General features: G+C 42.7%; 3 protein-coding genes across 3 annotated transcripts; 2 read left to right on the top strand and 1 right to left on the bottom strand.

Annotated features, from left to right (window-relative positions):
- Positions 1–32,688: 32,688 nt before the first annotated feature.
- LOC139565594 (transcription intermediary factor 1-alpha-like) lies at positions 32,689–50,517 on the top strand. The gene is made up of 17 exons (XM_071386014.1): positions 32,689–33,527; positions 33,744–33,862; positions 39,580–39,727; positions 39,894–40,026; positions 43,546–43,662; positions 43,796–43,910; positions 44,056–44,202; positions 44,352–44,466; positions 44,589–45,043; positions 45,303–45,431; positions 45,569–45,692; positions 45,822–45,879; positions 45,952–46,081; positions 46,184–46,737; positions 46,948–47,155; positions 47,335–47,490; positions 47,921–50,517. Exons 1-17 carry the CDS (start codon positions 33,239–33,241, stop codon positions 48,515–48,517), a joined length of 3,594 nt encoding a protein of 1,197 aa, XP_071242115.1. The 5' UTR covers positions 32,689–33,238; the 3' UTR covers positions 48,518–50,517.
- A 25,830-nt stretch (positions 50,518–76,347) lies between these two features.
- atxn10 (ataxin 10) lies at positions 76,348–88,611 on the top strand. The gene is made up of 11 exons (XM_071386027.1): positions 76,348–76,524; positions 76,783–76,959; positions 77,270–77,355; positions 77,565–77,661; positions 78,306–78,470; positions 78,576–78,656; positions 80,428–80,578; positions 80,715–80,823; positions 81,428–81,606; positions 83,045–83,108; positions 86,785–88,611. Exons 1-11 carry the CDS (start codon positions 76,385–76,387, stop codon positions 86,967–86,969), a joined length of 1,434 nt encoding a protein of 477 aa, XP_071242128.1. The 5' UTR covers positions 76,348–76,384; the 3' UTR covers positions 86,970–88,611.
- Positions 88,255–106,172, bottom strand: wnt7ba (wingless-type MMTV integration site family, member 7Ba). The gene is made up of 4 exons (XM_071386028.1): positions 105,770–106,172; positions 104,009–104,235; positions 97,019–97,290; positions 88,255–92,360 (listed from the first exon to the last, which is right to left on the bottom strand). Exons 1-4 carry the CDS (start codon positions 105,850–105,852, stop codon positions 91,881–91,883), a joined length of 1,062 nt encoding a protein of 353 aa, XP_071242129.1. The 5' UTR covers positions 105,853–106,172; the 3' UTR covers positions 88,255–91,880.
- Positions 106,173–123,194: the final 17,022 nt, after the last annotated feature.

Here is a 123,194-nt window from a genome sequence, read left to right as displayed (position 1 = left end):
GTTGTTTACGTGTTCCCTTTATTTTTTTGAGCAGTGTATATCAACTCATACACCCTGTACCATGGAATCGGTACATCAAAAATCTCTTCCCAACTATTTTGCAATCTGTATGGCATAGTTCTCAACATCCTGGTCCTCAAATGATACTGGTATACTTTCCTATTTATTCTATTTTTTATTCCTCTGCCAGTTTTGATCCTTTATATTGGGCAGACAGACCAGTTCCCTACCTCCTCCCGCTGCCTACTGCGTCCTCCATTTTTGGGGTAATGCTGTAATCAATTGGTTGTACTCTTGGATTGAGCAGACCTTCCCGTACAATTCTGATAACTCCATGAAGGACATAACTCTACCATTCCAATTTGCAATATCATTTAAGAACAAAATACCCCTTTCAAACACCTTTCCCAAAAATACAGGTATTTTATCAACCAGCACATTTGAGTTCAGCCATAATATTTGTTGTAATATTTGTTCAATCTTTTCAGGGGGATGAAATTTAAATTGTAGCAAGTTCTGCAATGCTTGTTTGAAAAACAGAGATACTTTGAAAAAAGTATAATTTTCAATTAATCGAAAATGAGACATGGCAATCTGCACAAAGGCAAAAACTCATTAATCGTTTGTTTTAATCCATCCCAACGTTTATGTACCCTTTATTTAGCATGTACTACCCTTAGACACGGCAACATTTATCTCACCACCGACTCTAACGATTTAGTCCCGTATATGACTGGTCTCTCTTTTCCCCTGATTTTCCATAACCACTGCACTACATTGCCCTTCATGTTTATGAACACACATTTTAAAAGGTAATTTTAGGTTTGGCAACCCCAATGCTGGAGCCTGACACAATTGCTTTTTCAAAACTCTACAAACAATTACTCACAATATTAACTCCACTCTAATTACTCGTGACTCCTCCCTTTCGTCAATTCTATAAATCTATTTCAGAATAAGACAAGAAAAATGTACAATGAGATTACAACCCCTAGAGTTTTCCTGAGTCTGCGGGGAGTGTTTGGTCGTACCAAAGAACGCATTATTCCTATTCTATCATGTGTAATGTGCTTTCCAAAATCGAAACCCCCAAATATGTTCTCTTGTTTCGCTGGTTGTACTTTCCCATATGATGCTTTGTGACCAAGCCCACACAATATACCAAGCCCACACAATAGAACCGAAATACATGCAACAAACATGCACAAAACCATGGGGAAAACAGAGGGTTAAATAATGAACATGTAATTGGGGAATTGAAACCAGGTGTGTAAAACAAAGACAAAACAAATGGAAAATGAAAAGTGGATCGGCGATGGCTAGAAGGCCGGTGACGTCGACTGCTGAACACCGCCCGAATAAGGAGAGGGACAGACTCTGGCGGAAGTCGTGACAAATTCAGTAATTGTTGTTGTCCCGCTTTACCAACCATAGCTAGCTAAAGTTGGACAGCATGGAGTAGCTAAAGTGGGACAGTCTTATAGGCTTTTCCAATAGAGGAACGAGATCCAGTTTACATTAGCAATCCCCTGCACTTAGGTTTGTCAGGGCTTAGACCAAGATGTACTCTTAAGGAGCCTACCGTTACTCCTTAAGGTCTAGGATCTTATGTTATTTTCAGAGGTAGACTGGCTCTGGCAGCCAAAACAACCAAATACTACATCTAAACATGAACCGATTCTCAATTGTGATGCGGTTCTAGAAACATCAACATCATTTCACAAACGCAAAAATATATACTTACTGTACACTGTTTTAACCGGCTTTATCACATTTGGAGCTGACAGTATTTTTCAGGATAACACATTTTCAACACATCCACGGTTTTCTTCCGTTACACACAAGTGTTCGGAGCATGCTAGATAGCTGACAGTTTATCCCTCTATCTTCCATCTGTCTTTTGTAAACAAACCACAATCATGGGCATTAATATGGAGTTGGTTCCTCTTTGCTGCTACAACAGCTTCGACTCTTCTGAGAAGGCTTTCTACTCGATGTTGGAACATTGCTGCAGGGACTTGCTTCCATTCAGCCACGAGCATTAGTGAGATCAGGCACTTATGTTGGTCGATCAGGCCTGGCTCGATGGGGTTCTTCCACACCGATCTCGACCAACCATTTTGTATGGACTTCACTTTGTGCACAAGGGCATTTTCATGCTGCAACAGGAAAGGGCCTTCCCCAAACTATTGCCACAAAGTTGGAAGCACAGAACCGACTGGAATGTCATTGTTTTTGTCATCTTCCATTGTCATTGGGGCGGTAGGTAGCCTAGTGGTTAGAGCATTGTGCCTGTAACCGAAAGGTTGGTGGATTGAATCGTCGAGCTGCCAAGGTCAAAATCTGTCATTCTGCCCCTGAACAAGGCAGTTAATCCACTGTTCCTAGGCCATCATTGTAAATAAGAATTTGTTCTTAACTGACTTGCCTATTTAAGTAAAGGTAAAATAAAGCAATTGTATGCTGTAGCGTTAAGATTTCCCTTCACAGAACTAAGGGGTCTAGCCCGAAGCAAGAAAAACAGCCCCAAACCATTATTCCTCATTTACCAAACCTTACAATTGGCACTATGCATTCGTGCAGGTAGCGTTCTCCTGGCATCCGCCAAACCCAGATTCGTCCGTCGGACTGCCAGATGGTGAAGAGTGATTCATCACTCCAGAGAACGCTTATACACTGCTCCGGAGTCCAATGGCAGCGAGCTTTACACCACTCCAGCCGACAGTTGGCTTTGAGCATGGTGATCTTAGGTTTGTGTGCAGCTGCTCGGCCATGGAAACCCATTTCATGAAGCTCTCGGCGTACAGTTACTGTGCTGACATTGCTTCCAGTGGCAGTTTGGAACTCGGTAGTGAGTGTTGCAACAGAGGACAGACGAGTTTTACGCGTTACACGCTTCAGCACTCGGCGGTCACGTTCTGTAAGCTTGTGAGGCCTACCACGTTGCAGCTGAGCCGTTGTTGCTCCGAGACGTTTCCACTTCACAATAACAGCACTTACAGTTGACCAGGGCAGCTCTAACAGGGCAGAAATTTGACGGACTGACTTGTTGGAAAGGTGGCATCCTATTGCCAATATTTGTCAATGTAGATTGCATGGCTGTGTGCTCGATTTTATACACCTGTTAGCCACGGGTGTGGCTGAAATCGCCAAATCCACTAACTTGAAGGGGTGTCCACATACTTTTGTAAATAGAGTGTATCATGTGTATCAATATGTTGGAATGATGTCGAAAGAGGTTACAGAAGACGGAAATGCACAGTGTCTCACTTTTTCTGAATTCACCCTAGTTAAACTAGTAATTACACTTCATGTTGCAGTAGCTTGGTGGTAGTGTTGTCAGTACTTCATTCGTTTTTTTCCATGTAGCGGTGCTAATTCCTGGAACTACACACTACTTTTTTGCAAAAAGTAAAGGAAATATGGTTGTAGGGGAGAATTTCATTTATTTTTCAGCATCAGACCTGCCTAGTTCTCACTTGAAACAGTTTTTGGGGATACATTGCCTTCAGAAAGTATTCACAATACTTGACTTTTTCCACATTTTGTTGTTCAAATGGATTTAATTGTATTTTTTGTCAAAGATCCACACAAGTTACACTAATGTCAAAGTGGAAGAAAATGTTAACATTTGTAAAATAAAATATTAAAAATAAAACACTAATATATCTTGATTAGATAGGACCTTAAACCACTGAGTCAATATATGTACCCAGTCTTTCTGCGCTATTTTTCAGATGTTGCCCTACCGGAGTTACACAGTATTGTTGAAACTCACATCCATGAGCGTTACTGCTATTAGCTTCATGACTGACATTTGGACCAGCGATGTCAGCCCCATGATCATTATGAGTCTGACAGCACAGTGAGTCGATGAGGATTTCGTACTGAGGAAAGCCATATTGCATGCTCAAGAATGTGCTGGTTCTCTTACCGCTGCTGCCATTTCAATGGCATTTGAACACTCCTAGCTCTATTCGAACAACTGACTGGAGAAATAAGCTCATCAACTGCTTCTGCAGCAGACGTGATACCCTCTGTCATGGCATTGAAAAGCCTGCTCAACAAAAATGCCAACACAGACCATTGGGTTAACTTGGAAAAGTACTCTACCAGAGACTGTTAACAAGCAATTCGGTGGCATTCTCTCTGAGCCTCGACTGTTTCGCCACCATGCTTGATGTTAGGTACAAGGACCGCTACTTCGATGCAGACAAACAGGGTTTACGTGAAATGTTACAGACACAGCTGGACAAGATGGAAATGGACACAGTGACAGTGCGCACCGAGGAAGAGAGGTCACGGACAGACAGAGCTGAAACTTCACTGCTTGACATGTATGATGAAATCCTGGCTGAGACTGAACAATGAACAACGAAACAGCACAGCAAGTAAGTGAAAGAAATAGGTTTTGATTATGTTTTACTGGTAATGGGGACATAAATAAATGCCAACAAAATAACTTTTTGGTCAGTGTGTGTGCGTGTGTGTTTCAACTTTTTAACTGTACTAGAATGCTTAAAAGGCCGCAAAAATGTTAAATATCGGTATAGGTATCATTTTTGGGGGACAAGGAAAATATTGGATATCGGTACCGGCCAAAAATGTAATATCGGTGCATCCCTAGTAGTATCAATATGTTTTGATCATGACAGTTTTACAATCCAGGGTTACTCCAAATAGTTTAGTCACCTCAACTTGCTCAATTTCCACATTATTTAGTTGAGGTTTAGGTTTAGTGAATGATTTGTCCCAAATACAATGCTTTTACGATGTTGTATCGTATTCCTTGCCACCCACTCTGAAACGAACTGCAACTCTTTGTTAAGTGTTGCGGTCATTTCAGTCACTGTAGTAGCTGACGTGTATAAAGTTGAGTCATCTGCATACATAGAAACTCTGGCTTTACTCAAAGCCAGTGGCATATCATTAGTAAAGATTGAAAAAATTTGCCCTAGGGAATTCCTGATTCTACCTGGATTATGTTGGAAAGACTGGGCTAGACCCCTTTTTTCTCCACTACCTGTCTGAATGACGTACCCAAAGTAAACTGCCTGAAGCCAGGATGTGCATATAAATGATACCATTGGAAATAAAACACTTTGAAGTTTGTAGAAATAAAAAAAAATGTAGGAGAATATAACACAATAGATATAGCAGGAGAAAATCAAAAGAAAAACCAACCGGAATTTTATTTTTGTTGAGAGATCATCCTCTTAGAAATTCAAGAGAAAGGTCATATGGAAAATTAGCTCCCTGGATGCAATTCCTATGGCTTCCACAGGGTGTCAGCAGTCTATGCTCAAGGTTTCAGGCTTGTAACTTCAAAAACGAATAAGAAATATCACTTTTGGCGCACATGTTTGCGCACAACATGAAGAAATTACGCACCTGCTAAAATTAGTTTCCTATTGAACATACTTCTTTCCGTAAGAAATATTATAGTTTTATTACATTTTAGGGTATCTGAGGAGTGAATAGAAACATATTTTGACTTGTTGAAACAAAGTTTATGGGTGGATTTTCAGATTCCTTTCTCTGCAAATTGAACGAGTGGATTACTCAAATCGATGGCGCCAACTAAACTTACTTTTTGGGAAATAAATAAACATTTTATCTAACAAAACGAACATACATGTTATAGCTGGGACCCTTCGGATGACAATTCAAAGGAAGATTTTCAAAAAGTAAGTGAATATTTAATCGTTATTTGTGAATGTATGAAACCTGTGCTGGTGGAAAAATATTTTGATGTGGGGCACCGTCCTCAAACAATCGCATGGCATGTTTTCCCTCTAATAGCTACTGTAAATCGGACAGTGCAGTTAGATTAACAAGAATTTAAGCGTTCAGCCGATATAAGACACTTATATTGTCACGATTCTCTAAAGTAGAACCCAGAAGCAGACCAGGACAAGGAGAGTAAGACGAAGGTGAGTATTTATTTACAAGTGTAAATGTAGTGATAGAAAAATCCAAGTAGCGGAGCGGGCAGCGGAGGTGAGTTGATGGAATTGAGTAAGCAGATCCAAGGAAGTAACTGAAGTCACCGACGACCAGGTAGGGATGGGATGCGTGTTCCGGGTGAATGACTGTAGACAGAAAAAACGGAGGTAAGTTCAAGGCAAGCAAGACGTACAAAACAAACTCTATCAAACTGGAGGCTGATACGCTGGCACAACATACTGTTCATGGCTAACGATCCGGCAGGGAATGGATGTCAGGTCAGAGCTTATGAAGTGGAGGGGTGATGATCAGGACCAGGTGTGCAGATAGCTGATGGGATACAGGTGCGGGTAATCAGAGATCTCCCAACTAGCTACGTCGCCCGGCAACCAGACAGGGTGCGTTCCAGGACACCGGAAAAACACTCCAGGACAGAACACAGGCAAAAACAGACTCAGGAAGCGGGATTCGTGACATATACAGTGGGGAGAACAAGTATTTGATACACTGCCGATTTTGCAGGTTTCCCTACTTACAAAGCATGTAGAGGTCTGTAATATTTATCATAGGTACACTTCAACTGTGAGAGACGGAATCTAAAACAAAAATCCAGAAAATCACATTGTATGATTTTTAAGTATTTAATTTGCATTTTATTGCATGACATAAGTATTTGATACATCAGAAAAGCAGAACTTAATATTTGGTACAGAAACCTTTGTTTGCAATTACAGAGATCATACGTTTCCTGGAGTTCTTGACCAGGTTTGCACACACTGCAGCAGGGATTTTGTCCCACTCCTCCATACAGACCTTCTCCAGATCCTTCAGGTTTCGGGGCTGTCGCTGGGCAATACGGACTTTCAGCGCCCTCCAAAGATTTTCTATTGGGTTCAGGTCTGGAGACTGGCTAGGCCACTCCAGGACCTTGAGATGCTTCTTACGGAGCCACTCCTTAGTTTCCCTGGCTGTGTGTTTCGGGTCGTTGTCATGCTGGAAGACCCAGCCACGACCCATCTTCAATGCTCTTACTGAGGGAAGGAGGTTGTTGGCCAAGATCTCGCGATACATGGCCCCATCCATCCTCCCCTCAATACGGTGCAGTCGTCCTGTCCCCTTTGCAGAAAAGCATCCCCAAAGAATGATGTTTCCACCTCCATGCTTCACGGTTGGGATGGTGTTCTTGGGGTTGTATTCATCCTTCTTCTTCCTCCAAACACGTCGAGTGGAGTTTAGACCAAAAAGCTCAATTTTTGTCTCATCAGACCACATGACCTTCTCCCATTCTTCCTCTGGATCATCCAGATGGTCATTGGCAAACTTCAGACGGGCCTGGACATGCCCTGGCTTGAGCAGGGGGACCTTGCGTGCGCTGCAGTATTTTAATCCATGACGGCATAGTGTGTTACTAATGGTTTTCTTTGAGACTGTGGTCCCAGCTCTCTTCAGGTCATTGACCAGGTCCTGCCGTGTAGTTCTGGGCTGATCCCTCACCTTCCTCATGATCATTGATGCCCCACGAGGTGAGATCTTGCATGGAGCCCCAGACCGAGTGTGATTGACCGTCATCTTGAACTTCTTCCATTTTCTAATAATTGCGCCAACAGTTGTTGCCTTCTCACCAAGCTGCTTGCTTATTGTCCTGTAGCCCATCCCAGCCTTGTGCAGGTCTACAATTTTATCCCTGATGTCCTTACACAGCTCTCTGGTCTTGGCCATTGTGGAGAGGTTGGAGTCTGTTTGATTGAGTGTGTGGACAGGTGTCTTTTATACAGGTAACGAGTTCAAACAGGTGCAGTTAATACAGGTAATGAGTGGAGAACAGGAGGGCTTCTTAAAGAAAAACTAACAGGTCTGTGAGAGCCGGAATTCTTACTGGTTGGAAGGTGATCAAATACTTATGTCTTGCAATAAAATGCAAATTAATTACTTAAAAATCATACAATGTGATTTTCTAGATGTTTGTTTTAGATTCCGTCTCTCACAGTTGAAGTGTACCTATGATAAAAATTACAGACCTCTACATGCTTTGTAAGTAGGAAAACCTGCAAAATCGGCAGTGTATCAAATACTTGTTCTCCCCACTGTATGTACATAAATGTCTTTATCCACAATATAGCAGGGGGTGTAAAGCCATAACACATACGTTTTTTCAGCAGCAGACGATGATCAATAATGTCAAAAGCGGGTCTGGGGGTCATTAGCTGTTTGTCCCCCTCCCCCCCTCTAGGGTAATGGCGGGCTGAAGGGATTTATGTAGAGCACCTCAAGATAAAACATAATATTCGAATTATCTGCTAAATTAGACTAAAATATTAGCACTACATAATCTGGTGAGTGATAACCTTCAATCTGGACAATAACACAAAACAAATCCTAAAACTAGAGACATTTATTGACAAATATTACGAAAACAGGCAACAACCAAACATGACGGAGAGTAAGACAGGGGAACCGATTACAAAACGAAAACGTGACTCTTCTACAGACACTGATGATTTAATATTCTCACCACCGGGAATGGTAAAGGTCGAAACCGATCTGTTAAAATCAATAAATGACAAACTGGGTATACTTGAATTACTTAGTAAGGATATAAAAGAGTTGAAGGCAAGCCTAGAGATGAGTGATGAAAAAGCTGCGACATTGGAGAAGGAAACACACAAGCTAAAAGGGACAGTCAATAAGATTGAAACCGAAATGAATGGAATTAAAAAGGAGAACACCGTTCTGAAGGAAGCCTTACTGGACATACAAACTAGATCCATGAGAGAGAATTTGGTACTTACAGGTATCCAAGAAAAAGAAGGAGAAGTTCCTGAATCTATAGTTAGAGAGTTCCTCCTTACAGCGCTTCAGATTCCACGCGAAGTTATCGACAAAATCCAACTTGAACGTGTTCACCGCTTCGGACAGAGGGCAGAGGTACGAACGCCCAATCGTTGCCAAATTTGCTTCATTTAAAGATAAAATAATGGTTAAAAGCCTGGGTAAAAGACTTGCTGGGACCAAAATTGGCATGAATGATCAGTTTCCGAAGGAAATTGCAGAACGGCGCAAAGTTCTGTATCCAATTTTCAAAGAAAATAGATTAAAAGCGAAACGAGTAGCTCTCGTCGTTGATAAACTATATATTGATAACCAGTTGTTCAGAGACACAAAGACTACTCCATGGTTATTTTAAAAATTACAAAGTTCTCATAGACGAGGAAAATAAACACAATTCAAGCCCGGTTACTGATTGTAACAATACAACAAAAAATATAGCTTTTCTATAAATCTTCACATATACAGTGGGGAGAACAAGTATTTGATACACTGCCGATTTTGCAGATTTTCCTACTTAAAAAGCATGTAGAGGTCTGTAATTTTTATCATAGGTACACTTCAACTGTGAGAGACGGAATCTAAAACAAAAATCCCGAAAATCACATTGTATGATTTTTAAGTAATTAATTAGCATTTTATTGCATGACATAAGTATTTGATACATCAGAAAAGCAGAACTTAATATTTGGTACAGAATCCTTTGTTTGCAATTACAGAGATCATACGTTTCCTGTAGTTCTTGACCAGGTTTGCACACACTGCAGCAGGGATTTTGGCCCACTCCTCCATACAGACCTTCTCCAGATCCTTCAGGTTTCGGGGCTGTCGCTGGGCAATACGAACTTTCAGCTCCCTCCAAAGATTTTCTATTGGGTTCAGGTCTGGAGACTGGCTAGGCCACTCCAGGACCTTGAGATACTTCTTACGGAGCCACTCCTTAGTTGCCCTGGCTGTGTGTTTCGGGTCGTTGTCATGCTGGAAGACCCAGCCACGACCCATCATCAATGCTCTTACTGAGGGAAGGAGGTTGTTGGCTAAGATCTCGCAATACATGGCCCCATCCATCCTCCCCTCAATACGGTGCAGTCGTCCTGTCCCCTTTGCAGAAAAGCATCCCCAAAGAATGATGTTTCCACCTCCATGCTTCACGGTTGGGATGGTGTTCTTGGGGTTGTACTCATCCTTCTTCTTCCTCCAAACACGGCGAGTGGAGTTTAGACCAAAAAGCTCTATTTTTGAATCATCAGACCACATGACCTTCTCCCATTCCTCCTCTGGATCATCCAGATGGTCATTGGCAAACTTCAGACGGGCCTGGACATGCGCCTGCTTGAGCAGGGGGACCTTGTGTGCGCTGCAGGATTTTAATCCATGACGGCGTAGTGTGTTACTAATGGTTTTCTTTGAGACTGTGGTCCCAGCTCTCTTCAGGTCATTGACCAGGTCCTGCCGTGTAGTTCTGGGCTGATCCCTCACCTTCCTCATGATCATTGATGCCCCACGAGGTGAGATCTTGCATGGAGCCCCAGACCGAGGGTGATTGACCATCATCTTGAACTTCTTCTATTTTCTTCTATTTTCTAATAATTGCGCCAACAGTTGTTGCCTTCTCACCAAGCTGCTTGCCTATTGTCCTGTAGCCCATCCCAGCCTTGTGCAGGTCTACAATTTTATCCCTGATGTCCTTACACAGCTCTCTGGTCTTGGCCATTGTGGAGAGGTTGGAGTCTGTTTGATTGAGTGTGTGGACAGGTGTCTTTTATACAGGTAACGAGTTCAAACAGGTGCAGTTAATACAGGTAATGAGTGGAGAACAGGAGGGCTTCTTAAAGAAAAACTAACAGGTCTGTGAGAGGCGGAATTCTTACTGGTTGGTAGGTGATCAAATACTTATGTCATGCAATAAAATGCAAATTAATTACTTAAAAATCATACAATGTGATTTTCGGGATTTTTGTTTTAGATTCCGTCTCTCACAGTTGAAGTGTACCTATGATAAAAATTACAGACCTCTACATGCTTTGTAAGTAGGAAAACCTGCAAAATCGGCAGTGTATCAAATACTTGTTCTCCCCACTGTAACTAATTGAACACACAAGCACTATTTTTACATAGTGAAGATAAAAACTAAGTAAACAGAAGGCACAGTATGTGTGGATGGTATGGTTAGTGTTTATTTTTTTATTTTATTTGTTATGTTTGGAAAGTTGAGTGAGTGAGTAATGAAATGGTTGCATATCCCAGAGCCAATGTACTGCTGTGAGCCGGGTATGAGAGGGCTTTCAATGTTGTTCAGATGATGGATATACTTTTATAATGAATTATACGTCTTATTTATTTATTGTCCTATCATGGAGAACTACATTTTTTTTAATTTAAAAAAATAAAATAAATTATATCTAATTATTTATTATCCTATTTTAATGGTACGGTCCATGGCCCTATACCCTAGACACCCACCTGAATGACCCAGATACTAAGGAGAAGTCCCTAACTGTTTTATGTGCTCGCTGTAAGCGGTCTGTATGCAGCTAAAATGAGGTCAGAGACCAAGAGCAGCACTGCCCCCTCAAGATTCTGAGCCTGCTTGGCAGGGTTGGTCCTGCAAAGCCAAAGCCCCCTAAAGGGAGAGCATAATATACAAGGAAATTCTCAAAGCTGCTAATGAGAACCTTGACGACCTTGTACCTAGCCGGTGGGGATTCCGGTGGAGTGCCCCCACCCAGGCAGTGGCAGTGCTGGCAACACTAGCTGCAGTAAGCCATGGGGAGGGGGTCACACTCGGATATTCAGAGAGGGGGATATTATTGTGGCCCTGGCGGCACAAAATCAAAGTCGGACTGCATGGAGATGCGTGGGGACATGGTCATGACGGGTGGCCGTATTGTGGGTGTTTCAGGAATAAGGTGTACATTTGACCACCATTATCTAGGATGTGACAATGGTAAATAAATCTCTAAATTTTTGCTCATTTTTGCGCGGTCTTGCAGGCCTTCTCATGCAGCTGCAACTGCAATAGCATTTGTAAATCATGACCCATCTTGAGTTGGGCTTTGGGATGGTGCAATTGTTGAGAAAGTGAGCTTATGGTTGTGTGGGGGTAAGGGCTGAGTGTGTGTGGGTGTATGTGTGTATCCCACAACTGTTGCGAAGGAAGAAGTAAAAGATGTTAAGGGACAATAGAGGATGATCCACAGCTATATATAATACAAATCGAGGTGAGGGCAATGGAAATGCATATGGCAATTGATCTACTTCAATTCGGTAAATGGCACTGTATGCTCTTTTCAAAGAATGGATCCCAGTCGGTTCAGGGCTATGGGATACAGGGGGTCGAGGGTGGTCTGCCGGGCATTGGGATGACAACCCAACTCGGGATGAGGAGGGCTTTTAGAGGGTGGAATAGTAGGGACCAATTGGAGGTTTACTTAGTAGAAATGCAAATATCATGGTACAACTATATAGACACTCAATCATTATGTTACTTTTTAATAGTACGTTTACAAAAATATATTCTGATTAAAAGAATGAAAGGTGTGTCTCATTATGGTAAGTGGTGAAATAAGTATAGCCAGTTACAATTGTAATGGCTTAGCAGATAATAAGAAAAGACGATCAGTATTTACCTGGCTAAAAGAGAAGGATTATAATATCTATTGTTTACAGGAAATCCATTCAACAGTTTTAGATGAAGTTTTGTGGAAAAAGAACTGGGGGGGCAAAATATATTTCTCCCATGGGCAAAGAAATTCAAAAGGGGTGATGGTCTTAATTAACAATAATTTTGATCCAAATGTGCAAATTGTCCAAACAGATCCTCAAGGTAGATGGATTATTTTAAATATGTTGTTGGACAATAAACAAATATGGCTTGTTAACCTATACGGTCCGAATAATGATGATCCAAGCTTCTTTGAAAATATATATAAGAATTTATCAACTCTACAAGCAACACTAGACTCTATTATTATAGTGGGAGATTTTAATACGGTCTTAAATACCTCTATAGACCGGAAAGGAAATCTCACTACAAACTATCACCCTCAGGCACTTAAGGAAATCATGAATGTCATGGATATATTGGAATTAGTGGATATATGGAGACTTAAATACCCTGATTTAGTGAGATATACATGGCGGAGGCTGAATCAAGCTAGTCGTCTTGACTACTTTCTTATACCATTCTCTCTGGCACCAAAAGTTTAAAAAGTGTTGATAGGGGACAGAATGCGGTCGGATCATCACATAATTGGCATATATATTTCTCTTACAGAATTTCCACGTGGGCGAGGATATTGGAAATTTAATCAAAGTCTACTAGATGATAAATTGTTTAGAACTAGGACAGAAGATTTTATAACTGACTTTTTCAGACATAACAACAGGTACAGCAGATCCCCTTATTGTATGGGACACTTTTAAGTGTGCCTTTAGAGGCCATGCAATTCAGTACTCATCTATAAAACAAAAGCAATTTAGATCAAAAGAGTCCATATTAACAAAGGAAATTGAAAGACTAACAGTACAGTTAGATAGCAATAAAAACGGTACCATAGAGGCACAGAATAAGTTAGAGGAAAAACAAAAAGAAATGGAGGAACTTATTCAAGAAAGATCCAGTGTAATATATTATAAAAATAAAGCGAACTGGATGGAATATGGGGAAAAATGCACCAAATTCTTTTTCAATCTTCAATATAGAAATGCTACCAAAAAAAATGTATTAAAACTTGTTACAAATGATGGAGTCACGCATGATTCACCAAATGATATTTTGAAAGAGGAAGTAAAGTACTTTAAGAATATGTTTTCGTTTCAGGCTCCTCCATCTCCACTAACTGAAACTAATTGTATGGATTTTTTTCCTATTAATAATGTAAAATTAACATCTGTACAGAAAGACTCATGTGAAGGCCAAATTACAGAGGAGGAACTGCTTGATGCAATTGGGGCCTTTAAGGATGGGAAAACTCCAGGGCTGGATGGCATACCAGTGGAAGTATACAACACTTTTTTTGATATACTCAAAGGACCATTATTAGCTTGTTTTAACCACTCCTATATAAATGGTAGATTATCAGACACGCAACAAGAAGGTCTGATATCGTTATTACTGAAACAGAACCCAAGTGGTATATGTAAAGATCCAGTCCAATTAAAAAATTGGAGACCTCTTACACTTCAGTGTTGTGATGCAAAAATCCTAGCAAAATGCTTGGCGCATAGAATAAAAAAAGTTTTGTCAGATATTATTCATCCTAATCAGACAGGTTTTTTACATGGACGATACATTGGAGATAATATAAGGCAAGTACTGGAAACAATAGAACACTATGAAATATCAGGGACACCAGGCCTGGTTTTCATAGCTGATTTTGAAAAGGCTTTTGATAAAGTACGACTGGAGTTTATATATAAATGCCTAGAATATTTCAATTTTGGGGAATCTCTTATAAAATGGGTTAAAATTATGTATAGTAACCCTAGGTGTAAAATAGTAAATAATGGCTACATCTCAGAAAGTTTTAAACTATCTAGAGGAGTAAAACAAGGTTGTCCACTATCGGCATATCTATTTATTATTGCCATCGAAATGTTAGCTGTTAAAATTAGATCAAACATTAATATTAAGGGATTAGAAATCCGTGGCTTAAAAACTAAGGTGTCATTGTACGCTGATGATTCATGTTTTCTTTTAAAACCACAACTAGAGTCTCTCCAGGTTCTCATAGAGGATCTAGATACCTTTGCTATCCTCTCTGGATTAAAACCAAATTATGATAAATGTACCATATTACGTATTGGATCACTAAAAAATACAAATTTTATATTGCCATGTAGTTTACCAATTAAATGGTCTGACGGAGATGTGGACATACTCGGTAAAAAAATCCCAAAAGAAAGAAATGATCTCACTCCAATAAATTTTTATAGAAAGTTAGCAAAAATAGATAAGATCTTGCTACCATGGAAAGGAAAATATCTGTCTATTTGTGGAGAAATCACCCTGATTAACTCTTTAGTCATATCACAGTTTACCTATTTGCTTATGGTTTTGCCTACACCTAGTGACCTGCTTTTTAAATTATATGAACAAAAAATATTCCATTTTATTTGGAACGGCAAGCCAGATAAAATTAAAATGGCCTATTTATCTAACGAATATGAATTCGGAGTGCAGAAATTATTAAATATTAAAGCATTAGACCTCTCAGGCATCAGTCATACAAAAGTTATACTTAAATCCAAACTGGTTCTCTAGTAAATTGGTACGAATGTCTCATCCTATGTTAAAGAAGGGCCTTTTTCCCTTTATTCAGATTACACCTGCTCACTTTCGGTTGTTTGAAAAGGAAATAATCTCCAAAATATCCTTATTTTTTAAACAAGCCTTAGAAAGTTGGTTGCAATTTCAGTTTAATCCACCTGAAAGGACGGAACAAATAGTACAACAAATATTGTGGTTAAATTCAAATATAGTAATTGATAAAAAAACTGTATTTATCGAAGAAATGTTTAAAAAAGGTATAATTTTTGTGAATGATATCATAAATAGGACTGGTGGAGTTATGTCACACATGCAGCTAACCCTCATACCACCCTCATGGAGTCTGTTTCTGACCGTTTGAGCAGACACATGCACATTTGTGGCCTGCTGGAGGTCATTTTGCAGGGCTCTGGCAGTGCACCTCCTTGCACAAAGGCGGAGGTAGCGGTCCTGCTGCTGGGTTGTTGCCCTCCTACGGCCTCCTCCACGTCTCCTGATGTACTGGCCTGTCTCCTGGTAGCGCCTCCATGCTCTGGACACTACGCTGACAGACACAGCAAACCTTTTTGCCACAGCTCGCATTGATGTGCCATCCTGGATGAACTGCACTACCTGAGCCACTTGTGTGGGTTGTAGACTCCGTCTCATGCTACCACTAGAGTGAGAGCACCGCCAGCATTCAAAAGTGACCAAAACATCAGCCAGGAAGCATAGGAACTGAGAAGTGGTCTGTGGTCACCACCTGCAGAATCACTCCTTTTTTGGGGGTGTCTTGCTAATTGCCTATAATTTCCACCTTTTGTCTATTCCATTTGCACAACAGCATGTGAAATTTATTGTCAATCAGTGTTGCTTCCTAAGTGGACAGTTTGATTTCACAGAAGTGTGATTGACTTGGAGTTACATTGTGTTGTTTAAGTGTTCCCTTTATTTTTTTGAGCAGTGTATATATTTACCCCCAAAAATATGGGGGATTGGAAATGATGCAGACAATTACATTGGAAGCAACATTCTTTCCGCAATATTAAGCTGATCCACCCCCTCGGAAAAAATAATAATAATAAAATAAAATGTCAAAAGCTGCACTGAAGTCTAACAAAACAGTCCCCACAATTTTTTTATCATCAATTTCTCTCAGCCAATCATCAGTCATTTGTGTAAGTGCTGTGCTTGTTGAATTTCCTTCCCTATAAGCATGCTGAACATTTGTTGTCAATTTGTTTACTGTAAAATAGCATTGTATCTGGTCGACCAGCTTTACCTGGAATGATTATTCCAAAAGTTTACTAAGGGTTGGTAACAGGCTGATTGGTCGGCTATTTGAGCCAATTAAGGGGGCTTTACTATTCTTGGATAGTGGAATGACTTTTGCTGCCCTCCAAGCCTGGGGGCACACACATTATAGTAGGCTTAAATTGAAAATATAGCAAATAGGAGTGGCAATCTAGTCCGCTATTATCCTTAGTGATTTTACATTCAAGTTGTCAAACCCTGGTGGCTTGTCATTGTTGATAGAAACCAATACTTTTCTCACCTCTTCCACACTCACTTTTCAGAATGCAAAATTACAATACTTGTCTATCATAAATTGGTCAGATATACTTGGATGTGTAGTGTCAGCGTTTGTTGCTGGGCATGCCTAAATCATCCATCATTGAGTTTGCAGACGACAGCCTACAGGGAGGAGGTCAGAGACCTGGCCGGGTGGTGCCAGAATAACAACCTATCCCTCAACATAATCAAGACAAAGGAGATGATTGTGGACAACAAGAAAAGGAGGACCGAGCATGCCCCTATTCTCATCGACGGGGCTGTAGTGGAGCAGGTTGAGAGCTTCAAGTTCCTTGGTGTCCACATCACCAACAAACTAGAATGGTCCAAGCACAACAAGACAGTCGTGAAGAGGGCACGACAAAACCTATTCCGCCTCAGGAGACTGAAAAGATTTGGCATGGGTCCACAGATCCTCAAAAGGTTCTGCAGCTGCAACATCGAGAGCATCCTGACTGGTTGCATCACTGCCTGGTACGGCAACTGCTCGGCCTCCGACTGCAAGGCACTACAGAGGGCAGTGCGTACATAACTAGGGCTAAGCTGCCTGCCATCCAGGACCTCTATACCAGGCGGTGTCAGAGGAAGGCCCTAAAAATTGTCAAAGACCCCAGCCACCCCAGTCATAGACTGTTCTCTCTGCTACTGCATGGCAAGCGGTAACGGAGCGCCAAGTTTAGGACCAAAAGGCTTCTCAGCAGCTTTTACCCCCAAGCCATAAGACTCCTGAACAGGTAATCAAATGGCTTTTATTTGCATTGTGTCCCGCAATTTCGACGTGGTCTGCATCTGGGTCTTACCATCCTACCTGATAGTACGAACTGGCCATGACTGATCCAGCACACCAGGGCCTTCTGCACAACGCCATCTCCTCCCAAGGAGCCTCCATTGGTGGTCCAAACACTCCATTGGTGGTCCAAACGAGAGGGTCCAAACGTTGGCGGAGCGCCATGACCGTGTGTTAGACATGCTGCAGGAGCAATTCCGCGGGTTGGCTGGGGGGCAGCCTGCCACGGTGGTTACCACCGCCCCTCAGTAACTTGGCGGTTAGCAGCGCCGCCCCACCGGTCACTCCTCCTTCCCGGGAGCCCCAGTTACCTCCCCCAGAGCGCTTTAATGGAGAGCCGAGCACCTGTCGAGCGTTTTTAGCTCAGTGTGCCCTCATTTTCGAGCTTCAGCCCTCCTCCACCTCGGATCGCTCCAGAATAGCCTACCTCATCACGCTGATGTCTGGAAGGGCTCTCACCTGGGCTACCACCGTATGGGAACAGTAGCCAACCATATGCTTGGGTTCCTGGGAGAGGTGAGGAAGATTTTTGATGCCCTGCTCTCCGTGAGAGAGGATCCCCGGAAGCTAATCCAGCTCCGGCAGGACGCCTCTCACAGTGGCCGACTATGCGGTGGATTTCCGCACGTTGGCAGCAGAGAGTGCATGGAACCCGGAAGCATTGTTCGACATGTTCCTGCACGGCGTCTCGGAGGCGGTTAAGGACGAGCTTGCTGCTTACAATGGAAAGCTATGGGTCCTTTGCAATTCCAGCTCCCAGATTGCAATTCCTATGGCCTCCACTAGATGTCAACAGTCTTTGTTCAAGGTTTCAGGCTTGTTTCTTCTAAAACGAGGAAGAATTTTGAGTTTTGGTACAGGAAGTCACAGTTGGAAATCAGTCTGTGGGCTTGAGACGAAGAGGATGCACACTTGCTAATGTTACTTTTCTATTGAACATACTTCTTTCCATATGAAATATTATAGTTTAATTACATTTTAGGGTACCTGAGGATTCAATAGAAACGTTTTTTGACCTGTTTTAACAAAGTTTAGCGGTAGCTTTTTGGATTGTTTTGTCTGCATGTTGAACGAGTGAATTACTGAAATCGATGGCGCCAACTAAACTGACTTTTTGGGATATAAAGAAGGGTTTTATCTAACAAAATGACCATGCATGGACCCTTGGGATTGCAAACAGGAAGATTTTCAAAAAGTAAGTGATTATTTAATCACTATTTGTGATTTTATGAAGCCTGTGCTGGTTGAAAAATATGTTGATGTGGGGCGCCGTCCTCAAACAATCGCATGGTATGCTTTCGCTGTAAAGCCTATTGTAAATCGGACAATGCAGTTAGATGAACAAGAATTTAAGCTTTTAACCGATATAAGATACTTGTATGTTCATAAATGTTTAATATTATGATTATTTATTTGAATTGCGCGCCCTCCAATTTCACCGGATGTTGTCGACAGGTGTCCTGCTGACGAGACGCCTAGATTAAGCTACATATGTTAACATGGGCTATTTTGAGCACTTTCTTCTGGGATGCTTCCTTGTTTTTATTGCTTTTCTCTGAAGCTTAGCAGCAGTAGACGTGCTCATGTTCTTTATGCTAGTGCAGTGTGAGCTGCACACAGTGGACTTCCTCCCAGGGCACATCGGCTCAGTGCTAACCGTATAAATCGGGTTTGTAGGCACATGATTACTGCATACAATATCTGTAAGATCAACTGATGCATTCAGAGCAGTTAGAGGGACACAAATGTTGTTACTTACAGTGGGGAGAACAAGTATTTGATACACTGCCGATTTTGCAGGTTTTCCTACTTACAAAGCATGTAGAGGTCTGTAATTTTTATCATAGGTACACTTCAACTATGAGAGACGGAATCTAAAACAAAAATCCAGAAAATCACATTGTTTGATTTTTAATTAATTAATTTGCATTTTATTGCATGACATAAGTATTTGATACATCAGAAAAGCAGAACTTAATATTTGGTACAGAAACCTTTGTTTGCAATTACAGAGATCATACGTTTCCTGTAGTTCTTGACTAAGTTTGCACACACTGCAGCAGGGATTTTGGCCCACTCCTCCCTACAGATCTTCTCCAGATCCTTCAGGTTTCGGGGCTGTCGCTGGGCAATACGGACTTTCAGCTCCCTCCAAAGATTTTCTATTGGGTTCAGGTCTGGAGACTGGCTAGGCCACTCCAGGACCTTGAGATGCTTCTTACGGAGCCACTCCTTAGTTGCCATGGCTGTGTGCTTCGTGTCGTTGTCATGCTGGAAGACCCAGCCACGACCCATCTTCAATGCTCTTACTGAGGGAAGGAGGTTGTTGGCCAAGATCTCGCGATACATGGCCCCATCCATCCTCCCCTCAATACGGTGCAGTCGTCCTGTCCCCTTTGCAGAAAAGCATCCCCAAAGAATGATGTTTCCACCTCCATGCTTCACGGTTGGGATGGTGTTCTTGGGGTTGTACTCATACTTCTTCTTCCTCCAAACATGGCGAGTGGAGTTAGACCAAAAAGCTCTATTTTTGTCTCATCAGACCACATGACCTTCTCCCATTCCTCCTCTGGATCATCCAGATGGTCATTGGCAAACTTCAGACAGGCCTGGACATGCACTGGCTTAAGCAGGGGGACCTTGCGTGCGCTGCAGGATTTTAATCCATGACGGCGTAGTGTGTTACTAATGGTTTTCTTTGAGACTGTGGTCCCAGCTCTCTTCAGGTCATTGACCAGGTCCTGCCGTGTAGTTCTGGGCTGATCCCTCACCTTCCACATGATCATTGATGCCCCACGAGGTGAAATCTTGCATGGAGCCCCAGACCGAGTGTGATTGACCGTCATCTTGAACTTCTTCCATTTTCTAATAATTGTGCCAACAGTTGTTTCCTTCTCACCAAGCTGCTTGCCTATTGTCCTGTAGCCCATCCCAGCCTTGTGCAGGTCTACAATTTTATCCCTGATGTCCTTACACAGCTCTCTGGTCTTGGCCATTGTGGAGAGGTTGGAATCTGTTTGATTGAGTGTGTGGACAGGTGTCTTTTATACAGGTAACGAGTTCAAACAGGTGCAGTTAATACAGGTAATGAGTGGAGAACAGGAGGGCTTCTTAAAGAAAAACTAACAGGTCTGTGAGAGCCGGAATTCTTACTGGTTGGTAGGTGATCAAATACTTATGTCATGCAATAAAATGCAAATTAATTATTTAAAAATCATACAATGTGATTTTCTGGATTTTTGTTTTAGATTCCGTCTCTCACAGTTGAAGTGTACCTATGATAAAAATTACAGACCTCTACATGCTTTGTAAGTAGGAAAACCTGCAAAATCGGCAGTGTATCAAATACTTGTTCTCCCCACTGTCTACTGGCACTCCTGGTGAAATGTACATTTGCAGAAGCATTATGACTACGCTGCGTCACAATGGTAGGGATTAGCTGAGCTGGGCTTGTGTCATTGATAAGTCATTGTCTCAACGCAGCCTTTAAATGCTGTGAAAGGATCTTGGAACCCAAAAGATTTGGGGGGATCCCATCCTCCTTATAAAACGTGTTTTGTTTCCAAAATGTATTGAAATTGTCAACAAAAGTTACACCCATTGAGCTGCAATAATCACGTAGCCAATTGTGAAGAGAAAGAATCCTGCTAAAGCGTTCAATGCCACGATTCAGAGTGGGCACAGGGCCAGATATGATGGGTCTTTTGTTAGTGTTTAGCAGATAGTCTATCAGCTCTTTAAAATCCAGTTTCAACTGTTCAGAGCTGCCCTTCATAATGTCATTAAAATCTATATGGAATACGATAAAATCGATTTCCATGTCCTGACGTAGTACATTCGAAGGCAGTTTAGTAATGTAATTTACTCTCGCTCCTGGAAAGGACATTGTTTTTGCACTAGGAATGGTCACATTTTCTTACCATGGAGTTGCCCAAAATCATGGCTGGCGAGAAGGACGAGGAAATCCGTCCACTCCCACTCTTCACAGGATTCAGGCCTCCGACAGATGGAAAAGCCCCGCTCAATCCAGAGCAGGGAAGGAAGGTTTCTGACGTCGACTTCAAAATCATAGTAGTAGGCACTGCGGCCGCAGACACAGGCACCCCCAGCGACGAAGGCGTAGGAAGATCAGGCTCCAGGATGGCGAAACTATTCGTTGTTTGTATCCCCCCCGGGGCTCTCGTTGGGAGTGTAGACTGCTTTGCGGGAGGTTGCTGTCTTCGGCTTCCCCGGGCTTGTAACATGCGACCATCGTTGATTGCCTTTTTCCTCATGGTGTGCTCCTTCGACTCCGCTATCAGATGGGGTTAGCTCCAGGCAACACCGGCCAGTTGGTGTTGTGGTTTCTTTGCGGCAATTCGACCAGGAAGGCCTGATTCACGCAGTCTCCTCTGAACAGTTGATGTTGAGATGTGTCTGTTACTTGAACTCTGTGAAGCATTTATTTGGGCTACAAGCTAAGGTGCAGTTAACTCTGATGAACTTATCCTATTCAGCAGAGGTAACTCTGGATCTTCCTTCCTGTGGCAGTCCTCATGAGATCCAGTTTCATCATAGCGCTTGATGGTTTTTGCGACTGCACTTGAAGAAACGTTCAAAGTTCTTGATATTTTCCGTATTGACTGACCTTCATGTCTTAAAGTAATGATGGACTGTTGTTTCTCTTTGCTTATTTGAGCTGTTCTTGCCATAATACTGACTTGGTCTTTTTCCAAATAGGGTTATCTTCTGAATACTACCCCTACCTTGTGTCACGTTCTTCAAAATGAGTGGACCAAGGCGCAGCGTGCATTGAGTTCCACATCTTTTTAATACAAAATTAAACTAGAAACAAAACAACAAAACTTACAAAGAACGTGAAGTCGTAGTGCCCAAACACACAAACACAAACAATATCCCACAAACACAGGTGGAAAAATGGCTACTTAAATATGATCCCCAGAGGCAACGAGGCAACGATTAACAGCTGCCTCTATTTGGGAACCATACAAAACCACCAACATAGAAATACACATTCTAGAACACCCCCCTAGTCACACCCTGACCTACACCACTATAGAGAATCCAAGGGTTCTCTATGGTCAGGGCGTGACAGTACCCCCCCCAAAGGTGCGAACTCCGGCCGCAAAACCTGAAACCAAATGGGGAGGGTAGGGGGGGTGAATAGTGGCGGCTCCGGTGCGGGTCATAGCCCCCGCCCCGACCACAGATCCGGCCATGGAGCTGGGTTGAATGCCGCGCCCGGACTGGGCACCGGCGCCGAGGAAGGCACCGGCCATGGAGCTGGATTGGACGTCGTGCCTGGACCGGGCACCGGCGCAGAAGAAAGCTCCTGTCCTGGAGCAGTACTGGACGCCGTGCCTGGACTGGGCATCGGCACAGAAGAAAGCTCCTGTCCTGGAGCAGTACTGGACGCCTTGTCTGGAAGCTCCGGGCCATTGACCGTCGCTGGAGGTTCCGGACCGTTGACCGTCGCCGGAGGTTCCGGACTGGGAACCGTCGCCGGAGGTTCCGGACTGGGAACCGTCGCCGGAGGTTCCGGACTGGGGACCGTCGCCGGAGGTTCCGGACTGTGGACCGTCGCCGGAGGTTCCGGACTGTGGACCGTCGCCGGAGGTTCCGGACTGTGGACCGTCGCCGGAGGTTCCGGACTGTGGACCGTCGCCGGAGGTTCCGGACTGTGGACCGTCGCCGGAGGTTCCGGACTGTGGACCGTCGCCGGAGGTTCCGGACTGTGGACCGTCGCCGGAGGTTCCGGACTGTGGACCGTCGCCGGAAGGTCCGGACTGTGGACCGTCGCCGGAGGTTCCGGACTGTGGACCGTCGCCGGAAGCTCCGGACTGGGGACCGTCGCCGGAAGCTCCGGACTGGGAACCGTCGCCGGAAGCTCCGGACTGGGAACCGCCGCCGGAAGCTCCGGACTGTGAACCGTCGCCATAGCTTTGGACTGTGAACCGTCGCCGGAAACTCTGGACTGTGAATGCGCACTGGAGGCCTAGTGCGTGGTGCCGGTACAGGTGGCACCGGACTGGTGGCACGCACTTCAGGGCGAGTGCGGGGAGGAGGCACAGGACGTACCAGACTGGGGAGGCACACTGGAGTCCAGATGTGTGGAGCCGGCACAGGTTTCACCAGTCTGCTAACCGGATGCTCTGGTCGAATGTTGAGCAGAACACACTTGCACAACATCTCTCTCCTCTCTCTTTCTCCCAACTTCTCCATCGCCTCCCTGGCGGTCTCTGGCTCTTTAGGGCGAATGCAGGGAACCGGCACATGACGTACCGGGCTGGAGAGGCGCACTGGAGATCTGATGTGTGGAGCCGGCATAGGTTTCACCAGACTGCTATCCGGATCTTCTGGTCGAATGTTGAGCAGAACACACTTGCACAACATCTCTCTCATCTCTCTCTCTCCCAACTTCTCCATTGCCTCCAGAACGGGCTCTGGCTCCTGCCTCGGCTCGACCGGCCACAAGATGTGGAACTCAATGCACGCTGCTCCTTGGTCCGCTCATTTTGAAGAACGTGACACCTTGTCACAACACAACTGATTGGCTAAACGCATTAAGAAGGAAATCCATTCCACAAATTAACTTTTGACAAGGCACAGCTGTTAATTGAAATACATTCCAGGTGACAACTTCATGAAGCTGGTTGAGAGAATTCCAAGCCTGTGCAAAGCTATCAACAAGGCAAAGGGTGGCTACTTAGAAGAATCTCATTAACACTTTTTTGGTTACTACATGATTCCATGTGTTATTTCATAGTTTTGATGTCTTCACTATTATTCTACAATGTAGAGAATAGTAAAAATAAAGAAAAACCCTTGATTGAGTAGGTGTGTCCAAAATTTTGACTGGTACTGTATATTCTATAACATTTGATATTTAGATATGATAATGTTTCACAAAGTAGTTTGGACGTAGTGAACTACTTTTTCAAAGTAACTTTAACTTTTTCTAAAGGGTAGCTTTAGTGTAGATTAACTTCTCCCAGTGTGAAGTAATTGGTAGCTTGGTAAACTATATTTTCAGAGTAGCTTCCCCAACACTGAGATTATATACGTTTTTTTTCTATGAGATAATCTCTTAAACCTGTGTTTATCACAGACCTTATTTTTGACGTACATCCAAAAACCCTCCAAAAACGTAATTCATTTCCCCATAGGCTTTGACCATGGCTGAGTTAGTGACTACAAAAATACGCCATTACTATTCTGCCCTACAAAAGCTAAACGCAGTACACTTTTGGCAAAATTGAGTGAAGATTGAAATCAGGCTTTGTAGTATCTGTTTTATCTTGTGACAAAGTGTGCTGGTTAAATTATTTGCCCAGCGTAGTCCGGGTTTGGGCGGGGTAGGCCGTCATTGTAAAATAAGAATTTGTTCTTAACTGCCTTGCCTAGTTAAATAAATAAATACACATTTTAAAAAGTAACTACAGTAACTACAAAAGTAAAGTAAAAACCCAAGGCAAACAGCTGTAAGTGAAGTTACTGCACTAGTTCCACCCTGTTTTGACTGCAGTTACCCACTCTGCCATACAAAGGCATAGAGCAGTAACTACACAAACAGTGAAACTGATAAAAATGGCAGAGTGAGATAAAGTTTATTTGCTGTCCAGTCAATATGTTGTAGTGGTAATGCACTGATTTATTATCTTATTATGAAGTAATTTTTTATGCATATCAACCATGACCACTGATTTAACCTATGACCATACAAAGTCAAACATAAAAACAGTAAGAATGTTGGATAAACATAATAATAATTGTAAAAGCACTTTTCTTTATACAAGAATAATCTCAAAGTGCATAAAATAAAAAGTTAAAATAGATAAATTATAACGACACAGAGCGAGACCCAGATGCAGACACAGGAGGCAGATGGTTCGAGTCTCTGGTTCGAGTCTCTGATATTTATTGAACAAGAAGGGGCAGGCAAGAGGCAGGTCGAGGACAGGCAAATGTTCATAAACCAGGTCAGAGTCCAAACGGTACAGGGCGGCAGGCAGGCTCGAGGTCAGGGCAGGCTGAATGGTCAGGCAGGCGGGCTTAGTGTCAGGGCAGGCAAGAGGTCAAAACTGGTAGGTCTAGAAAAAAAAGAGACTAGGAAAAACAGGAACTCGGAAAACACGCTGGTAAGCTTGACAAGACGAACTGGCAACAGACAAACAGAGAACACAGGAATAAATACCCTGGGAATAATGGGGAAGACGGGTGACACCTGGAGGTGGGTTGAGACAATCACACAGACAGGTGAAACAGATCAGGGTGTGACAGTACCCCCCTCCCCTCCAGGGGCGCCACCTGGTGTCCTACCTGGGTGCATACCTGGTTGACCGGCGTGACGGCGATGAGGGCCGGGTCCAGGATGTCTTGAGTGGAGAACAGGAGGGCTTCTTAAAGAAAAACTAACAGGTCTGTGAGAGCCGGAATTCTTACTGGTTGGTAGGTGATCAAATACTTACGTATGTCATGCAATAAAATGCAAATTAATTACTTAAAAATCATACAATGTGATTTTCTGGATTTTTGTTTTAGATTCCGTCTCTCACAGTTGAAGTGTACCTATGATAAAAAATTACAGACCTCTACATGCTTTGTAAGTAGGAAAACCTGCAAAATCGGCAGTGTATCAAATACTTGTTCTCCCCACTATACATACACATACCTATATAGATATACATACTTTTTTTAGAATATACCTTTATTATTCCCGCAAACCCTACCACCCTTCCCCCAAGTGGATTAAACTAATAAACAATAACACTTAGGCTTCTACTTTCAGTTTAAACATCTTATACACATTTTACAGACACAATCTATTTTGCAATAGTTATATTTTGTTTGTTTTTAGTCCTTCCTCTATTTCTGATGTCCATCCAGTTTGATTTCCATTTGTAACTGCTATTTCACAAAATTTCTGAACCTATATACATTTTACAGACCCTGTATGCCCTACATTGGTAATCTTGTTATTAGTCCCACCCTTCAGCTCCATTCAACCCCTCCCATCTATCTCTCAACACCATCCATTTTGGATTTCTATTTGCCATATATTTTTCAACTGTGCTGTGATGCTTCACAAAGGTACTGAACCTTTCAATTCTCATAGCTTCTACAGATTGTAAATTAAAAATAAACATTTTTGCTAAAATAATTATTATATTATTGATTGATTGACTATGGCTTTTCAAATCACCCAGTATTGCTATCTGCAGAGTTAGTTCTAGGCAAATGTTGCAATTCTTCAGCCATTCCTGGACCTGTGACCAAAAACGAGCTACATATGGACAATACCAAAATAAATGATCTAATGACTCTGCCTCCTCACAGCAACATCTGCAGAGCTGGGAAGATTGTATCCCCCATATATATAACATTCTATTGGTTGCAAGAATTTTGTATAGTAATTTAAATTGAAACATTTGAAGTTTTGAATCCGCCGTTGTTTTGCATATCAATTCATAAATCATGTGCCATGGAATGGGTACATCGAAAATCTCTTCCCAACTATTTTGCAATTTATATGGCACAGCTGTCAGTTTTTTGGTCCTTAAATGAAATTGGTACATGTTTTTATTTATCAAACTTTTCTTTAACCATTTATGTTCTTTTAATACAGGGCCGACATACAAGTTCCTTACTTTTTGCCCCTTCTACTTGCCTCTTACATTTTTGTGGTAATGCTGCAATTAGTTGGTTGTAATTTTGGGTAGAGCAGACATTTCCATATGTCTGTGTTAGCTGCATGTGTGACAACTCCACCAGTCCTATTTATGATATCATTCACTAATACCTTTTTTAAACATTAATTCAAAAATATATATTTTTTTATCAATTAGTATATTTGAGTTTAACCACAATATTTGTTGAATTCATATTCGTTATATAAATAAGCCCTTTTAATTTTGTCTGGCTTAACATTCCAAATAAAATTGAATATTTTTTGTTCATATAATTTAAAAAGCAGGTCACTAGGTCTAGGCAAAACCATAAGCAAATAGGTCAACTGTGATATGACTAAAGAGTTAATCAGGGTGATTTTCCCACACAGGTATTTTCCTTTATATGGTAGCAAGATCTTATCTATTTTTGTAAACTTTCTATAAAAATGTATTGGAGTGAGATCATTTCTTTCTTTTGGGATTTGTATACCAAGTATGTCCACATCTCCGTCAGACCATTTAATTGGTAAACTACACGATAATGCAAAATTTGCATTTTTTAGTAATCCAATATGTGATACAGTATCACTTATCATAATTTCGTTTTAATCCAGAGAGGATAGCAAATATCTAGATACTCTATGAGGCTGTAAAGAGATTCTAATTGTGGTTTTAAAAGAAAACATGAATCATCAGCGTACAATGACACCTTAGTTTTTAAGCCACGGATTTCTAATCCCTTAATATTATTGTTTGATCTAATTTTAACAGCTAACATTTCGATGGCAATAATAAATAGCTATGCCGATAGTGGACAACCTTGTTTTACTCCTCTAGATAGTTTAAAACTTTCTGAGATGTAGCCATTATTTACAATTTTACACCTAGGGTTACTATGCATAACTTTAACCCATTTTATAAGAGATTCCCCAAAATTGAAATATTCTAGGCATTTATATATGAACTACAGTCGTACTTTATCAAAAGCCTTTTCAAAATCAGCTATGAAAACCAGGCCTGGTGTCCCCGATATTTCATAGTATTCTATTGTTTCCAGTGTTTGTCTTATATTATCTCCAATGTATCGTCCATGTAAAAAACGTGTCTGATTAGGATGAATAATATCTGACAATACTTTTTAAATTCTATGAGCGAAGCATTTTGCTAGGATTTTTGCATCACAACACTGAAGTTTAAGAGGTCTCCAATTTTTTAAACGGACTGGATCTTTACATATACCACTTGGTTCCTGTTTCAGTAATAATGATATCAGACCTTCTTGTTGCGTGTCTGATAATCTACCATTTATATAGGAGTGGTTAAAACATGCTAATAATGGTCCTCTGAGTATATAAAAAAAAGTTTTGTATACTTCCCCTGGTATGCCATCCAGCCCTGGAGTTTTCCCAGCCTCAAAGGCTTTAATTGCATCAAGAAGTTCCTCCTTTGTAATTTGGATTTCACATGAGTCTTTCTGTACAAATGTTAATTTTACATTATTATTAGGAAAACAATCCATACAATAAGGTTCAGTTAGTGAAGATGGAGGAGACTGAAACGAAAACATATTCTGAAAGTACTTTACTTTCTCCTTCAAAATATAATTTGGTGAATCATGCGTGACTCCATCATTTGTAACAAGTTTCACTAGATTTTTTTTGGTAGCATTTCTATATTGCAGATTTAAAAATAATTTGGTGCATTTTTCCCCATATTCCATCCAGTTCGCTTTATTTTTATAATATATTACACTGGATCTTTCTTGAATAAGGTCCTCCATTTCTTTTTGTTTTTCCTCTCACTTATTCTGTGCCTATATGGTACAGTTTTTATTGCTATCTAACTGTACTGTTAGTCCTTCAATTTCCTTTGTTAATATGGACTCTTTCGATCTAAATTGCTTTTGTTTTATAGATGAGTACTGATTTGCATAGCCTCTAAAGGCACATTTAAAAGTGTCCCATACAATAATGGGATCTGCTGTACCTATGTTATGTCTGACAAAGTCAGTTATAAATTATTCTGTTCTAGTTCTAAACAATTTATCATCTAGTAGGCTTTGATAAAATTTCCAATATCCTTGCCCATGTGGAAATTCTGTAAGAGTAATATACAGTGGGGCAAAAAAGTATTTAGTCAGCCACCAATTGTGCAAGTTCTCCCACTTAAAAAGATGAAAGAGGCCTGTAATTTTCATCATAGGTACATTCAACTATGACAGACAAAATGAGAAAAAAAAATCCAGAAAATCACATTGTAGGATTTTTAATGAATTTATTTGCAAATTATGGTGGAAAATAAGTATTTGGTCACCTACAAGCAAGCAAGATTTCTGGCTCTCACAGACCTTCTTTAAGAGGCTCCTCTGTCCTCCACTCGTTACCTGTATTAATGGCACCTGTTTGAACTTGTTATCAGTATAAAAGACACCTGACCACAACCTCAAACAGTCACACTCCAAACTCCACTATGGCCAAGACCAAAGAGCTGTCAAAGGACACCAGAAACAAAATTGTAGACCTGCACCAGGCTGGGAAGACTGAATCTGCAATAGGTAAGCAGCTTGGTTTGAAGAAATCAACTGTGGGAGCAATTATTAGGAAATGGAAGACATACAAGACCACTGATAATCTCTCTCGATCTGGGGCTCCACGCAAGATCTCACCCCGTGTGGTCAAAATGATCACAAGAACGGTGAGCAAAAATCCCAGAACCACACGGGGGGACCTAGTGAATGACCTGCAGAGAGCTGGGACCAAAGTAACAAAGCCTACCATCAGTAACACACTACGTCGCCAGGGACTCAAATCCTGCAGTGCCAGACGTGTCCCCCTGCTTAAGCCAGTACATGTCCAGGCCCGTCTGAAGTTTGCTAGAGAGCATTTGGATGATCCAGAAGAAGATTGGGAGAATGTCATATGGTCAGATGAAACCAAAATATAACTTTTTGGTAAAAACTCAACTCGTTGTGTTTGGAGGACAAAGAATGCTGAGTTGCATCCAAAGAACACCATACCTACTGTGAAGCATGGGGGTGGAAACATCATGCTTTGGGGCTGTTTTTCTGCAAAGGGACCAGGACGACTGATCCGTGTAAAGGAAAGAATGAATGGGGCCATGTATCGTGAGATTTTGAGTGAAAACCTCCTTCCATCAGCAAGGGCATTGAAGATTAAACGTGGCTGGGTCTTTCAGCATGACAATGATCCCAAACACACCGCCCGGGCAACGAAGGAGTGGCTTCGTAAGAAGCATTTCAAGGTCCTGGAGTGGCCTAGCCAGTCTCCAGATCTCAACCCCATAGAAAATCTTTGGAGGGAGTTGAAAGTCCGTGTCGCCCAGCAACAGCCCCAAAACATCACTGCTCTAGAGGAGATCTGCATGGAGGAATGGGCCAAAATACCAGCAACAGTGTGTGAAAACCTTGTGAAGACATACAGAAAACGTTTGACCTCTGTCATTGCCAACAAAGGGTATATAACAAAGGTTTGAGATAAACTTTTGTTATTGACCAAATACTTATTTTCCACCATAATTTGCAAATAAATTCATAAAAAATCCTACAATGTGATTTTCTGGAATTTTTTTTCTCATTTTGTCTGTCATAGTTGAAGTGTACCTATGATGAAAATTACAGGCCTCTCTCATCTTTTTAAGTGGGAGAACTTGCACAATTGGTGGCTGACTAAATACTTTTTTGCCCCACTGTATATGCCAATTATGTGATGATCCGACCGCATTCTGTACCTTATCAATACTTTTGTAACCTTTGGTGCCAGAGAGAATGACATAAGAAAGTAGTCAAGACAACTAGCTTGACAAAGCCTAAATCTCACTAGGTCAGGGTATTTAAGTTTCTATAAATCCACTAATTCCAATATAGCCATGACATTCATGATTTCCTTAAGTGCCTGAGGGTGATAGTTTGTTGTGTGACTTCTACTTCTTGCTTCGGGAAGAGTGGGGGCTGATACCCCATGGAGTACTCAAAGGGGGAGAGTCCAATGGCCGAGCAGGGAAGAGTGTTCATAGAATACTCCACCCACACCAGTTTCTGGCTCCAGTTGGTGGGGTTAGTAGAGATGAGACACCAAGTGTCGTTTCCATGTCTTGATTGGCTCGCTCCGACTGGCCGTTGGATTGGGGATGAAACCCGGAGGACAGGCTGGCCGATGACACGATAAGGGTGCAGAACGCCTTCCAGAATCTGGACGAGAACTGAGGTCCCTGATCAGAGACAATGTCGACCGGGAGTCCATGGATTCGGAAGACGTGCTGCACCGTGGGCTGGGCCGTTTACATTGTCGGAGGAAAGCCAGGGTTTGACGGGCACCAGGATGCCTGGAGGAGTGAGCCCATTCCAGGACCTGAGACAGGCCGAATCAGGGACGAACATCCGGTTAGCCAGGCCCCCCCCCAGAGTTCTGGCGCTTGGCTGGGTGGAGGTATTCTAAATTCTTATGATCAGTCCACACCAAAAAATGAATGTTCTGCCCCTTCCAGCCAGTGCCTCCACTCCCCAAGCACCATCTTAACTGCCAGAAGTTCCTGGTTCCCAAAATCATAGTTCCTTTCCATGGAATTGAGACGATGGGACAAGAAGGCACAGGGATGAAGCTTTTGGTCCTGGACAGACCGTTGGGACAGGACGGCCCCCACTCCCACATCAGAAGCGTCGACCTCAACCACAAACTGACGGGCCGGATGAGGATGGATGAGGATGGATGAGGATGGGGGCTGTGGTGAACCGCTGCTATAGGTCCACAAATGCCCTGTCAACAGCTGGGGACCATGTGAACGGTACCTTGGGAAAGGCGAGTGCAGAGAGGGGAGCCGCCAGGATGCTGTTGCCCCAAATGAAACAGTATTAGAAATTAGCACACCCCAGAAACCGTTGTAGCTGCACCCTGGACGTGGGTTGGGGCCAATCCACCACCTCCCTCACCTTTTCAGGATCCATCTGGACATTCCCTTCAGCGATGACGTATCCCAGGGAGAAGATAGTTAAGCGGTGAAAATCGCACTTCTCTGCCTTCACAAACAATTGAATCTGATCAGCCTGTCAGGAATGGAGTACTTGGTACCCACCCTATATATTGAAATATTATCCATAAAACAAGAAGTGTCCCTTAGAATTATATACATATCAGTTATGCATCATGTTAGCATGAAATCTACTATCCCTTAGTGTAGCAATCAATAAAAATATATGTCCACCGTGGGCTCTGCCGCCTCAACCATCCACTCCTATTTATAGAGTTTATTTTGTGATCTCGACAAAACAACTCTTGTTATGTTGTGACCATGAGATAAATAAGTTGTGATCTTGACATAACGAGGGAATTGTTTTTGTATTCATATGTCCTCTCTAGACTTCCGTAGATAATGGATAGGCTATCCTAGTGTTACCTTTGGTCCCTGCCCATCAACTCCTCCCCAGGCTACTGGGCTTTGCTGGCAGGGACTCATGGAGGGATTAATAAATTGACAATGAATGAGGAATCATCTAAGTAAATATGACTGTGAGAAAATCAAAGAAATGCATACGTTTTTTTTTTTTTTTTTTTACTTGGTACTGTTCTTTGCTTATGTTGATTTCCTTGAACAATTAAAAAACGCCTTTCGAATTGAACAAGCTATTTTGTCCTGCACTGGTCGCTGTACCATAGAAAATCGAAGTGCATGCTGGGGACTGCGTGAGTTTATTTTTTTTCGGGCGGAGATAATGTTGTTTGCACAAATGGTAGCAAGCAATTTCCATTGATAGAAGTTTGTATTGCATGTTTATTGTACAAAATTACTATTATGTGTCCTCTACTATTGTTCAGTTTTATTGACACTAGGCAGCTATTTGATGACTAAGTTGCGTCATCCTTCGTAGTAGCAAATGTGTCATCTAGCTAACGTTAGCCAGCTAGCTTCCCAACCGCAGAGTTAAACATTTGAAATTAATGTTTTTATACTAACGTTGGCTAAACCTGCCATTACTGGGGGTCATTTCGGAAGGTATTATTATGTATGAACTATGAACTTTGCTCGTGCAAGACATGCCCAGCTGATTTCGACGTTAACAGAATAGACTGTAGAGAGACTAGCTAACATTAGCTAGTATCCGCTAGCTAGCTAACAGTGATTGGTTTCCAAGCACCCAAGTCCATCTTGAATAGGCACACAGCTACAACAGCGACAATGGATGAGAGCCCAGAAGCTGCTGTGGACAACGATGACCTTGTTATTATTGTGGAAAACGAGGCAGAGAGCTTGCCAGCTGAAGAGGAGAGGGCGAAACAGCTAGGAGGTAGCCTCGGTCTCATGGACACTTGCCCTGTCTGCAAGTTGAATTTCCACAACAGAGAGCCGAAACTTCTGCCATGCCTCCACTCTTTCTGCAATAAGTGTCTTCCACCTCCTTCAAGGAACTTAATCAACACTGAACAACGGCGCGACCCGCAACTTCAAGTGGACAACTCGAAACCACGTGAGATCCGTCAATTTGTTTATCGGAAAGTTGATAACTGTACTGTAGTCACACTACTAGTCACTGAAGTGCAGGATAATCATTGCAACTTTTCATTAAAACGCAGATTTATTTTGTAACTTGGCCTTACTGGATTTTTAAAATCGTCTGTCAGATTGGTTGTAATATTAATTGATGCCTTACTAATTTCTGTGTATGTTATTCCACTGGTTCCAGTCAATGTGATCCGCTGCCCAGTGTGTCGACAAGAGTGCTGGGAGGTGGAGGTGCTCGATAACTTCTTTGTGAAGGACTCTGTGGAGGTTCCCAGCAGCACAGTGGAGAAGACCAGTCAGGTGCGTTAATATTGGTTACCAGGAAGGGTCTCAAATGGGGAAAACATTTTTCAGATGGTGAATCCTTGTCTGGTAAAGTGCTTACTGACCGAGACCCAGGACACTTACAGTGCCTTTAGAAAGTATTCATACCCCTTGACTTATTCCATATTTTGTCGTGTTACAGCTTTAATTCAAAATGGATTTAATATATTTTTTCTCACCCATCTTTCCACATTACCCCATAATGACAAAGTAAAAACATGAAAATTAAATACAGAACTACCTCATTTACATAAGTATTCACACCCTTGAGTCAATACTTTGTAGAAACAGCGATTATAGTTTTGAGTCTTTCTGAGTATGACTTTAAGAGCTTTCCACACCTGGATTGTGCAACATTTGCCCATTATCCTTTTCAAAATTCTTCAAGCTCTGTCAAATTGGTTGTTGATCATTGCTAGACAACCATTTTCAGGTCTTGCCATAGATTTTCAAGTGGATTTAAGTCAAAACTTGAACTTGGCACTCAAGAACGTTCACTGTCTTATTGGTATGAAACTCCTGTGTAGATTTGGCCTTGTGTTTGAGGTTGTCCTGCTGAAATGTGAATTCATCTCCCAGTGTCTGTTTGGAGATTTTCCTCTAGGATTTTGCCTGTGCTCAGTAAAAAAAAATGTCCTGAAAAACTTCCCAGTCCTTAACAATTACACTCATACCCATATCATGGTGAAGCCACCACTATGCTTGAAAATATGGAGAGTGGTACTCGTGTTGTTTTCAATTTGCCCCAAATATAACACTTTGAATTCAGGGCAAAATGTTAATTGCCACATTTTTTGCAGTATTACTTTAGTGCCTTGTTGCAAACATGATGCATATTTTGGAAAATTTTTGTTCTCTACAGGTTTCCTTTTCACTCTGTCAATTAGCTTAGTTTTGTGGAGTAACTAAGATGTTGTTCCATCCTCAGTTTACCCCTTTCACAGCCATTAAACTCTAACTGTAGTCACTTTCGGCCTCATGGTGAAATCCCTGAGAGGTTTCCTTCCTCTCCGGCAACTGAGTTAGGAAAGATGCCTGTATCTTTGTAGTGACGTGTGTATTGATAGACGATCAAAAGTATAAATATTTACTTCATCGTGATCAAAGGGATATTCAATGTCTGCTTTTTTATATTGACCCATCTACTAATAGAGGTGCCCTACTTTGCGAGGCATTGGAAAACCTCCCTGGTCTTTTGTGATTTTATCTGTGTTTGAAATTCACTGCTCAACTGAGGGACCTTACAGATAATTGTGGGGTACAGAGATGAGGAATTCATTAAAAAATCATGTTAAACAGTGAGTCCATACAACTTATGTGACTTGTTAATAAAAATTTTACTCCTGGACTTATTTAGGTGAGTGACAACAAATCTCTATTTAATTACATTTACATTTAAGTCATTTAGCAGACGCTCTTATCCAGAGCGACTTACAAATTGGTGCATTCACCTTATGACATCCAGTGGAACAGCCACTTTACAATAGTGCATCTAAATCTTTTAAGGGGGGGGGGGGGTGAGAAGGATTACTTTATCCTATCCTAGGTATTCCTTAAAGAGGTGGGGTTTCAGGTGTCTCCGGAAGGTGGTGATTGACTCCGCTGTCCTGGCGTCGTGAGGGAGTTTGTTCCACCATTGGGGGGCCAGAGCAGCGAACAGTTTTGACTGGGCTGAGCGGGAACTGTACTTCCTCAGTGGTAGGGAGGCGAGCAGGCCAGAGGTGGATGAACGCAGTGCCCTTGTTTGGGTGTAGGGCCTGATCAGAGCCTGGAGGTACTGAGGTGCCGTTCCCCTCACAGCTCCGTAGGCAAGCACCATGGTCTTGTAGCGGATGCGAGCTTCAACTGGAAGCCAGTGGAGAGAGCGGAGGAGCGGGGTGACGTGAGAGAACTTGGGAAGGTTGAACACCAGACGGGCTGCGGCGTTCTGGATGAGTTGTAGGGGTTTAATGGCACAGGCAGGGAGCCCAGCCAACAGCGAGTTGCAGTAATCCAGACGGGAGATGACAAGTGCCTGGATTAGGACCTGCGCCGCTTCCTGTGTGAGGCAGGGTCGTACTCTGCGGATGTTGTAGAGCATGAACCTACAGGAACGGGCCACCGCCTTGATGTTAGTTGAGAACGACAGGGTGTTGTCCAGGATCACGCCAAGGTTCTTAGCGCTCTGGGAGGAGGACACAATGGAGTTGTCAACCGTGATGGCGAGATCATGGAACGGGCAGTCCTTCCCCGGGAGGAAGAGCAGCTCCGTCTTGCCGAGGTTCAGCTTGAGGTGGTGATCCGTCATCCACACTGATATGTCTGCCAGACATGCAGAGATGCGATTCGCCACCTGGTCATCAGAAGGGGGAAAGGAGAAGATTAGTTGTGTGTCGTCTGCATAGCAATGATAGGAGAGACCATGTGAGGTTATGACAGAGCCAAGTGACTTGGTGTATAGCGAGAATAGGAGAGGGCCTAGAACAGAGCCCTGGGGGACACCAGTGGTGAGAGCACGTGGTGAGGAGACAGATTCTCGCCACGCCACCTGGTAGGAGCGACCTGTCAGGTAGGACGCAATCCAAGCGTGGGCCGCGCCGGAGATGCCCAACTCGGAGAGGGTGGAGAGGAGGATCTGATGGTTCACAGTATCAAAGGCAGCCGATAGGTCTAGAAGGATGAGAGCAGAGGAGAGAGAGTTAGCTTTAGCAGTGCGGAGCGCCTCCGTGATACAGAGAAGAGCAGTCTCAGTTGAATGACTAGTCTTGAAACCTGACTGATTTGGATCAAGAAGGTCATTCTGAGAGAGATAGCGGGAGAGCTGGCCAAGGACGGCACGTTCAAGAGTTTTGGAGAGAAAAGAAAGAAGGGATACTGGTCTGTAGTTGTTGACATCGGAGGGATCGAGTGTAGGTTTTTTCAGAAGGGGTGCAACTCTCGCTCTCTTGAAGACGGAAGGGACGTAGCCAGCGGTCAGGGATGAGTTGATGAGCGAGGTGAGGTAAGGGAGAAGGTCTCCGGAAATGGTCTGGAGAAGAGAGGAGGGGATAGGGTCAAGCGGGCAGGTTGTTGGGCGGCCGGCCGTCACAAGACGCGAGATTTCATCTGGAGAGAGAGGGGAGAAAGAGGTCAGAGCACAGGGTAGGGCAGTGTGAGCAGAACCAGCGGTGTCGTTTGACTTAGCAAACGAGGATCGGATGTCGTCGACCTTCTTTTCAAAATGGTTGACGAAGTCATCTGCAGAGAGGGAGGAGGGGGGGGGAGGGGGAGGAGGATTCAGGAGGGAGGAGAAGGTGGCAAAGAGCTTCCTAGGGTTAGAGGCAGATGCTTGGAATTTAGAGTGGTAGAAAGTGGCTTTAGCAGCAGAGACAGAAGAGGAAAATGTAGAGAGGAGGGAGTGAAAGGATGCCAGGTCCGCAGGGAGGCGAGTTTTCCTCCATTTCCGCTCGGCTGCCCGGAGCCCTGTTCTGTGAGCTCGCAATGAGTCGTCGAGCCACGGAGCGGGAGGGGAGGACCGAGCCGGCCTGGAGGATAGGGGACATAGAGAGTCAAAGGATGCAGAAAGGGAGGAGAGGAGGGTTGAGGAGGCAGAATCAGGAGATAGGTTGGAGAAGGTTTGAGCAGAGGGAAGAGATGATAGGATGGAAGAGGAGAGAGTAGCGGGGGAGAGAGAGCGAAGGTTGGGATCGCGCGATACCATCCGAGTAGGGGCAGTGTGGGAAGTGTTGGATGAGAGCGAGAGGGAAAAGGATACAAGGTAGTGGTCGGAGACTTGGAGGGGAGTTGCAATGAGATTAGTGGAAGAACAGCATCTAGTAAAGATGAGGTCGAGCGTATTGCCTGCCTTGTGAGTAGGGGGGGAAGGTGAGAGGGTGAGGTCAAAAGAGGAGAGGAGTGGAAAGAAGGAGGCAGAGAGGAATGAGTCAAAGGTAGACGTGGGGAGGTTAAAGTCGCCCAGAACTGTGAGAGGTGAGCCGTCCTCAGGAAAGGAGCTTATCAAGGCATCAAGCTCATTGATGAACTCTCCGAGGGAACCTGGAGGGCGATAAATGATAAGGATGTTAAGCTTGAAAGGGCTGGTAACTGTGACAGCATGGAATTCAAAGGAGGCGATAGACAGATGGGTAAGGGGAGAAAGAGAGAATGACCACTTGGGAGAGATGAGGATCCCGGTGCCACCACCCCGCTGACCAGAAGCTCTCGGGGTGTGCGAGAACACGTGGGCGGACGAAGAGAGAGCAGTAGGAGTAGCAGTGTTATCTGTGGTGATCCATGTTTCCGTCAGTGCCAAGAAGTCGAGGGACTGGAGGGAGGCATAGGCTGAGATGAACTCTGCCTTGTTGGCCGCAGATCGGCAGTTCCAGAGGCTACCGGAGACCTGGAACTCCACGTGGGTCGTGCGCGCTGGGACCACCAGATTAGGGTGGCCGCGGCCACGCGGTGTGGAGCGTTTGTATGGTCTGTGCAGAGAGGAGAGAACAGGGATAGACAGACACATAGTTGACAGGCTACAGAAGAGACTACGCTAATGCAAAGGAGATTGGAATGACAAGTGGACTACGCGTCTCGAATGTTCAGAAAGTTAAGCTTACGTAGCAAGAATCTTATTGACTAAAATGATTAAGATGATACAGTACTGCTGAAGTAGGCTAGCTGGCAGTGGCTGCGTTGTTGACTTTGTAGGCTAGCTGGCAGTGGCTGCGTTGTTGACACTACACTAATCAAGTCGTTCCGTTGAGTGTAATAGTTTCTACAGTGCTGCTATTCGGGGGCTAGCTGGCTAGCTAGCAGTGTTGATTACGTTACGTTGCGTTAAAAGAACGACAGTAGCTGGCTAGCTAACCTAGAAAATCGCTCTAGACTACACAATTATCTTTGATACAAAGACGGCTATGTAGCTAGCTGTGTAGCTAGCTACGATCAAACAAATCAAACCGTTGTACTGTAATGAAATGAAATGAAAATGTGATACTACCTGTGGAGCGAAGCGGAATGCGACCGGGTTGTTGAGTGCGGAAGTTCTATTCGGTAGACGTTGGCTAGCTGTTGGCTAGCTAGCAGTGTCTCCTACGTTAAGGACGACAAATAGCTGGCTAGCTAACCTCGGTAAATTAAGATAATCACTCTAAAACTACACACTCTAAACTACACAATTATCTTGGATACGAAGACAGCAAAGACAACTATGTAGCTAGCTAACACTACACTAATCAAGTCGTTCAGTTGAGTGTAATAGTTGCTACAGTGCTGCTATTCGGTAGACGGTGGACGTTTGCTAGCTGGCTAGCTGCTGGGCAGATAGCAGTGTAGACTGCGTTAGGACGACGAAATACGATAATTACGCAACTATCTTTGATACAAAGACGGCTATGTAGCTAGCTAAGAAGAAATTGCTAAGATTAGACAAATCAAACCGTTGTACTATAATGAAATGTAATGAAATGTAATGAAAAGTTATACTACCTGCGGACCAAAGCGCGAATGCGACCGCTCGCTCCAACCCGGAAGTGAAAAATTAAATTAAATTAATTAAAAAGTAATTAAATGCAGGCTGTAACACAACAAAATGTGGAATAAGTCAAGGAGTGTGAATACTTTCTGAAGGCACTGTATACCATGTGTCACCACTGAAGCGTTGCCTTGCATAGGACTAAAATCATGGATTCACGTAAAGGCAAGTTCTTGCTCATATGTTCTACCTTCCCAATTTCCAGGTGTGTATGAGTTGTGATGACAACACAGAGGCCACGGGGTTCTGTGTGGAGTGTGTGGAGTTCCTGTGTGTGACGTGTATTGAGGCCCACCAGCGAGTCAAGTTCACCAGGGATCATACCATACGGCAGAAGGAGGAGATGTCCCCAGGTAGCCTACTCTTTCTGAATTGTATACTGTAAGAAAATAGAATGCCAAGGAAGGTGGTAGGTAGGAGCTGCACAACTAAATCCTATGAAACCGAATCACAAATATGTAGATAGGTAAATGCGTAGTGATTTATTTTCTTCTAGGCTAAATTCTTGTCTTATTCCAGAGGCTGTTGGTGCAACCACACAGAAGCCAGTGTTTTGTGACATCCACAAGCAGGAGCCCCTCAAGCTGTTCTGTGAGACCTGCGACCGTCTCACATGCAGAGACTGTCAGCTGCTCAAGCACAAGGACCACAAGTATGACCACATTTATTTACTCACCCTTTATTTATTTTGGAGTGGCGCAGCGGTCTAAGGCACTGCATCACAGTGCTAGAGGCATCACTACAGACCCTGGTTCAATCCAGGGCTGTATCACAACTGGCCGTGATCGGGAGTCCCATAGGGCGGTGCACAATTGGCCCAGCGTCATCCTGGTTAGGGTTTGGCCAGTGTAGGCCGTTATTGTAAATAAGAATTTGTTCTTAACTGACTTGCCTAGTTAAATAAATATAAACATATGTTTCCAGGTTAGTGTCAGAGAATCTCTTTTATCGTGCTTAGCTACCATAAAGGGATACTTTGTGATTTTGACAATGAGGCCCCTTATCTACTTCCCCAGAGTCAGATGAACTAGTGGATACCATTCTTATGTCTCTGTGTCCAGTATGAAGGAAGTTGGTTTCGCAAGCCAATGCTATCTAGTGTTAGCTCAATGACGAAGTCTATGTGCATCCGCTAGCACTAACTAAGTCACTCTGGATAAGCACGTCTGCTAAATGACTTAAATGTAACAAGAGACCTACCTTTCAGACGCCTGAGTTGAAACCTTCAATAGTCCATATTATGCTCAAACTGATTGTATATTTTTAAGTATTATTTTTGTACCTGTGCTTCATGTGTTGGTGTTAATCCTCTGTGTAAAGGGGATTTTCAGGTGAACAAAAAGGAGAGCAGTCGTTGATAATATCAATAAAATAAAATAAATCTGGTTTATTACAGAAATTCAGAGAGATCACCTTCAGTGAGGACCTCTAAATATACACTGCTCAAAAAAATAAAGGGAACACTTAAACAACACAATGTAACTCCAAGTCAATCACACTTCTGTGAAATCAAACTGTCCACTTAGGAAGCAACACTGATTGACAATAAATTTCACATGCTGTTGTGCAAATGGAATAGACAACAGGTGGAAATTATAGGCAATTAGCAAGACACCCCCAATAAAGGAGTGGTTCTGCAGGTGGTGACCACAGACCACTTCTCAGTTCCTATGCTTCCTGGCTGATGTTTTGGTCACTTTTGAATGCTGGCGTTGCTTTCACTCTAGTGGTAGCATGAGACGGAGTCTACAACCCACACAAGTGGCTCAGGTAGTGCAGCTCGTCCAGGATGGCACATCAATGCGAGCTGTGGCAGGAAGGTTTGCTGTGTCTGTCAGCGTAGTGTCCAGAGCATGGAGGCGCTACCAGTAGACAGGCCAGTACATCAGGAGACGTGGAGGAGGCCGTAGGAGGGCAACAACCCAGCAGCAGGACCGCTACCTCCGCCTTTGTGCAAGGAGGAGCAGGAGGAGCACTGCCAGAGCCCTGCAAAATGACCTCCAGCAGGCCACAAATGTGCATGTGTCTGCTCAAACGGTCAGAAACTGACTCCGTGAGGGTGGTATGAGGGCCCGACGTCCACAGGTGGGGGTTGTGCTTACAGCCCAACACCGGGCAGGACGTTTGGCATTTGCCAGAGAACACCAAGATTGGCAAATTCGCCACTGGCGCCCTGTGCTCTTCACAGATGAAAGCAGGTTCACACTGAGCACGTGACAGACGTGACAGAGTCTGGAGATGCCGTGGAGAACGTTCTGCTGCCTGCAACATCCTCCAGCATGACTGGTTTGGCGGTGGGTCAGTCATGGTGTGGGGTGGCATTTCTTTGGGGGGCCGCACAGCCCTCCATGTGCTCGCCAGTGGTAGCCTGACTGCCATTAGGTACCGAGATGAGATCCTCAGACCCCTTGTGAGATCATATGCTGGTGCGGTTGGCCTCCTGGGTTCCTCCTAATGCAAGACAATGCTAGACCTCATGTGGCTGGAGTGTGTCAGCAGTTCCTGCAAGAGGAAGGCATTGATGCAATGGACTGGCCCGCCCGTTCCCCAGACCTGAATCCAATTGAGCACATCTGGGACATCATGTCTCGCTCCATCCACCAACGCCACGTTGCACCACAGACTGTCCAGGAGTTGGCGGATGCTTTAGTCCAGGTCTGGGAGGAGATCCCTCAGGAGACCATCCGCCACCTCATCAGGAGCATGCCCAGGCGTTGTAGGGAGGTCATACAGGCACGTGGAGGCCACACACACTACTGAGCCTAATTTTGACTTGTTTTAAGGACATTACATCAAAGTTGGATCAGCCTGTAGTGTGGTTTTCCACTTTAATTTTGAGTGTGACTCCAAATCCAGACCTCCATGGGTTGATAAATTTGATTTCCATTGATCATTTTTGTGTGATTTTGTTGTCAGCACATTCAACTATGTATAGAAAAAAGTATTTAATAAGAATATTTCATTCATTCAGATCGAGGATGTGTTATTTTAGTGTTCCCTTTATTTTTTTGAGCAGTGTATATTAATCACACAGCACCGAAGGTTCTGTAAACACAGCCCAAGAGGCTTGTAGGAGGTCACATCAGCTGCTACAGAATCTGTGTCACAGATACATTACATTATCAGTGTGCCCTATACTCAGTCAAACTTTAACCATAACATTCAGCACTGGCAGACATTTGATACTGACAGTTAAACAGGTCAAAGGTCGGAACATCAACTTATACTCAACAAAAATATAAGTGCAACATGTAAAGTGTTGGGTGTCGGTCCCATGTTTCATGAGCTGAAATAAAAGATACCATGAATTTTCCATATGCACAGAAAGCTTATTTCTCTCAAATTTTGTGCACATTTGTTTACATCCCTGTTAGTGAGCATTTCTTCTTTGCGAAGATAATCCATCCACCTGACAGGTGTGGTGTATCAAGAAGTTGATTAAACAGCATGATCATTACACAGGTGAACCTTGTGCTGGGGACAATAAAAGGCCACTCTAAAATGTGCAGTTTTGTCTCACAACACAATGTTACAGATGTCTCAAATTGAGGGAGCATGCAATTAGCATGCTGACTACAGGAATGTCTACTTGAGTTGTTGCCAGAGAATTGAATGTTAATTTCTCTACCATAAGCCACCTCCAATGTTGTTTAGAGAATTTGGCAGTATGACAAACCTGCATCACAACTGCAGACCATGTGTAACCACGCCAGCCCAGGACCTCCATATCCGGCTTCCTGAAACTAAGTAGTATTTCTGTCTGTAATTAATCTCTTGTGGGTGAAAACACATTCTGATTGGTTGTGCCTGGCTCCCCAGTTGGTGGGCCTGGCTCCCAAGTGCCCACCCATGGCTGAGCCCCCTGCTCAGTCATGTGAAATCCATAGATTAGGGCCTAATCATTTATTTTAATTGACTGATTTCCTTATGAGCTGTAACGCAGTCAAATTGTTATAGCAGATAGTCTATAATTAACAGGCGCAAAATGACTTAAATATGGTACTTTAACATACGTGATTACCTCCTGTTTCCCTTCCCCAAGGGAACGCATCTGTCTGCATCTCCCTGCACATAGTCATGTTTTTTACATATCAATCCATATCACCAGTAAATCAAATACAGGAAAAGAATTACTCAATTTCCCATTACTCTGCATACCTTGTCTCTCCAGTTACCAGTTCCTTGAAGATGCCTACAGAAACCACAGGCAACACCTGGAAAACATGACACATCAGCTACAGGAGAAGAGGAAAGCCATAGAAGAAGTGTCCAACTGCATCAACAATGGGTAACTTATTACATACTCTAAACATGCAAACTAAACTCACATGTTATGTTATGTACATAGACAAGGTCAATAGCATGATTGACTACAGGCAAACTCATAATTTCCTTTTCTTCTTTTATCTTTATTCTTTCAGACTCCAGCAAGTCGATGAAAACCGCAAGTCTGTCACCAATGAGATAAAGAAGTCAATTTGCAACTTGATCATGGAGATCAACAGAAAGGGAAAAATCTTGGTCAATCAACTTGAGGTATGGTTGTTAAATAGGACATGAGCAATCATGTTGTCATTCCACCACATAATTAAATAATGTACACTTCTGCTGACATGGCTCTAATTACACTATGTGAGCATATTTGTAAGTAGCTTTGTGCTAATCATGGTGGTTGTTTCAGACACTGACGAAGGACCACGAGGTCGGACTGAAGAAACAACAAGAAGATGTCAGCCACCTGACCAGACATCTAGATCACGTCATCAACTTCACCAAGTGGGCCACAGCCAGTCACAGTGGCACAGCTCTGCTGTACTGCAAGAGACTGGTAGGAACCATAACTTTCACTGTGGAGGTGGTTTTAATTTGGCCTACCTTTTAAACCCACGAGGGAAAATGTTGACCTAAATTGTTCAGACAGCTCTGTGGAAATACACATTAACTGAATTTGAGTGATTCAGAAACCTTTTCTTTCAGATTCTTTGCCAAATCCATTACCTAATGAGGGCCAACTGCAACGCATCCATCGTCCCTCAGAGCTCAGTCCGCTTCCAGTGTCGCTCCGGTTTCTGGGCCTCAAATGTCGACCTTGGTAAGAACGCTGAAACTTCAGTTCTGACGGATACTGTAGGCCTAAGCCAAAATAATCCCCATGATGTTAAATGCAGACCTTGTTGAACTAATGTTTGTTCATGTTTCTGTGCATTTCCTAAGGGTCTTTAGCAGTAGAGAGAATTCCTGGTCGTCAGCCCACTTCCATTCAGCAGGGCTTCCCTCCTGGCCACCCCAGCCAGCCTGGCCCCGGCCCTAGGGTAGAGGGCCCTCCCGGGGCCTTCCCTCCAGGCTCCTCCGCTCACCAGCGTGGGAGCACCCTGGCCCAGCTCCAGCTGCAGGTAGAGAAGCTTGCCCAGCACCCCAACAGGGCTGGACAGCCCCCTCCCAACCATTGGTCCTGGTACCAGCAGGGTCTGAAGCTCCCAGGCCCGGGGCCAGGTCCAGGGGGCCCACCTCCACAGAGGCCCCACCAGGGGGGTTCTCCATCGCAGGGTCCCCCCAACATGGTCCAGATCCAGCAGCCAGGCCGGAGTTACGGACCCCCCGGCCCCCAAACCCATCCCAACCCCAGGAGCCCCACCTCTATGCTGCAAAATGCAGGCTTCCCTCCTCAGGTATGTGTGTGATTCTTTTTCGTTTTTTTCCTAATCCCTTTTTGAAGTTGTAGATTTGCTCTTTGCTGTTATCCGACACTGAGTCACTGAGAACATGCTATTTCAGTTATGATAAAATGGAGACAAGCTGATGCAGAGGAACCAATTATGATTTATATGTTTACTGAGTTGTGTTATTGTCTTTTTTATTTTTTTTGTCGTAATTGCAAGATTTGTGAAAAATGCTTGCCTCTGACGTTTGTGCCATATCTCATTCTAGTCTCTAAGGGATCTCATCCACAACTCCAGCTTCCCTCCCAAACCAATGGATGTGCTACAGGGTACCTCCCGCTACTCTCATGCACCTCCTAACACAGGACCCATCAGCACTCAAGCCTCTATACACCAGGTATATGCGGATTCCTATAAACTGAAGCTGAAGCTCATTATTTAATGTACTTACATGTATTTTATGTCTCTGGTTGTGTATTTACCACACACACAAACAAACAAACGAGAAATAAAGTAACTCGTTGTTGTTCTCAGCGTAACATGATGGAAGCTGCACAACTGAGGAGGAGTGACCCCAGTGGATCTTCATCATTGTCCATGTCCAACCCCAGAGCTAGTTATGCTCCGAGCCTAGCCACTGCCTTCCCAGACAGACATTGTAGGCATCTCACCCTCACACTTCCCTCATTTGTTAGATGCAAAACAAACTTGAAATATAATTAAATCAGCTATTCATGCCCAATCATAAATGTATCTCAATTTAACCCATTTCTCTTTCTCCTTTCAGCACAAGGAAGACAGAATTCCCCCATGTCCAAATCTTCCTCCTCTGAAGCCAACATAGGGTAGGTGAACCCCAGTATGTACCGTGTGGTTGATGTGTTCCTGGTTGTAATATCTGTGGTTCTGTGTTGAAGGTCTGCTTCCTGGAAGCGCACAGAGCCTCATGCTGCGGCTCCCCCCTCAGCTAAGCGGAGGCGAAGGTCGTCCCCCGGACCAATCATCGTCATCAAGGACGAACCAGAGGACGATGACGAAGTCAGCTTTGTAAGTATGACTGCATGTAATCTGTGTGCCTTTGAAATATGTATATTCTATACAAATATATATGAACGATAGAATCTCCCTAGTGTCTCTTCTATCTTCCAGGTGCAGTCTAGTGTTGGAGCCTCAGCCAGCCTGCCAGACAGCAGTACAGGCATCCAGCCCAAGCCCCAGCAGCAGTATCTCCCAGCACCCATGGTGGAGCCCCAGCTAGAGCCAGAGCCCCAGCTAGAGCCAGAGCCCCAGCTAGAGCCAGAGCCCCAGCTAGAGCTAGAGCCAGAGCCCCAGCTAGAGCCAGAGCCCCAGCTAGAGCCAGAGCCCCAGCTAGAGCTCCAGCTAGAGCCAGAGGCCCAGCTAGAGCCAGAGGCCCAGCTAGAGCCAGAGGCCCAGCTAGAGCCAGAGGCCCAGCTAGAGCCAGAGGCCCAGCTAGAGCCAGAGGCCCAGCTAGAGCTAGAGCCAGAGGCCCAGCCAGAGACCCAGGTAGAGCTAGAGGCAGACCCCCAACCAGACCGAGAAAAGGCCCCAGGTGTCCCTGAAGATGACCCGAATGAAGACTGGTGCGCCGCATGTCAGAATGGGGGAGAAGTGCTCTGCTGTGACAGATGTCCCAAAGTCTTCCATCTGAACTGTCATATACCTTCACTTAGAGAGTCTCCCAGGTAATTAACACCTACTTTAACATTTCTATGCACCACTCACAGCTGCACAGTCCTGCCTGCTCTGCCTGTTACATTTAATACAGCTGTCTCTGAAGGGTGATACGTGTGCAGTACCTTGTAATATAAACTGGGAATTGTTTACCCCCAAAGTGAGACAAGAGACTGCAATATTGTGAATTCACTAACCCCCCTGTGTGTCTGTGTTTCCAGTGGTGAGTGGTTCTGTTCGTTCTGTCGTGACCTGGCCAGTCCTGAGATGGAGTATAACCCAGATAGCCAGGGAGAATCACCAGCCATGAAGGAAGAGCCAGGATCAGAGAGATTCCCTCCAGTTGATAAGAGGAAATGTGAGAGACTGTTGCTCTGCATCTACTGCAACGAGTTCAGTACAGATTTCCAGGAGCCTGCCTCACCGTTGGTAAGAATGCAAATACCCTATAGAACATTTTTGCTCTATGGTTTTAATTCAATCAATACGATACGACTTTGTCTATCAAGTCAGAAAATTGTCTTAACTCCCAATCCCCAGACACCACACCATTCATTTTGGATAATTTATCACAGTTAAGTAATGATGCTTCCCCCATCTATATCCAGTCAGTCCCAGAGTATAAGGAGCTGATTGAGACTCCAATGGACCTGTCTATAGTGAAGAGCAGGCTGGAGTCTAAGGAGAGCCCACGTTACTGCAGTGCTGAGGAGTTTGTCAAGGATGTCAGGCTCATATTCAGGAACTGTGCAAAGTATTACCAGGTACGGCAAGACTACACGCCACACAATATGACGCACTTGGGTTGGATTATGGTGCTTGCTTACAACGCTAGGATTCACATTTTGTATTTGCATTGGACCACAAAACTGAAAATGCCCTGGTTTCCCAGACCCAGGTTAAGCCTATTTAGAATGGACTAAAAGTATGCTCAAAGTCCAGTAGAAGGCTTATTTCAGAAACCAGCCCTAAAATGTGTTGACAAAATTGAGACACACACCACTTGTTTGTTTAATTAGAGATATACGTAGCATACATCGATGTGCTTGCTTTCCTGTCTTATTCCCTATGATAGTGCTGTCTGTGCTTTCGCTTCTGCTTTGCTTGCTCTTTGAGCTCGGGTAGTTGTAAAGCACTTTGTGACAACTACTGATGTAAAAAGGGCTTTATAAAATACATTTGTTTGATTGACAGGCAGACACTGAGGTGGGAGGTGCAGGACTGAGCCTGGAGGAGTACTTTGAAGAGCAGCTGAAGCTCCTCTACCAAGACAGGAGCTTCCCTGGGGGCAGAGAGGAGGGCATGATACCCCCTGTGGAGGACGAGATGGAAGAAGGGATGGAAGATGACGGGATGGCTCCTAACGAAGGGGATATGCCCCCAGTCGAGGACGATCTAACACCTGTTGAAGAAGGGATGCCTTCTATGGAGAAAGAAGGAACGGAAGAGGCTCCTGTGGAAGGAGGGATGGAGGAAGAAGGGATACCTCCTTTAGAAGAGAGCATGGAAGAGGAAGGGGAAGAGACTTCTCCAGTGAAAGGAGACTCACCACCTTCTGATGCTACTGAACCAGTAGATCCATCAACAAGGGGTGCATCATCACCCAACCTTCCCAGCAAGGATGCTCCTCAACCCCTCTCAGATACCCCAGACAACCCTCGCTGCGAGGAGGCCCCCCAACCCCTCTCAGATACCCCAGACAACCCTCCTGACACCAGCCCTGCTGCAGGCTTAGCCACAGAAAATGAGGGGACGACTAAAGAAGTGCGAGACGAAGCAGAAGAGGAATGATTCTTGTTCTTCCACTGTAAATTGGACGGACAATAAAGCTTTTAGAATTATCTATAGGTTCTGTTGTCTGAAAATACAGGGTGACCTCTTTGCTGCGTCATATACTTTTTGATATGATTTTCAATAATAAATAAACAGAAAACTGGGATGTTTAACAGGGTACAGAGGTGGACAATGAATGCACAAATGTTTGTCTTGTTACAAAGCAATGTAGCTACATGTATGAACTAATAATGCACAGACTGTTCTGTCTGCTGAGATTGAGAAGTTACAATCATGCTGTAACTGATGAACTTTCTACAATAACAATCATAACACAAATAATGTCCATTATTGATAAATTGTCTGCAATTTTCCATGTTGGCTTTTGTAAAGATGAATGCCATATAATACTGTATATTTAAAATAATGTAAGTGATTTTATTTATCCAAATCTAAAGAAAAATAACTGCAAAGACAGAACTCCATGAAAACCATAGCCCTTACATCCCCGTCTTAACTCAAACGTTTTTGATAAAGGTCAATCATTTTTTTTTACTTTTATGTATAGTTGTGTTATAATTTAGTTAAATTCTAGGCTACTCTTGTACAGAACATTGTTAAGGAGGTATTCTGTAAGGTGGACTCAGCGATATAACATAGATGCAAAAGGCAAACAGCATAGTGGGACAATTTCAGCGACAACTAAGAGCGCGCGGCTCAACATCTCCGCTGTTTTGATGCCCTGGCTACCGTGAAGCGAACTGTGTGAGAGCCTTGTATCCGTTCATCTCAGTATCTGCTGTGCTGCTGGTGGCAATGTCATTTTTCTGAGTCTACCTTTAAGACTGTTCACTAGATTACAGGGATGTAAAATGAAAGTGCAGTGTTCTCGAATGGTGCTGCTTGATTTTTGGCATGTAAAGAGAACCAAATTGTAGCCCTCACTTTTCCTTCTTGCATGTTTTCTTGTTGCCTGGCTACCCAGACTTGGTCTGGCCAAACGCTACGGCCACGGACGTTATTTTTTCTCCACTATCAGTCTGGATCTGAGTACCTCCCCAACCCTTCACCGAATGCGAACACATTCGGGGCTGTCTGATTGGGCCAGAGCCAGAACACACGTGGATAAAGCATCCAGTTAGAAAAGGTGTAATTGACTTTGATACTCTGATTGGTTAGAGATGATCCAATCGATGAAGACTTTGTTTTGTACAACGCCTCTCATCGCCACCACAAGACTTCAATAGATGCTGTAAAGAGGTCAAAGCAGACTTTGGGGGATAGAAGGTTGCCAGATTGGTGCACAGTCAAAAAATCTGATCTAAAAAAGTGCATATTCGTCAAATCCGTCGTGATTGATGTATTGTAACAGGCCCACTGGTTACTAAAGTCTGATTTGGATTTATTTGGCTGCATAGCATTTAGAAGTAGTCCCTTTTCAGGTTTAGAAGTGACTGCTAAATACTAACTCCTGTTGGTATAAGCTGGTAGCATACAATAAAACTTGAATTAAACGCTCTCAAATAGCCACCTGTCCCTTTTAATAGCCAGGCAATGTTACACATTTCAGCAAATAAACGCCCCTTTCAAAGAAACGTAGGGTCTAAATTAATTGTTTACAGAGGTTCCATCAATGACCAAAAACAGTCAACAACTTCCGGAGTACAGACCCCCAAAAATTGCCCGATTGCCTTCTATTGGCAAAAGTAAGGACTGCTGAAAATGCACAGTCAAGGAGAATAATGTTTTTTTTTTTTTACAGAGGCATACTAAGACAAAATAAACTTGACACAATGTCTACATGATAACACAGTGTAGAAAATGAAGAAATGTATTAAAATGCTGTAAGTGAATGCTGGAATTAAACAATTAAATATGCAAATGAGCAAAAGCTGTGTGGATTAAGGAAAATAGATGCCTGGCTCACATTGAAGCCTGCCTCAAGTAGATGCCTGTTGTCTTCAGTGATTTAAGCAAATAAACACTGGGCTATTGTGGTAGCTAGCATAGAGCAATCAGTGGTGTTAGTCAAAGTGTTTTTATTTTACCATTTTATTTCACCTTTATTTAACCAGGTAGGCCAGTTGAGAACAAGTTCTCATTTACAACTGCGACCTGGCAAAGATAAAGCAAAGCAGTGCGACACAAACAACAACACAGAGTTACACATGGAATAAACAAACACACAGTCAATAACACAATAGAAAAAGTCTATATACAGTGTGTGCAAATGGCGTAAGGAGGTAAGGCAATAGATAGGCCGTGGTAGCGAAGTAATTACAATTTAGCAAATTAACACTGGAGTGATAGATGTGCAGATGATGATGTGCAAGTACATTTACATTTACATTTTAGTCATTTAGCAGACGCTCTTATCCAGAGCGACATACAGTAGAGTGCATACATTTTATTACATTTTTACATACTGAGACAAGGATATCCCTACTGGCCAAGAGCAGACGGTCTTATCCAGAGCGACTTACAGTAGAGTGCATACATTTTTATTACATTTATTGTATTTTTATTTTTCTTTACATACTGAGACAAGGATATCCCTACCGGCCAAACCCTCCCTAACCCGGACGACGCTATGCCAATTGTGCGTCGCCCCACGGATCTCCCGGTTGCGGCCGGCTGCGACAGAGCCTGGGCGCGAACCCAGCCCAGCCTGGGCGCGAACCCAGAGACTCTGGTGGCGCAGCTAGCACTGCGATGCAGTGCCCTAGACCACTGTGCCACCCAGTGTAGAAATACTGGTGTGCAAAAGAGAGAAAAAAACTAAATAAAAACAATATGGGATGAGGTAGGTAGTTGGATGGGCTATTTACAGATGGGCTGTGTACAGCTGCAGCGATCGGTAAGCTGCTCAGATATCTGATGCTTAAAGTTAGTGAGGGAGATATAAGTCTCCAACTTCAGCAATTTTTGCAATTCGTTCCAGTCATTGGCAGCAGAGAACTGGAAGGAAAGGCAGACAAAATAGGTGTTGGCTTTGGGGATGACCAGTGAGATATACCTGCTGGAGCGCGTGCTATGGATGGGTGCTGCTATGGTGACCAGTGAGCTGAGATAAGGCGGGGCTTTACCTAGCAAAGACTTATAGATGACCTGGAGCCAGTGGATCTGGCGACGAATATGTAGCGAGGGCCAGCCGACGAGAGCATACAGGTCGCAGTGGGTGGTATATGGGGCTTTGGTGACAAAACGAATGGCATTGTGGTAGACTGCATCCAGTTTGCTGAGTAGTATTGGAGGCTATTTTGTAAATGACATCGCCGAAGTCAAGGATCGGCTGTAATGCAGTTGATTTGTGACGATGACATGAACATGTACTGGGGTTGACCTCCATACAAGCATATACTCAGATTTTTACCTCAACGTAGTGTGAAATACACATATATACTCAGATTTCTAGCTCGATATAGTGTGAAATACACCTAAACAAACATTAGCCTAAATGTAGACTAATTTACCTGGGGGGGCAATGAGGAGATTCGGGAGCTTTCCCCCAGGCATCTTTCCTCATGCGTTTCCAAGGCATTTCCATTGTTTTAGTTGAGTTCTATCGATCTCTTTACCACATCTATGATGGCAGCCTCAGACTAAAGTATGTAGCAAACGACAGAGCAGAGTAAGAGTTTAGAGTGAGTCGTCAGGCTAGTTTTCTTGTTTAACCTCCTTGATAAGTGTCTCTAAAGTAGAGATAGGGGACCATTCAGTTCCTATCAAGTCACTGGTGTAAGGAGGCCAGGCTTCTTCTTTAAACAAGAGCATCATGCAACCTTGTGTACTCCGATATCTCTATCAGTTAAAGGGTAGCATCAGAGTGGGAATTACGGGGACAGGTCGGTCTCAGGCCCCCTATGAGACATGAGACATGAGTCCCCTTAAATGCAACATAGTCAAACTTTGGGGGGTCTCTAAATAATGCTAATTTAACCATTCCCTTATTTGTTTAAAATGCATTTTGTACTTCTACAGTGGTATATATAAAAAAATAAAAACGTATTCCAAATTAAATGAATACCCCCACCTCTGTGTTATGGTTTAAACAATTTTTTCCCGATGTGGCTAAACCTTTCGTCCTGGGACAACCCTTTTTCAGGTGACCCAACTTTTCTTTCTACAAATGTGTCAGCAAAACACATGAATTAATTCAGGCTACAAGAGTGTAGGCCCAATTACAATCATTGAATGTCATTACACTTTTTGGTGTTTTGTAAGATGTCTCTTTCCATTTATCAAATGGCACAAGTGCATAGTGCACTGTTAGGATGCTGGATTTATTTTGGAGGATGAACATGCTCAGGTAGCCTACGTTTTAAAGTGATTTGTTTGTCAATCAGATGAAAACCGTCAAATGACATGCCTTTAGCCTGCTATAGTAATATATGGTATAGTAATATATTAGGCCCCCAAAAAATGTCATGTCCTGTGAGAAACAAAATAGAGACCCACGAATGTTACGGTATAATTTGCAATGGCTAGAACCAAGACATGCTGAAAACGTAGTAAAAAAACATATAATCAAACTCTTGGATACATTACTTCTGTTGATATCTGTGTACTGATTACCCCTAGCACAAACATAAAGCATGCAATGTTGATCAATGTAAGAAAGCCTGTTATATCTCCAAAGCCACTCGTTTTATATCATAGATAACGTAGAATGTGTTAACTTTAGTTCTTGAAGACACCACATAGCTCAATGGACACCACATCGGCTAATAAACCAACATTGAGATAGATGACGCCCTACACTCCCCCATACCCCAAGGCGAGTTTATTCGCGCTGTTTTGCTACACCACTGCAATACATGAGATTCTCAGCAACTGTCTGATCTCCATATACACCCACTCACTCTCTCCTTTTGTCCCGTTCATGATGGGAGAACTCAGCGGTCCAGATATTACTATTGGATATTACTATTTTATTTTACGATTATTACGGTTACTATTTTTCTCTTCATTTGGAGATTTTACATGGGCAAGGAAAGAGTTAAAACTGGCGAGATTTCCTTGAGTGGACGATCACTATTAACAGCGTTACTAATATTGTAATAATTGTACAATATAATTAATTAAATTAATGTTGGAATAGAATATAGGCCGGTTGTATTTTACTCTGGATTGTGTTTTACTTCAGTCAGAAATATGAATATTAAATATATTCTTTGAATCAAACATGACAAAAAAGTTCATACATTACACCTTTTGAATTATGAAATGGGCCTAGATTATTTTGTATATACAGAAAAGTATGTTCAGGAATGCCTTGTATATAGTCTACATTTGCTGACTAGGCTTAGCTATATAATTAATTGCTGTTTATTTACCTCCCCTCTCACTCATTTGTCAAAACCTTTCTCACCATGTTCTCACCCCACATTAACTTGGCCAGAGCACCCAGAGTACCATTGGCCCACGTTGAAGGACTGCTATCAGGATGGGAGGGGCCGAGCTCTGGGTGAACAAGACTGTACAGTCTTCCCTCTAATCGCTGCCTCTCACATCTGCAGGTAGGTAACAGTAACACCTGGTTTTCAGGAGGACAGTATGTATGTATGTGTCTGCAACCTGTGTGACCCAGTTAATCAGAGGCCCTTGTTGGTAGGGAAGTACATGAAGAAATCTAGGACAGTCCCAGGAATGGTTAGATAATTAGATGTTATAGTGCTAATACTTTATACGGCATTGTTACTGCATTCATAATGGGATGCACAGGGGCGTAGTTGTATGCCTGTTGAGGGATGATGGTGTCATTGAAATAACTCAACCCCAACCACTCCCCCTGCCAACCCCCATCACTCTTCCTCTATCACCTCCCACCACCACCCACTCCCCTACAACCCCCCACAAACCTCAACCCTGTTTGGCAGATTGCCACATAGGCCCCATGTACAGGACCTAATTGCCGCCATGGAGCCCTCCTAAGGGACCCCCGGGCTGCTGGGTGCCTGTAAAAAGCTCTGTGGTTGGAGGTGAAAATTGCAATGGGGAAGACACCTAGAGCACACATGGTACGGCCTTTTTCTGACTGAAGACAGCATCCTTTCCTCTCCTCACACCACCTGAATTGTTCTGCTCTTCACTTTTCTGTGGTCTAACAGGATAGCTCAGGAGCAGTGTTGTTCGGCTGTAGTAGGGGACAAATTGTGTACCAGCGGCATCAACCTGGCCAAAGAACAGGGGGCCTGTGTGGTGCCTTTTACCCATGGGGACCCCTGTGAAACAAAGACTACCAAGGTGTGTGACTTTGTATTGGAACTCTCTCTCAATCACCTTCTTCCTTGTTTACTTACTGTAGCTCCTCTCCTCTACAACATATACCAATAAAGCTTTTTCTTCCATCCTCACTCACTTGTCTCTGAGTCTACCCTCTTAATGAGCGACTGAACGCATTCATTCCCCATGTTTTTCTGTTGCTCCTTATAAAAAATTTGATTTCAATCTTGGGGGTGTGGTTGGATGTGGCAGCTACTTATGTTTGTTCCCCATGAAACACCATAGGAACAAAACCAGTATCACTTCCTCAAAATAGTCAGAATGAATCTAAGATGAAACAAGAAATCAATAATAAATGTTGACGTTTTTTTGCCGAGGAGGCTTTAGTCACGCAATTTTAGCTTAGGTGTTTGGTGCAGTATTTCTCCCCCAAAAATGTGTGACCTCTTGTCTTATGTAAACAAAGTCAGATCTGCTGCGCTGCTGTGCAGTTCTGACTCACTGTCTGTGTGTTCTGCGGTACAATCTGATAGAGCGCGATCACCGCAGCTGTTTATCCTGTATTAGTGGGCAAGTGGGCTGTTTATCCTGTATTAGTGGGCATTGTCGAAATAAAACCTAACCCTCAAGTAAGTCCTGACAAACTCTTGTACTCAAATCTCACAAAACTCAGTTTTGGAAGATACTACTTTATGACCAAAATTAACCTACTTGCACCTTTTAGTCAATTTTGGGACTGGAATAAATGTTTCTGACTGATGTTGATGTCACCTGCAGTTTTCAACAATAGAAGTTGGTTCTCGAGTTCAGTTGTCAAGTGCCGTTTTCAATGATTGAAATAGGTTCTCAAATTCAGTTATGCTTTAATGCATACGTGTCTACTGTACATGTACTGGCATTTTGAGATACATACTGTGTAAGTAACATTTTAGATACATGCCCTTTCTCTTCCCCATCTCCCCTCCTCTCAGATGTGTTGTGACTGCTGTCTGCTGGGCCTGATGTCTGCCTGCATGGGTAATGGCTGTGAGCTGGCCCTAGACCTGGGAAAGCAGTGTCAGGAGACAGCCCACGTCTGCTGTGGTGGGGTACGACCAGAGCACAACAAGCCTGCTGCTGGGGCTCAAAGTAACCTAGTGCTACAGCAGTGATTACCAAATGGTGCTCCAGAACCCAAGTGGCTCAGTCCCAAATGGTGCTCCAGAACCCAAGTGGCTCAGTCCCAAATGGTGCTCCAGAACCCAAGTGGCTCAGTCCTAAATGGTAGGCCAGAATGACCCATGTGGCTGTGTCCAAATAGTGTCCTGGACAAAAAAAAAACGGTTTGTGAACCATTAGTCTGACAGACTGTTACCTGCTAGTGCGAACAATATTTGGTTCTGGGTTCTGAGATTAGTGAAGCACTGACCTGGACATTTTAGAGAAAAACAAGTGAATCAATCTTATGGCACCTACAGTAGACTAAACTAAGTCAATCAACCAAGCAAAGCTCCCCCGATAAGGTTATTGTTGATTGATGAGATTGAAATAGAATAACACGTAACAGAGTTTTGTGACGTCCGTCTTATTGTACCACCATGTACTAAGGTTAGCTGTAACTGTTTCTTTTGGATCTTGAAGGTGTACATTTTAAAAGATGAGATTTCTTCCACAGGTCAGACTGAATTGAACCCTTCACCTAGTGATCCACTGAAGTCACCGGCTAAGGGCCCATGCAAAGGTCAGGCACCTCTGATTCAGTTAGTTATGTATATTTGAGGTCACACAATACATAAGGTCACACAAGCTCACAGAACGGGACTGCAGAGTGCTGAAGTGTGTCGTGACTACTATTAATCTGATGACTGTAATTTATCAAATCAACTAACTATGTTTAATTGTTACTCAATTAAATTAATCATGTAACAATTAACACATTAGGAATTTGGGGCACCACGGGAAAAGTTGTTTAACGAGGTACCATCTCCTGAATTAAACTCTAAAGATATATAGATATCTCTTACATCAATAACAGTCACTTATTATAATTTATAATTATAATTTCCTCTGAACGTCGTAGACCTCTTGAATCCGCAAGAACCCCAGCCTTTCTGATTATCCAGCTCTACACAAATTGATTTAATTGTTTATTTACTAACTAACTAACTAACTAAATAATAACACAGAATACACATACACACTTACATGAGACAAAAGTCCCTAGTGGACTGACAAGATATGACGGCTTGTTACACATGGAGAGGGAGGGGTAGAGAAAGAGAGGGAGAGACAAAGAGAGTCAAACTTATCGTACATTTGGAAACTACCCTCAAAGTAATAATACTACTTTGCTCATGAACCACTGCTTGTTTGGGTAAGGAATGCAATGTATTTACATGTAGATGTCTTTGTCGTCATCTCTCTGTTGAAAGCAAACAATCCTTCTACGAAGAAGGGGCTGGATGGGTGTAAGGCTCTGGTTGTCCACCAGAGGTCACAATGTCCTTCTTCTTTGTATAGCTTCTCTGGTAGTGAAGTGTTTGTTAGAACAGACACCTGATATGCACTAACGATTGTCTGAGATGGGATTCTCCTTCCCATGTTGTGTCTTTAGTCAAAGTTCTAGGACCACTTTTACATGCACAGCTGCAGACTGGTCTCGTAGTGTAGATTATCTTCTCACTTCCTGTTGGTAGTTTCAGAGTTTCCAACCATTTCGTAACGTTCAGCTCCCGCTTCACGTCGGCTGGTCTGGTAGTTTCAACCATTTCAACGTGTGAACCACGGTCTCAACGTCTTTTGGCCTGATATGTTAATTCTTAGTAAGTCCTTTTAAGCACTCTGGTCGGAAAGGTGGTTCTATCACACTGACACGCTCTTCTGACCTCATTAGGGGCATGGTTTAGTTAATGTGCAAATGACATGAAAAACCATTATCTCGTTAGAAGACTAAAATCAGTGAGGTGTCTGTGTCCCAAAAGCATTTGATGATTGGCGTGTAGGCTAGTTATAGGCCCTAAATATTAGGCTTACGCACTAATGCCAGATTACCTCAAATAATGAAAGAAAAACCTCAATGTATCCTACAGATATAAATTGCACAATAATGATAAATGTATGGATTTTTTAAGTTATTGTTCAACCCGCCTGCCACTCACCGCCCTTCATCCACACAATATTTCATGACCCTAAACCCACCCGCCCCACAGATATAACCACAGGGACTGTTGGTTATGAGTCAACCCACACATCACTAATCCACATGTACCAGGACAACTTTCACACTTATGTCAATACATAGCAGTCAGTGGGGAAAAGATGAGTGACAACCAATTGAAGCTTATGCCAATACATTCCAGTCAATGGGAAAATATGAAAAGATGAGACTCACAAATAGACAGACATCTCTCTCTCTTTTCTCTAATCCCCCTTCTCCCCGTCTCTCTTCTCTCTCCCACCTCCTTCTCCTTGCCCCCCTCTGTCTCTTTCTCTCAACCTCATATTTATCCCGCTTTCTCTTCTCTTCTCTCTCCCTCCCCCTTCTTTTACCACCTCCAACCTCTCCCCCTCCCTCATTCACCCTCTCCCTTTCTCTCTCCCTTTCTCTATCCCCTTTCCTCACTCTCCCCCTTCTCTCTCTCCCTCTTCTCTCACTTCCTCCGCGCAGACAGAGAGGCAGAAAGACAGACATACAGACAGGTAGGCAGACAGACAAGACACACAGACAGAAACACAGGCAGACAGGCAGAAACACAGGCAGACAGGCAGACAGACAGACAGACCGGCAGGCAGACAGACATGCAGACTCTCTCTCCCCTCCCTCCTCTCTCTCCCCCCTCCCTCCTTCACCCTCTCCCTTTCTCTCTCCCCCTCCCTCACTCTTCCCCTTCTCTCTCCCTCTTCTTGCACTCCTCCCTCCATTATCTCTCCCTCAGACAGACGCAGGCAGGTAGGCAGACAGAAAGACAGACAGACAGACACAGACAATCCATCAAAAAAAAAGACCAATACCCTCTTCAGAATTAATTCTAACAAGGCTTTAAGCTTCTAGAACTGCAAGATTATTGTGTCCAATGGAGATCAAAAAATACTTTGGGTCGATTGACTTCAAATTTCATATGTCGGGTCATGACGGTCCCTGGTCACAAATATGTAAAGTCTGGGAAGGATCAACCTTTTTAACCTTTTGAAATCACCCCTATGACCCTCAATAATGTCACTTCCTGTAATCGCAGGAAGCTGTACTTCAATGTACTGCCTCTTGGCGACACTATTTAACAATGCACTTTACGTAAATAATTGACCGTTCTACAGAGGATGGAATACAATGTTTTTGTGTAACTGCAGGGAGAGAATGAAGCACCATGTTGAGGATGAATTAAGCCATTTCCTGTTGCCACAGTAAGCTGAACCTCAACACAGGGCAGCCCTGTCATGGTTGTGAGGGCTATAGGTAATGCTTTTTTCTATGGAAGAAAGGCCTTGTTCTCTGTGGGGCCAAGTTTTCACAGTGAAGAGTTAATTTCACATGGTGAGATGTAGGCTTGCGTTCATCAAGAGCGTCTGTTGAACAATCCCATACCTGAATTTTGTTTCTAGCCTCAACCGTTCTGCAGATGTCACTCAAAAGCACACTAACTTTAGGTCAGGCTTCAAGTGAGGCAATGTTTAGTTTAGTTTATTAGGATGCCCATTAGCTACTGCACATGCAGCAGCTACTCTTTCTGGGTACACATAAAATGTACAAATACATGACCAAGTACAGAACAGTTATAGACAAGGACATTAAATAAATAAAATAACATTCAAAATAAAATAGTTCTGACCAGGTGAATCTAGGTGAAAGCTATTGATAGGTTTGTTTTTTAGCTTGAACTATTCTTAATCTATTCTTAACTTAATCCTTAGTTATAAAAGAGACATGAGGGGTGCCATAATGAAGCTTGGGAGGGGCTGAGTGCAGGGGAAACGATCACGTGGCAGTACTGATAAGGGGAGGAACCGTTTAAGGCCCATATCACTCAGATCCCTGCCTAGCAATAATGATGCAATGTTTGGCAATAACGAGGAGACTCCATCCAAAGTGGGGTATGTATACTACCATGGGTGGAACCATGACTTTGTCTAATGTAGCTCTATTGGCCCTCTGGGAAGAATAAACTTGGTTTAAGCTTTCATAGTGTCCGTCGAGTTCTTACTCTAATAATAGAACCTAACACTGATTCCTTATTGAAGTCACTTGTTAAATCCACTTCAATAGTGTAGATGAAGGGGAGGGTACACATTAAAGAAGGAAGCCTTGAGACAATTGAGACATAGAATGTGTATGTGTGCCATTCAGAGAGTGAATGGGCAAGACAAAATATATAAGTGCCTTTGAACAGGGGTATGGTAGTATGTGCCAGGCGCACCGGTTTGTGTCAAGAACTGCAGCGCTGCTGGGTTTTTCACAGGGAAAACCACCAAAGGACATCCAGCCAACTTGACACAACTGTGGGAAGTATTGGAGTCAACATGGGCCAGCATCCCTGTGGAACGCTTTCAACACTTTGTAAAGTCCATGTCCAGACGAATTGAGGCTGTTCTGAGGGCAAAAGGGTGGGGGGTGCAACTCAATATTGGGAATGTGTTTCTAATCTTTGGTATACTCAGTGTATATTGGAAAGTCACCAAGAGTGACAATTTACACACAATTCATACAGTGCCTCGAAAAATATTCAGACTTGACTTTATCCAAATTTTGTTAGGTCACAGCCTTATTCTAAAATGTAATACATAGTTTTTTCCCCCTTCATCAATATACACATGTACCCGCTAACTAGCTAGCCATTTCACATCCGTTACACTCACCCCCCTTTCAACCTCCTCCTTTTCCGCAGCAACCAGTGATCCGGGTCAACAGCATCAATGTAACAGTATAACTTTAAACCGTCCCCTCGCCCCGACACGGGTGCGAACCAGGGACCCTCTGCACACATCAACAACGGTCGCCCACGAAGCATCGTTACCCATCGCTCCACAAAGGCCACGGCCCTTGCAGAGCAAGGTGCAACACTACTTCTAGGTTTCAGAGCAAGTGACGTAACTGATTGAAACGCTAGTAGCGCGTACCCGCTAACTAGCTAGCCATTTCACATCCGTTACACACACATAATACCCCTTAATGACAAAGCAAAAACAGGTTTTTAGAAGTGTTTGCTATCTTGGGTATGACGCTACAAGCTTAGCACACCTGTATTTGGGAAGTTTCTCCCATTCTTATCTGCAGATCCTCTCAAGCTCTGTCAGGTTGGATGGGGAGCATTGCTGAACAGCAATTTTTAGGTCTCTCCAGAGATGTTAGATTGGGGTCTGGCTGGGCCACTCAAGGACATTCAGAGTCTTTTACCGAAGCCACTCCTGCATTGTCTTGGCTGTGTACTTAGGGTCATTGTCCTGTTGGAAAATGAACCTTCGCCCCAGTCTGAGGTCCTGAGCGCTCTGGAGCATGTTTTTCTCAAGGAAGTACAGAGAGTGTACTTTTCTCCGTTCATCTTTCCCTCGATCCTGACTAGTCTCCCAGTCCCTGCCGCTGAAAAACATCCTTACAGCATGATGCTGCCACCACCATGCTTCACTGTAGGGATGGTGCCAGGTTACCTCCAGACGCGACGCTTGGCTTTCAGTCCAAAGAGTTCAATCTTGGTTTCATCAGACTAGAGAATCTTGTATCTCATGGTCGGAAAGTCTTTTGGTGCCTTTTGGCAAATTCCAAGCGGGCTGTCATGTGCCTTTTACTGAGGAGTGGCTTCTGTCTGGCCACTCTACCATAAAGGCCTGATTGGTGGGGTGCTGCAGAGATGGTTGTCCTTCTGGAAGCTTCTCCCATCGCCACAGATGAACTCTGAAGCTCTGTCAGAGTGCCCATCAGGTTCTCGGTCACCTCCCAGACCAAGGCCTTTCCCCCATGATTGCTGTTCAGTTTGGCCGGGCAGCCAGCTCTAGGAAGAGTCTTGGTGGTTCCAAACATCTTCCATTTAAGAATGATGGAGGCCACTGTGTTCTTGGGGACCTTCAATGCTGCAGAAATGTGAATTGTACCCTTCCCCAGATCTGTGCCTCGACACAATCTTGTCTCGGAGCTCTACAGAGAATTCCTTCGACCTTATGGCTTGGTTGTTTGCTCTGAAATGCACTGTCAACTGTGGGACCTTATATAGACGGGTATGTGCCTTTCCAAATATTGTTCAATTAATTGAATTTACCACAGGTGGACTACAATCAAGTTGTAGAAACTTCTCAAGGATGATCAATGGAAATAGGATGCACCTGAGCTCAATTTTGAGTCTCGTAGCAAAGGGTACTTATTTAAATAAAGTATTTATGTTTTTTAAATGTGTAAACAGTTTTTAAAAAACGGTTTTCGCTTTGGTATTGTGTATAGATTGCTGAGGATTTATTTTTTATTTAATCCATTTTAGAATAAAGCTAAATATAACATAACAAAATGTGGAAAAAGTAAATGTGTCTGAATAGTTTCCGAAGGCACTGTATATACATTTTTATATTCTTACTGTATATACAGTTAGATTATATCTTCAGAAGGAGGAGAGGCGCTGTGATACAATATGTTTTTTGTCTGTTTTTTAAAACTAGCTTTTTGCCTGAGTAACCTCTGGTGGCAGAGCATTCCATGATGACATTGCTCTATTCATAACTGAACGACGCATTAAATCTGTTTTTGGTTTCGGTACAGTGAAGAAGCCCATAGTGGCATGTCTGATGGGGTATGTACGTCTGTTTTAAGTGTATGTAAATAGATGATACAAGTGGTTAGGCATTTTCAACACATACATTTTTCTTATAAAGTCTAGACAAGAAGTAGTCCATTTCTCGTCAACCCTCATGAAATAGATTACCCTTATGCAAACCCTGAACCAGATTAATGGCCACATCCCGACTCAATCCTGATCCTAGCCTCAACCCTAATTCTTACCCTTCGCTTCATCTCTACATCTTGGCTCAACCCTAGCCAAGACCCGAACTACTTGTCCACTAACCCTAGACATAACACTAATTATCAATGAATTAATTCACCTCACCTCCCAACTACATTGCAGAAAGGCCTCACTTGAAGCCTGACCTAGAGTTAAATGTGCTTTTGAGCGACATCAGCAGAACGGTTGAGGCTAGAAACAAAATGCAGGTATGGGATTGTTCAACAGACGCTCCCGATGAACACAAGCCTACACCTGACTATGTAAAATTTACTTTTTGCAGCGAAAACTCCCACAGAGAACAAGGCCTTTCTTCGATATAAAAGCATTACCTTCTAGCTAACCGTTCTTCCACACAACTCATTGTGACCTTACAGGGATGCCCTGTGTTGAGGTTCAGCTTCCTCTGGCAACAGGAAATGGCTTAATTCATCCTTAACATGGTACTTCATTCTCTCCCTGCAGTTACACAAAAACACTGTCTTTCATCCTCTATAGAACAGTAAATTATTTACGTAAAGACAGTGCATTGTTAAAGAGTGTCCCCAAGAGGCAATACATTGAAGTACAGCGTCCTGCGATTACAGGAAGTGTAATAGATGTAATTTAATACAGATGCATTTAGATGTGCATGACTGTGTATGTGTAGTATTGTGTGTGAAACACACTGCTAACATTTTTAGTTCTCTCTCTGTTCAGATATGAATGAGTGTGTGGCCGGATCCCACAGCTGTGCTGTGACAGAGAGCTTCTGTTCAGGTATGAATGAGTGTGTGGCAGGATCCCACAGCTGTGCTGTGACAGATAGCTTCTGTTCAGGTATGAATGAGTGTGTGGCCGGATCCCACAGCTGTGCAGTGACAGAGAGCTGCTTCAACGTAAAGGGAGGGTTCAGATGCCTGTCCTTCGAGTGTCCACCCAACTTCCATTGGGCAGCAGAGGGGTGAGGACTAGAACTGAACTGAGAACAGTGTTTACTTTCCTTTACTGTCTGGCCTGCTGTGTCTGTTTGAAATGAGTCATTTCTGTTTTACACGCTCTTTCTCTGATCAATTATCATTGCTCTTTTATAACTCATCCTTTTCTTAAGAGTTGGCTGGCATCTGAGATACTGTATCACACTGCACGTTTGCATATGGGCTGCAGCTGATGGTGGCAATCTTTGGTGACAATTTTGTCTGACCAGAATTGTCACTCTGCACCTTGTGGCAGTCTCACAAAGCTTCTTTTTAATTTCACAATTTCTGACTCTTTGTCCCTTGTGCCTCGTACCCCTTCTGATTTTCCCTTCTCCTTCCAGCCATTGCGAACGCGTAGCCTGCGAGTACATACGGGACCCCTCGTGTTTATCCCTCCTCTTAAAATCTCTTTCGACAACATCACTTTCCCCACCAACATCTCCGTGCTAGACATCGTCGCCGGAGACCAAGGCGGCTTCTTTAGTGCCCAGAGACTGGCCCACAGCGGAGGGATCTCACTGCAAAGCATCGATTTTTTGCTCACAGTGGAGATGAGGCTCATACGTTACGGGACTGTTCATTTTTATATGGCTAAGATTGCGGTGTTTATCACCTACGAGCAGCCCATCCCACCAAGACTACCATTCTAAATACCATTATTTAACCCTGTTGTCATAAATGGCTGATCTCATATTTGACCATAGTGATGAAGAATCATCTTATTTATTTAGTGGCATTCCTGAACATTCTGTGTTCTGGGGAAGTTACATGGTGATATTCAAGTGTTGTGGCAATGTGTGTTGTGATGTGTAATGTTCACTAGGTGGGGATCATAGGCAGTATACAAATCTAATCTCACCAATCTACCTCATGATTTGCATGGCAGCTTTGCTTTGGATTTTGAGCTTTTGTTGCTTTTTATTGAACTTTTTTGCAATTAAAATGAATTTGTCACACAGTGATTTTTTCTTCTCTTTCTAATTTCCCTTCTACCCCCTAACCAGATACTAATACAACACGTATTGCTCTCACTAACAATGGCTGCTGCAGCAATATCCATTCATACTATTCTATCCTGTCCTGTGGCGATTATTAATGACGGTTGGGGAATTCATATTTCCCGATGCCATACCTACCTCTGCCAAACTGCCTTAACAGAGGATCAAGGATGTCTCACTTTAGTGGAGCAATGAAAAATAAAGCATGTCACTTATTTATGGTTACCCGGTCCCTGGCGGGAGCTCAATTAGTTGTCTCCTAGCGTTACAGCCAAGAAGATGGATGATGCTCTTAGTGTTAGTATTGGGTGGTTATCAATGAGTACTGCTGGTAAATTATACGAAAACACAAGGAGCTGTGATCGACTTGAGCCAGACAACTTTTACTTTCCAGTGATCAGGTTTTCATTTATAGTTTAGTCTGGATTGTGGACTACTACTCCCCTTGGATTTGTGGTTTGGCATCCGTTGAATACAGAAGCTGTTTTGAAATGTATGGATGGATTTTTCCTATTGACAGTCTATGGAATATTTAAGAAATTTGGGATTCCAATTCCGGTCTCTCTTGCTTTTGATGTATTAACTACCAGCTGTGGCTCACTTCTATTCTGTCTCATTATCTTCCCATTCAGTCACCTTAGTTTACATTTTGTGTCTGAATTGCTGTGGGGGGCTATAGTTACTACAGTTACCATTTGTGGCAATGCCCTCACATCAGAAACCACACAATCATTTTGTGGCTTTGGCCCACAGATCTGAAGACACATGGACCCACCTGCCAGCAGTGCTAGAGCCTAATTACAAGCCCCCTTCCCCTTTGGAGGCTTGACTTCCATGAAGAGGCTTATTTTTTCACCTCAGGAGATCCTTGATAGTCCAATGCCTTGTTTGGCCTCTCCTCTTAAAACTTCTTCAGGCTAGGGTCCTTTTTTCTCAATTTCCACCTGACTGACGTGCCCAAAGTAAACTGCCTGTTGCTCAGGCCCTGAAGCCAGGATATGCATATCATTTGTATCATTGGAAAGAAGACACTTTGAAGTTTGTAGAAATGTTAAAATAATGTAGGAGACTATAACACAATAGATATGGTAGGAGAAAATCCAAAGAAAAACCAAACGGAATTATTGTTTTTGAGAGCCCATGCTCTTACATTCGAAAGTATAGGGAAATAATTAAATCTAGCTCCCAGTATGCAATTCCTATGGCTTCCACTGGGTGTCAGCACTCAATGTTTAAGGTTTCAGGCTTGTTTCTTCCAAAACTAGTAAGAATAATGAGTTTTACTACAGGGACACAGACTTGGAAATTCGTGTATGTGCGCGATGAAGAGGACACGCACCTGCTAATATCGTTTTCCTATTAAACATACTTCTTTCGGTATGAAATATTATAGTTTTAATTACATTTTAGGGTATCTGGGGATTGTATAGAAACATATTTTGACTTGTTGAAACAAAGTTTAGGAGTAGATTTTCGGATTCCTATCTTGGCATGTTGAACTAGTGGATTACTCAAATCGATGGTGCCAACTAAACAGACTTTTTGGGATATAAAGAAGGATTTTATATAACAAAACAACACTACATGTCATATCTGGGAACCTTTGGATGACAAATCAGAGGAAGATTTTCAAAAAGTAAGTGAATATTTAATCACTATTTGTGAATTTATGAAACCTGTGCCGGTGGATTTGACCAATACTCAGCGGCTGGTGTTGGTGTTGAATTTGGATTCGTGTGTAGTTTGGCCATCTGGCAGTATGGGGTTCCCTCCTTCTGGGCGTCTCTGCCTGGTATACTAAGTCATCGCACCTGCATGAGTACGAACCGGGCACACCTTTCTATAGTTTCCAGGATCTATGATCCAGTCTGGGACTACTATGTCTGGATTGGTGAAACGTTCCTCTTCTGCCTCTCTCAACCCGTAATGCTCTTTTTCCTCTATAGTGGTAGTGGGATATAGTGGAGACATTACCTATTTAGCCTGGGATACTTGATATCCCGTGGAGAACGGTGGGGAAGGTTCTCATCAAGGATTTGCCTGTAGTTGGCTCCATTCATTGTTCCCTCGATCATTACCAGTCTCCCAGTTCCTTCCGCTGAAAAGTATGCCCATAGCATGAAGATGCCACAACCACGGTTTACGGTAGGGATGGTGTTAGATGGGTGATGAGCTGTGCCTTGTTTTCTCCAGACAGCGCATTTCATTCAGGCCAAAAAGTTCAATTTTTGTCTCATCAGACCACATCATCTTTTGCCTTATGATCTCAGATTCTTTCATGTGCCTTTTTGCAAACTCCAGGCGTGCTGTCATGTGCCTTTTCCTCAGGAGTGGCTTCTGAGAAACTGTCCCATAAAGCCCAGGTTGGTGAAGTGCTGTCAAGTCTGTTGTCCTTCTGGCAAGTTCGCCCATCTCAGCCAAGGAACTTTGTAATTCTGTCAGAGTGGTCATTGGGTTCTTGGTCATCTCCCTGATCAAGGTCCTCCTTGCCCGGTTGCTCAGTTTGGTCTTCCATATGTTCTCAATTTTCCAGTGAAGGAGACCACTGTGCTTTTGGAAACTTTCAACACTCTAGAAATTGTTTTATACCCTTCCCCAGATATATGCCTCATCACAATTCGATCTCAGAGCTCTACGGACCGTTCCTTGGACTTCCTGGTATAGTATCTGCTCTAACATGCACTATCAACTGTGGGACCTTATATAGACAGGTGTGTTTCTTTCTAAATCGAATTGGCCACAGGTGGACTCCAATCTAGTTGTGGTGACATCTCAAGGATGATCAAATGAAATTGGATGCACCTGAGTGGAGGTATACACCATACGAATTATGTAGTACAACAGAGAAATCAGGCATTTAATAGCCTACACAAATGTTGGAACTCCGCTCAGGCGTCTTTTTATGCCTGCTACGTTAGGTTAGGTTGTTACGAATGCACCAATAGACACTGAGGGTACAAAACATTAGGCACACCTGCTCTTTCCATGACATAGACTGACCAGGTGAATCCAGGTGAAAGCTACTGTATGATCCCTTACTGATGTCACCTGTTAAATCCACTTCAATCAGTTGTAGATGAAGGGGAGGTGACAGGTTAAAGAAGGATTTTAAAGCCTTGAGACATGGATTGTATATGTGTGCCATTCAGGGGGAATCAAATCAAATCAAATTGTATTGGTCACATACACGTGTTTAGCAGATGTTATTGCGAGTGTAGTGAAATGCTTGTGCTTCTATTTCCAACAGTGCCACAATATCTCACAACAAATACCTCCACTTCCCAGATCCTCAACACTGGGGCCCCACAAGGGTGCGTGCTCAGCCCCCTCCTGTACTCCCTGTTTACCCATGACTGCGTGGCCATGCACGCCTCCAACTCAAATCATCAAGTTTGCAGACGACACAACAGTAGTGGGCTTGATTACCAACAACGACGAGACAGCCTACAGGGAGGAGGTGAGGGCACTCGGAGTGTGGTGTCAGAAAAACAACCTCTCACTCAACGTCAACAAAACAAAGGAGATGATCGTGGACTTCAGGAAACAGCAGAGGGATCACCCCCCTATCCACATCACGGACAAACTGAAATGGTCCACCCACCCAGACAGTGTGGTGAAGAAGGCGCAACAATGCCTCTTCAACCTCAGGAGGCTGGAGAAATTTGGCTTGTCACCTGAAATACACAAACTTTTACAAATGCACAATTGAGAGCATCCTGTCAGGCTGTATCTCCGCCTGGTACGGCAACTGCACCACCCACAACCGCAGGGCTCTCCAGAGGGTGGTGCAGTCTGCACAACGCATCACCGGGGGCAAACCACCTGCCCTCCAGCCCCCATACAGCACCCAATGTCACAGGAAGGCCAAGAAGTTCAACAAAGACATCAAACACCCGAGCCACTGCCTGTTCTCCCCGCTACCATCCAGAAGGAGAGGTCAGTACAGGTGCATTAAAGCTTGGACCAAGAGACTGAAAAACAAATTCTATCTCGAGGCCAGACTGTTAAACAGCCATCACTAGCACAGAGGCTGCTGCCTACATTCAGACTTGAAATCATGCCACTTTAATAATGTTTACATATTGTAGCAGGCTCAAGGGTGTGGGGTTTCCACGTGACCAAGTTCAGTAACAAAACAGGCACCAGTAGTACAAATAGAATGCAAGTGATTCGTTTATTAGGGGTTTTTGTACACGGGGAAAGAAGGGGGAATTCACCAATCACATCAGTCCACAAGCCGTTCACGTTGTCCGTTCTGTTTTTCAGGGGTAATCCTCACACTCGTGTACCAGACCGGATTGGCTGAGTACCCAAGGGAGATAGTCCGCCAGTCCAGGTCACAACAGATTTTGCTCTCATTTCTCTCACCTCCTCTGCACCTTTGTGCAGGCTGCTTCATCTTTTATCCCCAAGCATTCCCTGGCTTAACGAAGTCTTGCTTTGTTGGGGCAGGAAGTCCATATAAGGCTTGGGGGTGGAGCCAGAGACCTGCAAGATATCTCTCTTCAATTACCACTCCCCTCACCTCTCTCTGCCGTCTGCCACAATATGTTGCATTACTCATCTCATATGTATATACTGTATTCTATACCATCTATTGCATCTTGCATATGCTGCTCGGTCATCGCTCATCCATATGTACATATTCCTATTCCATCCCTTTACTTAGATTTGTGTGTATTAGGTAGTTGTTGTGGAATTGTTAGATTACTTGTTAGATATTACTGCACTGTCGGAACTAGAAGCACAAGCATTTCGCTACACTTGCATTAACATCTGCTAACCATATGGATTTGACCAATAACATTTAATTTAATTTTGAATAACAATATACAGTATATAAATATATGGATTGGCAATTTCAGCGCGGGATAGGCTGAGATGCAATAGATAGTATAGAGTACAGTATATAAACTACCGTTCAAAAGTTTGGGGTCACTTTATTGTCCATTAAAATAAGGCCAGCATCCTGGAGTCGCCTCTTTACTGTCGACGTTGAGACTGGTGTTTTGCAGGTACTATTTAATGAAGCTGCCAGATGAGGACTTGTGAGGTGTCTGTTTCTCAAACTAGACACCCTAATGTACTTTTCCTCTTGCTCAGTTGTGCACTGGGGCCTCCCACTCCTCTTTCTATTCTGGTTAGCGCTGTTCTGTGAAGGGAGTAGTACACAGCGTTGTACGAGATCTTCAGTGTCTTAGCAATTTATCACATGTAATAGCCTTCAATTCTTAGAATAAGAATAGACTGACGAGTTTCAGAAGAAAGGTCTTTGTTTCTGGACATTTTGAGCTTGTAATCAAACCCACAAATGCTGATGCTCCAGATACTCAACTAGTCTAGAGAAGGCCAGTTTTATTGCTTCTTTAATCAACACCACAGTTTTCAGCACTGCTAACATAATTGCAAAAGGGGTTTCTAATGATCAATTAGCCATTTAAAATGATAAACTTGGATTAGCAAACACAACGTGCCATTGGAACACAGGAGTGATGGGTTGCTGATAATGGACCTCTGTACGCCTATGTAGATATTCCATAAAAAATCTGCCGTTTCCGGCTACAATAGTCATTTACAACACTAACAATGCCTACACTGTATTTCTGATCAATTTGATGTGCTATTCTTTCAAAAACAAGGACATTTCTAAGTGACCCCAAGCTTTTGAACGGTAGCGTACATATGCAATGAGTAATGCAAGATATGTAAACATTATTAATAACTTGGATTAGCAAACACAATGTGCCATTGGAACACAGGAGTGATGGTTGCTGATAATGGACCTCTGTACGCCTATGTAGATATTCCATAAAAAATCTGCCGTTTCCGGCTACAATAGTCATTTACAACACTAACAATGCCTACACTGTATTTCTGATCAATTTTATGTGCTATTCTTTCAAAAACAAGGACATTTCTAAGTGACCCCAAGCTTTTGAACGGTAGCGTACATATGCAATGAGTAATGCAAGATATGTAAACATTATTAATAACTTGGATTAGCAAACACAACGTGCCATTGGAACACAGGAGTGATGGTTGCTGATAATGGACCTCTGTACGCCTATGTAGATATTCCATAAAAAATCTGCCGTTTCCGTTTACAACACTAACAATGCCTACACTGTATTTCTGATCATTTCTAAGTGACCCCAAGCTTTTGAACGGTAGCGTACATATGCAATGAGTAATGCAAGATATGTAAACATTATTAAAGTGACATTATTAAAGTGACTAGTGCTCCATTTATTAAAGTGGACAATGATTTCAAGTCTGAATGTAGGCAGCAGCCTCTGTGCTAGTGATGGCTATTTAACAGTCTGATGGCCTTGAGATAGAAGCTGTTTTTCAGTCTCTCGGCCCCAGCTTTGATGCACCTGTACTGACCTCACCTTCTGGATGAATGCGGGGTGAACAGGCAGTGGCTCAGGTGGTTGTTGTCCTTGAGGATCTTTTTGACCTTCCTGTGACATCGGGTACTGTAGGAGTCCTGGAGGGCAGGTGGTTTGCCCCCGTTGATGCGTTGTGCAGACGGAAACACCCTCTTGAGAGCCCTGCGGTTGTGGGTGGTGCAGTTGCCGTACCAGGCGGTGATACAGCCCGACAGGATGCTCTTGATTGTGCATCTGTAAAAGTTTGTGAGGGTTTTAGGTGACAAGCCAAATTTCTTCAGCCTCCTGAGGTTGAAGAGGTGCTATTGCGCCTTCTTCACCACACTGTCTGTGTGGATGGACCATTTCAGTTTGTCAGTGATATGTACGCTTTGTTTTGTTGAAGTTGAGTGAGAGGTTGTTTTCCTGACACCACACTCCCAGAGTCCTCACCTCCTCCCTGTAAGCTGTCTCGTTGTTGTTGGTTATCACTACTGTTGTGTCGTCTGCAAACTTGATGATTGAGTTGGAGGCGTGCATGGCGACGCAGTCACAGGTGAACAGGGAGTACAGGAGGGGGCTGAGCACGCACCCTTGTGGGGCCCCAGTGTTGATGATCAGTGTAGTGGAAATGTTGTTTCCTACCTTCACCATCTGGGACGGTCCATCAGGAAGTCCAGGACCCAATTGAACAGGGCGGAGTCTAGACCCAGGGCCTCGTTCTTAATGATGAGCTTGGAAGGTACTATGATGTGGAATGCTGAGCTATAGTCAATGAACAGCATTCTGAAACACAGTAGGTATTCATCTTGTCCAGATGGGATAGGGCAGTGTGCAGTGTGATGGCGATTGCATCGTCTGTGGACCTATTGGGGCGGTAAGCAAATTGAAGTGTGTCTAGGGTGTCAGGTAAGGTGGAGATGATATGATCCTTGACTAGTCTCTCAAAGCACTTCTTGATGACAGAAGTGAGTGCTACGGGGCAATAGTCATTTAGTTCAGTTATCTTTGCATTCTTGGGTACAGGAACAATGGTGGCCATCTTGAAGCATGTGGGGACGGCAGACTGAGATCGGGAGAGATTGAATATCTCCATAAACACACCAGCCAGCTGGTCTGCGTGTGCTCTGAGGACGCGGCTAGGGATGCCGTCTGGGCCGGCAGCCTTGCGAGGGGTCGGCCACGGAGAAGGAGAGCCCAAAGTCCTTGGTAGCTGGCCGCGTCGGTTGCACTGTGTTATCCTCAAAGCGGGCAAAGAACGTGTTTAGCTTGTCACCTGTGTCCGCGACGTGGCTGGTTTTCCTTTTGTAGTCCATGATTGTCTGTAGACCCTGTCACATACAGTACGTCTCGTGTCTGAGCCGTTGAACTGCGACACCACTTTGTCTCGATATTGACGTTTTGCCTGTTTTGCCTTGTGGAGGGAATGACTACTCTGTTTGTATTCTGCCATATTCTGGCCGTCGCTTCATACTCGTCGCCAAACCCACTGGCTCCAGGTCATCTACAAGTCTCTGCTAGGTAAAGCACTGCCTTATCTCAGCTCACTGGTCACCATAGCAGCACCCACCCGTAGCACGCACTCCAGCAGGTATATCTCACTGGTCACCCCCAAAGCCAATTCCTCCTTTGGCCGCCATTCCTTCCAGTTCTCTGCTGCCAATGACTGAAATGAACTGCAAAAATCACTGGAGCTGGAGACCCATATCTCCCTCACTAGCTTTAAGCACCAGCTGTCAGAGCAGCTCACAGATCACTGCACCTGTAAACAGCCCATCCAACTACCTCATCCCCATACTGTATTTATTTATTTATTTATTTATCTTGCTCCTTTGCACCCCAGTATCTCTACTTGCACATTAATCTTCTGCACATCTACCATTCCAGTGTCTAATTGCTATATTGTAATTACTTAGCCACCATGGCCTATTTATTGCCTTACCTCCCTTATCTTACCTCATTTGCACTCACTGTATATAGATTTTTTTTTTTTCTACTGTATTATTGACTGTGTGTTTGTTTATTCCATGTGTAACTCTGTGTTGTTGTATGTGTCGAACTGCTTTGCTTTATCTTGGCCAGGTCGCAGTTGTAAATGAGAACTTGTTCTCAACTAGCCTACCTGGTTAAATAAAGGTGAAATAAAAAAAATAAAAAAATTCCACATCACCTTGCCATGGTTAAATGCGGTGGTTCGTGCTTTCAGTTTTGTACGAATGCTACCATCTATCCACGGTTTCTGGTTAGGGTAGATTTAAATTGTCACAGTGGGTACAAGACAAAAGATTTAAGTGCCTTTGAACAGGGTATGGGAGAAGGTGCCAGGCGCGGCAATGCTGCTGGATTTTTCACACTCAAAAGTGTGAAAAAAACACCTAAAAGACATTCAGTCAACTTGACACAACTGTGGGAAGCATTTCAGTTAACATGGGCCAGCATCCCTGTGGAACGCTTTAGACATCTTGTAGAGTCCATGCCCCAATTATTTGAGGCTGTTCTGAGGGTAAAGGGGGTGCAACTCAAGGAAGGTGTTCTTAATGTTTTGTCCTCTCAGTGTAAGTCCCTAGTTACCACAGCCACAAAATCATAATTATGGCTAAACCATAAATCTGACTTTAAACCTAACCCTAACGCAAACATTTTTTTCATTCATTGATAGCTTATAGCTGTTTTGGAATTCGGACTTTGTGGCTGTGGTAACTAGTGATGACTGATTTTAAGCATTTTGGCCAAATTGAAAAAAACATATTTATATCGGAGTTGTGCCTAAAGGAGTATTTTCCCTCTCATTGTCTAGAATTGTCCCACCTGATCTCGCCTTTTCCTGCCTGCCTTCCATCTTTCAGGACATGTATTTCTTCCAAGTAACCAAATGTGCTATCTGGAAGGTAACTCCAATTTGCCTGACATAAGAAGTCTGATCCCACTTCTCTCAGACATCTGCCACCCATCCACATCAAACACTGATACTTTCAAAGGGCTAGTAGTACTAGGGGATCAATTTATCTTTATTCCCTAGACAAGTTGTGGGACAAGTGCTTCAGCTGCAACAACAAAGGGAAACCATGTTCTTTGAATTTTCATGTGTGTGGCAGAGTATTTTGTGTCTGTTGATTTTCCAGTCCGTGGTTATTCTGTGTTGACTCTGGCCTTGGGTAGAGAAGCACTGGTAAAAGTCAGTTAATTATGGGATGGACATAATTAGATTAAACCTCCTTAGCCCAAGTCCTGAGCAGCTAATATAGTAAAAAAAAAAAAAAGTGCTGCTAGGGTACACAAAAGTAGATTTTGGTAGACAGAAGGTGCTCTTTGGTAAAAGGGGTAAATTGGTCATCAAAAAGGAAGGAGGACCAAGTCACTCTTCATATAATTAATTAAAATGCCTTTGTTTGTATGGAATGTTTACAAATAAAGGCATTTTAATTAATTATATGAAGAGTGCCTTGGTCCTCCTTCCTTTTTGATGAGCTAATAGATGGTGTTCTAACATTATGTTGTTCAAAATGAATTTCTCACATTCTGGTATTTACACAAATCTATAGAAGTCATAGTTAGAACGTTATACAATTCCACAGGTTAACATTTCATCACAGTGGCACACGTATATTATTCATTTCCTGTTTGTTTCTCATTTATCAAAACTCTGAGAAGAAGATGTGGACAAGAACAATATTCCAGTGAGAGATGATGTCTTAACGTAGTTCATTGCCAACTCCAGGATGACATTCAGAGGGCCAGTGATGGGCTTCACCTGCCGAACAACACCTGATGATCACACAAAGACAGCAACTTTAACCTGGATAGGAGAATAACTCTGGTTACACATTTAGGTAACATTATTTTGAGAGCCCCTATACTCATGTACAGTACTGCTCAATACACTATCAATAGAATATACAGTTGACATGTTACTAATGGTCTATTGATACTTTGTCAGAAGTATAGGGACTCTCAACTTAAACATGCAAAAGGGGCCCATTGGAATACTTCAATTTGTATTCTGGCTGAATCTCCTCACATCTGGGTTTTGTCTTCTTGTATTATCCCCTAAGATCAGATGCAACCAGGAGGGACACAAAACTAAGTATTAGCCTATCTGAAAACCAGAGGAATTTGGGGAGGCTTGTTTAAATTAATATGTGATTGTAAGGGAGCAGAAATTCCTTGTGTTTATGTTCCTGTCCAGTCTATTTCTCTCAGTGGAACCCTGGTGATATTCCAGCTTGCTTGGATATTGCCAAAGAGAAATTAGGGCTGAAACTAGCATAAGAGTATTCTTACTCACTGAACTTGTTCTTCACATGTTCTTCAACATTCTCTCTCTGTTTTGAATGACTGCGTAGCACTTGACTCCCTCTCTACTCACCCATAATCATGTCATTTTGAGAGCGCTTTACAACATCGAAAGAGAACTGGTTGTCATCGGCCAGGATGTCAAAGAAGACATCAGCAGATATTGAGAAGGAAGCTGGGTTGGCAGGTGCGATGGTACTCAGGAAGACAATCGGTGTTGTTCAAAGGTAGAATAAGAGGTATGCAGATTATGCAAGATGTTCATAAATGACCAGCATGGTCAAATAATAGTAGCCATCAACGGTGATGAGCCTAAACTTCCTCTCAACATTGGGTGAGGTAGTGCCACTGGAAAGTTTATTTAGTAGCCTGCTATAGCCTATATTTTTTTTTCCAATTTTGGACAATCTGTCTTGAACTGGGCTATTGTTTGCGTTCAAGACCAGGTCGTTTTTATTGCTCAGTTTGGCACTGTCAGAGTAGCCACTCATTTTGGTAATTTGTGTGGTATTAAACAATATAATGCAAATGTCTTATCATGTAAATGATATAAAATTGCATTAAATGAGTTTGTAAAAGGCTAATGTTTTTCCAGTCTCTGCCCCCCCCCCCAAAAAAAATCCCCATGTGCAAATGTGATTATAGATGCATGCAATGTTTTATTATAAAGGGGAATTTTTGTGTCTTTGTTTTTCTTCGTTTTTTTAAAAGCGACGTTGAGATTCTGTATAAAAAGAGCTATATGAAATAAATATATTCTAATTGTTATTAGTATAGGACAACCACGCTCTCGCCAAGCTGTAAGAAACATGTGTGGTCAATTTATGGCATTATCACAATAATCTGTAGCATGTGCTTTGCTTTTATGTACATATAGCTAATGTTACCTATGTCTATTTCTAATGTGAAAAAAACTAAAACCTATCCAATCATTTAAGCTGCCAATGTCATCGCAATTAGAAGGTTTACATGGGTATTGATGTGAAATATCCTTCTAGCGCCGCCTCTTTCCTGGTTTTATCGTATCAAACAACAAAATGTAACACGGAAGTCCCACCCACACTGGAGAGCGATACAAACTAAAATGGCGGAACCCGCTTTGGAATCATGGATTAGGATGGATTTTCCAACATTATTGAATGAAATTCTCGCTGAGAAGTTCCGTGAAAAACATTTACCTGTTTTACAATCACTGACAAATGCGTTACGAATTCAGGATTACAGGTGCGCAAAGGGAAGAGTTATGTAGCTAAATGTGGCTAACTAACTAGCTAGCAAACGTCCTCAGCTAAACAGTCTGAGGCAAGCTCAGGAGTAGCAGCTAGCCATCATGTTACCCATGTCCTGATTTTGTCTGTATAAATGAAACTTTGCTCGTTTTCTGTATTATCCATTATTCTCAAGTCTTCTGTGTTCAGTTTTCACTTGACAATTTTAAAAGCTACACCCAAGTCAAGTGTGTGTGTGTGTGTGTGCTCACAGAGACCGCAGTGAGGAAGAAGCCTTCAGGAGCCTAATGAAGATCCTGTCAAAGTTATCAGAGGAGATCCAGGCTGCAGGTGGAGAGGTTGAAGAGCTGATCCTGCAGTTGACTGCAGCATGCTTCAGAGCCCAGAGGAATGGCTGTGTACAGTGTGCACGCAACCAGTCCCTAATGAGGTGGGCTGCAGTCAGTATTGAATCCAGTTTCCTTGACACACAAGAGCATGCACACAAATGTTTTACATTGGGCCTACATTTTAGTTAATTTACCAGACACTCTAATCCAATCTCACACACGCACAGTCAAGGAAGAGTTAATAACATTACCAAGCACATCCACGTCCGTAGTTTTGTTTTCACAGGAATTTACACTTCAAAATCCTGGGGGTGTTCTATCTAACAGTTTCCCTGTTATGAAGTGTTCCCTCTCTGTCCGGTTGTGTGTGTGGTTTGGTTAAAACATAAGCAAACCTACCTTGTTATCCAGGTCACTTGGTGCTATTGACCTGTCAATCAGAATCCTAGGCATGCTTCAGAAACTGAAGTCTGAGAACACTGACTACGTCACTGAAGGTGATTGTTTTATTGTCCCTCCTATGGCTGAAGAGAATATGTGTAATCGCCTGATATTTGCAGTTGTGTGCTTGCTTGTAAAACAATTGTAGCATATTGTATAATAACTGTTCAAATTTGATAGGATTTTAAATATGTCTTAACATCTCTCTTAATGGTCTTCTTATACATGTCTGACTGTTGTTCTCTGCACTTTATCGTTGATCTAGCACTTCGATGTGGGGTACAGTTCATTGGAAACCTTGCTGTTGATAACCAGTTCTGCAAAGATGACATTTGGACGCTCATCTTTCCAGATCTTCTCTTGTAAGTACTTGGGGCCCTACATCAGTTTCACCTCTCAAGGCCTCGACCTTATTTGCAAATCATGTATGGGAAATTAACGTGAAAGAATTAAGCTTGAGCCTTACATGGTTTTCACAATTCACATTAGGACTTCACCTTTATTGATCCTTTAGGCCTACAAACAGCAATCTACGTGTTTTATACATGAAAGCATAGTGTCAGCGAATCGTACCGGACTGTATCGAAGTTATTGATGTGTTGACTGTTTTTATTTGTTTTTACAAACAATTGTATTCCTTCATTATCTTCCCCTAACCCTGAAACCCTTCCCCTAATTGGAGTACACTAATGGACAACAATAGTTAGGCTTCCAGTTTATACATACTATATACAATTTACAGACACAAAGTATTTTGCAGTAGTTATCTTTTTTGTTTGTTTTTAATCCCATCCTTCAACTACCCTCAACCCATCCCATCTATCTCTGAAGATCATCCAGTTTGATTTCCATGTTGGCGGTGTTTGCAGGGCCCTTCTGAGTGTGGATGATGAGTGGGCATTGGCCTATTCCTTCATGGTGCTCCACACCTGTCTGTGTTGTCGGTGTTTGCAGGGATCTTATAGGTGTGAGTGATAAGTGAAGTCTGTGTTGTCTTTGATCACAGGGCCCTGCTGTGTGTGGATGATGAAAGGGCAGTGGGCTACTCCTCCATGGTGCTCCACACCTGTCTAGATGAACAGAAGGTGGAGCAACTGGCTCATCCAGGGAACATCCACCTGGCCCTGAAGGTCATGGAGCTGTGTAGGACTCAGTCAGAACTGGACTGGACGTAGGTACCCGCTGAGGGGTGTGGTTGGGTGTGGGAGATGGGGTTTGCTGTGTGTGTTAGATGTACACATAGTATATAAACATGTATGGTACATATTTTTGACAGGGTTTTGATTGCTACCCAGCACTTCCTCAAGTCCTCAGTGCTCGTTAAGAACATGTATGCAGGGATGAGCCATCAGGAGAGGTAACTCCATCTAGTTCATCCAATTAAAGAATCTAACTACTCTCACAAATACTTAGAAACTAGTATATCTACACCCAAAGTGAGCAATTCTTTCTCCTTTTGATGGTCCCAAATGTGTGATTGACATGAGTTTCCTCCTTACATTGATCTTCTAGAAAAGCTCTACTGTACAGTCGTGGCCATAAGTTGAGAATGACACAAATGTTAATTTTCACAAAGTCTGCAGCCTCAGTTTGTATGATGAAAATTTGCATATACTCCAGAATGTTATGAAGAGTGATCAGATGAATTGCAATTAAGTCCGTCTTTGCCATGCAAATGAGCTGAATCCCCAAAAAACCTTTCCACTGCATTTCAGCCCTGCCACAAAAGGACCAGCTGACATCATGTCAGTGTTTTTTCTCATTAACACAGGTGTGAGTGTTGACGAGGACAACCCTGTCATGCTGATTGAGTTCGAATAACAGACTGGAAGCTTCAAAAGGAGGGTGGTGCTTGGAATCATTGTTCTTCCTCTGAACCATGGTTATCTGCAAGGAAACATGTGCCGTCATCATTGCTTTGCACAAAAAGGGCTTCACAAGCAGTGCTTGCACCTAAATTGCACCTAGATTGCACCTAGATTGCACCTAAATCAACCATTTATTGGGTCATCAAAAACTTCAAGGAGAGCAGTTCAGTTGTTGTGAAGAAGGCTTCAGGGTGCCTAAGAAAGTCCAGCAAGCGCCAGGACCGTCTCCTAAAGTTGATTCAGCTGCAGGATCGGGGCACCACCAGTACAGAGCTTGCTCAGGAATGGCAGCAGGCAGGTGTGAGTGCATCTGCACGCACAGTGAGGCGAAGACTTTAGGTGGATGGCCTGGTGTCAAGAAGGGCAGCAAAGAAGCCACTTCTCTCCAGGAAAAGCATCAGGGACAGACTGATATTCTGCAAAAGGTACAAAGATTGGACTGCTGAGGACTGGGGTGAAGTCATTTTCTCTGATGAATCCCCTTTCCAATTGTTTGGGGCATCCGGAAAAAAGCTTTTCCAGAGAAGACAAGGTGAGCACTACCATCAGTCCTGTGTCATGCCAACAGTAAAGCATCCTGAGGCCATTCATGTGTGGGGTTGCTTCTCAGCCAAGGGAGTGGGTCACTCACAATTTTACCCCTTGAACACAGCCAAGAATAAAGAATGGTACCAACACATCCCCTGAGATCAACTTCTCCCAACCATCCAGGAACAGTTTGGTGATGAACAATGCCTTTTCCAGCATGATGGAGCACCTTGCCATAAGGCAAAAGTGTTAACTAAGTTGCTTTGGGAACAAAACATTGATATTTTGGGTCCATGGCCAGGAAACTCCCCAGACCTTAATCCCATTGAGAACTTGTGGTCAATCCTCAAGAGGCGGGTGGACAAACAAAAACCCACAAATCTGACAAACTCCAAGCATTGATTATGCAAGAATGGGCTGCCATCAGTTAGGATGTGGCCCAGAAGTTAATTGACAGCATGCCAGGGCGGATTGCAGAGGTCTTGAAAAAGAAGGATCAACACTGCAAATATTGACTCGTTGCATCAACTTCATGTAATTGTCAATAAAAGCCTTTGACGCTTATGAAATGCTTGTATTTATACTTCTGTATTCCATAGTAACATCTGACAAAAATATCTAAAGACACCGAACCTGCAGACTTTGTGAAAATTAATATTTGTGTCATTCTCAAATTTTGGCCATGACTGTAGATAAATCCAATTAATTACATAAATATTGATGGAGCTGCAGGGTGACGTTGCTGGAGCTGATCTCTGCTCAGTTGGGAGAGGAGGACTCTGAGGATTGTGGGATCCCCCCCACCGTAGCTACCTTCCTGGCATCCTGCTTCCAGGAGCGATGTGGGGCCGTGCTCACACTCGCCTCCGAATCAGACAATGAGGTATCAATGATCCGATTGGTTGTATAAATGACCTGTTCCATAGCCTGGGTACCTGACTGTTTCTGCTATTGCTGTTTCTGTGACATTTTAGATTGTCTTTTTTTATTGGTTGATTGATTTGTGTTGTATTTTGAAGGAGGCCCTGACTGTGATCAGCCTGTTAGATGTTCTCTGTGAGATGACCTCTGATCACAAACAGTTCATGTTCCTGCAGAACCATCCTGACCTCCTCAAGTCTACCGTTGGTAAATAAATAACTACACCAAGGTCTATTTAACTGGAAATTTACAAAACCTTTTACCTATGATGCTTAGTCTTTTGACATTAGAGCCCTGATAAATGGCTGTTTTTTTGGGTAAAAACCACCAGCATGTCACACTGTCTCAAATGTCCATGACAAAGAAGGTGGCCCACAGTTTAGAGTTTACACTATCACTACAAATCCAGTGACATAATATGGTTCTACTGTGTTGGAACGGAACTATGACATTTAAAGTACCAGCAGGTTCATGCCCTTCTGTTGAGAGAGATGCTGTTAAATTGAAACAGCAGTCACATCTTAATAATTGCATCTATCATCAGCAGGACTCTGATACTACACCTGAGGCAGGGGAATACCTCTCACCTCTTCTGTAGAACAGATTTCTCTGTCCAATTGATCATTTTGCCTTTATGTTCACTGATTGTTATTTTGTCTTTTCCTGGGCCCTGGACGCTTTGTCCGACTTCTGATGTAAAAAAGGGCTTTATAAGTAAATGTGACTGATTTAATTGATATTCTGGTACTCTATCCCTTTGTGTGTAAAATGGGTGTTGTTCTCCTATTCATCTCTCTTTCTCCTCTTACAGATCTCCTGCAGCAGGTCCATGTTCTGGGGAAGACCAGTAAGAATGTATTCACTGCAGCTCAGAACTTCTCCTTGGCTCAGGGAGGAGACTGCTCATCCTCTCCCTCTGTCAGCTTCAAGGCACATCTCATCCGTCTCATAGGAAACCTCTGTCATGGAAACACTGCCAACCAGAACAAGGTATGGATGGATGTATGAAAGAACGACAAAACAAACAAATTCATATACTGTGTTGATCCCCAACGAGGGAAATATGTTTTGCCACCAGCAGCAGACATCAGACAAACAGTACTGACACACAGGCATACAGCTGGCACAGATATAGTGCAGATAGTAGACAAAACATGGGTGTGGGGGTCGAAGATTAAATGACTGACTTTCTTGTGATGCAACACCATTGATAAACTACATTTCATCCTAGGCTTTGAAGTTTACTCACCCTCCACAGGTTTCGTCTGTGAGCGCATCCTTTGAGAGTAGGATTTGCAAACTCCTTTTGAACCCTTAAATAAGCCCTTAGGGTGCTTTCTCAGTGTCTAAAAGAGGGGTTTAATCCTTGGAAAGGACAGATCAAGGGTCAAAAAGCATGTGTAAAAGGTCAGGCAAGGAGTCTGAAAATGTAAAATGACATTTCCTATTCTTATCATCTCTGGTCGAAAGTAGTTCACTAAAGGGAATATGATGTCATTTGAGACACATTTTGAGTTAAATTGCACATACAGTAATCTCCTCATGCTGTATCTGTGCTTCCTGGGTCACACCAGAGAGAGAATAAGTGCTTTTGAGTCCATCGTGGCACTGAGCCATATTGGCTTCCTCATGGTGGTATTATTATTACATTAATGGAGGAAAGAGAAACATTCCTTACTCATTATCTATTCCATCCCAGCTATCGGCAGCTATCACTGACTGATATAAACACATTTAATAGAAAATAAGAGGAATGGGGGGAAACTGGCATGTGTCCACTTGCATTGGCTTAAAAACCTTGCTCCCACTTTACAAGGCCCTTGAGAATCATAGTAGTTAACCTTCGCCGGCTCCCAGCTGGTTAATAATAATTGAATATGATAATATTTGATTAAGTCTTTTTTACATATAGGCTTAAGTTCCTAATTTTAGATTTTTAGTTAACGAAAAGTGCACACTTACAGTAGCTTACTCAGCATTTTCTCTCTTGCTATGGCCATTCATGACTCTACCAATGAATTTGCAGAGTAACCGCATGTATGTAAATTAACCTATATAATTAGATGGGTGACAGAGACCAGTGCAACACGTTGTGACAGCTTTAGACCAACCCACAGCCACACATGGCTATTTTCCATGGTAGTAGGGATTTCCTAAGGATAGGGACCTCAATGTTGGCTGATAGGGACATAGATATTGGTTAGTTATTGAGATTGTCCTATATAAACCAAGGAGAAACAGCACTTAAACAGCTTCTTGCATGAGGAAAATCATCATCTCAGCATTGTTTTAAATTGGCCCTATCCATAGACTCAAGCCAAACAGAATAATTAGTGAGACTAGTGTTTTTTACTGTGTTTGGATGAGAAAGTAGTTTTTTGCATTGTAAATATGTTTGTTTTGATTATATTTTTTTGTATTCTTCCAGGTTAGGAAACTGGATGGTCTTCCTCTCATTATGGACAACTGCAGTATTGACAGCAACAATCCCTGTATCCTTTTGATTCGTCTAGTATCTAATGTCCCTTTGGTGAATAAATTATACTAGTCGTGTAACTATCATGTTATAAGCCACTGTGGATGGATGTTAACCTAATGATCTTTGTACTTTTATGTATCATCCTTTTTGTCTTCCTGTAAGTAATTGTGGTGGCTGACGCGTACGTTCATCTACCATGTTTATAGTCATAAGTCAATGTTGGTGAATGATAGATGTGTTACTGTATACACTCCCTACGTATTTGTTTGGACACACAGTGACGCTAAAATGTGTACATTTGTCTTTGTTCTCCAACATTTAGGATTTGACATAAAAAATTAGTCGACGGTACAGAATGTTATCTTTTATTTGAGGGTATTGCACTTAATGTATCTAGTCAAGTTTAGTATTTGGTCCCATATTCCTAGCATGCAATGACGAATGGCTCTACAAACTTGTTGGATGCACAGGGGTTAAAGTTCTCCATTGCTGTGATGGGATTTCTGTCACGTTGATTCTGGAGAGGTTGTTTTTGAGATCAGTGTAGGTCCTACTTATAGCTGCTGGCAAAGGAATTCAAATCCTGTACTTTATCACTCAGGGTGTAACTTTCCAGTGCTACTATTTTTGCCATGTAATGTTGTAAAACAAAATCAGACCACCCCATAGTAGAATAGTTTGCCTATTTACCTAATCGGCTTGTTATGTGTTCTATGCCAGATAAATATTCATTTCGAGGCGCATTCAAGTTGTGAGAGCCATAGGGAGGGAAACATGTATTCTGATAAGCAGTCAAAGCACAACAATTCTTTAATGCAATGGCCTTTGTTAAGAAAGACGGGGATCCCGGCTTTTCATTGCTACCACGTTTATTTCTCTACTCCTAAAATTGCGCATGGCATCATTGAAAAAATATTACACCTGGAGTTTTGGGCATTGTTTAGGTATAACTGCACAACAGAGCTCTTAAAGGGGCAATGGTGACTTAAAAGTGCAATGACATACTTTGTAATAGAAACCACATTTATTTTTGAGTGAATAATAATGAATAATTATTAATAATAATTTAATAATCAGGATGGTGTGACCAGTGGGGGAAATGCAGATGGACAAACCATGCTTCAGCCTATGTATTTATAGCCACGATGCTGCATCAGTTGGGCTACAGGTGGTAATGCTTATTGCTAATAGCACATCTGATGATATATAGTGCCTTCAGAAAGTATTCAGACCACTTGACTTTTTCCACATTTTGTTAGGTTTTATAGCCTTATTCTAAAATTGATTTAATTTTTTTATTTTTATACATTTACATGAGTATTCAGACCCTTTACTCAGTACTTTGTTGAAGCACCTTTGGCAGCGATTACAGCCTTGAGTCTTCGGTATGATGCTACAAGCTTGGCACACCTGTATTTGGGGAGTTTCTCCCATTCTTATCTGCAGATCCTCTCAAGCTCTGTCAGGTTGGATGGGGAGCATTGTTGCACAGCTATTTTCAGGTCTCTGTTCTATCAGGTTTAAGTCCTGGATCTGGCTGGGCCACGCTTCTGGACATTCAGAGACATCTTGCGTTGTCTTGGCTGTGTTCTTAGGGTTGTTCTCCTGTTGGAAAGCGAACCTTCACCCCAGTCTGAGGTTCTGAGAGGTCTGGTGAAGGTTTTTATCAAGTATCTCTCTGTACTTTACTCCGTTCATCTTTGCCTCGATCCTGACTAGTCTCCCTGTCCCTGCCGCTGAAAAACATCCCCACAGCATGATGCTGCCACCACCATACTTCATTGTAGGGATGGTGCCAGGGATGGGATGGTGTATTCTGACATGCACTGTCAACTGTGGGAACTTTATATAGACAGGTTAAACATCATTTTTTTACCAATCTGTTATTAGGCTCATTTCTGGAGATGGAAATTATATTTTAGATGGTGTCAGCATTGAATTTCCTTTTCATTTTGGAGTAGAAGAAAATCCCAGAACTGAGCTTCAGTCCACATGAATGTCATTCTACATTAATGTGGATGCTGCCTTGATCATGGATAGTTCTGAATAAATTGTAAATAATGATGAGTAAGAGAAAGTTACATACCCCCCCAAAAATGCTAACTTCCCCTTTTATTAGTAATTGTGGGAGGTTAGCGTATTTTGGGGGCATGATCTTTGTACATCTGTAAGTTTCTCACACATTATTCACGATTAATGAATGATAATCCGTAATCATGGTAGCATTCACATTAATGTAGAAGTGTTCATAAACATATTATATTCTTATTCACAATAAAAGTGGCTCCAAAATGACAGAATACATTATTTATCATTTATTTTGGGCACAACATAATCCAAAACACAACCAAAACAAACTGCAAATGCATCCAACAAGTTTGAAGAGTCACAAGCTTGATGTAGTCATTGTGTGCTCGGGAATATGGGACCAATTACTACATTTTATGCACTAAGTGAATTTGTCCAAATACTTATGACACGGTCAAACGCGGGGACAAGGTGAATAAAGTGCATTCATTTCTAAACGTAAAACACATATGTATGAAAACACCCCCAAATAAAAGGTTACATTCTGTACTTTCGCCTCATAAAATATTTGATCTCAAATACAAAATGCTGCAGTACAGGGCCAAATTAAACGTTTTAGCTTCACTGTCCAAATAAATGTAAGGGGAGTGTATGTCTACATACAAGTCACTGGTGAATGATTATACAGTATGCGTCGTGAATCCATCATGTTTATACTGTTGGTGGATGTTGGTACTGACAGAACAGCAGCTTAGTTTGTGTCTGCCTCCGTCCACCCCCCGGGGACTAGCTGCCGGTCAGGGCACGGTGTCAGCTTGTCTTTTCACCAGGCGATGAGCTATTCATCTGAGCCCCACTCTCCCCGTGACCCCCTCAGGAAGGATGGTTACTGTTGAGCTCCCTCTGCTCTTCTCAGGTGGGCCATAGCCAGACCCACTGGGCAAAAACTGTTTGAGGCAACGTTGTTTCCAAGTCAATTCAAAAACAAAATTTTTAAATCAATGTGAAAACTGATTGGATTTGAAAAGTCAATATAAATCCAATGACATTAAATGTTTTGTTGATTTCAAGTCAAATTCACTTAAGTTGACAACTGAACCTAATGTAAGCCAAAGCTAGATGTTGAAATGACGTCTGTGCCCAGTGGGTAGCTGTGCGGGCTTTGCTGTTTTGAGATCATTCTATTGGTCCATTCAGCCAGGCAAGCTCAATCAAGCACAGATAAAGTATTTGAAATTATTTAGAATACTATTTGAGCCCAGGTCTCAGCCACAGCTATATGGCCTGGTCACAGATGCTGACTGGGCATATGTGGAGAGGAAGGACTAGAGGGGCGGGAGGCTGGGTCGCTTCCTTGTCATTCAAAATGGACACAGTACTCACTCACTGTACTGATAGTTTCCTGTACAGTGGGATGGTGGTAGCTAATTCAGAGTGAGGGTTAGTGTTACTTTACTGTGATTTGTGGTTGAAAGGGAGTATGTGTGAATGTGTAGGAGACCAACCAATGTGGGTAGTTTTGTGTAGAAAAAAGCTTTTGAGCGTCTAGTTTGTACATTCCTCTTGTTCCTCTCCCATAGTAAAAAATAAGACTAACTCTCACTCTCTTTGTGCCATGAATGTATTTGTAATGCTATCCTTAACTGTTGTTTCTCCACCAGTCATCAGCCAGTGGGCCATCTTTGCCACTCGGAATATTCTAGAACACAACCTGGAGAATCAGGAGCTGGTGGCAGCTCTAGAACGCCGCGGGGTGGCCGATGACTCCGCCTTGAGGGCCATGGGCTTTAGAGTAGAGGAGAGAGATGGTAACGTGCTGCTCAAACCCTGTTCAAAGGACCCTTAAAGGTGCCCTAAACTCTAAGGACTATATTGTGCTGCACCATATAGTGCTGCATTACTTTTTAGTGCACTATTGTTTTGCCCTGGTAGTGCACTACTTTTTAGCTCTAGCTCTTTTTAGCTTTAGCCTTGGTTAAACTGTGGGATGGCCTGGACCCAATAGTCTGCTGAGATTTGTTATGGTACAGAAAACGCATAGGAGGGGCCCTTATTTAAAGGTAGGTTTAGTTTGGAGTATAGAGTGGTGTTTTTTTAACACTTTTTGTGTTTCTTAAGTAAAGGGAAATTAAGTCAAGTGGACTCCTGCTGGTATCTGTGATATAGTGTTGGGGTTTAATCATCCAACAAAGGGCTACTCTGTTTCCTGCCCTTTCACCCCTCTGAGGGAGACTCTTAACATCGGCAGGGGGTGGGCTCTAATCCCAAAACCAATCAATTTTGCGGAAATCAACAAAAAGCGAGAGAATGACCGAAACATTGAGGAACTGGACTGGAATGTCGATCTGACTTCAAGCTAGCTTCTGGAATTCTCACATTTTATGGAAACCTCAGGCATTTTGACTGGAGAATGTTTTTCGTTTCCACACAAATTATTTCAAACCAATTTATTGGTGCTAACCAAACTATACAGGGTGCCCCCTCCATTTCTAAGGATGTTGCTCAGGGAATGCATTTTGATTGTCTTGCTACAAGCGTTGCGCTATATCTGCTTTTACCACCCTGTTTTGGCTTTTGGTGATAATAGCAATGATACATAGGACCATTCCTGTCCTTCAGGTACCGCATGTTTCTTTACAACACCAAAACTTAGTTACATTTTAGATACATATTTGTTACATATTCCAACCAACAACACCAGTCGTCAACTTCCTTACACATTTCAATAACCTAATCTATGTTATGTGGCAGCTTTGTTTACTGCGTGTGTGTACTTTGACTAGTGTGGATCTTTAGCAGCCAGCTAGACAGAGGACAGACAGCCTGAGTGTGATTGGCAGTGTGTAGACAGTGAGCCGTTGTGTAAGTGGTAGTATATGTGTTTGTAGACAGAGAACAGGTAGTGTGAGTGGCAGTGCCGTGTGAATCAGACCAGAAGTATTGGCTTGCAGAACGACCCCCCCCCCCCACTGAATAAGCTGACCGGTCCTGACACCTCAACAATACATTGCTTTAGTCACCCGGCCCACTCGCCGCTCCGCCCTATTTACTCTGTCTCTTATTTTTTAATGACAAAATGTATTGAAACAATCGGGTTGACTTTTCCCAATCCGCTGGGTATAGTGAGGGGAGCTTATGAGGTTCCGGTCCCCAGCATTTCAGACGGCTAACAAAACACGGCCTTTACTTCTGCTCCAGCGGCTGCCTGCAATGCTTTTCAAACACAGGAAAACACAGAGAGAGCGTCAGGCTGGCTGAATGAGGTGGCAGTCACAGCCGTCTATTCAACAACTTCAGGGTCAGGAGCAAACAGCTGTCCAACCGCAGTCAGGACTGAAAGGTGTCATCAAGATCAGCCGTTTCACAACTCGAACCTTAACTCTGTCCTCTTGTGCCTTCTGTACTGGTATTCTTCACCCGTACTACTCAAACTCTGTATAATGGATGATTGTAACTTTAGCTGCTGAATAAAACTTTTGTGTGACAAATGTTCCGTTTTTTTCTCCAGAGAGAATGGGTCAGTCTTGTGTAAATTGAAGTATGCTTTTGTGTCTAAAGACAGTGGTACAGTAGTTTGGACAGGAATCCCAATAAATCACTAAAGGATGCTCAGATTTTATTAGAAAAATTATAACTATCCATTTGTCTGTGGTGCACACAATCCTGCATGGCCTAAAAGCTAAGTAATCATTTCTCATGATGGCAGACATCCAATCCAACACTGGATCAGTAACATCCATTTATTTTCTTAATACTTAACATTTTGCCGACGCATTTCTTGATAATCCACCAAGTAAACCAGGAGCTATAGAGAATTATGGTCTTCATATTGAGAATAAAATAATCTGGGCTAATTGTCGAACACATGGTCTATGTACACTACAGCAACTTTAATAAATCAGAGAGAATAATTTGTAGCTCTCAAATCTTTAAAAACAGTGACAATTAATGAAAACAAAGTGCCATATATAATGCATATAAAAATATATTATTTGCTTTTTAGCTATATAAAGCCTAAATAAAACAATCGCTGAATACATAGAAGGTCGATGCCTGAAATAGCTCAATGACCCCTGGCCCATGCCCTTTTTCCATAGAGCTGTATTATATGGTTAGGCAAAATACTTATTCTCAGGACAGGTTGCCTTTAACTCTGCTGGTATAGACCTGAATGCAAGGGGTGAGCGAAAGTGATATTCCATGTTTCTGGCATTTGTGGGTATGTGCAGTGTATCGCCCATGGGGCTCCATAACGCTTACACCGCATCATCTCAGAATGGGGAAAATTACCCCCCACCATGTTGGAATTGAGACCGAAATAGGGACATGTTTTCTTTTTCCTTTGTATGGGCTTGAACGGGTTGCTTTGTTGGGCTCTTTTGGTCAAATGATCCAGTGCAGCACTCACCAATTCACCTAGTAACATGTTCAAATCATGTCCAATGAATTGAGGAAGGATGGTGAGCGCAAAATAATAAGATAACTACTTAGACATGCTACTGACAATAGATAGAAATGCACAGATTTAAGAAAATGAAAATTGCAGAAAAATGTTTTGTACTCTACTGTTGTGGCTTTATGCTTAATGCCACACTAACTCTGGTAAACTTCAGTAGCAATCAAAGATAACAAAATATATATTAAACACTGCTATCCATACTATAAGACCTTTTAGTTTGAAGATATCTTAACATAAATAAATCATTTATTTTCAGTGTTCAAACATACAGTGCCTTCAGAAAATATCCATACCCCTTGACTTTTTCCACATTTTGTTGTGTTATAGCCTGAATTGAAAATGGATTACCCCATAATAATGTCAAAGTGAAATTCTGTTTTTGGAAAAGTTTTACAATCCCTCACAAAGAAGGCCACCTATTAGTAGATGGGTAAAAATAGAAAAAGCAGACATTGAATATCCCTTTGAGCATGGTGAAGTTATTAATTACACTTTAGATGGTGTATCAATACCCCCAGTCTCTACAAACATACAGGCGTTGTTTTTAACTCTGTTCCCGGAGAGGAAGGAAACCGCTCCGGGATTTCACCGAGGCCAATGGTGACTTTAAAACTGTTACAGAGTTTAATGGCTGTGATAGAACACTGAGGATGGATCAACAACATTGTAGTTACTCCACAATACTAACCAAATTGACAGAGTGAAAAGAAAGAAGCCTGTACTGTACAGAATACAAATATTCCAAAACATGCATCCTGTTTGCAACAAGGCACTAAAGTGATACTGCTAAAAATGTGGCAAAGCAATTCACTTTATGTCCTGAATACAAAGTGTTATGTTTGGGGAAAATCCAATACAACACATTACGAGTACCACTCTCCCATATTTTCAAGCATAGTGGTGTATGCATCATGTTATGTGTATGTTTGTAATCGTTAAGGACTGGGGAGTTTTTCAGGATAAAAATAAATGGAATGGAGCTAAGCACTGGTAAAATCCTAGAGGAAAACATGGATCAGTCTGTTTTCCACCAGACAATGGGAGATTAATTCACCTTTCAACATTTACATTTCCATCTTATCCATAGCAACTTACATTTTCATCAAATGTTTTGTTGTTGACAATAACCTAAAACACATGGCCAAATCTATACTGGAATTGCTTACCAGGAAGACAGTGAATGAGTTGCTGAGTTACAGTTTTGACTTACATCTGCTTGAAAATCTATGGCAAGACCTGAAAATGGTTGTCTAGCAATGATCAGCAACCAATTTGACAGAGCTATAAGAATTTTGAAAAAAATTGACAAATGTTGCACAATCCAAGTGTGGAAAGCTCTTAGACACTTACCCAGAAAGACTCACAGCTGTAATCGCTGCCAAAGGTGATTCTAACATGTATTGACTCAGAGGGTTGAATAATTATTTAATCAAGATGTATTCGTGTTTTATTTTTCATGAGTTTTCTACAAATGTTAGAATTTTTCTTCCACTTTGACATTATAGAGTATTTTGTGTATATCCTTGACAGGAAATACAAATCCATTTTAATACCACTTTGTAACACTACACTAAAAAATCAAGGGGTGTGAATGGTTTCTGAAGGCATTGTAATTACAGTGTGACTGGATAGTCAAGGTACACCACCATTTCAAAGTCAGTCTCTTGAAACCACGCTCCTTTCTCTCTCCATCCACCTCGCATCGCAGTCAAAAGGCACTTTGCTGATGTACCGTTTTCAGTTTGAGGTTGTAATTATGTCAGATAATCCGGGGTTTTTTCTTCCCTGTTTCAGATGTCGAGATTATTTTGCTTTTTTGAGCAGTGTTACAGAGGAGGTGAAAACTGCACTTGATAAAGTTTTGGTCCACAATGTTTCCAATAACAGATTTGTTTGGTTGGATACAGAAAAACGAACAACCACAATCCTTGCACTTCATCAATATCCTGCAACACATAGTATATCTGCATCACAGTTTTCCAGTCAGCACATAAGAAGAAAACATTATTTGCCTACTTCTCAAAGTATTTTCTCTCAAAGTCATTTTAGTACATTTAATCTTTTCTTTGTTTTTTAAAATCAAGTAGGACGTCCAATGTGCAAAATGAAGCCGTGAAGAATCGAACAATTTTCCAAATCCACTCTGTAGAGTCCCTCCTGAAGTCTTTCCCCACTAAGTCCACGTCCTAGTATCCTTTTTTCCTTGTATCCTCTCTCATGGCCTTGCCTTGTCCCTTTTCCCAGCTCCGTCTTTCATCCCTCCGTCCCCCTCCATCCATCTGACCGTCCATCCATCCTTTATTTGCAGGTGAACACCTCAGACTTCTCACTGCACGTGTTACACTTCACAAAACAGCACCACTGGAACTTGCAGTTGCACTGCCACACACGGGTATACTGGTGGGTGTTGTGGCCTCTACCACAACACATCAGATTGCAGCCGTCGGTATGGGGTGACGTGTGGTTACACAGCCTCCCCCGCGTCCCTGTGCTCCCTGTCGCCGTGTCCTCCTCGCAGTAGTTAGGAGACCTCTCCAGGTAGACCAGATCTGTGTCCGTGGGTTTCTGGTAGCCCCGCGCCTCCTTCAGCCGAAGGAAGGAGGGTTGGCGGAGACGGGAGGCCCGGACCGGTTCGACTTGGACCGCCTCGCTGTAGCGCTCTTTCAGGATGTAGCCAATCTCCCGGAACTTGGGTAAGGTGATCCAGCAGGTCTTGGTGGTGCAGGAGCCCGACACGCCGTGACACTTACACTCCAACTTCATACGCTCCTCCAGGATCTGAGGGAGAGGAGAGAAGAGGGTTGGATACAAGGTTTGGAAAAGGTTGACATGACCCGAGGGTTAGATACATGCTTTGAGTAAGAGTTGGCAAATCCCAAATGTTGAATAGTTGTGTGTAGGTAGCTTAAAGTATTTTAGAGTAATGTCATTGATCCATCCTGATCTCACGAGCTTACATTCTGTTTCTCTACACAAATTAGGTGATAACGTGAAGTGAAACAAACTGAACCCAGCGGTCAGGATGGTGGATCAGGCTAGTTAGACACATGCTACCATTGTCATTGAGTTCGGAAGCACACTCTTAAGAGTTACATCTTAACTACTTAATTCAAAGTGATGTGAATTGGAGATTTGTATGAAAGAGTTTAGGCCAGCCCACATATCCACAAATTGTATTTTCCATTCATTCAACAGTTCTAGAATACATTACGTCTATTAATTAAGGGCATCTCCTGCAATATAGCCTAACGTCCATATGGACTACAAATTTCAGCTATGTGTAATAAAAATAAAGGGAAAATAACTTATGGTTCAAGCCTCTACTCTCTTACTAACTTGACCTTCCTAAGGACCACAATGGACAGAATAAACGACCAGAACTCTCATGTAACCAAAACCTGTATAACGGGGTTTCATGTGTGATTTAAGTTTTGATGTCTTGCGGATATATTTAGCGGACACATTTGACAGATGACAGTTTACCATTTAGGGTTGAGTTACTGTATATAAACTCAGCAAAAAAAAGAAACCTTTTTCCCTTTTTCAGGACCCTGTCTTTCAAAGATGATTCGTAAAAATCCAAATAACTTCACAGATCTTCATTGTAAAGGGTTTAAACACTGTTTCCCATGCTTGTTCAATGAACCATAAACAAGTAATGAACATGCACCTGTGGAACGGTCGCTAAGACAATAACAGCTTACAGACTGAAGGCAATTAGGTTACAGTTATGAAAACTTAGGACACTAAGGAGGCCTTTCTACGTACTCTGAAAAACACCAAAAGAAAGATGCCCAGGGTCCCTGCTCATCTGTGTGAACGTGCCTTAGACACGGAGGCATGAGGACTGCAGATGTGGCCAGGACAATAAATTGCAACTGGCCTGTGAGACGCCTAAGCGCTAGAGGGAGACAGGATGGACAGCTGATCGTTCTCACAGTGGCAGACCATGTGTAGCAACACCTGCACAGGATCGGTACATCCGAACATCACACCTGTGGGACAGGTACAGGATGGCAACAACAACTCCCCGAGTTACACCAATAACGCACAATCCCTCCATCAGTGCTCAGACTAACCGCAATAGGCTGAGAGAGGCTGGACTTAAGGGCTTATAGGCCTGTTGTAAGGCAGGTCCTCACCAGATATCACAACAACGTCGTCTATGGGCACAAACCCACCATCTCTGGACTAGACCGGACTGGCAAAAAGTGCTCTTCACTGATGAGTCGCGGTTTTGTCTCACCTGGGGTGGTGTTCGGATTCGCATTTATCGTTGAAGGAATGAGCGTTACACCGAGGCCTATACTCTGGAGCGATTTGGAGGTGGAGGGTCCGTTATGGTCTGGGGCAGTGTGTCACTGCATCTGAGTGAGCTTGTTGTAATTGCAGGCAATCTCAACGCTGTACGTTACAGGGAAGACATCCTCCTCCATCATGTGGTACCCTTCTTGCAGGCTCATCCTGACATGACCCTCCAGCATGACAAGGCCACCAGCCATACTGCTCGTTCTGTGCGTGATTTCCTGCAAGACAGGAATGTCAGTGGTCTGCCATGGCCAGCGAAGAGCCCAGATCTCAATCCCATTGAGCACGTCTGGGACCTGTTGGATCGGAGGGTGAGGGCTAGGGCCATTCCCCCCAGGAATGTCCGGGAACTTGCAGGTGCCTTGGTGGAAGAGTGGGGTATCATCTCACAGAAAGAACTGGCAAATCTGGTGCAGTCCATGAGGAGGAGATGCACTGCAGTACTTAATGCAGCTGGTGGCCACACCAGATACTGACTGTTACTTTTGATTTTGACCCCCTTTGTTCAGGGACACATTATTCCATTTCTGTTAGTCACATGTCTGTGGAACTTGTTCAGTTTATGTCTCAGTTGTTGAATCTTGTTATGTACATACAAATATTTACACGTGTTAAGTTTGCTGAAAATAAACGGAGTTGACAGTTTTTATTTTTATTTTATTTCACCTTTATTTAACCAGGTAAGCTAGTTGAGAACAAGTTCTCATTTACAACTGCGACCTGGCCAAGATAAAGCAAAGCAGAGCGACACAAACAACAACACAGAGTTACACATGGAATAAACAAGCGTACAGTCAATATCACAATAGAGAAAAAAAAGAGTCTATATGCAGTGTGTGCAAATGGCGTGAGGAGGTAAGGCAATAAATAGGCCGTGGTAGCGAAGTAATTACAATTTAGCAAATTAACACTGGAGTGATAGATGAGCAGATGGTGATGTGCAAGTAGAACTACTGGTGTGCAAAAGAGCAGAAAACGAAATAAAAACAATATGGGGATGAGGTAGGTAGATTAGGTGGGCTATTTACAGATGGGCTGTGTACAGCTGCAGCGATCAGTTAGCTGCTCAGATAGCTGATGTTTAAAGTTAGTGAGGGAAATATAAGTCTCCAGCTTCAGCGATTTTTGCAATTCGTTCCAGTCATTGGCAGCAGAGAACTGGAAGGAAAGGCGACCAAAGTAGGTGTTGGCTTTGGGGATGACCAGTGAGATATACCTGCTGGAGCGGGTGCTACGGGTGGGTGTTGTTATCGTGACCAGTGAGCTGAGATAAGGCAGAGCTTTACCTAGCATAGACTTATGGATGACCTGGAGCCAGTGGGTCTGGCGACGAATATGTAGCGAGGGCCAGAAATGTGAGTTTAGTTGTGACCAAATCTTAAATGTTTATGTAGACTAATGTTCCCCAAAAAAGAATCGAAAATTCTAACACAAAGCAATATCTATCAGTGTTGATGCATTGTCAATAGGAATTAAAAACTTCTAACTGGGTGGCCAGTACTGTAGCCTACTAGCCTATCATGTACGAGTGTATCAGTGTATCAAGCCTGTTGCTCTTGATCTGCCCTGCTATCAAGTTAGGGGAATTGGCTCTTGATTAGGTTGGTTCAGTGTGTGCAGTGGTGCAGCAGCATGGTTTTGGGGGCTGCCACCGAGAGAGGAAGAGAGAGAGACTTTGCAATAATATCCTGTATCCTGACTTAATGCTCTGTATTTCAATGAATGGGACTGCAGGGTTATGGCAGGACTCCATTTGGCAACCGGTTTGCCTGGTCTTGCGTTCCCTCCGCTTACACACACACATATATACACACAGGGGCGAGTTCATGCACACACATGGGCAGGCACACACGCATGTGCTCTCACAGACACACACATTCTGAAACACTCTGTTTTTAAACTAGTATAGCATAATTTAGCACAGCGATGCGGTCTCCTCTGAACTTATATTTACACTGAAAAAATATATAAATGCAACATGCAACGATTTCAAAGATTTTACCGAGTTATAGTTCATAAGGAAATCAGTCAATTGAAATAAATTCCTTAGGCCCTAATCTATAGATTTTACATGACTGGGAATACAGATATGCATCTGTTGGTCATAGATACCTTTTAAAAAAAGGTAGGGGCATGGATCAGAAAACCAGAAAACCATCTCCTTCGCATAGAGTTGATCAGGCTGTTGATTGTGTCGTGTGGAATGTTGTCCCACTCTTCAATGGCTGTGCGAAGTTGCTGGATATTGCTGGGAACTGGAACACGCTGTCATACACATCAATCCAGAGAAAACAAACGGGATTCATCTGTGAAGAGCACACTTCTCTAGCGTGCCAGTGGCCATCGAAGGGGAGCATTTGCCCACTGAAGTTGGTTATGACGCCGAACTGCAGTCAGGTCATGACCCTGGTGAGGAAGACGAGCACACAGATGAATTTCCCTGAGGCAGTTTCTGACAGTTTGTGCAGAAATTCTCTGGTTGTGCAAACCCACAGTTTCATCAGCTGGCCGGTTGGCTGGTCTCATACGATCCCGCAGGTGAAGAGGCCAGATGTGGAGGTCGGTTGTGAGGCTGGTTGGACGTACTGCCAAATTCGCTAAAACAATGTTTTAGAGAAATTAACATTAAATTATCTGGCAACAGCTCTGGTGGATATTCCTTCAGTCAGCATGCGAATTGCACCCTCCTTCAAAACTTGAGACATCCGTGTTGTGTGACAAAACTGCACATTTTAGAGTGGCCTTTTATTGTCCCCAGCACAAGGTGCACTTGTGTAAGGATCATGCTGTTTAATCAGCTTCTTGATATGCCACACCTATCAGGTGGATGGATTACCTTGACAGATGAGAGATGCTCACTAACATGGATGTGAACAAATCTGCACAAAATGTGAGAGAAATAGACTTTTTGTGCGTATGGAACATTTCCGGGATTTTTTTATTTCAGCTCATGAAACAAGGGACCAACACTTTGCATGTTGCATTTATATTTTTGTTCAGTATACTTTCCTGATTGAGTTGTATTATATTCTATTGTCTGATATTCTAGATCACTACAGAAACAACTACATGTTTGTTAGGTGTCTTAAAACCCCAGTTAACAAGACAAGCAGTGTCAGTCACTTTACCTTTCGTCCTGCCTCATTATTATGCAGGTTCATCAGACGTCGGGCGTTCTTCTTGATCTCTCGGGCATCCACGAAGCGTCTGGAGAACTCCACGCCGTACTTGATGTTGGCTGAGCAGCCTCCCCACTTCCAGCCCTCCTCCTGGTCATGGTAGCCTTGCTTCTCCCTGTCACAGCCACACTGGCTCAGGTTTCCCTGACTACACGCCGCTGTCACCGAATGTGCCACGCCGGCCGCCGTGATGGAATATGTGAACGCCGCCTCTCGGCTACCTGGGGAGGAGAGAGAGGGAGAGAGCGGCAGGGAGTTATCTTGCACTAGTCCTAGGTGAGTTGTAGTGCATAGTATGAGTATGAGTTTATGTTACAATACAGTATAGTATTTTATGTTGTGGCCTAATGAAAGGCTTGTGGCCCACTACAACAAAATTCATCCACACTTTACATTACTAGGTGACCTGACTGCAGTTCGGCCTTATACTAGTCTAATGTAATTAACCTGTAACAGGCTAATAAATACCTACCATTCCTTATTTGATAGTCTCTGTCGAACTGACTCTTGTCAGAGCCCTAATTTTTAACAGGTGGGCTGGGTAAGACTCCACTGATAAAACCCAAGTGACATCTGCTGGTTGTCCAAAGGAGCCTTACTGTATCTGTGTCTGTACAGCAGATACAGTAAAAACTACTGTATGTACTATAGTATTACTATAGTAGTATATGTACTATAGTATTATAGAGTATATATACTGAACAAAAATATAAATGCAACAATTAAAGTTACAGTTCATATAAGGAAATAGGGGGACATGTCTGGTTAGTATGCAGGCCATTGAAGAACTGGGCGGCGGATGAATGGCACAATAATGGGCCTCAGGATCTCGTCACCGTATCTCTGTGCATTGAAATTGCCATCAGTAAAATACAATTATGTTCGTTGTCCCTAGCTTATGCCTGCCCATACCGCCACCATGGGGCACTCTGTTCACAACGTTGACCCAACATTGACCCAACAGGTCCACAGACGATGCAATCGCCATCACACTGCCCTATCACATCTGGACAAGAGGAATACCTATGTAAGAATGCTATTCATTGACTACAGCTCAGCATTCAACACCATAGTACCCACTAAGCTGGAGGCCCTGGGTCTCAACCCCGCCCTGTGCAATTGGGTCCTGGACTTTCTGACGGGCCGCCCCCAGGTGGTGAAGGTAGGAAACAACATCTCCCCTTCGCTGACTCTCAACACTGGGGCCCCACAAGGGTGCGTGCTCAGCCCCCTCCTGTACTTTCTGTTTACCCACGACTGCGTGGCCATGCACGCCTCCAACTCAAATCATCAAGTTTGCAGACGACACAACAGTAGTGAGCTTGAATACCAACAACGACGATACAGGGAGGAGATGAGGGCACTCGGAGTGTGGTGTCAGGAAAACAACCTCTCACTCAAAATCAACAAAACAAAGGAGATGATCGTAGACTTCAGGAAACAGCAGAGGGAGGATCCCCCTATCCACATCGAAGGGACAGCAGTGGAGAAGGTGGAAAGTTTTCTGTACAGCACTTTGTGACATCAGCTGATGTAAGAAGGGCTGTATAAATCAATTTGATTGATTAAGTTCCTCTGCGTACACATCACAGACTAACTGAAATGGTCCACCCACACAGACAGTGTGGTGAAGAAAGAGGTTTGTCACCCAAAACCCTAACAAACTGGTACGGCAACTGCACCGCCCTCAACCGCAAGGCTCTTCAGAGGGTGGTGCGGTCTGCACAACGCATCACCGGGGGTAAACTACATGCCCTCCATGACACCTACAGCACCCGATGTCACATAAAGGCCAAAAAGATCATCAAGGACAATAACCACCCGAGCCACTGCCCTTTCACACCGCTACCATTCAGAAGGCGAGGTCAGTACAGGTGCATCAAAGCTGGGACCAAGAGACTGAAAAACAGCTTCTATCTCAAGGCCATCAGACAGCAATCACTAACTCAGAGAGGCTGCTGCCTGCATTGAGACCCAATCACTGGCCACTTTAATAAATGGATCACTAGTCACTTTAAACAATGCCACTTTAAATAATGCCACTTTAATAATGTTTACATATCTTACATTACTCATATCATATGTATATAGTGTATTTTATACCATCTATTGCACCTTGCCTATGTCGCTCGGCCAGCGCTCATCCATATATTTCTATGTACATATTCTCATTCATCGCTTTAGATTTGTGTGTATTCATTCGGTAGTTGTTGGAAAATTGTTAGATTACTTGTTAGATATTACTGCACTGTCGGAACTAGAAGCACAAGCATTTCGCTACACTCACATTAACATCTGCTCACCATGTGTATGTGACCAATAAAATTTGATTTGATTTTGATTTGACATCAGCAAACCGCTCGCCCACACTAGGCCATACACGTGGTTTACGGTTGTGAGGCCAGTTGGACGTACTGCCAAATTCTCTAAAATGACATTGGCCTACAATGAGGCCCTGGGTCTTGGCTTACGGTAGAGAAATTAACATTAAATTCTCTGGCAACAGCTCTGGTGGACATTCCTGCAGTCAGCATGCCAATTGCACGCTCATCTGTGGCATTGTGTTGTGTGACAAAACTGCACATTTTAGAGTGGCCTTTTATTGTCCCCAGCACAAGGTGCACCTGTGTAATGATCATGTTGTTTAATCAGCTTCTTGATATGCCACACCTGTCAGGTGTATGGATTATCTTGGCAAAAGAGGAATGCTCACTAACAGGGATGTAAACAAATTTGTGCACAACATTTGAGAGAAATAATCTTTTTAGCATTTGGAAAATATCTGGGATCTTTTATTTCAGCTCATGAAACATGGGACCAACACTTTAAATGTTATGTTTATAGTTTTGTTCAGTGTAGATTATCCTATCTATAAGTGTACTTAATGTGTGCCAGTTGGTTTCTGCTTCAGCCAACACATTTGTCATTCTATAGCTGACAATGTAGCGTTTTTGAACTCACTACCTTCACTCTAGACAAGTTGTTTATGGATGTAATGTAACGTCTTGTAAATTATTTATAAGAAATTAATAAACAAACAAATCAGCTTAAAGACGGTAGATAAATGTTAAGTGAACATTACTCATATTGTTTTTGTAGCTGGTGGTGGTAACTTATCATAGGTTATAGACCCACAACCACATGATACATTCTCACATCTGCTATACCATTGATCATTCTGTCAAACTACACCGTCAAAGCAACGATAAATACCCGTAAGAGACTTTCAAATGGCCCGCTTTCCATTTCAGAACAAACACATTAACATTTATAGCATGGAAAGGAAATGAATTACTGTACAGTTGAAGTCGGAAGTTTACATACACCTCAGCCAAATACATTTAAACTCTGTTTTTCACAATTCCTGACATTTAATCCAAGTAAAAATTCACTGTTTTAGGTCAGTTAGGATCACCACTTTATTTTAAGAATGTGAAATGTCAGAATAATAGTAGAGAGAATGATATATTTCAGCTTTTATTTATTTCATCACATTCCCAGTGGGTCAGAAGTTTACATACACTCAATTAGTATTTGGTAGCATTGCCTTTAAATTGTTTAACTTGGGTCAAACGTTTCAGGTAGCCTTCCACAAGCTTCCCACAATAAATTGGGTGAATTTAAATTGGGTGAAATCCTGACAGAGCTGGTGTAACTGAGTCAGGTTTGTAGGACTCCTTGCTCGCACACGCTTTTTCAGTTCTGCCCACAAATTTTCTATAGGATTGAAGTCAGGGCTTTGTGATGGTCACGCCAATACCTTGAATTTGTTGACTGATGTCTTGAGATGTTGCTTCAATATAGCGACATAATTTTCATACATCATGATGCCATCTATTTTGTGAAGTGCACCAGTCCCTCCTGCAGCAAAGCACCCCCACAACATGATGCTGCCACCCCCGTGCTTCACGGTTGGGATGGTGTTCTTCGGCTTGCAAGCCTCCCCCTTTTTCCTCCTAACATAACAATGGGCATTATGGCCAAACAGTTCTATTTTTGTTTCATCAGACCAGAGGACATTTCTCTAAAAAGTACGATCTTTGTCACCATGCGTAGTCTGGCTTTTTTATGGCGGTTTTGGAACAGTGGCTTCTTCCTTGCTGAGCGGCCTTTCAGGTTATGTCGATATAGGACTCCTTTTACTGTGGATGTAGATACTTTTGTACCTGTTTCCTCCAGCATCTTCACAAGGTCCTTTGCTGTTGTTCTGGAATTGATTTGCACGCTTCTCCTTCCTGAGTGGTATGACGGCTGCGTGGTCCCATGGTGTATATACTTGCGTGCTATTGTTTGTACAGATGAATGTGGTACATTCAGGCGTTTGGAAATTGCTCCCAAGTATGAACCAGACTTGTGGAGGTCTAAAAAAAAATTCTGAGGTCTTGGCTGATTTCTTTTGATTTTCCCATGATGTCAAGCAAAGAGACACTGAGTTTGAAGGTAGGCCTTGAAATACATCCACAGGTACACCTCCAATTGACTCAAATTATGTCAATTACCCTATCAGAAGCTTCTAAAGCCATTTTCTGGAATTTCCAAGCTGTTTAAAGGCACAGTCAACTTAGTGTATGTAAACTTCTGACCCAATGGAATTGAATTATAAGTGAATTATACGTTAAATAATCTGTCTGTAAACAATTGTTTGAAAAATGACTTGTTTCATGCACAAAGTAGATGTCCTAACCAACTTGTCAAAACTATAGTTTGTTAGCAAGAAATTTGTGGAGTGGTTGAAAAACGAGTTTTAATGACTCCAACCTAAGTGTATGTAAACTTCCGACTTCAACTTTATATAACATTACTATTGCGTTGTCCTTGTAATAGGATATTTCCCGCCTCAATCAAGATACTATGTTGGGTTCCATTCTCCTCAACAACCTGAGTATTAATGCATGGTGTCTAGTGGAAGGCAATGGGGTGGCTTCTCTCCAACCTGACAAACTCACTCGTAGATCCCATTAGCTCTGTGGCTCACTGATCCATAACTTTAAACTAACTCTGAAGTCTTCTCTCATCAGTCTGAACCAGGGAAACTGACCTTTCAATAAATGTAGAATAGTGAAGGTTTTCCTCGAACTGCCAAATGTCGTCCCCAGTATATAAAATGTGTTTTGATTGTAGAGTAATACATGCTTGGTTCCATTGTTGTGGGTATTCTAACTGCTGTAGCTGACCTTGATTAGTGGTCAAGACAGAAACCCCGGTCTCACTCAATAGTTATGGTGTATGTTCCCTGTCCTTGCAGGTCAATCAGATGAAGTGTTTGAAGAGGAACTTCTTGACACCCGTGATGCCTTTATACATGCATGAACTCGAATGGATCAACTGACCACAGGATGAGCCTGTCCAGGCCCTGTGAATGACAAATCCAACATTTCATCACTACCAACAACAACCCAAGAGGTGAGTCCGACCATAACTTCCCAGTAGATCGACAGAGTTCTTGCCATATCAATCTCTCCCAACATATACAGTCAGTAGAGGGACAAGCTGAGTGTCCCTATTAGCCACCTAACACACCACGGTGAACAGAGGAATAGATACATTTCCTTTCCTCTAATAAAACAACTAAATGGATCCTGGATCCAGCAGTCCGCCTGTCTGTGAGAGAAGTGATTGTTTCCAGAGCTGTTGGATTAAACACAGTTCCCAAACCACAGTGAGACCGCAACAAAACATTTCTGAATGATAGACAACTTATATAAGAGAGCCCGTATTAAGACCAATACCACTGGTGTGCTGTGGGAAATAAAAAAAATAGGGGAATGCTGACTAAAACCAGATCAGAGCGATGTTAGAGTTTATGAGTATAGATAGTTAGGAGAGGTTGCACTTCTAAGGACATTCTGGTTCATTTTCACACAATAATTAATATAGATCTACTGTATTTGGGACAGTCAGTGTTGTAAGAATGAATGCCACAAACCAAACTCAAGCCCAGAAGCAGGACAGACTTCTACATGGACTGACTGTCCTACATGGATTGAAACCCCTTCAGGACACTAGCAACACGGCTTCAAGTTTCAATTGTTCCCGTATGCCTAATATTATGGAGTAAAAGTGAAGGAGGATGATGGGGAAAGAATAATATTCTCACTGGAAGATTTCACTGAAGTAGTATCACTAACCATAGATCTTCACTCTTCATTCTAATGAAGAGGAGGTCTAGTTTGTGAACCTCCCATCGTTGCTTCTATTGCAGGAGTAGCACCACACACACTACCACAACCAAATTGGCCATGATGATAGCTATCGCTCCCACCTTCACCAAATTGTATTGCCCTGAACTGACTACCATAACCTCTCCTGGTGCCCTGACCTGAACATAGCCACTGGGAAGAAAAAGGAAGTTCAACAGAAACAACTTTAATTGAACTTTCATTTTCCTGTAAGAGTGGCTGGTCAGATTTTTTTTTATATATCCAGCTTACGCTTTGTGTCATGCACCTTGGACTGCATTGGTTGGACTGTGAGTTAGGCACTAGTCACTGACAGTAGACCTATACGTTTTCATCGGGGCACAGGAAAAGCCAGTGACTTCTCATTCTGCCCAGTTGGCACAATCAGATGCTCACCTCTCACCAATGCTTCGTCTGGTGGGCATTCTGATGCAATCACTGCATCATCATCATAAACTAATATTATATCCTTCTCAGTGTGGAGCAGCCACACTGTAGAGAATGTACAGTAGAGATGAAGTACGACCAACAACATTGCGGGTCCTACTTCATCTATACAGGGTGATTTCTCGGACACAGATTAAGCCTAGTCCTGGATTAAAAAGCAAGCTCAATGGGCAATCTCCATCGAAAATTGTTTTTTTGTCCAGGAATAGGGTTAATCTGCTTCCGGGAAACTGTCCCTACAAGTTTTCTTCAGTCCAGCACCCCTAACAAGTTATGTGCGTTTGACTAGACTAATTGCAGCAGGTAGACTGACCTACTCTCAGCTCTTGTCCGAAGACGGTCCTCTCGCCTAGGGCGGAGCAGTTCCAGCGGCCATAGCGGAACTGGTACTGGCACTCATTGATGCCCTGCTGGGCACCCTCGCCGATGACGATGATGGCATCCGGGCGGCTCTGGCAGAGTGCGCGCTGTCTCGGGGCCAGCCCAGGGATCTTGTTGCAGATGATGTTAGCGCCCAAAGCTACCACCGAGGACAGCGCCCTATGGGGGGGAGAGAGGGGAGGGGAGAGAGAGGGAGATAGTTAATCATCAAGGCATAGAGTTGGCGGGGCAGAGTCGGCGTGGCACGGACTGTAGCTACAGATTCTACAGGTCTCCCCATGGGCTATAGTGTTCCCTCACATCAGTCAGGTTTTGGTTTGGCTCGCAGGTAGTTACCAATCTACCAATCTAGATAGAGCACTTAATTAAGACACACAGCTGATTTAAGACACACAGCTGGTTCGAGACAAGCTCACAGGTCACTGAGATTGTTTATTGTGACCTTATAGATCTGAGTCATTTAGGAATGGCCCTGCTCCACCGCCCTCTTACAAAAAGAGAAAAGGATGGGGAGCGTGACTCGTGTGGCTTGCCGTAACCCTGAAAATGAGCCGAATCACAGTAATGGGCCAATATCTCTATTGTATTGCCAATAACTTCTGGTTTACACTTGATTGATTATGTTTTGAGGCTGACAAATAAACATGTTAAATACTAACTTCAGATAAACAAGGAAAACCTGCATCTTGACCCTCATAAATTTTAAAGGACCACTGTGTGTAAGATTTACTTCGGGTGACTGAGTCAGGTTTTAAAATGCACAAAAGCAAACAATGGTTAGCCGATGAAGAACAGACAACAAACCAACTCTGACTAATAGCCGTTTATTCCCACATTTTAACTAAAGCCATGAACCTCAACAAGGGCTGTTTTAGGTATTGGTCAGGTCTGTCTGTACAAGTATGAGACATATCTGTGCAGTAATCATTCTTTCTGTGAGGGCCTGGGTATTTTAATGTAATAATAAATAACCCGTTGTGCAGTCCTACTGTCTACAGAACACAGGATATCATCCAGCGACATGTTGCTCTTTTCCATATGTTGCTTTACAAATATAGCGTGTCTGGAACATGGTCATGTTGCAATGCGTAAATCCTACTAGTCAGGTAATCTCATCAATTTAGTTATTGAACACTGTGAATATAACACAAGTCATTTATAAATCCATCAAAATATTGACTTCATTTCATTTGTCAGTTTGGGAAGTTGGAGCAGCTCTCCATTGACTGTACAACTTCTAGGCTAGTTGGAAAATACATTTTGTCAAATAACGTTTAAATGAAGCTATTCAACAGGCATGTTAAATATTCATTAAACGTTTTTAATTCTTGTTAAGTGGTTTTCTTATAGGTTTTGTTATTAATATTCTATTTTCAGTCACAAAACCAAACAGATATTTGTTGTTTGGCACCAACAATTTAATGTAAAGGCCAATCCATCCCAGTATTTTACAATAGGCTATTATATAAGTTCCAATAGCTTATTTGAGTTGATCATTTTATAGTGAAATTGCATTATACACTACACACTACACATACTTTTCACGTGCGTAAATGTCCTAATCAACAAATTAATTAAATTAGTGTATAATAGAGATTCAAAATGTAAAGAAATCTTACAAATGCACACCATCACATGGCTCTCTCTACAAGCACCTGTTGGAGAGAAGGGTAAAAAGCACGTGCCAACCTACAGGTAGCTACCGCTGGTGAGGATGAGGAAGATCTGGGGATAGTAGACGGACAGCAGCGCACTGCGGGACGAGACAATGAGCATGGTGTCATTGAACACAACGACCGCTGCTTGCTTTAGTGAGGGGGAAAAAGGAAATTAGCTAGATAATTCCTTTAGAAGATAAGTAGTCCTGGGTGTTCGTATCAAAAAAATCTCTGTTCCCTTCTTTGGGTGAGTCGCGTCTTGTTCTTGGGGTCAGTCGGCGGAGCGTTGGTGCTATGCAGCTCCAAGCCCCCCGGTAGTAGCGTTGGCTTCGGTCGCGGAGACTGGACGGGTCATCTCTTGGCGGCAGTGGTGTGAATGTGGTTGTCCTCCTGGACTGATGGGGTGGATTTTAGATTCCGGGACAACAGGGATGTGCCGCTTTCGCCTCCCAAGAGACACTGTTTTATCATTTGCAGAGGGAGACACAGTGGAGGGAGTATGACAGTGCTAAACCGCCCACCCCCTGTTAAAACCAAACGGGACAACGGTAGAGAGACGAGACTACAACTATTTTAGCTCCCAAATATATATTTTTCATTCAATCAATGAATCCATGTGACCAATACTGTCTTAAAAATCTGTGCTTTATGCATTTATATTGTTGGTATTATGGTGTTAGGTAGGATACAGATATTTCTGGACATTCTGTCTTCAACAGGTCTCATTGAATTATGTTCCATTCAGTAAAAGGCGCGCGTAAAAACAATTGTAAAACCATCAATTGCTTGTGAAGGCATGCATGACAGGTCCTGTTCATTTCAACCGATAAAAGAGACACCATAACATTGGTTGTTGTGGAAACAGGTAGGACATACATGGGAGGACACACAATATAACCACTCAATCCCTAAATAACAATGTATAGAAATAATGTAGAATACTTTCAGGACACAATTAATTATCTTGCTCTCTCAATGATCTTTAGATCTCGAAGATACCCTCATGTGGTTGAAAGGTAGAATGCATTTGCCATCACTGTCAACTTCAAGGAGGTCAAATAGTTGTGATCTTGAACACACCACACTGCAGAAAGAAGCTATTATGTAATTATTTTTCTTAGTATTAATCTTGTCACGAATCATGTACTAGGTCATGAAGACAAAACTGTATCTAAGCTCTGAGTGATTCTTCTCAAACGGGCCCATGTTTTAACCACATGTTTCAAACTGCCAAGACATGCAAATAAAACCACCAAAAGCACTCTAGAATATCAGATGGGAATGAGAAACAAAGAAAGACATATTTACAGTCTTCCCTTTAAAGATGTCCCATGCAAATAGCAGCTTGTTTGCCTAGAAACTTAGTGTGAGTAAAACATCTCAGTGGGTGAGGATGGTGCTGTTTAGTTTCAAACAGCCTTCAAAGCATGGACAGTTTTACAAGGATACTTCTCTCATGGGATGATAACTGAGGGCAAAGTACGCCCATGTTGTCTCTTCTCTCTCCTTTTCGGAGATGTCTTGTCATGTTAGTGAAGTGTTGTGTTGAAGACATCCTCCGACTGTTGTGCTCTTCATCTTGGTCTGCTAACACAGATTGGACCAGCTGAGCACTGAGCAGTCATTCAAGTATGAAAGGCATGCTTTGTTTCAATCAATAAAAGAAAAAATGAAGAAAAATATCTCACATTCTTTAGTCATATCAGATCAGAAAAGCCACACCAGGCTGAGACTACTATCTGTGTGACCGCAGACTCAGATTCACCCTTTTAAAGAGCCAGGCAAGGCAAACCACAACCCCAGTGTTTCCCCACTTCTCCAGTACCCCAACAGCACACTTGATTCAACATGTCAACTTATCATCAAGCCCTCAATGACTTGAATCAGGTGTTTTTGTCTGTGGCTACAACAAAAATGTGTGCTGTTGGGGGTACTCGAAGGACCTGAGTTCGGAACCACTGCACTACACTCTTCCTACTAAAACCTATTTGCCAACCTCTTGGTCACAGTCTATCTTGGTCACAGACTATCTGTGACCACAAAGACTCAGATTCACCCTGTCTAAAACCTCTCTGCCAACGAACCACCTTAGAGTTAGATAGAATTCTCTAGCTGATAACACCTCAATCCAGGCTTTCATATCTTTCATTTCAACAAAGCCCCTGTCAGTAAAACACAACTTGTGTCCTACTTCTGATTCCAGCGGACATCTCACAGATAACTTTGTTGGCTTTCTGATCAGGGCCCGCACAAAACACAGCAGACTATATGTGCATCTCAAATGGCACCCTATTGCCTATTTAGTGCACAACTTTTGACCATGCCCTTGTCGAAAGTAGTACACTAAATAGGGTATAGGGTACCATTTGAGACATACACAGAGTATCTGGAACTTTCTCTCTGACAGTTTTGTATAATCCTCCAAAAAGGCCTTGGTTACGTCTCAAATTGCACCATGTTCCCTATATAGTGCACTACTTTTGACCAGGGCCCATATGGCTCTGGTAAAAAAAAGTAGTGCACTATATAGGGAATAGGGTGCCATTTAGGATGTATCCCTTGTTAGTGTATTTGACCACTGTGTCTAAAGCCAAGACAGCACTTAAGCAGTGCACTCACTGTTTCGACTGGTCTGGACAATGGTATCTGTTTCTTATCATATTTTTACATAGTAAGGGAGGGATGGGGAGAAATGGAAGGGATTCGAATCATTTTGGTTTCCAACCACGGGGAAAACTTCACCGAATAATGTAAGTTGTCTTTAATATTTGAATCCATTACCAGAGAGAAAGGATAGAGAACTTCTGTTTGGTGCAAGATGGCCTCCTCTGTCCTCTCTTAGAACTTGACCCAAGGGCAGGAATAATGACAGTCAGGTAGGATACCATGGGAGAATCTCAGTTGCATACTCCTCATGTCCTCTCTCCTCGCCTCCTTCTCAAAACCCATTGCAGGAGAAGGTCAGAGGGGAGGGACCTCACCTCTGGCTTTTGTGAGGAGTGTGCAATTGAGATTCTCCCCATGTCCCTGTGTGCCATGTATATTAATCTATCTTTTTGGCATTTCACATGTGGAGCCTCCTGAAATTTGAAATGGGGTCCCCTGAGAAAATCTGTAATTTTACCAAACAAATGAATTACTTTTTTCTCTTCAAATGGGTATATAATACAACCTTTCAGTGTCAACGAAGGACCCCTTACACTATAAGAATGTGCTTTCATGTCATTAGTATGTGTCTGGACAGCCGGCACAGCATTAACTAGGGGATATCATGTTGGAACCCCTGGATATTCCAGTGCCAATTTAAGGTGCAGTGAACGTTTGGTAACCCTTGACTAGGACTTCCTGCATGTGTAAAGTGAAAATCCACCTCGGTTTCATCAAATAACTTTTACACATTTGTTTCTGATACCCCCAGGTGCCCTAAAATAGAGAATCAAATAGCTACATGGTCATGTTATCACATATGTTAAGGTAGTAGATATCATAGAACAATTGCTAAGACTTTTATGGGTTAAAAGTTTAGTGCCATAAAGGGATTCTGTCTGGTACCACTCCAAATATAACTTGACTTTCATCCTATTCACCCCAAACAGATGTTGACACTATACAGTGTAGGAAAAGATAATATGACCAACCAGCACATTTAAGTAATCTCAACTCTTCCTTACATCCTAAAAGACCAAACAAGGTCAGATGGCTTGGCTGTTATCCTTTACAAAACAGCAGAGGCATTTTTCGTCAGTAATATGCTTGGACAAACACATGGCACCACTTATAATTCATGTAAAAGGAAAAAGCATAAACTAACAGTCAGGAATCTGTGGAGAATATGTGTATTCTCACCTCTGCTCCACTGAGATTGTACGATACACACACACACACACACGCGCACGCACGCACGCACGCACGCACGCACGCACGCACGCACACACACACACACACACACACACACACACACACACACACACACACACACACACACACACACACACAGTATGGGTGATGAAAAGTAAACTAACCCATGGGGGTGTTGGTATGAAGGAGTATTTACGATAAAGCCAAGTGGATTTTTTAAATTTAATTTTATTGAATATCCAAAACATACAATATACTTGCAGTGAAGCCGCTCAACAACTACACCATAGCAGTCATCCAACAGACTCCAATTCAGAGCGACACACAGAAGCATCCAGGGTCAACACCCTGCCCAAGGGCACGTCGACAGATCTCCCACAATGCCAAAAACAGGGACCCCAACCCTCCAAGATCCCCCCACAGTTCCCCAAGAGCTGCCCCTCAACCATCCGAGACCCCCCCCCCCCAAGAACACCCCCAATGCACCAACCCAAAAAATTTACTAAAAAGAAAGAGACAAAGGAAAACAGAAAACAAGGTCATCAAGGACAACTAAAATCATAACAGCAAGGCCAACTGTATATGTTGGAGTGCATGTCTGGCATTATTTACATGTGTGTATGTCCATGTATGTGTGCATTTGAATGTGAGTGTGTGTATATGCATGTGTACAAACACCTGTACAGCATCAGCCTCAGGCAACCCGGCATTAGTTGTAAAAACACTGCCCCTCAGTGTCATTCAAACATACTTTTTATTATGTTTTATTTTGACTTTATTTGTTATACTTTTATCTTTGACCATCATTCTATCCTCCTCTCAGCAACTCCACTCCCACTTGTCTCCAATTCCACATCCCAACCCTCAGCTTCCCTCAGCCCATCTCACCTATATCTTTTCGGATTTCTACGCAACATAAGTTGCGGGGTCACTTAGAAATATCCTTGTTTTTGAAAGAAAAGCACATTTTTTGTCCATTAAAATAACATCAAATTGATCAGAAATACAGTGCAGACATTGTTAATGTTGTAAATGACTATTGTAGCTGGTGTTTTGCATGATGATGTATGATGACGTGAGTTGCTCCCAGAAACTGATCTAAGGTCAGTTTTTAATTTCTGCTCCCTTATGGTTTTTACCAATAGAGGGAGACAATGACCTGAAGAATGGCTGAGCTCAGATGATATAGCCTAAACTTACACATTTTGCTTCTCCCTTATCTCTACCCCATACATATTGTCATTGTTTTCACTTATGTTTCAACTTTCATATTTTATTGTTGATTTATAAATGTAGTACCCATGAATTTCAGTATATTTCACATTAAAATAGATATGTATTTATTCTTGTCAAGTTCTACATTGTCTGCTTTGTGTGTGATGCCAATGTAGTTCTGGATTGTCTCTGTGAGAAAGCAATGCTCTAAATGTCCACCTGGGGTCTCTTCTCATCCATGTTTGCTGCAGAAAAAGTGCTGGAGCTCGTGATGTCGAACACCCTCCAAACCACTGCACCGTACTGAGAGACTCTGCAGTGGTTCCGCCATTTTGATTCCCACCTTGGCAAGAGTGAGCATCGGTATTATTGATACTCAACTAACCAGTTCATAGCTGAATAAGTGTTTTTCCACTGTGTGTAGGCTACTAGGCTTATTATTACTTTCTGAAAAAAGTATTGAACGTTTAAAGGTGTGGTTATAACTCTTTAAACATTTTTTTTCACTTTTTCTGTAACTATCTGCAAGGTGCAAATGTTTATTTGCAGTGTCCCTTTTTGGGGCAAAATGTCAAAAGCAAGGACAGGAAAAGTAAAGGCCCTTTATAATACAGAATTTTTATTACATTGTGAAGTTATCGTTATGTACTGATCGTTGGTCCCCATTATGTACTGGTTGTTGTTCCCAAAATAGGGGATTTGGGAATCAAACATATCAGATTTCTGTAAGTCTCTCTTGAATATACTGAGTGCCATTAGTCCACAGGGTTGGGTTTCTTTGTTGAAACATACTGACAATATCTCTTTCTCTCTAACACACACACACTGCAACCCTTAACAGGTTTTAGCAGGTTCTAATGGCTCAACCCATAAGGCAAAAGTTTTAAGAGTCATGTCGCATTAGTGCTGATTAAGCTTGCTTATAATCACATGGGTCAACTCTGGGGTTAGCTGAACGGGTAATTTGTTTTAACTTTAACAACCATTTTCTACTTCTCGAAGCACATGTTGGAGAAAACATTAGCAGACATGCTAATGTATATAGCCTGATTATTTGCAGTACTCAACTCAGCAGAGAAAGAGAGACTGGCTAAATCAAACAACTGGCTAAATCATAAACAACAGGTGTAGACTAACAGTGAAATGCTAACTTACAGGTCCTTTTCCAACAATGCAGATTTTAAGATAAAGATTGAAAAAATTGTGACACAAGGAATAAATACACAGTGAATAACGAATAACAATAACAAGTAAAAGTAACATGGCTATATACAGGGAATACCAGTACTGAGTCGATGTGCAGGGGTACGAGGTAATTGAGGTAGCTGTGTACATATAGGTAGGGGTAAGCACACACCCCTGAGGGCCCCCGTGTTGATGGTCAGCTGTGTTGTTGGGGGGGGGGGGGAGGTGAGGGAGGTGTTCATTCCCAGGGTCCTGAGCTTGGTGATGAGCTTGGAGGGGACTATGTTGTTAAATGCTGAGCTGGAGTCAATGAACAGCAGTCAACGAACAGCATTCTTGTTTAGGTGGGTGAGGGCAGTGCAATAGAGATTAGAGACATATGTGGCTATGTTGGGCCGGTATGCGAATTGGAGTTGGTCCAGGGTGTCTGGGATGATGGTGTTGATGTGAGCCATGACCAGCCTTTCAGAGCATTTCATGGCAATAGATGTGAGTGCTACGGGGGGATAGTAATTTAGGCAGGTCACCTTGGCCTTCTTGGGCATGTGTCTATGGTGGTCTGCTTGAAAAAAGTTGGTATTACAAACCGGGTGGGGCAGAGAGAGAGTGAAAGGGAGAGACGAGGGCAGAGCGAGAGAGAGAGGCAGAGGGAGTGAAAGAGAAAGAGAGCCAGACTGGGAACGGGAAAGAGAGTTTGAGGGGCTAATATAGATAAAGAGAGGCTCGTCATTTTGTGGGCCTTGTCACCATCACCCTGTTGGGAGGACAGATGTGCGATGATGTCATGTAGAAATGGGATAGGGTGTGTGGAGGGGTGGAGCAAAAGAAGCCAGCGCATGAGGAGAGCGGACAGGCGGATCCTTGATCCAAGAGAGGGAGAGAAAAGGGAAGGGAGACGGGCAGAGAAAGCAGGGGGGGGGAGGGGGAACTATTTTTCAGCCACTGCTCCTCTTCAGCCCTGTAGCCCAGTATTAAGTCAGTTCTTATAAAGAACACACTGAATGTAATGACAAATACAGATGTACACATTTATAGTGGTTTATAATGCAGGATCTATCATTTTTTCAGACTTAGTAGTAACAACCCTAGAGGGCAAATAACTAAACGATTGTATTATCTACAAAATCCTATGTGCATCTACAAAATCATCACTGTTTAAGCTCAAGGGATAGTTACTGTGTAAATATGCTGAACTTGTGGTACCCTATATCTAGCAGCACAACACAAAGCATTGCTTTCTAAATGAGGGCACACACAAAGGCCGACAGGGTTGTAGCTTGATTGTGCAGTTGTTGCTAAAGTTTATCCTCCGATCCCCTGACTATCAGTGGTATAAGAAGTACATTTTCCCTGCGGTATTCCGTGACAAAGAGTGTTTGTGGCCATCCGAGGCAAGCTATACAGTAATTGTACTGTTCACTCACTGTTGCTCAGAGACCTGTGTGTGTGTGTGTGTGTGTGTGCGTGTGCGTGTGTCTCTCTCTCTCTCTCTCTCTCTCTTTGCTGCTGCACTAGTGGGGTCACCTCAAGGGTATAATGCTCCCAGTCAGTCACTCTATCAATTCCCTTGTCCTTTGCAATAACGACTATATAAAATGAAGATAAACTTTTAGCTTTGCTTGCAGTTGTAGACTGACTCCCCTCCGGTCGAGTCCTCAGGTTCTACTCAGGGTAGCTTTTGCTGGCTTGGCAGCAGGGGAAATATAATTAATTAAGGCCAGGGGATGTTTCTGAATTGGTTTCTGCAAATACACACCCATTCCTGGCATTGTAGTATGTTAGTATCGGTGTGAGGGGTATTGTGTAGAGTGGGGTAGAGTTGAGTGAGAGAGCCCCAGAGAGCCTCAGAGCCAGTGCAGGAAGGCCAAAACTATGTCAACCTGTGGGACTCAGTCCAAGGGAAAAGTGACGCAGTTCGGGGTGTGTTATTTTTTTTGTTTCATGAAATTTAACAATGACTTTGACTCTTTCTAAAATGTACAAGCAGTGGTGGAGAAAGTACCCAATTGTCATACTTGAGTAAAAGTATAGATACCTTAATAGAAAGTTACTCAAGTAAAAGTGGAAGTCATCCAGTAAAATACTACTTGAGTAAAAGTCTAAAAGGTATTTGGTTCTAAATATACTTAAGTATCAAAAGGTATAAATCATTTCAAATTTCTTATATTAAGCAAAGCAGATGGCGCCATTTTCTTGTTTTTAAAATGTACGGATAGCCAGGGGCACACTCCAACACCAATAATTTATAAAAGATGCATTTGTGTTTAGTAAGTCTGCCAGATCAGAGGCAGTAGGGATGACCATGGATGTTCTCTTGATAAGTGTGTGAATTGGACCATTTTCCTGTCCTGCTAAGCATTCAAAATGTAACAAATACTTTTGGGTGTCATGGAAAACGTATGGAGTAACAAGTACATAATTTGCTTTAGGAATGTAGTGAAGTAAAAGTTGCCCAACATATAAATAGTAAAGTAAAGTACAGATACCCCAAACAACTACTTATGTAGTACTTTAAAGTATTTTTTACTTAAGTACTTTACACCACTGTGTACAAGCCAGGTTGTGACTGTGACTCTTTTTACATAATTTGTATTTTATTTATTTCACCTTTATTTAACCAGGTAGGCCAGTTGAGAACAAGTTCTCATTTACAACTGCGACCAGGCCAAGATAAAGCAAAGCAGTGTGACAAAAACAACAACACAGAGTTACACATAAACAAACGTACAGTCAATAACACAATAGAAAAATATATGTACAGTGTGTGCAAATGTGGAAGAGTAGGGAGGTAATGCAATAAATAGGCCATAGAGGCGAAATAACCACAATTCCGCATCAACACTGGAGTGATATATGTGCAAATGATGATGTGCAAGTAGAGACACTGGGGTGCAAAAGAGCAAGAGGATAAATAACAATATGGGGATGAGGTAGTAGGGTGTGCTACCTCATGTATCCTACAAGGCCCTCAAACTCAACTCTGGACCTATTCATCTGTGTTTTTTTCATTGTTCCCCTCTAATCAGGGACTGATTTAGACCTGCGACACCAGGTGGGTGCAATTAATTATCAGGTAGAACAGAAAACCAGCAGACTCCGGATCTCGTAGGGTAAGAGTTGAATACCCCTGCTATAGAGTCTTCCAGTTCTATTACATCAGCTAGAGCTAGATACGCTCAATTTACTTTTAAAATGCAAAACTTCAAAATGTCACTATGGTTCACAACATGTATGTTACAAAAAAGGTATGAGACTAGCATACAGCTAGCATTGCCCTTGCTAACAATAACAAATAGACACAAATGAAAAATATGTTATCATCAGACAGTTCAATTTACTGTCAGAAGGTTTTTAACCTTTATTTAACTAGGCAAGTCAGTTAAGAACAAATTCTTGTAGATGGCCTACACCGGCCAAACACAGACGACTCTGGGCTAATTGTGCGCCGCCCTATGGGAATCCCAAACACGGCCGGTTGTGATACAGCCTGGATTTGAACCAGGGTGTCTGTAATGAAGCCTCTAACACTGAGAATGCAGTGCCTTAGACTGCTGCACCACTCGGCTTAGCTACCACAGCCCAACAATGCATGGTTCTGCGTGTGTCTCTGTATCTGTCACAGTGTGGTGAGCCTGATGGCCAGGCCATGACCTGTTCCTGAGGAAACCCTCCCTCGGTCGGGGCTCCCTGGGTAATCATTCACCTGTTACCTGTGGCAACAGAGCTACAGCAAACACCCAACAGATAGCAGGGCAATGACAGCACTGGAGATGCACACACACACAGGTGAGCTGTTATCGACAATCACACAGACAGACTTTATGACTGCCTTATCAGTGAAAGCTTAGGCCTACTCTGTCATAGTCTGCCACATTTAGTCCTAATGAAATGTTTTTATTATGGGTATATTTGACTTTCAGATGGTTTCTTGGTAGTACGGAAAAGTTAAAGATGCAGGTACATTTAATAAAGATATATTCTATTCTATTGAAATAGCAGATGTTTTTGGGAGGCCTCTAACAAACCTGTTCTTCTAAAGAAATAAGAGTGATTAGCAGTTTATTCTGTGTAGATTTCTGACATAAGGCTATTTTCCAAGTGTGACCTCTCCCTCATAATATCAGTTCAACATGAACAAGCTGTATAATATCTAAAGTGATTCGCAAATTATTCTGCATACATTTCTGAAACAAGGATCATTATTTTCCAGAGGTGACCTCTCCATCACAATGTCAGTTTGATGTGAAGACAGTGTATAATGTAATACTGCATAGCCAAGAGGCACAGAAGAACTCCACGACCTGGATACCAGATATTGTAACAGAGCAGAGCTATAAAACCTGATGACATAACCATGGATATCAGATGTTAAAAGAGTAGAACTACCCCAGAGGCCTGAACACGCAGTGCCTGCCTAGGCCCTAGGGTGTGGCACTGCAGCATGTCTTTGGTGAGGAGGGAGGGAGGGATAGAGAATGGCAGTTTGTCCTGCTTTGGTTCCGCCTCCTCGGCTGTCATTGCCATCTCTTGGCTCTCTCCAGTCCCAGAATGCTCTCCGTCTGAGAGCACTGGCCTGAAATAAAAGTACGAGCTAGCTAGGGCCCTGGCTGGTCGGCCGCTCAGGCCCCAGAGAATGGCTGCTTTGTCTCAGCTGCCATTTACACTGTCTGGAGGCATGGAGAGAGAACTCAAAGAGAGTGTCTGATTGCAAATTAGCACAGACCTTAGTGTGAAATGGAGCTACCCTCACCCTCCAGTTTATCCCCTCCCTCCTTCGTTCACTCCTTCCCTCTGTACCTCAGATACAGTTGGTGCTGGAGGAAATTGGGAGAAATTGTTTTGTGAAAGCTACAGGTTTTGAGTCTTTAATAGAAGTTATTCAAATCAATTGGTAAAAATTGAGAAATCTAAAATGTACCTTACTATTGGGTGAATCTAAATCAGAGCATGTAATTTGTCTTAGCTTGTAAACTGTTGTTAAATTATTGTCCACTAATTTATAAGGTATAAATTAGTGGGCATACATAATTTGGAATTATTTATTACGGGTTGAATGCAGATCATATCTTCTCATTTGCCTCATAGGCCTACTGTGTGATCTTGCAAACATTGTTATTTGGAATGAATATGTGAATGACATACAGTATTTTGCAATGTTAGAAAAAACTGTGTGTGATGTAATGTATTCTTCATTCATGGGTAACAGGAGTCCTGCATCATCTGAACCTGCATCATCTGATCCTGCTCTCCACACACACACACACACACACACACACACACACACACACACACACACACACACACACACACACACACACACACACACACACACACACACACACACACACACACACACACACACACACACACACACACTTGACACACTTGACAAGCTCATTTGTTGGTAGGGATCTATACTGTAAGGTCACTGAGTGCATTCCTTTTAACGCAGACCCAGGATATTACTGTAATCTTACTGAGATACTGAATGACTACACTGAACAAAAATATATATAAATGCAAAATGCAACAATTTCAAAGATTTTACTGAGTTACAGTTGTCGTGTTGTTAACTATGCCAGATTAAGTGATATGACATGCTATTCTATAAAATCCTTTCTCTGTAATTAATATTACCTGATTGAGCAAATCATGTAAATGTAAATAATATTTATAGAGCAGTTATCTTCCGAATAAACTCTTAAAGACCTAGTAATATTTTACATCAATAGCAGTCAATATTAATCGTCACCTTATTTCAGTCTAATCTGAAAGTTGTAAATTCTTGGTTATCTTCACGAACCCTGGCTAACAAGTTGAATCAGCAAAACAAAATTGGGTTTAATTATTTATTTACTAAATACCTAACTAATCACACAGAATTACATATACACAGAATGAATCATACCTTGATTACAAATTATGTCATAAAGGAAAACGTCCCTAGCGGACGGAACAGATATGACAGCTGGTTACACAAAGAAAAGGGGGCTGGGTTTGAGTGAAAGAGCGGGAAGACTGAAGAACAAAGGGAGAAGCGATGTCTCTATCGGGCCGTAGGCAGCTACTCTATCGTAAATACAGAATCTTATGCATTCTAAATTACCGCCCAATTGAAAAAGGAAAATGCAATAAATATTTACTCTGAGCTGCGCTTCGGTAGGTTGGTCGTAGATGCTGGTCGTGTTGGCCAACAGCGATCTTCCTGTTCTCAGAAGAATGTCTCTGGTGGTAAATTGAATACGTTGTAGTAACGTCGTTGTGTGATAGACAGGATACTCTGTCTGTTCTTTCCTAGCCCATGTTAGCAGCTGCTGTTGCTAACTCAACGGCTAGGAGTATCACTTCTGTAGTGAATAAGAGTTCAAAGTTCATACCATTTGCAACCAAAGCTCATGCTGAGGTTGGCTTCGTTCTGTAATTATTATCTGAACCCTTCTGACATCGGATCGTCATCCTAATGTAAGTCAAGGCTTTATATAGGAAGGGAGAGGAGGGCGTGTGTCATAGTTTATAACCAATGTCTCTTCACGTGGGCGGGCCACTGAGTCGGGCCTAATTCACTCATGAAAACCCAATTCTCACATTTTAGAAGCTAAAATCACATTTCATCCCCTCACAAATAATTTCATATTCAAACATTTATATTGCACAACAATTCCATGTGAATCTGATAACTATAATGTGTAGACTTTCCACTGTACCGTTTATGTCATCCTATCATTGATGAGAATGTCTCAGATGACAACCGAACTGACATCATATTCATTAAGTACCAACGCATACAGTATGTTCAACTGGTTGGATTACCAAAATATTTTGGTCCAAGGGATTTTCAATAGTCACATCAGTAGGGTAGAGAGAGGAAAAAAGGGGGGAGAGGTATTTATGACTGTCATAAACCTACCCCCAGGCCAGCATCATGACACAGTTCATATAAGGAAATCAGTCAATTGAAATCAATTCATTAGAACCACTTCAATTTGCTTACCGCTCCAATAGGTCTACAGACGATGCAAATGCCATCGCACTGCACACTGCCCTATCCCATCTGGACAAGAGGAATACCTATGTAAGAATGCTGTTCAATGACTATAGCTCAGCATTCAACACCATAGTACCCTCCAAGCTCATTATTAAGCTCGGTGCCCTGTGTCTGAACACCGCCCTGTGCAACTGGGTCCTGGACTTCCTGACGGGCCGCCCCCAGGTGGGAACAGCACCTCTACTTTGCTGACTCTCAACACAGCCCCCTCCTGTACTCCCTGTTCACTCATGACTGCGTTGCCATGCACGCCTCCAACTCAATCCGCAAGATCACAGTATGCTTGAAAAACCAACAAACACTAAGTCTCGAAAATGTACTCAGGAAACGAACGCACATGGTAAACAATTCAAGCTTTTTTAAAGGACAACAGAAAACACACCTCTTTTAACAGGGAAATCATAATGAGTAAATTGGACACACCTGAGTGTCATTAATGTCTCTAGGACGGTCTCTGCCAACCTTTGGTGACAGGTGGAACCATGACAAGAACAGCCCTTAATTGGGAGATATCACACGATAATCCCTGGGTTCTCATGCCTTATTGCTTAAGTATCTCATTATTTTTACTTAGTATCTCATTATTATGACTTAGTATGTCATTAAGATGTATTATGCCTTCAGACTTTTTCACATGTTGTTGTGTTACAGTCTGAAGTTAAAATTGATTAAGATTTTTGGTCAATGGCCTACACACAATATCGCATCATGTCAAAGTGGAATAATGTTTTTTTGAATGTTTAAAAATTCATTAAAAATGAAAAGATAAAATGTCTTGAGTCAATAAGTATTCAACCCCTTTGTTATGAAAAGCCTAAATACGTTTAGGAGTAAAAATGTGCTTAACAAGTCACATAATACTCACTCTGTGTGCAATAATAGTGTTTAACATCAAATCAAATCAAGTTTATTTTATATAGCCCTTCGTACATCAGCTAATATCTCGAAGTGCTGTACAGAAACCCAGCCTAAAACCCCAAACAGCAAGCAATGCAGGTGTAGAAGCACGGTGGCTAGGAAAAACTCCCTAGAAAGGCCAAAACCTAGGAAGAAACCTAGAGAGGAACCAGGCTATGAGGGGTGGCCAGTCCTCTTCTGGCTGTGCCGGGTGGAGATTATAACAGAACTATGCCAAGATGTTCAAAATGTTCATAAGTGACAAGCATGGTCAAATAATAATCAGGAATAAATGTCAGTTGGCTTTTCATAGCCGATCATTAAGAGTTGAAAACAGCAGGTCTGGGACAGGTGGCGGTTCCATAACCGCAGGCAGAACAGTTGAAACTGGAATAGCAGCAAGGCCAGGTGGACTGGGGACAGCAAGGAGTCATCATGCCCGGTAGTCCTGACGTATGGTCCTAGGGCTCAGGTCCTCCGAGAGAGAGAAAGAAAGAGAGAAGGAGAGAATTAGAGAGAGCCAAGATTTTCAAAATGTTCATAAATGACAAGCATGGTCAAATAATAATCAGGAATAAATGTCAGTTGGCTTTTCATAGCCGATCATTAAGAGTTGAAAACAGCAGGTCTGGGACAGGTAGGGGTTCCATAACCGCAGGCAGAACAGTTGAAACTGGAATAGCAGCAAGGCCAGGTGGACTGGGGACAGCAAGGAAAAAAAACATAATAAAAAAACAAAACAAAAAGAACATAAAAAACATAATAAAAAACATAATTTTTTTATGACTACATCATCTCTGTATCCCACACATACAATTATCTGCAAGGTCCCTCAGTCGAGCAGTGAATTTCAAACACAGATTCAACCACAAAGACCATGGAGGTTTTCCAATGCCTTGCAAAGAAGGGAACCTATTGGTAGGTGGGTAAAAATATAAAAAGAAGGCATTGAATATCCCTTTAAACATGGTGAAGTTATTAATTACACTTTGGATGGTGTATCAATACACCCAGTCACTACAAAGATACAGGCATCCTTCCTAACTCCGTTGCCAGAGAGGAAGGTTTTCACCATGAGGCCAATTTGAATGGGTGTGATAGGAGAAAACTGAGGATGGATTAACAACATTGTAGTTACTCCACAATACTAACCTAATTGACCGAGTGAAAATAAGGAAGACTGTACAGAATACAAATATTCCAAAACATGCATCCTGTTTGCAACAAGGCACTGAAGTAAAACTGCAAAAAATGTGGCAAAGTAATTAACTGTTTGGCCTGAATACAAAGTGTTATGTTTGGGGCAAATCCAATACAACACATTACTGAGTACCACTCTCCATATTTTCAAGCATAGTGGTGGCTGCATCATGTTATGTGTATGCTTGCAATCATTAAGGACTGGGGAGTTTTTCAGGATAAAAAAAACTGAATGGAGCTAAGCACTGGTAAAATCCTGGAAGAAGACCTGGTTCAGTCTGCTTTCCAACAGATACTTGGAGATGAAATCACCTTTCAGCAGAACAATAACGAAAATTTACACTGGAGTTGCTTACCAAGAAGGCAGTGAATGTTCTTGAATGTCCGAGTTATAGTTTTGACTTACAGCACCAGTCAAAAGTTTGGACACACCTACTCATTCAAGAGTTTTTCTTTATTTTTACTATTTTCTACATTGTAAAATAATAGTGAAGACATCAAAACTATGAAATAACAACTATGGAATCATGTAGTAACCAAGATGTTAAACAAATCAAAATATATATTATATTTGAGATTATTCAAATAACCACCCTTTGCCTTAATGACAGCTTTGCACACTCGTGGCATTCTCTCAAACAGCTTCATGAGGTAGTCACCTGGAATGCATTTCAATTTAACAGGTGTTCCTTGTTAAAAGTTAATTTGTGGAATTGATTTCCTTCTTAATGCGTTTGAGCCAATCAGTTATGTTGTGACAAGGTAGTGGTGGTATACAAAAGATAGCCCTATTTGGTAAAAGACCATATTACGGCAAGAACAGCTCAAATAAGCAAAGAGAAACGACAGTCAATCATTACTTTAAAACATGAAGGTCAGTCAATCCGGAACATTTTGAGAACTCAAGAACAGGAAAGGAAGACCCAGAGTTATCTCTGCTGCAGAGGATAAGTTCATTAGAGTTAACTGCACCGCAGATTGCAGCCCAAATAAACGCTTCAAATAGTTCACATAGGATAGTTATCATTGTTTTAGTTTACTGCGGAGCCCCTAGTCCCACTCAACATGCCTCAGATACCTCCTTTGTCCCACCTCCCACACATGCGGTGACCTCACCCAGCATAACTAGTACGTCCAGACATGCAACCTATCTTATCGTCCACAAAATGCCTGGGTTTACCTCCACGGTACCCGCACCCCACCATACCCCTGTCTCTACATTATGCCCTGAATCTATTCTACCACGCCCAGAAATCTGCTCCTTTAATTCTGTCCCCAACGCACTAGACGACCAGTTTTGATAGCCTTTAGCCGTACCCTCACCCAACTCCTCCTCTGTTCCTCGGGTGATGTGGAGGCTAACCCAGGCCCTGTGTGCCCCCAGGCACTCTCATTTGTTGACTTCTGTAACCGAAAAAGCCTTGGTTTCATGCATGTTAACATCAGAAGCCTCCTCCCTAAGTTTGTTTTACTCACTGCTTTAGCACACTCCGCCAACCCTGACGTCCTTGCCGTGTCTGAATCCTGGCTTAGGAAGGCCACCAAAAATTCTGAGATTTCCATCCCCAACTTCAACATTTTTTCCATCAAGATAGAACTGCCAAAGGGGGAGGAGTTGCAATCTACTGCATAGATAGCTTGCAAAGTTCTGTCATACTTTCCAGGTCTATGCCCAAACAGTTCGAGCTTCTAATTCTAAAAATGAATCTCTCCAGAAATAAGTCTCACACTGTTGCCGTCTGTTATAGACACCCCTCAGCTCCCAGCTGTGCCCTGGACACCATATGTGAATTGATTGCCCCCCATCTATCTTCAGAGTTCGTTCTGTTAGTTGACCTAAACTGGGATATGCTGAACACCCCGGCAGTCCTGCAATCTAAGATAGATGCCCTCAATCTCACACAAATTATCAAGGAATCCACCAGGTACAACCCTAAATCCGTAAACATGGGCACCCTCATAGATATTATCCTGACCAACTTGCCCTCCAAATACACCTCTGCTGTTTTCAATCAGAATCTCAGCGATCACTGCCTCATTGCTTGCATCCGCTATGGGTC

This window comes from Salvelinus alpinus, chromosome 37 (genome assembly GCF_045679555.1).
Source record: "Salvelinus alpinus chromosome 37, SLU_Salpinus.1, whole genome shotgun sequence".
NCBI classification, from domain to species: Eukaryota; Metazoa; Chordata; class Actinopteri; order Salmoniformes; family Salmonidae; genus Salvelinus; species Salvelinus alpinus.
The sequence above is the reverse complement of the archived record's forward strand: the minus strand, read 5'-3'. Positions and strand labels throughout refer to the sequence as shown.

What these genes read in the sequence shown, in the direction of transcription:
- LOC139565594 (XM_071386014.1), top strand. Translation starts at nt 33,239, where the DNA reads ATGGATGAGAGCCCAGAAGCTGCTGTGGACAACGATGACCTTGTTATT. An exon ending in TGCCTTCCCAGACAGACATT is followed by an intron (nt 45,693 to 45,821) that starts GTAGGCATCTCA and finishes TTCTCCTTTCAG; the next exon opens with CACAAGGAAGACAGAATTCC. An exon ending in ACTGTGCAAAGTATTACCAG is followed by an intron (nt 47,491 to 47,920) that starts GTACGGCAAGAC and finishes TTTGATTGACAG; the next exon opens with GCAGACACTGAGGTGGGAGG.
- atxn10 (XM_071386027.1), top strand. Translation starts at nt 76,385, where the DNA reads ATGGCGGAACCCGCTTTGGAATCATGGATTAGGATGGATTTTCCAACA. An exon ending in ATCTTTCCAGATCTTCTCTT is followed by an intron (nt 77,662 to 78,305) that starts GTAAGTACTTGG and finishes CTTTGATCACAG; the next exon opens with GGCCCTGCTGTGTGTGGATG. An exon ending in ACACTGCCAACCAGAACAAG is followed by an intron (nt 81,607 to 83,044) that starts GTATGGATGGAT and finishes GTATTCTTCCAG; the next exon opens with GTTAGGAAACTGGATGGTCT.
- wnt7ba (XM_071386028.1), bottom strand. Translation starts at nt 105,852, where the DNA reads ATGCTCATTGTCTCGTCCCGCAGTGCGCTGCTGTCCGTCTACTATCCC. An exon ending in CTCACCAGCGGTAGCTACCT is followed by an intron (nt 104,236 to 105,769) that starts GTAGGTTGGCAC and finishes TCCCCCCCATAG; the next exon opens with GGCGCTGTCCTCGGTGGTAG. An exon ending in ATAATGAGGCAGGACGAAAG is followed by an intron (nt 92,361 to 97,018) that starts GTAAAGTGACTG and finishes CCTCTCCCTCAG; the next exon opens with ATCCTGGAGGAGCGTATGAA.